The sequence below is a fragment of the Chanodichthys erythropterus genome, chromosome 10 (assembly GCF_024489055.1).
Source record: "Chanodichthys erythropterus isolate Z2021 chromosome 10, ASM2448905v1, whole genome shotgun sequence".
In the NCBI taxonomy this organism is placed as follows: domain Eukaryota; kingdom Metazoa; phylum Chordata; class Actinopteri; order Cypriniformes; family Xenocyprididae; genus Chanodichthys; species Chanodichthys erythropterus.
The window spans coordinates 17,714,302-17,857,141 of NC_090230.1; the positions used below are offsets into that span (position 1 = coordinate 17,714,302).

Consider the following 142,840-nt stretch of genomic DNA (forward strand, 5'->3'; position numbering starts at 1 on the left):
AAAAATTGTCTTTTATTGACAAAATGTTTTAGTTTGTCATGTATATATTTTTTAATTAAATCAGATAACATTTTTAGCTGTCATGGGGCATGTTGTCACATTTCCAATTTGAAATGAAATACGCAGAAACGTATGGGGCATGTTGTCACATTTCACTTCCATTCATTTGGGGTAAATAAAGAAAAAAGTATACACTGTATTAATGAAACAAAGCCACATATTTGTACCAGGCATGTGTGAAATTAATGCTGAACAAAATAAATTCTCTGAACCCAAGTAGATTTACACAAACTGATAAAGTCAAAAAGTGTTTTGACTTTCTCAGCGGTTTGACTTTGCCATATTGTGTACACAATTTTTTGTGTGTATTGTACACAATTGAAAATATGCTGAAATGTTTGAAAAAAGTGCATCTTTGATTATCTGTTGTGATATTAGTTGTAAGAGTTTTGAAAATATACCAATTGCTTGTAAAAATTGCACCAAAGTGAGAAAAAAAACAGCAACAAAACAAAACAACAACTGTATTGCATTAGTGACCCAGTAAGATTCCTCCTTTTTGAACCTGTTTCTAGATAGCAATAACATTATTTTAATATTATAATACAATATATTACATAATATATTATAATACAGTAGGCTATATATATATATATATATATATATATATATATATACATATATATATATATATATATATAAAATGTTAAATATAAACATTTTAAATAGGCTATATAAAACTTAATTTATAGTTCAACGCGTTTTCCCAGTTATCAAAATCGCAAATAATATTTTTTTTTAATAATAATAATAATATAGCCTTAATTTATATTGGACGGCTCATTTTAGGCTACATCTCTCTTGACTGCAATAATCAATCTCTCGATTCCCCCTCACCCCAATTTCACCCAAGTTTCTTTTAATGTTTTTCCCCCCCTATTGGAACAAATGGGAATACCAGGAAAAAAAGAAGCCTATTTGCAGTCTTCTCCTGTTCGTCACTATAGAAACTTTGACGACTTCCGCTTCTGAGAACTCCAGAAATATGAGAAGGGTTCATACTGTTTGCGGCAGTATATGACTGACAGCTCTCTCACAACATGTAAGGAAATGTTTGCTGACAAGTGCGGTCAACCTTTCTACAATTATTTTATTTAGCCATTAATTTGTAAATTTGTAAGGCAGCCGATATGTCCTATTTTATGGTAATGTAGGTTAACAGATGATCTGGTTAACAGTAAATGAAGTGTCCAAGAAATCTGAACTTTAGATACATAATGTATAAAAATCGATTAGTTATAACAGCAAGTGTGAGTTTTCTCGTCTTTTCCAGTGAGGATTATGAAGGTGCCGAGCTGTTCGTCGTTTGGATTCTGGAGTTTCCTTGTGTTTTGTAGTCTGTTTGTTATTGCAAATGATACCCATCAGGAAGATGATGATGCATGGGCTAATCCATATGACGTGATCAACTACGACTCAACGAGAAAGAGCATGATAAAACAAACAGAGGTAAAAAACGCTTTTATTAAACCAATTACAGTTTTTTTTTCAGTGAAAATAGACTCAAACTAGTGCTATAGTACTCGAGACGTTTTTCTGTTTTCTCGGACTCGTTGGTATTTGCACTCGGACTTGTCTCGGTCATTGGCCTCGCCAAAAGTTCTAGTTGGTCAGTCTCGACCGAGTCTAGCAGGTCGCGCGGGTTCCTCCTCTCCTCAACCTTCCTGGTTGTCGTTAAGGCTGCTCGGGCACCCAGCACTTCAAATGTTATTTTTAATGTGAGGACCACAAACATTATTTGTTCATCCTTCCGAGATTGTCCCCATTGTAAAACCGAAAGTTTAAAAATGTAGGAAATTCAATATTTGATAGAAAACACTTATAAAAAAAAGACAATACTTTAACCAGCAGGTGGTGGCAGAGTAGCATTTATTTGCGCATATCAGCCATTTCCTCTAATCGTTTTTCAATTAGTTTCGTTTTTAACTAAATATGAAACATTATAAAATAACTAGGTTTACATTTCGTCAATGTGAAGTATGAAATACTCACAAAATCTGAAAAACAACTTTTATTGTGAATGAATTACACAAAAAGCGAGCACCGCGCTTTCCCTTTGTAATCACGGCAGCTGTCAGTCAGTGCAGTGCAGGATCATGATTTCAGCCACTTGTAAAAACACACATTTTATTCAATTTACTCTAGATACTATAAATATTTAATTTTTGACGCTTTTTTCACACGAAAGTCGAATTAAATTTAGCCGAGAAGGAACACGAGGTACTTTTTTATTTATTTATTTTCTATGCTGTCTTACGTTTGAACCCTACCTAAATTAATGCCATGCCTGACTATTCAAGTGACTATATTCTGATTATAAAATAAGTATTACACTACTGACGCTCAACACACTAGCAAATTAGCTACATATCACCGGACTATCTTATATTATTGCAGAAGTTCTAAAGAACGATCCGTGCTTATAGCCCATTGGACATCAGTGTGTGGAAGTAAAATTTATGTAAAAAAATTGACATATCGGCTATTAAACTTTGCATAGCATTTTGTTTGCCGATAAAATGATTCGTAAACACCGCTTGCACAGTTTTATACTCTTTATGATGCTGCTCAGTCAACAGCAAAGTGTTCAGGATATTGTCATTCTTCCCATAATATAAAGTAAAGAGTCTACCTCCTAAACTTCTTCTTTGCAGGTGTGGCACAAGGCAAGTCTGATCCTTTCGAAGTGTCTTATCCATTGCATCAATGAATTCGGTTAATCAAAATTAAAGTTACACGGACCCTTCAGAGAAAATACTTGATCCTTTGTCACCTCTTAGAAACCATTTCTCATTTGTAGCAGATTCCAATAAACCAAAGAGACAAACATTGGCAAACAGGGCATTGCAGCGCAGTTGTCTTTGACTCTCTTTTCTTCTACCACGGTCTCTCACATTTACATACATTCACAATCCGCCATCTAGCAGCTATACACATGCAATTCCTATGACAACAGACAACATCTGGACACAGTTTTCATGTTAATGCCAAATGTATTAGTGAACTAAATGTCATTCATATCTTTTTTAACTGAAAATAAATATAATATTATTATTTCTTACCTCTGTTTTCGTTTGATGAACACAAAAAAAGGGGACCACCACTTCTTCAAATCCAGTATGTCTTCCAGTATTCAAGAGATTCCTTTATAGGCTCCTTGAAGAAGCTTCAAAACTTGGTCTGGTATGTAACTATTTTCTTCAGGTTATTAAATCAACATTACTCTACACCGCTAGAGGTTTCAACATTTTTTAAAATTCAAAAAAATTTTAGCCTGATGATGAAACAACATCCATGCACTATGACGCTGAGGTGAAGCTGTCCAAGCAATCGCTGGCAGAGATCCAGAAGCTTTTGAATGAGCAGAACGATTGGACCACCGGAGCCATGGATGAGGCTCTCAGTCAAATTCTGGTCAAGTTCAAACACCACGACCACGAAGCCTGGAAGTGGCGTTTTGAAGACACATTTCATGTGGAAGTTGATACGGTCCTGAAGGTCAGTTTTTGTACAAGTCTTTCAGAGATAAACAATGAAATACTTTTTATTAATATTAATATATGAATGTGTGCTGTATTTTTCTACAGATTTTTTTTATTTTTCCGATTGTTGTAGCCATTATCTGCACTGAACTCTGGTCTGTGGTGTCCTGGTTTGTCCAGTTTTGGAGAATGTTAGCTATGAGCTTTTTTATGAGCTTGATCTGGAACTGGTTCCATCTTTATATGGTAATCAAAATATTGTCGAATGACCATCTCATTTTTTCTAAACCGATACTGAACAGATGACGATTAAGAGAATACAACATAAATATGTGTGTTCAAGAGCTACAAAAAAAAAAATTATTTCCTCTTGGCTAGGTTGCCTTTGCAGAACACAAGAAAAAAATTGTGGAAGTGGAGAGCTTCAGTGCCAGATGTGCTGGGCTGAAAGAACTGGACTGGAAGGACAATTTATTAGGTGAGGTGCTTACTGTTAAAGGAATGTGTTACCCAAATTTATTAATTATTTAAAGGGCTAGGGTTCACTTAAAATTAAAAATGTCTTCATCATCAGATCATCTTCAGAACATTTTCAGAGTCTATTCACCTAAAACCCTGATGCTTCTAAATGTTCATAACGAGATTGCAAAATAAATTCATATGATTGCTTTATTTAATGAACAGTTTGAATTTAGGCTTTTATTCACAAATAAACATTGATCAGCAAACATATCACAGTAAAATCAACTCTGCTCAGAGTACATTTTGTCCCTCTCTAAATAGTGTTACACTGAAGCAGAGTTAAAGTTAATGAGATAATTAAGCAATAAATTAAGTAATGACTGAGCATTAGTGATGAACAACTGCTGTTAACAAGCTGAATCACTGAAGAAAAGAGAAACACAAGAACTACAATAGACTTAAGTCCTTAGATGAAATCAACTGGAAATAAAAATCTTTAAATCTCTGATGATCTGATTAAACAACTCCACAAACAGCATTACTAGCTTCACTTATTACTAACCAGATTGACTTTATTTTCACACATCTACAGAAGTACGTATTGAGAATTAACAGGTTTAGATGTTGTTTTATTGATCAAGACAAAGAAAAGAAAAGACAAAATGACACCAGCATGAGAAAAAAAGTGTTGCAGCAAACAGATATATTGAATCATTTTAAAACCTTTAAAGAATCAGCATATGAATCTCAAAAATGGTGATAAAAAAACGCTTCACGCTGCAATGCATGTTGAGGGTTGTATACAGTGTTTTCATGTATTTAGCATTGAAGCATTATGGTGGCATTTGTTTAAATGTAAACTTGAATTTAGAAGAAACTTCACAAAGATCTTTTCAAGCTCCCAAAAAGCACCAACCATAAAGTTGAGTAAATAATGACAAAAAATGATTTTTGGATGAACTGTTGTAATTCATTGTTGATTCAGAGTGGTACAGACAGACATGGACTCTTCAAGATGATCCTTGCAAAAAGTATCACGAGGTCATGTTGGTGGACCCCATTTTGCTTGTGCCTCCAATGAAGGTTTGTATCTTTTAGATTCTAATGACAGAAACTTGAATTTGATAAGAGACTTGAGGTCAACTGATAATGGATATTGCTGATGTAGATGTTTCATTTCTAATCAGATAATAATTTTTTGAAATCAGTATATTGAATGAAAATATTCAGTGCAAAAAAATCTCAACCATAATTGCAAAAAAAAAAGGAGAAAAGAATAAGAAAGTACTATAATCATTTAAATAAATAAAAAAAACATGCTTCCATCCTGAAACTCTTACTATGCCAAGATAAATTAAATTTTTCATTCGAGGGCACCTTTAATCATATCATATTATTGTCAGGGATGAGCTGTAGTAGATCCAATCAAAGATGATGCGTGATGCAGAATGAACAATAACAAGCAACTTTTAATAAACACAAAGATAGTTCCTGAGTTGGGCGTACCATAAAATGAATACATGTGGAGGGGAGAATGCTGTGACTTTCTTTACTTTTCTCTATTAGTTTTTCCATAACAGCTACATTTCCTTGTCTTGTTGTTAAAGTAGTGCATATTTATTTACATATATGAATAACCATAAAAAGCGTATTGATGTTTCATACTCAGTGAAAATATTTGACCAAAATTCCAGAATTACCAGAAAGCTGACTGTCTATATAACATGGTGAATGTTTATATGGTTGTCAGTGAATGGGATGCTGAATAGCATTTTGACTTTAATAAGATTTTACCAATAAACAGAATAAACTTGGTGTCCTCCATGCTTCCTGTTCTTTCCAACAACAAAGCACTTGAATGTGGCGACCAGTCGAGCTCATATTCGCAACTTTAGAATTGGGAAGTAGGAAATTCTGATAGCCTGTGAAGGGAGCATTAAATACACAGGGCCAGAGATGATTAATGGAACAGGGCCAGGTGTAACCAAAGGCTGTTTCTCAATATGCGTTCTTCAGCGATCTTGCATCCTTGTGTTCTTGCTTTACGTCATCATCAACCGTCGAAGTTCATTCAAGAACGCAAGAACGGAGGACGCATGAAAGTACCCGGATGTGTTCTTGATATCGAGGATGCATCGAATGCAAACTTGAGGGAATCGAACCGTTAAAAATCCCAGAAGACGCTGCGGTGGTCGACGTACGGAAGCCTGTAAGCTTTGAAGTTCTCGTGAGATTCCAGCTACAAGCTCGCAAATACGTGACGGCTCGTGAAAGTAAACCGTTTGTTTTGCTTAATTTTAATAAAATGATAACCTGAAGAAAGCCTGCAGTATTTTTATTGACATATAAAAAATAATCTTAACATTGACAAAGCATAACAGCCAAAGGCTACTCATTTTCATAAATACACACGGTGAAATAACAAGATAATTATATGAAAACAATGTCTATAATTATATGAAATATTTTTTTTGAACAGGTTATGACATTTGTTTGTGATGTTATGTTGTATTTACATTAGCCACTTATAATATGCTGGGACGGTCAGTTGGTCAGTTGAGCAACAAGATCGCAGCACATCTCAATTCTCAAATGATGCGTTCTCTGTCCTCGCGTCCTTCCGAGATCGTTTTTTCAAGGTCGCCTGGCAATACCGGACTCCACGAGAACGCAAGTCCGTTCTCTGCGTTCTTGGAATTGAGAAACAGCCAAAGACTATATAGAATAACACAAGACGTGTCACTCGTATTGTTTTGAATGGGAGAAAGTGTAACGCGCAATATGGCGGAATAAGTCCCGCCTTCTAAAGCCAAGAGCCAATCGCCGACTGGTAAAGTCATCGCGTCACTTCAGCGGCCGTTAGAATCACCGGTTTCTATAGAAACAGTCAAACTCGCGCCTCCGAACAGACGCGCATTTAGGTTTGCGCATGCGCATTAGCTTGATCCAGCCTGAAAAAAATAGTTGTTTTTTTTGTCATGATTCGAGCGTTTAGAAACTAAATTTATGAGTCGGTTGTTGTTAGATTTCATTGGTGATTTCAAATATGCAATGTAATCGTAAGGTTGACGAACAGTTTTGGAGAATCTGATGTTTCCCCCATTCAAAGAGATAGGAGCTGCATGATGCACAGGATGCCCGAGAAGCGTTTCAAAGATGGCCGACGAGTGAAATGACTTGTCTTAAAGGGACTTTGGTGTAACTAATCAGTAACCATGACAACTAGTAAAGAAATCAAACACAGGCAAAACAGTGACAGCAAACCATGACTAGAAATTAAACAAGACTAATGAAACAAACTATACATGTATAGTTTCATACATATACATGAAAATGTATTTATTTATTTTATATAAATTATATGAATAATTTTTTACAGATATCCAATTGTTCCAAAAGCTGTTATCAGAGCAGGTTAAGAAATACAATGAAATGCATTAATACATTAATGTTTTTATTTCAGGCTTTCATAGTCACCATAACTGGATTCATCACCGATCCCTTGAAGAAAATTGGGGAGGACATAAATGAGTTCCTCAGAGCGCTGCTGAAGGATCTACCAATCACTCTACAGATACCTGTGCTGCTTCTCTTTGCAGTAGTCATCTTTGTAAGAGCTGGGAACGGCAAATATATTATACATAGGATCTATTTTTGTACTATACTAAGGCATCTTCACTCTTCTCAGGTGCTTGCTATTGTAATTGCTAAGGAAGCTATACATCAAATAGTACACTTGCCCTGGCTTGGCTGGAGACAGGACCCACCACCTCCTGCGGTAGGACAGCACCAAGCTCCTCAACGTCTGGGAAGGGGGAGACGTCTGAGAAGGGGGAGATGACCCACAGCTGCTACAGATAGGCCAGGACAATGGCGAAAGTGTGTATCAAGCAGGAAAGATGCTTATGCTCCACAAAATAGACAGGACAAAGCATGGGACTCCAACAGGAATTTGACTCCAACAGCACACCCAGAGTGTGCGGGTAGAGACTGTGCGTGCTGTAGGCCCTGTTTCCACCTGATATCAAGATGCGTTTTGGTTGATCGAATCACAAGTGGAGGAGGGAGATACACGTTTCCTCCTGGTATTTTATGTCCACTTTCAATCTAATTTCACTTCACTTCTGTCCTAATTTCTTCGAGGGGAGATGTATTGTTTTTTTCAGATGAACAAAATAAGCTTGCACAAGATATAATATAACAGATAACGGAAAAGCTTACAAAGAGCAGCTTATCGTTTCTGCTCTGACAGCCACAAGACCGGCCAAACGCTGTGAGTGTGTGTTATGAATCAGCAATGGTGAATAACATTGTGATTTGTACGTTTTTCATCTTCAAACCAAACGGGTCTTCAGCTGACAAAATTGAAATCCCATCTTGCTGTTGCAGTGGCGCGCACAGACCTCTGCGAGGGCAGGGGCGCAACCGCATTCACGGTGGGGGGGTGGAGGTTCACCCTCAGTAGAAATTGCATTCTTTTTTTTTTAACATTATAATTGACTTTATCACTTTTGATGAAAAGGAAATCATGAGTTAACGCCAAAGGGGGGTGATTCATAAGACAGACCTAAAGCAGACATCTTTGCTTAAAGTTATGAACAGCAGCTACGCTAATTGTTCTCCTTTTGCTTTACTGTTTTACCTCGGGACACCCGCCCTGAGGTGACTAGAGAGTACATCAGCTTCAGTTTGTATCCAGCCTCTTAAGAAGACCTCAGATGACCATCACCTGTGAAGAGACGGCGCCAGCTCCTGCGAGGACTTCAGGAGACGCAATCATCTGGATCAACATTCACATTGCACAATCTCTATATCCTAATTTATTGTTAATGTAATTCATTTTCGAGGAGCTCATTACTTCTACCTTCAGTTAAACTGCTAACAGTGATTGTAATTACCTAAAGTATATTATTTGCTAACTATATTCTTTAAATTGTAATGTTGACATCCATTTTTTGTAAAGCTGCTTTGAAATGATATGTATCGTGAAAAGCGCTATACAAATAAATTTGAATTGAATTGAACTTCTTCCCTCGAATGTGTGACTGAAATCCCACAGAGACTGCTTTTACATATCAAAATACATCAGATCATCCAATGCTAGAAGGACATATAATCACATGTTAGTAAACTGCATAATTCTATATTATGTGGCCACAGGAAAATGATACTCAGGACCAACAAATATGAGTGAGATTCGTATTTTATTCCTTACAATTTGTTAGGAGTTTCTATTCCTTTTTGTTTAGGTACGTGGGGTGGAAAACCCAGAACAAACCAAAATACAATGTCAGAATATCCTTACACAGCAAATTGTTCACCCCAAAATAAAGACAATATAAAATACAATTTGTCGTCTCTTCTTGTGTGCAATAATAAAGAAAAATGTCAAAAATAAAACACCAGCAATAATAATACGGTAGTGGCACTCTATAAAGAAAACATAACATCTTAAAAATGCACAGTCATTTAGACTACAATTACACTCACTAAATACACCTGAAATGACAGTGTGTATATTACTCACTTTTTCCTGTGTTTCTGATGTTACACACTAATATAACACTTCTTCCACGCGAACAGGCCTCGTCTGTATATGCAGTGCGGTAGCTCAGCCACACTCACATCCACGCAATCCTGCGTTAACATCCAACTCCCTATGGACATAAATCGACATTCGAGGCAATCTTCCAGTAAACAGCAATTATACACTTCCGTAAAAGCATTATACACAAAGATCTGTACCTGGATGATATCAAATTACACTCGAACAGCAATCGCACACACATGCAGTGTAACTCTGTGACTTCCTCATCGCGCAAGTGCTCGCACATTCATACAGACGCGCGATGACGCCACCTGACATTTCTTAAAGGAACCTCTCATTATATTCTCCGCAGATATATACTTCACAAACATTAAATGTATTTAAACCCCCTTAACCATCACCTGGTTACATTCTTCCCTGCGTCAGGGTAAGCGTCCTCGATTACTCATTCACAACCAGAGTACTCTTGATCTCTTTTACTGCTTCTCTAAACAGAACAGAACTCAAATCAGCTAATATCTGTGAAACTGCTGCTGGACTTATAGAGGCAAAGTCCAGGACAGACCTTGGCTCATGGTGCAAATTTGAATGCTGTCCAGCATTCGGCCTCCTACTACGTCGGCGTGGTGCAGCAACAGGACAAGTTAACACACTAGTAGCTGCATCCAGCCTTTCCTCAGTCTCCAAGGCCTCAGCAGGCTCTGATAAAACATCGACAAGAGCAGAATCAACCGATTTTCTGCTGAGCACCACATTGGGCGCATGCTCCCTACCCTGTTTGCCGACAGACTGGGTACTAAGATTTCTTATTGCAGGCGCACAAGATCTCTCCTCCCTTAAAATTACACCCTCCTCCAAATCCTCAGACTCTACTTCACCATGGGACTCAAACTTCTCCTCTCGTGCCTTTGGCATTCTCCTAGGAGTGGGAGTTGGATGATTCACACAGGGCCTGATATCAACTCTGTTAACTCTCCTTGCAGGCCCTCCTTCCAACGGCTCCACTGTGTAGGTGTTGTCCACAATCCCTACTACCCGATATACGATTGGCCCCCAGGCATCCTGTATTTTGTGACGGCCTACTGGTCTGTTCCTCAGGTACACCAACGCCCCGATCTCAATTTTTGGGCAATAGACTCTATCCTTGTCTAATGAAATACGCTCAGCAGCCTTTTGTTCGGAATATTCCCTTGCCCTGGCATGTGCATCATTCAGACGCCTTTGGTGGACCAACAGCCAGTCATGTTTCTGGTTTACAACTTGCTCTTGTCCCAGTAGGGAATCCACAGGCAGGTAAGGATCAACTCCAAACAATAAATAATATGGAGAATAACCAGTAGTTGCATGAGGCGTCGCATTATATGCGTAAATCAACTCTGGTAGGTATTCGGGCCATCTACGTTTCTTTTCAGGTGGCAGCGTTTTCAACAGGTCATGTAGCGTCCTGTTGAACCGCTCACACTGAGCGTTGCCAGTGGGGTGGTATGGCGTGGTGCGGCTCTTTTTCACTCCATAAAGCTTACAAAGTTCAGCCACCACCTCACTCTCAAAATTACGGCCCTGATCAGAATGCAGACGTGTCGGAATACCATACTTCATGAACCACTCCCTAAGCAGCACCTTGGCAGTGGTGTCTGCTTTTTGATCTCGGGTAGGGAAGGCCTGAGTGAACTTTGTAAAGATGTCGGTGATTACCAGAACATTTTCCCGACCGTCGGATGCAGGTTCCAGGACCGTGAAGTCCACAGCGATTATCTCAAGAGGTCTAGAAGCCAGGAACGATTTCATGGGGGGGTGGACCCTTGGCTGCGGCAGCTTAGTCATCACACATCGCTGACAATCTTTTATCCACTTCTCCACATCATTGTGCATCCCTATCCAAAAGCACTTGCGCCTCAATAAGTGGAGGGTACGCTCGATACCTTGGTGCCCCATTGAATTGTGCACATACTCCAGGACAGACTTCTTCAAGCTGAGAGGTAACAAGAACTGATAACATTCCCCATGTCTGACATCCTCAAAGACACGGTACAGTAGACCTTTGCGCTCCCTGATGCTGTTCCAATGCTTCAACATTGACCGAACAGGTTTTGGCAGAGCTTTTAGCTCCTTCCCATGAGGCCTTCTCTTTTGATCCCAAAACTTCTTGAACCCACTAATCACAAAGTCTTGCTGCTGGAAGCCAATTAATTCATCAGCTGAATAGCCTGGAAAGGTGGGAGTATTTCCCTGACCCAGTCCGTTACCATCATCCAGGGAGTTTGACACTGCAGCTCGCATTTGCCTCACTTTACAGCTGTATATCCCAGCAGCCACAAGTGCATGGTCCAGTTCTGTGCCACGGTGAATCCAACCACAGACTGCCACACATCCATCATACTCTGCATCCTCCGAAGCCGGCTCAGGCTCCCCTGCGAACGGCTTTCTAGATAGTGTGTCAGCTACTGTGTTTCGATGCCCTGGACGATACTGGACATCGAAATCAAAGACGGACAACTGCGAAATCCACCTTTGTTCAATCGCTCCAAACCTTGCTGTTTTCAAGTGGCACAGAGGATTATTGTCAGTTATCACAGTAAATTTGGACCCCAACAAATACCCCCGAAACTTCTCAACAATAGCCCACTTGAGAGCAAGGAGCTCAAGTTTCATGCTGCTGTAATTTCTATCATTTTTTTCCGCATCTCTCAGCCGTCTACTTGCAAAGGCAATGGCACGTTTTACATCTCCCTGTTGCTGATATAAAACGGCGCCCAGTCCCTGACTGCTCGCATCTGTCTCCACAATGAAGGGTTTTGAATAGTCCGCCACCCCTAAGACAGGCGCATTAGTAAGCTTATCTTTGAGAGTGTCAAAAGCGATTTGACATTTTTCAGTCCACAGACTCCCCAAAAGGACATGAGTTCTGCTGGGGCTTTCAGTGGTCAGACATGAATTCACCACGTCATGAAGTGGGCCAGCTATCTTTGAGAACCCCTGAATAAACCGTCTGTAGTAACTACAGAGTCCAAGGAAGGATCTTAATTCCTTTACCGTAGATGGAACCGGCCACTGTTTTATAACTGCCACTTTCTGAGGATCTGTGCCAATACCATCGGCCGATATCTGATGTCCTAGGAACACAACCTCTGACTGAAGAAAGTGACATTTTTCTAACTTTATCTTGAGACCAGTGTCCTGCAGCCTCCTTAGTACCGTTTCCAGCCTAACCAAGTGCTCCTGGAATGTTGAAGAATACACCAAGATATCATCTAGGTAGACTAACAGAATCTGGAAAACAAGATCATTCATGGTGGCCTGCATCAGTCTTTGGAAGGTTGCAGGTCCATTACAGACCCCGAACGGCATCCGCAAGAATTCATAGAGGCCAAAAGGGGTCGAGAAAGCCGTCTTGTGCCTGTCTCCTTCCGCCATGGCCACCTGATGATAGCCGCTTGCTAAATCAATTGTTGAGAAGTAACGCGCACCCCACAGAGCATCAAAGCTTTCATCAATTCGAGGTAAGGGAAAGGCATCTTTTTTGGTTTTCTGATTTAATTTACGATAATCTACACATAGCCTGATACTGCCGTCTGCTTTACGTACCAGCACAATTGGCGATGCGTAGGCACTATTACTTTCTCGTATGACTCCTTTCCTTACCAACCGTGATATGTGATCCTTCACTTCTCTATACTGATTAGGAGGAACTCGACGATAAGGCAATGTGATCGGCTCGTCATCAGTTAAATGAATTTCATGTGTGATCTTGTTTGTATAGCCTAAGTCCTCATCCTCTAGGGCAAAGATGTCAATGTACTTCTTCAACAATGACCTGAGCTGAGCTTGCTCATACTCGCTTCCTCCTACATCAATCTTATCCAAGATTTCCTGCACACGGTCTCTGCTTTGCTCATCCTTTATATTTAAAGTCACCTGTTCAAGGTTTGCCGAAATCCGCTGAAATCTTACTTCACACTGCTGCGAGCTGTCCACGCATTCCACCACTGACAGGATACCCAGCCGGGTCCTGGGTGACAACCATACGTCTTCCTGAGAAAAATTTATAATTTTAACAGGTATGCAGGGACAGTGGGAGTCAACGAGGGTGGGGATGACTACGAGACCTCCTGGCAATGGGGTACTAAGAGGTTCTAACAACATAGGACTTCCTTCCCCAACGCCCCTATTGAAGCCCGTCGCTTTAATCGTCACAACTGATTCCGCAGGTATGTGCTCTGTCCATTTTCCAGCTAGACGCACAATGGATTTTCTGTTCACAGTACATGTCTGTACTTTCTGGAAAACTTGTCTCCAATCAGAATCTAATTTTCCTTCTAAGGTGGTATCAAATTCTGCCTGGACTAGCTGTCTACATCGGCTGATTATATTCATTCCTAGGATGCACGGCACTGTGTTTCCAGGGCTAGAAACGTCTTTGACCACTAGGAAGCCACAATCTGGCATCTTAATTCCCATGGCCTCCACCTCAAGCTCTAAGTAACCCAGGTAGGGTATGTCAAGCCCATTGGCTGCTGTGAGCTTTAGCCAACCAGCCACGGAGAGGATGTCGTCATCTTTACCACACAAGTGGTCTCTAAAAAACTGCTCCGTTATTGTGCTCACCTGACTGCCTGTATCCAAGAGACCTTTAGTGGTGACACCACAAATTGAAAGCTCTACCACAGGACATGTACCCACAGCACGTTGCAACAACTGGTCACAGGTTGAAGGCGTATCTTTTGAGTCTGTCTGGCCCCCCCGAATTGCCCGACTCACAACAACCGGGGGTTCTCGTTTCCCTGCGGGCCAGAAGATGCAGATCTCATGGCTCTAGAGCTCTGTTTTTGTGGGCAATTCTTGGCTACATGTCCTGCGATTTGACACTTGAAACATATTGGTTGTCCATCCTCAGTGAATTTTGGCTGTGACCTAGGCCTAGAGGTCTCCACCCTTGTACTACCACCCCTTACAGCCAGATTTTTGACGGCTTGAGTCAGTTCACTAATTGCTTTGCCTTGTTCGGCTACCACTTCAAGAACATCCTCTAAGGTGACACTTCTTTTTTCTTTCACCTTGAGAATTGAACACTGTGTCAGGTTACTACTACAACGAGACTTAGTAGTTCTTGAACTCGCTGGGGGCTCTCCTACGAACCAAAGCTGTGCTTCATCTCGCACCTCTATCATCGTGCACCCAGGGTGGTCTCTCACAAATTTGCGGAGCTCTCTTCGCAGAGATGGATCGCTGACACCTTCAACAAATTGATCCCTCAATGCCACCGTTTCGTTCGCAATGGCACCAGGGGAACATTTCAAAACCAAGCTGAGGCCTTGTGACAGTGCATGAGAGAAGTCTCTTATGTTTTCCCCCTCTAACTGTCTTCGGCTGTAAAAACTGTGCAGGAGCTGAGGTGTGCTGCGTTTGTCTCTAAACGCCTCCTTGAGGTACTCAAACAAATCGTCAACCCCATCATCAGTAACACTGCGAAGACGTACCTCTTCCAAGGCCGTGCCCCTTAACAGAGACATAACAAAATCATACTGATCTTGGTCAGACTGATGCCTAGCACGCAGCACCCGCTCGACTTCCTCTATAAAATCATCCACTGACCTGCCGTCTTTCTCCATATCACCACAATATGGTAATATGTGCCTCTCTCTCGGAACATACACATAAGACCTCTGATTAAGTGAGGAAATCGCAGCCATTGCTTGATCATGTTTACTTTGCAACTCTCTAATTTGATCTGTTAAATTATCTCCACCATGATCTTCATCTCTGATTTGTTCTGCTAAATTAGCACCGCTATGATCATCATCTGGATCTGACATTGTGAAATCTCAAGTCCTTAAAAGTCTCTATGCAAAACTCTGAAAAGGATAAGTGCTTGAATTCCTTCTGATCCGATGCAACAGCTGTCAAATAATCTTTTAGCCCCGGCCAATGAGATCGAGCTAGGCCCTGCGATGCTCCACGATGATCCGTCTCTCTCCTTGCCGCAACAGTCTCTCCTCGCCTGCAGGAATCTTCAGTCTTCTCTTCACCACTACCGTATTATTTTACTACATTTCCCTTATATTGCACACACCAATGAAAAAAAAAACTTGATTCTCCCAACTCTCTTGGAATACCCCACTCCTGGTACCAAAATTGTGGCCACAGGAAAATGATACTCAGGACCAACAAATATGAGTGAGATTCGTATTTTATTCCTTACAATTTGTTAGGAGTTTCTATTCCTTTTTGTTTAGGTACGTGGGGTGGAAAACCCAGAACAAACCAAAATACAATGTCAGAATATCCTTACACAGCAAATTGTTCACCCCAAAATAAAGACAATATAAAATACAATTTGTCGTCTCTTCTTGTGTGCAATAATAAAGAAAAATGTCAAAAATAAAACACCAGCAATAATAATACGGTAGTGGCACTCTATAAAGAAAACATAACATCTTAAAAATGCACAGTCATTTAGACTACAATAACACTCACTAAATACACCTGAAATGACAGTGTGTATATTACTCACTTTTTCCTGTGTTTCTGATGTTACACACTAATATAACACTTCTTCCACGCGAACAGGCCTCGTCTGTATATGCAGTGCGGTAGCTCAGCCACACTCACATCCACGCAATCCTGCGTTAACATCCAACTCCCTATGGACATAAATCGACATTCGAGGCAATCTTCCAGTAAACAGCAATTATACACTTCCGTAAAAGCATTATACACAAAGATCTGTACCTGGATGATATCAAATTACACTCGAACAGCAATCGCACACACATGCAGTGTAACTCTGTGACTTCCTCATCGCGCAAGTGCTCGCACATTCATACAGACGCGCGATGACGCCACCTGACATTTCTTAAAGGAACCTCTCATTATATTCTCCGCAGATATATACTTCACAAACATTAAATGTATTTAAACCCCCTTAACCATCACCTGGTTACATTATGTCTGCAACCTGTTGACTATTATGCTTTAATTCATGCATTTGTTACTAACTATTGAATAGTTTATTGGATGTGTATTGCGTTTACTATGTGTGAATGATTTTCCATTTCTAAAATTATGGTATGAATCAAATCTGTGTAAAATGTATTATATGTATTTTATCGAAATCATGTCAAAATGAAACCCTGCTAGAACGGGAAATTTAAAGATCATGTTTTCTTCTTTTTCTTAGTTTCTTTTCTTTTCCGTTGGGAGTCTCGTGTTTAGGTTAAGTTTTGCCACAATGTTTCAGTCCATGAATCTATAGACCCCTTAAAAGTATTTAAACATTGCAACGTTTTCTGGTGGGCGGGGCTTATCTGGAGGCAAAAAGAGACGCTGGATTCAATGTTGACAAGCGTAAGATAGCATGTTTTAGGAGGGATTTATTAAACATAGATGCACATCCGAATATGTACAGTCACCGACTCTGCGGGACTCTGACAGCTATTTTTGTAAATTAACTTAAGTTTTGGATATTTCCTAGACAATTACTTTTGGGTGGTTCGGGGAATTTTGTCAAGGCTTATTGTCTAATGTAACCTATCACTGGGCTAATTATGATTAGCAATGTGGATTATTTTAAGAGACCATTCAAAGGATGGCACACATCTATCGCTGTATGTTTGTTTAACATTTAAGCTAGCTTGTGCGCTGAAAGTTGGCGACTTTTCACCTATAAAACAGAAACTTGCTGATTTGAACTAGATAAAACCAACACACCATTACATATGCATCGATTATTTTACCTGATATAAAGTGTGCACTGCAAACACGAGTATTATTTATGATCGTCTCCGTCCAGTCTGTACGCCGTATTGCTTTCAACCACAATTATCTTTTTGATTTCTGTGAAGGAATGTCTGCCGGGATCTGGTAAAACTTTGGTTTTGAACCAAAAGTCCTGTTCCTTCTATTCTGGCAGCCAAAAACACAACAAGACGACATTTTAACGCCAAAACCTCAAACTTTTAGCGTACCCGCTATTAGTTCTTATTTATGTTTTGCCTCCAGCTAGAGCGATGACGTCACAGTGACGTAGGCGATTAAGGGGTCTATAGTCTTTGCCCACCTTAAAGGAACACTCCACTTTTTTTGAAAATAGGCTCATTTTCCAGCTCCCCTAGAGTTCAACAGTTGAGTTTTACTGTTTTCGAATCCATTCAGCCGATCTCCGGTTCTGGCGGTACCAGTTTTAGCATAGCTTAGCATAGTTCATTGAATCTGATTAGACCGTTAACATTGCGCTTAAAAATGACCAAAGAGTTTTGATATTTTTCCTATTTAAAACTTGACTCTTCTGTAAAATCGTGTACTAAGACCGACGGAAAATAAAAAGTTGTGATTTTCTAGGCTGATATGGCTAGGAACTATACTCTCATTCAGGCGTAATAATCAAGTAACTTTGCTGCCGTTCCATGGCTGCAGCAGTGCAATGATATTAATGATAATTTTCATTTTCCGTCAGTCTTAGTACACGATTTAACTACAGAAGAGTCAAGTTTTAAATAGGAAAAATATCAAAACTCTTTGGTCATTTTTAAGTGCGATGCTAACGGTCTAATCAGATTCAATTAACTATGCTAAGCTATGCTAAAAGTGGTACCGCCAGAACCGGAGATCGGCGAATGGATTCGAAAACGGTAAAACTCAACTGTTTAACTCTAGGGGAGTTGGAAAATTAGCCTATTTTCAAAAAAAGTGGAGTGTTCCTTTAAACTTCAAACTACAGAGACTCGCTCTATTCATTAACCAACACACCAACTGGTTGGCTTCCCAAGACGTCACAACAAACGAGAAAAGACCTCCAGTGAATCAAAGAACCTGGGAAACACAGGATGCCAAAGAAGGGAATCCCCATTCAAAGACGCAATCTACAATACACAAGTAATGACTCCTCCAGAGTCTCGATGATCTGGTGCATTAAGAAAGTTATAGCCTCAATGAATAGGCTACTCAACATGAGGCTTAAATTAATGATTGATGGTTCATTCCAATCAGGTCCTAGAAATCCCATACATTGCTAGAAACTTTGGATGCCATTATTTCACTCTCTTAAACTCAGTGTTTCCTCACTTTCTTTCTTTCTGTAACTTTATTAATATTCCCTGGCTTTATGTTAATGTTTTACTTGTAATTAATACATTTCTATTGTATGCTTCATGAAAATCCATTAAAATAGTACATAGTGCACATATAAACATAACACAGGGAAATGTGATTTCTTTTTTAAAAGTATGAGTAGTCCACACTCCATACCAGTTGGTGGCGGAATGCACCAGAAATTTGTTTGCCACCCTCCAATAAACCCAAGAAGAAGAAGAAGCCTGCACATAGAGTGCAGTGTTTAGAAACCGTATTTGAATCTTGAGCAATTGCGGTAATGGATCTAGGCGGGTTTTCTATGTGGCAGTATATATGACAGCTCTCTTCCAACATGTAAGGAAATGTTTGCTGCCTAGTGCGATCGATTTTTCTACAATTTATCTATTATTTTTTTATTTATTCCTCGGTGTGTAACATTTAGACGGTAGATAGATGCATTTAGTACATTTAAGATAATGTAGGTTAAACAGGTGATCTGGTTAACATATTGTAAACAAAGAGAAAGCGAATCTGAACTTTACAAACCTCATTTGTGAGAACTGATCAGTAGTTTTAACAGCAAGTGTGAGTTTTCTCATTGTTGTTTGTTCCAGTGAGGATTATGAAGGTGCCGAGCGGCTCGTCGTTTGGAATCTGTAGTTTCCTTATTTTTTGTAGTCTGTTTGTTATTGCAAATGCAAACATCCACCAGGAAGATGATGCATGGATCGATCCATATGATATGCTGAACTACGACCCAACGACAAAGCGCATGAGAAAACCCACAGAGGTAAAAACTAATGTTTTTGTGCTAATGTTTTGAGAACGTTATTAAAGACCAGAGTGAACGTTCTACTAAAGTTACTGGAAGAACGTTTGTTCATAACTTTGAGAGAAACTTGCCCAAACGATATGAAACCCCATATCATTTTCCTGAGATGTTAATTTTTTAACAAACTATTTGAAAATGAGTCAGATTTAAATTATATTTCCATAAGAGTGATAAATTTGATAATTCATTCATTTTTAAAGATCAGGGAGAAGTTGTTGTTGTCCTGGTGAAAACTCCAAACATTTGGTATCTCTGAAAAGCCCTGAATGTGCTCTTTACAGGACATTCAGACTGTGAAAAACTGTGACATGTATAGTGTCAGAGAAATTCACTAAAATATAATGTCCTCGTACATAGACAGAGGGACCCAGGAGGTTAAATTTAATTTTTTTTTTTTTTTTTGTTAAAAAAGAAGTAAATAATTGCAGTGACCAGCTTCAGGCTTTTAATAAAGCTTTTCATAAATAAAATTTCTTAATTTTTTAGGGAAAATCCTTTACCTTATGGACAAATCATCTTTTTTTTTTTTTTTTTGGTTCACAAATCTGACTTTTTTTTTTTAGCAAATTGGCACGAGTGGTTCTTGAGTCAACAACTCTCTCAAACTCTCAAGTGTGGTCACATTAGCGTAATTCAGATGCAATTTCACAGGCAAAAAGTGTCCATTGTCTATTGTCAGTAGTGTATCTATATATGAATTTTGCATGGAATCTTGTTGAAATATCTGGAATTCGCCCGCGACAAAAGATTAACACACCTCGGTTAAAAGGTTAATGTCACTCCACCTCGGTTAAAACATTTCTTTTGGATGGAAACAACTGAACTGTCATTATTCTGACATGTTGACAAAGTGTGATTCATTTAAGGTTTTTCAAGCACTGTCATTTTGTGCAGGAATTTTAAACGTACATCACATTCTAACCATTTCTATGAATCTATTTTTTTTTTTTCTTTGTTTTACAGTCTGCCAGTTACCAAAATGTGCCAACCAAGAGAAGGGGATACAGCTCAGATTCCTGCGATGTGCCACAGTCTGATGCATCTGAGTGCAGCAATAAACTAGCAATTTTGCAGAAAGAGGTGACAAATATTAAAAAATACACCTGTGTTAAGTAGACCTTACTAAAAAAATGGTACTGCCATGTTGTTTGGACTTGGTACACAATGGTTTTATCATGGTATTTTTGAAGTAATGAAGACTAGTACTGTACCATGGTACTATTTGGCACTTTTTGGATTATTGAAAAATATAATTTCTTGCTGCTACATCTGTTTTAGTTTGATGAACACAAAAAGAAGGGGACAGCCACCTCTTCAAAGCCAGTATGTCTTCCAGTATTCAAGCGATTCCTTTCCAAGCTCCTTAAAGAAACATCAAAACTTGGTCTGGTATGTGACCATGTTTTCTCCAGGTAATTCTACTAATATTACTCTACACGGCTTCAAGGTTTCACAACTTTTGCTTTTTTTTAAATCTTTAGCCTGATGATGAAACAACATCCATGCACTATGACGCTGAGGTGAAGCTGTCCAAGCAATCGCTGGCAGAGATCCAGAAGCTTTTGAATGAGCAGAATGATTGGACTACCGGAGCCATGGATGAGGCTCTCAGTCAAATTCTGGTCAAGTTCAAACACCACGACCACGAAGCCTGGAAGTGGCGTTTTGAAGACACATTTCATGTGGAGGTTGATACGGTCCTGAAGGTCAGTTTTTGTACAAGCCTTTCAGAGATAAATGATGAAATAATTTGATTAATATTAATATATGAATGTATTTTTCTACAGGTTTTTTTGATTGTTCTGATGGTCGTAGCCATTATCTGCACTGAACTCTGGTTTGTGGTGTCCTGGATGATCCAGTTCAAGAGAATGTTCGCCGTTTGCTTTTTTATTAGCTTGATCTGGAACTGGTTCCATCTTTATATGGTAATCATTTTTGTACAAAATACTGTTGACTGACATTTTTGCTAAACTGGTATTCAACAGTTGACAATAGCTGTGATTCCATCCATCTATTTTTATGCGCATTTTGGGATATAACATAAAAAAAAAAAAGGCCGGATGGAAATGAGCATAAAAAAACGAATGCGCTCATTTGATGCTTTGATGGAAACACATTTACCATATAAATCCCTCGATGCACAACAAAAAAACTTGCGTGACTTTGCCTCGACTGTTGATGTGATTGGACAACTGGACTAACCAGTGGACCAGTTTCATCGCACATCTTAATGTTTGTTTGATCATTCTGAAATGCCTGATTCAAAGTCTGTCATCAGAAGTTAATGGATTAAATGCGTCTTACATGATTGTGTTCCTAAACACCAGCATCCGAACACATGATAACATGGCAGAATTTATTGCGCTTCGTCTGCGCACTCTGAGACGCAAGTCAATAATGATGGAGGAAAAAACAGCCACTGTTTCTTCATCGATTGCAGCAACTTCCTTTTTTTTAATTACGGATACTTTGTGCCAATTTCCCAGTAAATGGCGATTTCGATGTTCTCTTGAACATGGGATGGAAACGCTGCTTTAAAATGATTTATGCTAAGTTCGCAACTTTGGATGGAAACATAGCTATTGAAGGGAATAAAACATAAACGTGTGTTAAAACATTTCCGTTTTGGCTAGCTTGCCTTTGCGGACCACAAGAAGAAGATTGTGGAAGTGGAGAGCTTCAATGGCCAATGCACTGGGCTAAGTCAACTGGATTGGAAGGGCAGTTTATCAGGTGATGTACTTTCTGTTAAAGGAATGATCTCAAAAATAGAATGATTTAATTGTTTATTCACCTTTTGTCATTTAAAAATTATTTGATGTGGAACATGAATTCAGAATTTTGAAGAATCTTCATATAGATCTTTTCAAGCTTCAAAAAGAACAAAAATGCACTATGTAAGGAAATCCTTCAGATTTTAAAGGAAGTTGAGTAAATAATGACATGATTTTGAGGTGAACTGTTGTAACTCCTTGTTGATTCAGCGTGGTACAGACGGACATGGACTCTTCAAGATGATCCTTGCACAAAATATTACGAGGTCCTAGTGGTGAACCCCATTTTGCTTGTGCCTCCAACAAAGGTTTGTATCTTTTATTTTTCAATGACAGAAACTTGAATTTGATTACAGACCAGAGGTCGACTGATAATGGATATTGTTGATACCCAAAAAAATTATGATTTTAAAGTCGTTATATTGAATGAATTTTCGTAATTGCAAAAAATAGTACTATAAACCATTTAGATTAAAAAAAAAAAAAAAAAAAACATGTTTTACAGATACACTAAATTGCTCAAGTGACCATAAAGACATTTCTAATGTTACAAATGAATTCTATTTTAAATGAATGCTGTTCTTTTGAATTGTTTCTATTCATCAAATCTAAAAAATGTATTACCGTTTTCACAAAAATATTAAGCAGCACAACTGTTTTCCACACTGATAATAATAATAAATGATTCTTGAGCAGCAAAATAACATTCTGATTTCTGAAGGATCATGTGACACTAAAGACCGGAATAATTATGCTGAATATTCAGCTTTGCATCACATGAATAAATTATCTTTATTAAATATATTTAAATACAAAACTGTTTTTACATTGTAATAATGTCACAATATTACTGTTTTGAGCAGAACTTCATCTGCAATAGATCATCTGTAAGCGCTCGTCATACATTTTATTATATCATATTATACTTATTATATTATTTATTTTTGATGATATCTGATTGTTCCAAAAGCAGTTATCAGAGCTGCAATGGAGATAAAAATGAAATGCATAATAAGAATTTTGTGGTGTTTTTATTCCAGGCTATCACAGTCACCATAGCCAGCTTCATCACAGATCCCTTGAAGCAAATCGGGGAGGGCATCGGTGAGTTCCTCAGAGCGCTGCTGAAGGATCTACCAGTTACCCTCCAGATACCTGTACTGCTTACCATTACAGCAGCCATCTGTGTAAGAGCTGGGAACAGCAAGCTTGTTAAATCTCTTATTTGTAATAATAATAATAATAATAATAAATCCGTACTAATGCATCTTTGCTCTTCTCAGTTGTTTATGTATGGAGGTGCTCAGGCAGCTGTATATCAAGCAGTACGTCTGCCCCGGCTCGGCTGGAGACAGGACCCGCCCCCTCCTGCGGTAGGACAGCGCCAAGCTCCTCAATTAAGGGAGCATGAGGACATCTGGGAAGGGGGAGATGCCCCACAGCCACTACAAATACGCCAGGGCAATGGGAACAGGGTGAACCCAGCAGGAAACAGAGGTGACCAGGTCTTCAGGGCAGGAGATGCTTATGCTCCACAGGAGAACAGAAGCATGGAACTCCAACAGGAATTTGCCGAAACACCCAGAAGAACCCAGAGGGTCCGAGTAGAGACTGTGCTTCCTGCAGGTAACATGTCCAGTGATGACGAGACTGATTTGCTGCAGCGGACACAGGAGGTGGACTCTGGTACAAAGGAAAATGCAGAGCCTGAAGTGAAAGTTGAGGAAAAGGAGAAAAATGCATCTACTGCGGACAAAAAGGAGCAGAAAGACACACAGAGTCCAGATGGAAGTGAGCCTGTAAGCAATGTGCCGCCTCCTCAGATAGATGTGAAAACACTTGGAGCTAATCAAGGGAATGAGGCAAGTATCAACTGATTTTTCTATCCATCATTTAGACGTTATTTTACTCTAATAAATACATAAATAACTTAATGGACAAACACGATGTCATTCAAAAATTTGGGGTTTGGCAAGATTTTTTATGTTTTTGAAAGAATTATCTTATGCTTGTGCAGAAGTTTACTTGTTTGATCATTAATTTACTCATTTATTTAATTATTTACTTACTTAGTTTTATTATTGCAGGAGATTTGAGAATCTTTTTCTAACATTTTGTTCTCAAAGATGGAGTTGGTGATAAAGAAAAATCACGTTACATAGAAACATTTCACCCAAAAGCACAGTCAATTATTCCCTGAAAGCGAAAGTGAAACACAAACTGACAGAGCTTTTGGCATCTGACACTGCACGGCACATGACGAGAGATGAATCTACCCCAGTGCTGATAACTGCATATCAATTTAATTGATTGGCTTAATGTTTCTCTTGTGGACCATACATTAATGAAAATTATTTGTAATTGTATTGTTATTTGTGTCATTAAAATGTTTTGTTAATGTGCTATGGAAACAAAATGCTGAGTAACAATGCCATTTTCACCTGGGCTTAAACTATAACTGTATAAGAATGACTCCCTTATAACAAGCATCTCACAATTCAATTTTGATGTGGGATGTAGTTTTGTAGTCTTTTGTAAACTTTTTAGGGAAGGAAAATGAAATGTAGTTCTTTAATATTGATTAATAATAGCCTAATAATAATAATAATAATACTAATTTAATACATTAATGGGAAAACAAGCCGATTAAGGTCTTAATATCATCAAAGGCATCATATCTCTGACTGTCGTCTATCGGCAAAACTCTATCAATGTTGAAAACCATTATGTTGCTCAGAATTTTTGTGGAAACCATGATACATTTCCCCCCCAGGATTCTTTGATTTGGTAATAAGTTCAAAAGAAAAGCATTTATTTGAAATAGAAATCTTTTGTAACATTATAAATGTAATTATCAGTGTTGGGGGTAAAGCATTACAAGAAACTTGCGTTACAATACAAGTTACTTGAAAAAAGTAATCTGATTACGTAACTCAAGTTACTTTTTCAAATAAATAACACAAGTTCATTTGTTTTTCCATTTACTGACTGACAGATCTCCTGTCCCCATGTAAAGTGCAGGGGCGTTAAACATGCATTTACTCATCTACCTTGCACAAAAATGATTCAGAATTCCTCAAAATGAATAAAATCTGAAATGAAAAATCAGAATACTATGCAAACCTCCAATGATTAAATGTTTAATAAAACATATCTTCATGCATTTAATCTCACTTTATTGACCAATATGCTTGCTGTTGACCTTCAATGATTCAGTTAAACCATAAGCAAAAATGACTTTAGAATTTTTATGTTTATTGAATAAGGTGTTAAACTTTCTTTCCCTGCATCCTATTCTTCTGCAGTCAAGAATGGCAGCACAGCTGAAAGGTTTGTTTGAGCTGCGCCCTCTAATGTTACAAGTGTGAATTTGCATTTCCTTCAGCCTTATTATTTCAATTTTGGTGTAAAATCGCCTTTACATTTGCCCCCAAATAAAACTTTTTTTGTTATAAAACAAGAACAGGTGAAAAAAAGTAACACAAAAGTAACGTAATGCATTACTTTTCTTAAAAAGTAACTAACGCAATTAAGGGAGTTACGCAATATTGTAATGCTTTACTTTTCAAAATAACTTTCGCCAACACTGGTAATTACGATCAATTTAATGCACACTTGCTAAATAAAAGTATTATGAATTTATTTAAAAAAAAAAAACAATATTACTGACCCCAAACTTTTGAACAATAGTCTATATTATATCTACTATATGGACAAAAGTATTTGGACACACCTCAGTGAATTCAAGCATGGTATTATGATAGGATGCCACCTTTAATAAGTCAGTTTGAGACATTTCATCCCTGTTAAATATTCCATAGTCAACAGTAAGTGGTATTATTGGAAAGTGAAAGCATTTAGGAACAAGCAGCAACTCCAAGCCATGACACTCAAGATGACAAAGTCACAGAGTGAACCAGTCACAGAGTGCCGAGGTGCTTGGTGCTTAAAGGTCACCAGCGCTCTGCTCATTCTATGGCTGAAGAGTTCCAAACTTCCACTGGCATTAATATTGGCACATAAACTGTGTGGCGGGAGCTCCATGGAATGGGTTTCCATGGCTAAGCAGCTAAATGCAAACCACACAGTCTGATAGGGGAGTCTGGGTTTGGCGAATGCCAGGAGAACGTTACCTGCCTGACTGCATTGTTCCAACTGTAAAGTTTTGTGGAGGAGGGATAATGGTACAGTATGTGGCTGTTTTTCAGGGGTTGGGCTAGGCCCCTTACTTCCAGTGAAGGGAAATCTTCAGCATACCACCACATTTTGGATAATGCTCTGCTTCCAACTTTGTGGGAACGGTTTGGGGAAAGCTCTTTTCTATTCCAGCATTGCATGACTGTGCCCCAGTGCATAAAGCAAGGTTCATAAAGACATGAATTTGAATGAATTTGGTGTGGAAGAACTTGATTGGCCTGCACAGAGCCCTGACCTCAACCCCATTGAACACCTTTGGGATAAACTGGAGTGGAAGCTATTATAGCTAGAAAGGAGGGGACCAACTCCATTTTAATTTTTGTGTGTTTAGAATGAAATGTCATTACAGTACCTGTTGATCTAATTGGTCAGGTGTTCCTTAACTTTTCTCCATATAGTGTGGGTTAGGGTTATATATGATATAATATATATAAAAATGTTATAAACATGTCTTACATTTTTATTAAACTATTTTTGTGTTCCTTTAATTCAAACATTGCAGCACTTAATGTGCACTAAAAGGAGATGGGCTGTTCGAAATGACCTCAAGCTGCAGGTTACGCTTCGCAAGTTTATCATCGTATGTCTGTCATTACAGCTGATATTATGATTCTTTGATTATATGATTGTTCATTTGGTTATAATAATTTGTTATGTTGAATTGCTTGTGATTGTGTTGTATTTGTGTGTTTTTGTTCTTCTATGTACAGTCAATAGTGCATGTGCAATATTACATTGTGCCTCTATATCCCATCAAACCTGAAGCAATTACATAGGATGCACAACGTATCATATACGTAATATGCCATATATCACTACTAAACACTCATACAGTCCACTATATATGTAATGTGTATGTTGTTAATGCATAATTTTGACCAGATATTGTTGGTTTTGTTTGTGCAGGGGGCATCAGCAGATGTTGCAGCTGGAGAGGAAGTTTATTCAAGCTTTAGGAAACCAGTCCAAGAATCAGGGCAATAAAATTCACATAACTGCTTTTGTATCAAATTTGTTTTTTGTGTCCTTTTTTTCCCTTTTCTTTTTTCTTAATTTTTTAAAATTAAATTCTGGGACAATGGATTTAAATGGTGTAGTTTTTTATTATAATAAATAAGCTGCCTTTTGATTTGTGCCAATTGAATCACTGGATTTGGACGTTATACTGACATCTACTGCCCCGAATGTATGAAATGTTCACTATCTGCTGCTGCTTCACACTAAAACTTTTATTTATTTATTTTTTTTTTACTGTTGTTCTCCATCTCATCCATCACATACATTCATAATGAACATTCTTGGATGATGAACATTCAAAATCTCAATGAGTTTTTGCTCCTTGTAGGTGGTTTCAGCTGTTAAGATTTCTTTCATCACCTCCAGCAGAGAATGAACACTTTATACTTATTTTATGATGTTGACTCAGGCTCCATTATTATGCAGTGTCAGTAATGTATTATTATATTGCTTGGTTTGCTTGTTTTATTTACATGAACTTTTATGATTATGCTTTAAAGTGCCCTGAGCACTGTTTATTATTATTACTATTATTAAATATGTGAATTGGATGACAGCTGGTCATGCAATCTCAAAATGGTGGCACTTAACGGCTCTGGTGGCACCCATATGAGGGCGACCCGCTCCGTTTAGAATAAAACTTTTTCTCGAAGACTAATAAATCTCGAGTCTTCATCAACTGTTATATTTCTCAAATGTTATTTGTTTCTTTGTGTTTTTTTACTGAATGCACCTTTAAGATGACCTCGGACATAATGCTCCAGCTTGGAAAAACACTGGTAAAAAGGACATGTTTTTACCTTACCTTGTTCACTTAAAATGTGCCGAAGCGTATATGGTCTGTTTGTGTTTTAAATTGAGACTCCAAAGGTTCTCAATCGAAGCTTTGTGACGTTCCACATGTCAGTGACCAACTGAAAAGGTCACGCCCATCGGGAAACCTCCTCGCTCCTGATTGGTCGATGGCCGCTGTTGAACGTGTAACAGCTCTGACGTCAAACGCGAGGTTATTTAGTAATTTAGTGATCAAGGAGCGCTTGTGGTTGGGAAACGCGTTTTGATAACAGGTGGTATGGAAATGTCTGATAGGTACTGCCAAGGCGTCAGGGTTGACATGTCAAGGTAAGTTTGACAAAAGGTTTTATTGAAATCCTTATTTTGAATTATTTTGCATAAAGAAAAAAAAAAAACGCTTTAAATTCAAAAGTCGCTTTGTTTTAATGTAGGTGTAATAAAATGCATGACACCGCAGAATTTGAATGTGTGTTTTTGCAAAGAAATTACTTAAAAGCAAACTTTCTTGTGTTTTACTTCTAAAGTCAACATGTCAGTAACTTCACTGTCAGCGCTGCTGAGCAGACAAACAGAGCCTTGGACTTAAACCCTTGCTTTGGTAGTGTTTTTGCAATTGTTTATAAAGGCGCAGTTAAAATTTAAGAAACGTATATTGAGCAATTATTTTCCCCTCTCTTTCCGTTTTTTGTTCATTGGCCCCTTTCATCTTCCTCATCCTAAACAGAAGTTTGTCACATGCTTACTGTGTCACAAAGTTGATTTATCATCTCTTTGTGCTCATTTTTTTATTTATTTTTTTTGTAACATCACAAATCACACTTATCAAACTGCATATGCATGAGGATATGCAATGTTATCCACACATCTGAATAAGAAGTGTATATAATTTAACTTCTGAATATTATTATTATTATATAATATTTATAATATTTGTTGAATGTAACATTGTATAACAGTATACATGTTTGGACCATATCATTTTTATTTGTACTATTTTACATTGCAGAATAATATTGAATAATTAAAACTACTAAATAACCATGAATTAAAAAAAAAAAAAAATAAAACCTGCTTATCTATTTCATAAATGTAAAAAAAAATGTTTTCTGCAGAATTTAGCTTCAATCAGATAAATATTGTATATTTTAATATAGCGTCTCTACATCCATGTCCACTGATCCCATGACAGAGGAGATACTGAGAGATGACCTGAGGTTTTACTTCATGAGCCCTTGTGAGAAGTACAGAACACGGCGACAGTTACCATGGAAACTAGCAGTGCAAATTTTGAAAATATTCATGATTACACTCCAGGTATTTATAGGGTAATTACTTGCTTGCTTAAAGCTGAAATGTGTAATTGTGTGTTCTTTTTTCAAAAAATACTTTTGTATCCCAGCTTGATATGCGGAGACAAACCTAATTCAAATCAAAACACATTTCAATACCAACGAATACCAACCAGGGGTGCGTTTCCCAAAACCAACTAGTCGCAACTTCCATTGTTACCAACAGAAATCAATGAACTTGTGACCATAGTTGGCTAACTATGCTTTTGGGACCCCAGTCTAGCACAGCAACAGTGGCTCAACCAATTGTGCCAATTGGGGGCGTGGCTATCTGTTTGTTCGACTAATGGAGGGCAGGGGGAGTGGTCAGGAACCTGTTTGAAAACAGTCACTATTTTTGCAATTCCATTTGTTGAAGCTAGGGGTGCAGAAATTACACACTTCAGCTTTAAAGGAACACTCCACTTTTTTTGAAAATAGGCTCATTTTCCAGCTCCCCTAGAGTTAAACAGTTGAGTTTTACCGTTTTCGAATCCATTCAGCCGATCTCCGGTTCTGGCAGTACCACTTTTAGCATAGCTTAGCATAGTTCATTGAATCTGATTAGACCGTTAGCATCGCGCTTAAAAATGACCAAAGAGTTTTGATATTTTTCCTATTTAAAACTTGACTCTTCTGTAGTTACATTGTGTACTAAGACCGACGGAAAATGAAAAGTTGTGATTTTCTAGGCTGATATGGCTAGGAACTATACTCTCATTCAGGCGTAATAATCAAGGAACTTTGCTGCCGTTCCATGGCTGCAGCAGTGCAATGATATTAGGCAGCGCCCGTGAGCCCCTGCTTGCACAGGGAACGTGCCTTGCAACCATGGAGATGTTTGTGAGAGACGCTGCATAATATCATTGCGCCTGCTGCAGCCATGATACGGCAGCAAAGTTCCTTGATTATTACGCCTGAATGAGAGTATAGTTCCTAGCCATATCAGCCTAGAAAATCACAACTTTTCATTTTCTGCCGGTCTTAGTACACGATGTAACTACAGAAGAGTCAAGTTTTAAATAGGACTCTTTGGTCATTTTTAAGCGCGATGCTAACGGTCTAATCAGATTCAATGAACTATGCTAAGCTATGCTAAAAGTGGTACCGCCAGAACCGGAGATTGGCTGAATGGATTCGAAAACGGTAAAACTCAACTGTTTAACTATAGGGGAGTTGGAAAATGAGCCTATTTTCAAAAAAAGTGGAGTATTCCTTTAAATGTAAACATTCTCTGAACCTTTGAAGGATTTGTTATTATGTGACTAAATATAATAAGTTGTCTTAAAATAATTTCCTAAAAGAAGCCCAGCCAGAGTGAAAACATCTCCTCCTCTGTTTATTTCAAAGCTCATACTGTTTGGACTGAATAACCAGCTTGTGGTGTCCTACAAGGAGGAGAACCTGATGGCCTTTAAGAATTTGTTTCTTAGGGGCTACAGTGGTGTGGATGAGGATGACTACAGCATTGCTGTCTACACCAAACAGAATGTATATGATAGTTTATCCTATGTCGTAGATCAGGTTTGTATTTGCTTTTCATCCATCTTGCTTTTTTCTCCATGTCTGTTTTTTTTCTTTCCATCACTTTATTTGCATTGTAAAATGCAATTGCGTTTGTTGCGCTGGTCAGTTTTCTTTGTATTAAAGGGTTTAATAGTTCATCCAAAAATTATTTAATCACCCACAAGTTGGTCTTCTGCTGAACACAAAAGAAGATATTTCGAAGAATGTCGTTAATCAAACAGTAAAATTTTAATTTATGGGTGAACTATCCCTTTAAGGTGCATTCACGCCATGTCGGAATTACCGTAATTACCGTAATTACCAAATTCCGACTTGTGAAAAGCGGTCATGTCCTTGTAAAACTTGTAATTACAACTTGTAAACTCTGAAATTTCTGAGTGCTCTGACTTGTACCATGTGACCGCTGTGCTACAAGGTACAGATTCATTTTAGTGATGATACTGTTGCTATAGAAACGCACAATTCCGAGGACGTGAACCAGAGATGGGCTGCATCCGAAATCGCGTACTGTTGAGTAGGTACTACATTTGAATTTAAATTTACTTCACAACCGTTGAAAAAGTATGTTCTATATAGTACGAATGCATGAATGAATTCAGACATACTACATCCGCTATGTTTTTACTGTCCCATGACCTACCAGCGTCAGTTATGTCCCTTCAACTCCATTCACAAATCCTCTCCCGTTGCCTCATGGGATAGTAAAGTGTCCATCGTATGCACACTTCAGAATCTTGCCGGAAGTAGTAAGTCATCTGGGTACTTTTCGCCTACTGTTTTTAGAATACTTTGAATTCGGACATACTACTCTGTTCGCATACTGTTTTTCGCGCACTATATAGTAGAGAAGTATTCGATTTCGGACGCATCGATGCTGGCCTTATAATTGGGAGATATGAGGGTCTGTGGCTCTACAATTGGAGAAAGCATAACAGCTTGGACATGGATCACGTGTGCCTTGATAACCAATCAAATAACAGCCTTGACGTTATTGAATTTCGTTCAGAGTTGTGCAACAGTCAGTCACTGTTTGTGGATACCATAGAAATGAATGATAAGTGTCGTAAACTGAATCATACCTGTCTTGCAATTTTCCACGATTCTCTAATAATAGCATTTTTTTCTGTGTAAACTCTGAAAATAGATCAATCCAAAATGAAAGTTTAAGAGCAAACATGTTGAAGATTAGCGAACAGTCTGTCGATACATTAAATGATAAGCTATTGCCTCACAAAAACGGTTTATTCAGAATAGTAAAGCCTCTCCTCCATTGACATCCATTCAAAAAAACAGACTTGTCTCCTTCCCTGTTAGCATTAAAGGGATAGTTCACCCAAAAATGAAAATTTGATGTTTATCTGCTTACCCCCAGTACATCCAAGATGTAGGTGACTTTTTTTCTTCAGTCGAACGCAAATTATGATTTTTAACTGCAACCGCTGCTGTCTGTCAGTCAAATAATAGCAGTAGATGGGAACTTCGACTATAACAGTAAATAAAACTTGCTTAGACAAATCAAAATTAAAACCTGCGGCTCGTGACGACACATTAATGTCCTAAGACACGAAACGATCGGTTTGTGCGAGAAACCGAACATTATTTATATAATTTTTACCTCTAATACACCACTATGTCCAACTTCGTTCAGCTTCCGGTTAGTGAGTCAAAAAACGCGTTGTGATGACGGAAGTGATGTCTCGCCCATATACTTCAATGAGCGCGAGACATCACTTCCGTTGTCAGAGCGCGATCAGACCTCAATAGCCGGAAGCTGAATGAAGTTGGACATAGTGGTGTATTAGAGGTAAAAAATTATATAAATACTGTTCGGTTTCTCGCACAAACCGATCGTTTCGTGTCTTAGGACATCAATGTGCCGTCACGAGCCGCAGGTTTTTTTCAAGGTCGAATTTGCGTTCGACTGAAGAAAAAAAGTCACCTACATCTTGGATGCCCTGGGGGTAAGCAGATAAACATCAAATTTTCATTTTTGTGTGAACTATCCCTTTAACAGGCGTTACACTTTTTTCAGCTAAGGTTGCAGGCTTGCCTTCAATTGGCTTTGGCATGAACCGCTCTGGGGTGCGTTTCCCGAAAGCATCGTTGGTGAACCATGATCCCATTGAACTCTAATGGTAATGACAGAACTTGCAACTATAGTTCGCTTCAGGAAACGCACCCCTGAGTAGAACTACACGTGTTGTTATGGTAATTGACCCTTCACCAGGAGTTTGATTGACAGGCGATCTAACCAATCATAACACTGAATCCGCCATTTTGTCCGACAAAGCAGTCAGGGGAGTTAGTAGGTTAACCTCAGTGAACTTGAACTTGAAAAATGGTGTGTACTGACATATTTCCGTGGTTGAAACAACATTCCTTCTGATGTTCATTCATGTTTATTTGATGCTATAAATGAACTAGTAGGAAGAGATTATCGGTTCACGAGCCGCTTGAACTGAGGGACTGCAGCGATCCGTCAAGACACATTAAAGAGCCACAAAACGGTATTTATTGATAAAATTTTCTTAAAAATTACCAAATTTGAAATTTGAGACTTTGTTTCATATCAAAAGTAACCTGTCCTGTCTTGTCTGTCGATGTGTTGTCAGTGCCCTCTTTGCTCTGCAATGAATTTTTCACTGCGTGAGAACGTGATGTGTGGTGTTAGTGCGGCATGGCTTGTCGGACTTAGCAACAGTAACTAAAGGGGGGGGGGGTCTTTGTGAGCGGTCAATTACGACATGGTGTGAGTGCAGTATTATACTGACACCTAGTGGTTTGGATGTAATAATCTAAAGATAAAATTTACTCATTATAACTTTTATCTGTCTTCAACAGTATTCACAGTTACGAAACCTGTCTGTAGGACCTGTTAGTTATGCTGAGGAAAATGATACGTTTCTGCCCATGATTATCTGTAAGAAGAGCTACACGAGAGGCAGCGTGGAACCGCCTAAGGAATCCTACGATATTGATGCCCAGCTTGAAACAGGTTGCACATTTTACAGAAAAATGTAAAAATATAGTAGGCTATAAATCATATGTTTGCGCCTAAACTGTACATTTTTGTCTTTTCCAGTTTGCTTGGCTCTTGATCCAGAGTCTGCTACAACATGGAGAATGAGCAACGCTTCATTTTTTGAGTTGGACTTTTATAGGTTGGTAAACCTAAATTATATAATCAAAACATTTAAACAATTTATCACGTAATGTTTCAATGGCTCATGGTTTTGTTTGAAATACAGGCTTGTTGATATTGAGATCACTTTTGCGCTCAAAGGAATCAATTTGCAAACTGTTCGTTCGCATGAGCTGCCTGACTGTTACACGTTTTTTGTGAAGGTAAGGTCCATTTTGGGATCTTAAAAAGGACCTATTATGCCCCTTTTTTTTCACGTTTTCATCTTTCTTTAGTGTGTAATGTTGCTGTTTGACCAATCACAACACACTGTTGCAGCCGGCCAATCAGAGCACATTGTGCTTTTTTAGAAGGAGGAGCTTCATAGAAACTGGAACTAAAGAGAGTGTTACTGATAGACTGGGAAAAAAGGTGCTGCAACAATGTCAAATATGAATAAAAAAAGTGTTTTTGGAATATTCAAGGATGAAAACCTATTCTAGTAGACCCCAAAAACAAGAATTTGTAAAAGGGCATAATAGGTCATCTATAAAAAATATTATCTATCTTATATTGTATTACTGATTAAATCCATTTGGATTCTTTGCAGATTGTATTTGATAACAGTTGCCATAGCGGGAAGGTGAAACTGACTCTTGATTTTGATGATGTTAGTAGTGTGTGCAAAAACTGGAATATTTCAGGAACTGGTATGTGAAAAATCATCAACTACATTGAATGCTTATGGTCAATAATTAATTGTAACAAGTCTTTAAGGTTATGAAAGGCATGTGGACTTCAGATGGTTTGCTATTGTCTTTTTCAGCTCAGAAGAACACACACTACCTCCTGATCTTTGATGGCTTTGTTATTGTAGTCTGTGTGATCTCTGCAGTGCTCTGCACACGTTCCATTATACTTGCAGTAAAGTTACTTCAGGTAAAAACCTGCTTGTAAATCTGTATATTACTGAATACCGATACATCAACATTTTTATAGTTATTTTTGATGTTCTGTCATAGTGACTCAATGTGAACTCATGTTGTTCTGATATTTTTGTGCCCTGTCAGTGTTTCCTTCATGTATCACTTCCTCTCTCTCTGCAGCGGTTTTCTAGCTTCTGTCTTGAGAATTATAATCATAAAGTGTGTGAAGATGACCAGAGGGAGTTCTTAAACGGCTGGTACATCTTGGTTATCATCAGTGATGTTTTGGCCATCATTGGATCCATACTAAAAATGGAAATACAGGCTAAGGTGCTTTTTGTTTTTTGTTTTTTTGTTTTTTTGCTGAAGCATTAGATCACCAATCTGAAATGTTGCAAAAAAATATTGCATTTCCTCCAAAAAATGCTGATTGTAACAGATATTATGAGTTTGTCTTTGTGTGCATTTACCCTCCAAGAAATTGTATTTCCATCCATTCACTTTAAATGGTTTATTTATTTAGATTGTTTTGGAAAGCTAATTTAAATTTGGAAAGAAAATGTGCTTAATTTTCATGAAAATTATTTGATTTGAGTTTTGTTAGCTAGAAAACCTTTAAACAAACACTTTAAAATGTTATGTTTTATATTAGTTTTAATTTATTTATTTAAAATGATTTTTGCAAAGTACATTTGGAGGGGAAATGTGCTTAATTTTCATAAAAATCGCTTGATTTTGGGTGTGAAATATTAGTATATTTATTATTTTAATTAATTTGTTTGTTTAATTTAAACTATTTAAAATGATTTTTTTGCAAAGTACATTTGGATGGGAAATGTTTAATTTTCATAATCATTTGATTTTTTTTTGGTGTGAAATAGTATTTTTTTTTTGGGTTTTATTTATTTACATCAAATTATTTATATTGTAAGGTAATTTAAATTTGGGGGGAGGGTGGTATTTGCTTAATTTTCATAATTAAAGTAATTTGATTTCTCTTTCTTAGTTAGTTGGAAACTTGAAAAAAATATTACAAAAAGTTAATATTGCACAGATTTTGCAGTTCTGAGTTCTTGAGAGACACACACTTCTATGGACTTTGTGTCTGTGCTGTAGTAGAGTGATTTAAGGCATGGCAATTAAACTATTTTTATGTAATGTTTACTTTGCAGGGAAGAGCAAGTTTGGCCTACGTTTACAATGCTAATAAAGTCATCCCCGTTGATTTTCCCTTCCAGAGTATGACCAACTATGATGTCTGCAGTATCTTCCTGGGAACATCTACTCTAATGGTCTGGGTGGGCGTCATAAGGTATCTTGGATACTTCGAAAAATACAATGTAAGTCAAACTGTGCAAAATCACTTACAACACTACTGTAAATATAATATCAAGGTTGCCAAGTGCATGTGTTTTATTGACCACAAGTTTTTGTGACAACACAGGTGCTTATCCTCACTATGCGAGCAGCCTTACCAAAGGTCTTGCGCTTCTGCTGCTGTGCAGGCATGATCTACCTAGGCTACACCTTCTGTGGATGGATTGTTCTAGGACCTTACCACGAGAAGGTACCAACAGAAAGTCAATAAATTAATAAAGTAAATAAATAGATTAAAATACCCATTCTGTAATTGCTTGTAGTTTGACTTGTATACTGGTGAAATATGGATGTACTGTGCAATGATTTGAGATTTGTAGTCTTTCTTATGAACAGTAGATGGCAGTACATGTGGGCTTATATGTTTAAAGAGCCATCTATTTAATAAATAATATATACATGTATTAAATATTAAATATATAATACTAATATGATATATTTAATAAATAAATAAAAATAATAAAATTGATAAAAAGTTTATATATGTACTTATGTTATATATATATATCTATAACAATAATAAATTAATTGATTAATTTTTTCCCACTGCCACCTGTCAGTATTTCGCACTGATCTCATGCACATTTCCTCCAATTGTCTTCTCCCTTGCATCTCCTTCTCTTCATATGTGGGTCAGTTTGAAGGTCTGAGTCGTGTGGCAGAGTGTCTCTTCTCTCTAGTCAACGGGGACGACATGTTCCCTACGTTTGCGGACTTTGAGCAAAAGAACACAATGGTGTGGCTGTTCAGTCGAGCCTATCTCTACTCGTTCATCTCCCTCTTCATCTACATGGTGCTCAGTCTCTTCATCGCCCTCATCACAGATGCTTACGAGACCATCAAGGTAATGATGATTATACCAAATAAATTTAACATGCGTACCAATTCGCATACATATTCACAATGAAATTCCTAAAGAAATTGAATTTAGTGGTTGAAGGAAGAGGCCTTATTAGTGATATATTAATATTGTAATATAATATACAGTATTTTATTAATTTAATAAATTAGCATATTATATTAAAGGCTTATATTAAGCACTTTATACATTAAAATATGTATATTTATTTATTAGTTTATTTATTTTAGATGTTGAAGAGGCCCATTAGTGATTATCAAATTACTGTCTGTGAGTTTTTAAAAATTGCAGGTTATTCTCTTCACACAAAAAATGGAAACTGTCATCATTTAATCATATCTTTCCAACCTCTTTTTTTTGTATGAGAACAAATAAAATGAAGGGAAAAAAAGAAAACAGATCTTAGACAAAACGTCCTAGCTTCTCCATATAAGGACAGAAAATTTGTTTTCTTTGGGCTTTTTGATGTTTGGTTTTGTTTGCTTTGTTTTGTTTGGTTTGGTTTTGTGTTGCTTTTTTTGCATTGCTTTTTTTGTTTTGTTTTTGTTTTGCTTTGCTTTTGTTTTGTACGGAAGAGGATTAGGGCCAAGCAATAATAAAAAATAAAACCTCTCGAGATTAAAGTTGTTACATTTCGAGAAAAAAAGTCGAGATAAAATGTTGAGAATAAAGTCATTAAATAACTAGAAAAAATAACGTGAAAAAAATTATGAGAACAAATTCATAATTTAACAAATTTGTTCTCGTAATTTAACGACTTCTTTCTCATAATTTAATGACTTTATTTTCAACATTTTATCTCGACTTTTTTTCTCAATTTAACAACATTTTTCTCATAATTTAACAAATTTGTTCTCGTAATCTAACGTTTTTCTCGTAATTATAATAAATTTGTTCTCAACATTTTATCTCGACTTTTCTTGAAATTTAACAAGTTTTTTCTCGTAATTTAATGAGTTTATTCTCAACATTTTATTTAGACTTTTTTTCTCGAAATTTAACGAGTTTTTTCTTGAAATTTAACAACATCTCGAGATGGTTTTATTTTTTTAGTATTGCTTGGCCCTAATCCTCTACCGTAGTTTTGCTTTTATACCACCAGAATTTTAAGTTTAGTTTTTCACCAATAAATACATAAATAAATAAAAATAAAACTGAGTCCGAACAACATAGTGAGTAAATAGTGGCATTTACTTTTCTCGCTAAACTTTCCTTTAATTGAATATATATTCATAACACAGTAAAAATCAACAAGCAAAGCCATGCTATACTTGTATGTAGTGCTTCATATCAACTTCTCCATTTTGCCTAGGGTTACCAAACAACAGGCTTCCCCATGACAGAGCTCCAGAGGTTTCTGATGGAGCAGAAGGAAGGCTTCCTCCTCCAGGGGCAGGAGTGTGGTGAAGTCGAGAACGTCCACCCATCTGTTATGCTGTGTTGCTGCAAAAGGTACAGTATATAATCCCAGACATCAGCTGCAGTGCAGCAGTGTTTCCTCCAGAGCTGAGGTCAGCCCACTATGGCATGAGAAATGGAATTAGTGGTGGGAGAGAAAGACAGACACACCCAGTAAAGTGCTGATTACAGAGAAATGTGCTCTGTAGAAAAAAAGACAGCTTCCCCTTGCTTTGCAGGAATGATAAACAAATGAGAGTTTAGATTCTCATTCCATGATGCCCATTATTGTTCTGCGCTTCTTTTCCTCTGGTGAATTGTGCCAGAGCTTTTTGTCCTGTAAGTCTCTAGCTGTTTTGGGTTGCAATGTGACAAAACGTGAAACTGATCTCCACACGGAGCACTCATTGTTTGCTTGAGTGTCGGATGCGAGGGGAAGCCCAGCTATAATTTGATGCTAGTCTAAGTATCAGATTAAAAGCCACTTATGCTGCACTGAGTGGATTTTGGGATTGAATTGGGTTTTGTATGATCTCTTTAGATTAGATCAACTGGTGTTCCTGCTCTTGCTCCTGGTCTTTAAATATATATTTTTGTGTTTCCATTTGCTCAAATAGCATAAGAAAAACTCCAAAATAGCGTTTTACAACTTTCATAAATACGAAAAAAATAGAGAGCGATTGATAACGGCTGTCAGAAGAGAGAAGATGTCATTTTTACTGTCACTCCCATAGCTGCTGTATTAGAAACACCCTCACAGCAGTGTTAACTAGGTTTTGGTAATTTGATGCAATGGTAATATAATACGAAGTATAGTGTTATAATTGTATACATTAAAAAATGAAAATATAAAAAACTTTGCAGGATTTACGATATTGATGACCGTATCATCCCAGTCTGTGAAAAGGGTCTATAGCTGTGTTTATTCACGATAAAACACGGCTATGACCACTTCACCCAACGGTTCCTTAGCAACGTAAACTGTGTGCTCTCAATTGATATTGTTCATTCTTATGTAGAAGAGTGTTGTGAGAAAAAGATTGAGTGAGTTTATTACATAGACTGTAAAAAAAGATGGACGACGCGACGTCGCTTCCTTCCATTGTAATGAACTGAAGCCAAAATGGCCGACCGAATGGGCGCTGACATGTTACGCAATACGTAAGTTTGGAGCCTGGGCATGCGCAGAAGGAACCGTCAGTGGAGCCGGAGGCGGAGTCGCGATATCAAACTTCCGCCCAGACGACTGCGTCATCATTCATGTATTTTAAATAGACTATAAAAATTATATACAATTTAAAATTCTACCTATAAAATAATAGGCTATTCTATTTCTAGAGCAATAATACTTTTAAAACAGCAAATTCAGTAGATAAAATCAATATAATATGCCACTAGAAACAACTCTAAATCGTCAGAAACGGTCCTGCCATTTTAAATCAAGTTCAACTAACGTTACAGGAGATCGATTGCTGTAATTAGAGTAGGCTATCATTAGTTTTGTCCTGCTAATTATTATTTTATACCCATAAAAATAATAAGTAACTGCCAGATAACGATCACCTGCTTTTTCCCGACATTGTTAACATTAGGTGTGTTATCTTAACTAATAACATTTATTAATTAGCTTATAACACCCATATTTAATGTTACAGAAAAAGGTTCAGTGATCCGTCAGATCCTGTAGGTCGGTTAGTACAGTTTACTGCTGAACAACTCATTTTGTTGGTGTTAAATAACAAAGAAATCGAAAATTAACAGTTAGTTAATACATCTTCAATCTCCCCTCGAAGCTCCGACAGTCCTCAGACAAGCTGAGCTGTCAATCAAGTTCGAATCATGACGACACGCCCCGTTTTTATAGCATCAAATTGCTAGCTAAAATCTAAATCATCACAAAAACGAACAATTGAATATATATCAGTGTGATAACAACTACCTTAAATGACCAAAACCATTTTTCATAAAGTTTTATTTGAAGCAGAATTTATTTTTAAGTTTTCACTGAAGTCTCATTCGACTGCATTGAGAGGGCGGGGTTTATGACCTGTACTGCATCCAGCCTCCAGGGGGCGATCAAAGAGTCCGTGGCTTCACTTTTCAGAACGTATGAGACACACCCGGGTTTATTACCTGCATTCAGATGTAGCATTTTCCCTCAGGTCAGTTCTATGTACATAATAAAACATCTATTTAAATGTCCGATGTATTATCTTGTCCTTTTAACAGTTGAGGGGTTTTCCCGTGACTGACAGCGCTAGTCAAAACATTTGACGGCTGTGTCTTGTTCCGTGTTTACAACAATTCAGCCTTTTCAATGTAAAAGTCTTCACTACTGACTGACACACTCTTAAAGACAGTCTTTGTCGCCATCTAATGGCGTAATAATGTAACTTCTGTCGCTGTTCAGGGACTATTTTTTCTGGCGGAAGGAAGGCTTTTATTGAAAGTTTCCTTCATGAAAGTTGCATTGATACTGTACATATTTCTGGCTTGAATATTTGTATTGTGTGGTAACCGTTTTATAAAAGCAATAAGGTACAGGAGGCTGTCCTGTATCATGAATAAGTCACGGCTGTTAGGCATGACGTGAAGCAGAGTACACAGCACAGCCTTGCATTGCTTGCATATATATACACAAATACACACACTCACCAAGGCTGCATTTATATGATTGATCAAAAATACAGTAAAATTTTTTTATTCCTGTAAAGCTAAATTTTCAGCATCATTACTCCAGTCTTCAGTGTCACATGATACTTCAGAAATCATTCTGATATACTGATTTGGTGCTCATGAAACATGTTCAAAACATTTTTGCAGAAACCATGATGCATATTTTTCAGGATTCTTTGATGCTTTCAAAGAAAGTAAAAAAAAAACAGCATTTATTTGAAATGGAAATCTTTTGTACTGTCACTTTTGATCAATTTAATGTGTTTTTGCTGAATAAAAGTATTAACAAACCAACTTTTTGAAGTCCTACAGGGACTTTACCTAAAGAATTTACCTAATATGACATGAAACTAGCAAATTTCGCTTTAAGTTTCTTTAGGAATGTTTACTTTCACTTCCTTTGAAAACTGCAACCAAACAACCAAATCAAAGACAACAATAACTGTTTCAAAGACTGTTCATGAACACCTACCAGCAAATATATGGAATGGCAACTCACATTATGCTTAATTTGTGCCCTTTTTGCAGGGTTCCAAAAGACGACACCATGGTTCTCATTACCTGATTGCTGCGAATGATACAGCGTTGAATCTACTGAAAACTGCAGTGGATTTGCCACTTAATCAGGGAAAGATTGTGTGAACATGTTTACCGCTCCATGTACATGGTTCATGTACTGCACAGGAAGCAAGAGCTTAGTGCCAATTTCATTAGAAACCGGTAAGACTTGCATTAGCAAACGGGTACATGCCGAATCATATCTGCCAAAGTGCATTACAATGCAATTAAGAGCAAAAAAGAGGGTCAAATGGCAAACACAAAAGATGTTTGATGCATCTTGATGCGCCATCTGTAAAATTATCCCCATTAAATGTTGTAAACTAGAGGAAATATCTTTTATGATATTATTATTATTATTATTATGTGTCGTCTGGATTGTCTGCCCATGTTTTACATTAGAGAATCACTTCAAATTACACATTTGTGTTGGTTTTTTATATCAGCCCTTTTGCATGTTTCCTCAAAGGCATTTAGAACATTTGCAATCACATAGTTTGAAGATAAAGTCTCTCGATATTGTGCTTCAGATATGTGAAGTACGTAAGGAGTGATGTGTATGCGCAAGACTAGAGTTCTTAGAATGCATTGTTCACTCTCATAGCTGAGGTTTTGTCTTTCTGGAAATGATTTATGATGCGAATCACATCTCATAATGACTATCATCCACCAATTAACAGGGAAGGCAGGCGTAGGAAGTTCCTACGTGAGTTGCTTAGTAGATAGTTGCTCACTGAAGGACCTGGGGTGAGAGAATGAAAGATAATAAAAGAACATTTTGTATTTGCAAACTAAAAGAGGCCCTTTTATGTGTGTGTTGTGTGTTTTTCTTGTTTGGATTTCATTGTTGGCTTAGATATTATATCATGCTAAAATGCCACCTAGAAACATGGTGACATGTTTTTGGGCTGTTAAAAGAGAGAGTTTTGCACAAGGTGCTTTTTGACCTTAAAAAACAATTAAATCAGAAGTGCTTGGTTTCTAGGATGATGGCTTCACTTCTTCTTTTTAAAAGAAATGAAACACAATTCCAAACCAGATATGAAATCTGTAATTTACCTGGTCTACTTGCCCAGATACTGATTTTTTTTTTTTTTTTTTTACATTTATTGTCTTTTATTTGTATATTTAATTTAATTAATTAATTTTTTTTTTTTTTTTTTGCAGAACATCAAATATTTATGTATGTTTACAATAATTTTCAATGGACTGGATGACTAGTTGACTATAAATAATAAATAGATAGTACTTTGATAAATGTTCATACGCACAATACATTAGAAAGGCGTCTTTTCTTGTTTATATATTAAATGATCAAGTCCAAGATATTGAGTAACAGGGTAAATGGTAACACTTCATTTTACAGTTTTACACGTTACATAGTAATAACAGTAAATTATACTTAATTACAAGCAACTAATCGTAAACCAAACCCTAACCCTATAGTAATCAGTGTTTGGGGTAACGCATTAGAAGTTATGTAATCAGATTACTTTTTTTAAAGTAACTAGTAAAGTAAAAACCTTTTACAATAAAATATCTGAGTTACTTTTTCAAACCCAAGTTACTTTGTTTTCCTATTTATTGACTACTTCATTTTTTTACTGCTGTAACACTACTTTCCATAAAAATAACTAGTTACCTTTTCTACAGAGTAACACAATATTGTAACACATTACATTTGAGTAAGTACTGTACATGTTGTCATGTTGTTAATTAATATTACTCTGTACTTAAATTTATAATTACACTGTAATAAGGGCACCCTAAAATAGTGTACCCACATAAATTAAGTCTTTATCAATGTTGTTTTTTATTATTTGTTTGTTTTTTTTCTTCCAAAAAAACAATCAATCCGAAGGGTTTGGTATCACTTCTTCTTTCTATAAGAAATGAAACTCAACCCCAAACCAGACACGAAATCTGTAATTTACCTGTGGCCTGTTGCATGAAGCTAGTTGAACAAACTGAGTTTCAGAGTAGATTTGGAGTTGACAAATCCACATAAATACAACCTGGTTTAGATCAGGATCAACTGTTGCACAACGTTCGGTACACTCAAAAAAATAACTCATTGGATGAACTCAATTTAATTGAGGACAGGTTTTCCATCCAATAAATATGTGTGACCCCCAACTCAAAAAAAGACAAATTCATGCAATGAAATGTAATTGAGTTGGTCCAACTTAATTTTATTAAATACAGTTTAAATTAAATTGATTAATTTATAAATATATATAATTGTCCAACAATTGTACCTTTTGTCCAAAATAAATAATTTAGTTGGACACAAAACTTGGTTGAACTTGGTTGAGATGTTTTTATTTAAAAGTCATAAAAACAGGTATAAAACAGTTATTTACTGTAAAACAACAACAATATTAAAAACAATGGAAATATGCACTAGCTCTCAGTGGTCAATATAAAAAATAAACATTTGCTGTTTAGTAATGAATTATTGCATTCATAACTTTGAAATATTAATTAACCATTTAAACATTCATTTAGCCAACGTTTTTATCCATAGCAACTTAGAAATAAGGAACAATTCATCTTAAGGAGACAATGAACACAAGAAGTGCTAAAAAATACAAAGATTCAAACATTATTCAGAATATTACAAACTACAACATAGAGGGATTTAATTGTGCAAGCATAGTGTTTTTTTTAAGAATCAGCAGGATGCCATTAAGTGTTCAAAGAGATGAGTTTTCAGTTGTTTCTTGAATATTGTCAGGGATTCAGCTGTCCAGTTAGGGTTAGAGAGATTGCAGATGTTCGAAGAGCATTGCAATAGTCTATGCTTTATGAACACAAATTATCGACTTGCACGTGGTTCTGCTTTCCGTATTCTTCAAAAAGTTTACGCTGTGTCCTACGCCTTCCCTATTCAACTTACAGAATGAACACATGGCGCCAGTTCCATTTTGTCCGTAAGTAGAATAGGACATACAGCATAAGCTTTTTGAAGAATAAGAAAGTGCAGTTTTGGCAGAAGCACTTGGAAGGCGATCATTTGTTTATATAAAGCATATACATTAAAATTTTTTGAAAATGGACGATCATTTTGCTATAAGACCCTTATTCCTCGTCTGGTATCGTTTAAAGCCCTTTGAAGCTGCACTGAAACTAATTTAGACCTTCAACCGTTTGGAGGCCGTTGAAGTCCATTATAAGGAGAATAATCCTGGAATGTTTTCATCAAAAACCTTCATTTCTTTTCAACTGAAGAAAGAAATACATGAACATCTTGGATGACATAGGGGTCCTTTAATCCTTTAAGAGATTGTCATGCAAAATATGAAATTAAATGCATTTACAAAGCAGGAATAAACAGATTTGGTGAAAGTTTGAGAAGGCAGCTGAAAGAAAATATCTGACTATCAATGCATGTGAATCAAGCAAATACTGTAGGCCAAATAATTAATATAGTTTCACAAAGAGCTCGAAAGAATACATGTAAGCATAATCTGTTTAAAAGCTTTATATATTATGCATGTTTTAATTTAAAAGCAAAGTTTAATATTGTCAATTAATATAATAGGCCTAATATATGAATATGAATTATTTTTAATTTATTTAATATAATATAATGAATAATAAGCAGCAAAAGATGTGCAGTTTTGTCTCTAAAAGGTTTTCACTATAAACTGATTTAATTTGGAGTGAGAGATACAAGGGGAGTGGATCAGATACATGTCACTTTACTCACAGCTGATTGGTCCAGTTTGGTAAGTTACCATAGAAACCCGCTAAAAACCAATCCACCTTCATGAGCCCGAAAAACCAGACTAATCTTGAACTTATCCGGGTAGAAACTGAAACCAGCTGTGTGCAACAGGCCACCGGTAACCCATGCTGATTCATTTTATTTGACTTTTTATTTATATTTTTATTTATTTTGGTAGAACACAAAAGATTTTACATTCGCAATCAAGCATAAAGGTGCAACATTCTGAACAATGGCACAAAAATAATAAAAAAAAATTTAGTAGCTGACTATAAATAATCAATAGATAGTATTTTAAAAAGTTCATATACATTATAAAAGGTCTCCATTGTCATTGTGTTTAAATATTAAATTCAACAATTAAAATATTAAGTTTCAGAATAAATTAAGTCTTTATCAGTGTCACCGAAAGACATTTTCCCAATTTGCATATGTTAAGTGTTGTAGACACTCCTTTTTACCTCACACACCTGAGTAAAATTGCGTAACGTTACGCAATTACGCAATAGAGGCTGAAACAGAATAGCCCACTCATAAACGCGTCATGTACAGACTACTGATGACATTCTGACTTCGTTTGAACTTTAAAAGCGATTAAACTTTCCCTCTTCAGACATTAACAATGAAAACGATCGCGTAATTTCAGAAAACTTCATAATGTTTTATTTACTTTTTACGGACAATTGAAAGCAGCAGCAGCATAGTTTCAGCCAGTGTGCGCAGACCACGCCCTCAGTGACAGTCTGTGACTCCCGCTCTCCTCCCTAAAACTCTCAAGATCAAACTTCACTGAAGTTACTTCAGCAGACACTTCACCGAGAGTCGCCTAGTGTTTGTGGAGTCACGGCGGATTTGAGAGATACTTCGAACTTCTAATGGAGAGTGAACTGAGAACCTGACGAGTCTGTCACTGGTAAGAGAGCTTTATCTAGTCTAGTACTGCACATTATTGTACGAGTATCTTACAATTGGTCATGCTTTAAGGATATAATGCCACTAAAATTGATTTCACGTGAAATTTTGATTGATTTGATTTGTTTTGGTAGTGTCTTGAGGTGAAACATGCAAAACTATTTGAAACAGCATTGTTTCACGAGCATATTCTAATTGAGAGACTACATGACCATTTAAAACAAACTTGTGCAAACAAAATGTTATTAAAATGGCGATTAAATACATGATCTTAGATAAACTAGAAAAATGTTTAAAACATAAAAATTCTACAGTACAGCTAAACTACAGTAAAGAAAATGAACTTAAATGTTATACTTTAAACGCTACCTAAGTTTATAGGTAAGGTATCTGGAAGATTATTTCTACCACAGAATACAAAAGGCAACTGTGACCTTATAACTTACAATTCAGACTTTTTTCTCGCACATTTCTGAGAAGAAAAGTAAGATATAAACTAAGAATGTGAGATAAAAACCCGCAATTCAAGAAAAGTAAGAATTGTGAGATGTAAACTTGAAATTCTCAGGGAAGAATTGTGAGATGATTTTTTTATTTTTATTCCATCAAGCTTCCACAGGAAAGGCCATCGTAATCACATTTATTTGTATTTTATTGAAAAAGTTAGTCTGTCATTATTCAGTTGTGTATATTTGAGTGTTTGTTGCATTTTATGTTGTTTATCACATTTTTGTCATGCCATAATGACACTTTATCTTTGAATTATGGGTTTCCTATAAATGACTCATATGAAAAACAAACTGAAATAATTGAAGTGTTATTATATTCCCAGACAATGCACTTATTTGTTGTTTTCCTTCCAGTCATAGTTGTTTTGATATAAAGATGGCAAGGAATAACGTTTGCTACCATGACCAGCGCATGGACTTTTTCTACAATAACAGCAACACAACCTCAGATGAATGGGATAAAACGCAGCTCATCCTGGTTCAGTGTGTTGGATCCATCTGCTGTTGCTTCATCCTAGTGGCCAACGCCATGATCATTGCAGCGGTGGTGACAAACAGAAGGTTTCACTATCCCTTCTACTATCTCCTCGCCAATCTCGCCGCCTCAGACTTTCTCGCTGGGATCGCTTACGTGTATCTCATGTTCAATACAGGGAAAATATCTCGTGATCTAACGGTTCAAGCCTACTTCTTTCGGCAGGGTTTGCTGGATGCGAGTCTTTCCGCTTCCCTGACCAATCTCCTAGTGATCGCACTCGAGCGCTACATCTCCATCATGAACTGGAAGGTCCACAGTAACCTCACCAAACGTCGAGTGACCCTGTTGATTGCCCTTGTGTGGGGTATATCGATATTCATGGGGGCCGTGCCTAGTTTGGGCTGGAACTGTGTCTGTAGTCTGGACTTGTGCTCCAAACTGGCTCCCATCTTTAGCCGGAGCTACCTGATCTTCTGGTCCATGTCCAACCTGGTGCTCTTTCTCATTATGGTGGGCATATACTTGAGGATATACCTCTATGTGATGAAAAAGACTGCAGTCTTGAAGGCGCACACTTCTGGATCTATAAATCGTAAGAGGACGCCAATCAAACTCATCAAAACTGTGATGACTGTACTAGGTAAGTTCTTGAGATGTTCCTTTAGATTTGGTCTTGCCAAAGGGATAGTTCATCCAAAAAATGAAAATTCGGTTACACTTTATTTTAAGGTGTCCTTGTTACAGTGTAATTATACATTTAGGTAGTGAGTAATAATAATTAAATACATGTACTAACAATAGAGTTTGGATTAGGGTTTGCTTAAGGGTTAGTTGCATGTAATTATGCATAATTTATGCATAATTTACTTATGTTGTACCAAACCTGTATGACTTTCTTTCTTCTGTGGAACACAAATTTTGGACCTCATTGACTTTTTTTTGTTCTCACTCTTATAACATTCATCAAAATATCTTCTTTTGCATCTTTCTGCACACTGGTTTGTATTGATGCACTAAAATTTCAGCAATCAAAGATATTTCAGCCAAAACAGGAAAAAAAAAAAAAAAAATTGAGGTTTTGGACGCAATAGTTTTGGAAGGCCAAAATCATTGACTAATTCTCTGATGACTCATTTTGTGCACACAACTTGGATAAGCTACAACAGGTAAGCATGTCAGCAATGTGGACACATTTTACCTTATGCTAGACTAGCAATTTGTAAAATGTGCTGAAATATTGGGAGGTGACTCATTGCCAAAGAACTTTACTACAACTGGATTTAATAACCCAAAAACCTAATTTAATTACCCAAACCCTTAGTTTTTTGGTAAAAAAAAATTAAAAATAAAAAAATTGACAAGTTCTAGAGATGTTCCTTTAGATTTGGTCTGGCGAAAGTGAGAATTTATTTTGTTGTCAGTGGGGTCCAAATGTGGTTTTGGACCCCAGTGACTTTTATTTTATGGTCAAAACAGTTGAAACATTCATCAAAGTATTTTATTTTTTTAATGTTCCACAGAAGAGCAAACTTCATGCCAGTTTGTATTGATGCACTGAAATTTCAGTGCAAATTACAGGAGAAAAAAAAAAAAAAAAAAAAAAATATATATATATAAATATAAATATAAATATATATATAATTATATATATATATTTTGTATTTTGACAGTGTCAATGACAGCATCATTTTGACAGCATCATTTTTTTGCACAAAGCGAGGATAAGCAAAATATAAAATTTGTTCAGCTGAAATATCCAGAAGCGACTTGTGGCCAAAGAACTTTACTACAACGGGTTTTATTACACCCTGAGAATGAAGAGTTGAACTACCCAACTACCAAAATTTTAAATTTAAGTTTTAGTTTCCAGCTAAATTAAAAGTTTGGTTTCTGTGTTTCATTTTTGAACTTCTGGTTTGGAATGACGTGATGTTGAGGAAATAACTGAATGTTCATTGGGGAATTATCTATTAGTATAACAATACTACATTAATACAAGCAGCCTGACAAAATGGGAGGTGGATTCATTGCAACATGTTCATTCACCACATGCATTCCAGATGTAATATGTATCAGAATGTATCATCACTACTCAGTCACTCAAAGTTCAATGGCAATTACAGTAAATGTTGGTTTATAGTTTTCCCACAAGCCTTCACAGCTCTGATGAGTTGTCCAAAGTCCACGCCTTTAGTCTGTAAGCATGATAAACACTCCCAGACTGCTGAATATGTTAATTTAGCTCACAACAGAGGCCTGAAAGGTCAACAAACTCATAGCCCCCCTAAGTTTGGGTGATGTGGAATAGGGTGGGTAAATGTTTTTTGTGAATTTACAGCCATGGCAAATATTTAGATTGGAAGGATGTGACCTCATATCCTGTTAACCACGAGCAGAGATCTAGTATACATATACATCTTGCTTTTGAGAGTTGGAGAACTTGATTGAGGAGATGTAGACGAGAAACTGAAGAGTTAACGTACAATGAGACGCAAGTGTTAACAATGAGACACAAAACACGAAACCTCCCAGCCTCGCATTAGCTGATTGCTATCAGAAGTTCGAAGGTTGGGTTTCTTTTGCCTTTTGTTTTTCTTTGCCTTTCATTATGAATTTCACATTCAAACAATCAACCAGATGTTTTGTCTGCACACAGGCTAATGATAAATAAGAGTGCACTTGATAAAGAGAGACACTTTTTTGAATTCTAGTTTTTAGAAATGTGCTCTTTGTGTTCATGAAAAAACTAATAACATTTTCCTTAGACCCTGAATGTGAGTTTACACATTTTAAACATTAATTAAAAAAAGGTTTTTAAATTGAATTTTACATTTCTTAATTACTCACCCTAATGTTGTTCCACACCCATAAGACCTTCATTCATCTTTGGAACACAAATTAAGATATTTTTCATCAAATCCAAGGGTTTCTGAACCACACATAGGCAGCAACGGCATTGCACATTTTGAGGTCCAGAAAGGTATTAAAGGGATAGTTCACCCAAAAATGAAAATTTGATGTTTACCTGCCTACCCCCAGCGCATCCAAGATGTAGGTGAATTTGTTTCTTCAGTAGAACACAAATGATGATTTTTAACTGCAACTGTTGCGGTCTGTCAGTCAAATAATGCGAGTGAATGGGAACACAATCAATAAGAGACGAAAAAACTTGCATAGACAAATCCAAATTAAACCCTGCGGCTTGTGACGACACATTGAACGATTGAGCGAGAAACCGAACAGTATTTATATCATTTTTTACCTCTAATACACCACTATGTCCAACTGCGTTCAGCACTCGGTTATTGAGGTCTGATTGCGCTCTGACAACGGCAGTAATGTCTCGCACTCATTAAAGTTAAAGCGACAAAACAAAACAAAAATAACAACTTTATTCAACAATCTCTTCTCTTCCCGGTTAGTCTCCTACCCTGTTGACACAGTAAGCACAGTGCAGCGCTGCCGTGTTTACATCTGAATGCCGGCTCATTATTGGCCGACGCTGTAAACATGAGCAGCACGACGCATACATGTGATGCTGACGCAGGAGCGCTGCACTGTGTTTACTATGTCAACAGGGTAGGACCATTCTGGACATCAAAAGATGCAATGACGTTGCTGCCTATGTGTGATTCAAAAACCCTCAGATTTCATCAAAAATATCTTAATTTGTGTTCCAAAGATGAACGAAGGTCTTACAGGTGTGGAACGACATGAGGGTGAGTAATAAATGACAGAAATTTCATTTTTGGGTGAACTAACCCTTTAATCTTTGATTTCTTTTTATGTATTATTTATGACACCTCCCCACCTACCACCCCCAAAATATCATTATGATTTTTAAATGAAAAATTAAAAACACGCTCTTCTCATAAGAGTCAAGTCATTTGTATTTTTTGAATAATATATTAATAGATCTGGAAAAAAATAGCACTATGTAATTGACCCAAACATATTTGGTAAGAATTACTGTTTATAGACTGTGTTGAAAACCGCCAACTAGACCACAACCAAAACAGAAAGTTGGTTAATGCTGGTCTTTTTCCAGAAATTATGTTAGACCAATGTACACCAAAGCTGATTTTAGACAGGTTTTTAGGAGTATCTCTTACTGCTTCAAGTGGCAGATAGGGCCAGAGTGGAGGAGTCGTCTCTTCCCTGCACAACAGGCTTCCTCCAGGCCTGTATAATTATCTTGCACAAGGTCGCTCTTTACACTGCCTGGCATCTGAATCAAACCACCAGCGCAAGTGGCCTGTGGCCTTGAAGAGAAAGAACGTGAATCTCATAGTAGATGCGTGTCTCACTTTCAAACCAATTGCTCACATGTGTGAGAACCTGACTGTGGTCAGACGAGTTTGCTTTGAAGATATAGAAAATGTGTCTGGGAGACTTTGTATGATGAACATACGTGAAGATTCACAGCCCAGTATTCATCAGTTATTTTCTGGAACAAACTGCAGATAAAAGCAGACGCCTGTTTTTCAGAAGCATGCTACATTCTTGCTTTTGTTGTTTTGTGGTATGTTTTGGAGTTAAAGGTTACATTAATCTGTTTGCAAGACTCCTCTTTTGAAAAGGGAGAAATTCTCTGTTTAAAAGGGAAAAAAAAGCACACCAGTGAAACACTCTTTTGTTCGTGTAAATATTAACTTCTACATAGCTATATGCTGTGCAAATGTTGACAGATTGAGATGTTTTGTTCTTCAGTATGTATAGAGAGCAAAATTACAAGAATTACAGGGTAATTTCAGAAAAAAAAAACACGGAACATGAAGCAACGTGACTCTGTAACTAAAATATTTGATATTTAATGTACAGTTATGAGGAACAGGATTCACAGTGGGAGGGGGGAAGAAAGAAAGACTTGATGCGATCGTGGCTGGTTACCAAATAAACTCAAATGTAGAGGAGATTTCACACTATACATTTGTAATCCCTTTGTTAGCATTCTTAATTTTAGCATAATTATGAGATTAAAACATTGATTTAATAATCAACATACTCGTTTAATTTGTATGCTCAATCTGTATCCTACGGAGCCCTTGAAGGAACATGGTGATGGAATTTTTTGTAATATTTAAATATTTCAATGCTTCCGCTAAAGACGTTGTGTTCGCTCGCAAAAACTTTGCATTCCCCGAGAAACTTTGCATGCAAAATTTCTCAGCAAAACTCAAACATTTTGCGAAAAAAGACAGAATTTTTAAGGTGAACAAAACGGTTGAAATATCCTCCCATCTCATTTTTTTCCATCACCATGTCCCTTTAGGGGCTCCGTAGCTTCCCCCATATGTTTTAACTAAACTCAAAGACTACAATTCAAAATCGCAAACTTGCTACTTCTTTTAATAAGTGATTACTTTGCGCCCATTAAAAAGGAATATTCTGTTTGTGTGTAGTATGAATGTAATCTTCATGTACTACATTCTTCATGTTGTCATTGTCATGTGACCTACCAGTATCATTCACAACTCCTCTTCCATTGCCTCATGGGATAGTAAAGTGCCCACTTCAGAATCTCGCCGGAAGTAGTCTGTTTTGTGAATACTGTAAATTCACACATACGACTTTCATATTTATTATAGTAGGGAAATAAGTGTTTTCATATGCATCTAAAGTGTGAATATTTAAAGAGGTGAGCAGGTTTTTGTTTAGGATTGGTGTTTTGGCGCTAGAAACTCTCCATAATATTCTGTAATGTTATGTAACTGTGCTTTATCTCACTAGCTGTTTTAGAACAAATTATATTTATGTTTAATTGTTTATGCCTGAATGCTGTTTCATCTGTAGCAGTGCTGCCATTATAGGGTTCTTCACACACTTTCAAAGTCTTCTTTTAAAATAGTTGTGGCCCCTTTGACATTCTGTGGCCCTGCGGTTCCCGGCCCTTTCACCACTACTGTTCGTTATGCTTGAAAAACATGCCATATAATAAATGCATATATGCAAAGAGTGCTTATAACACTGCACATCTGCAGCAAACATGGTGTGCCGGCCTCCTCCAGATGCTGTTTAATATGATTAAAGAGAAAGAGTGTTCCCTTAAATGGAGAACTTACTAGAAACCACAGAGGAACCCCCATTTGATGAGGTTTTGTCATATCCTCTGGATGTCCTTCTCTAGTAAGCATTACTGGAGCCAAATAAGCACATTTATCACACTTTTAACCTTACAAAAACTAAAAATTAAAGTATTTATAAAAAGTATTTATAATATATTTTTTATCAGTATTTTCCCTGGAAAGCAAGGTACTTTACTTAAGAAACTAAATTAAATATTTTTAAAATATATCATGTATGTATATATGTGTGTTTTAAGAATGCTTCACTACTTTTACTATTAAAAAAGATAAAATACTGATTTAGAAAATGATTTTTCTCTGAAACAGGAGATAGGTTTCATGCGAAGCTCTTTCATATGAAAACAACCACCTTCTTTGTTCATTTTAGTCCGCATGAGTGTTTTCTGGTCTTGAAAGACGTGCCGCTACATGTTCTCCACCTGAGATTCATCCTGTTTGTCTAAGCTTGTTTTGTGGTGCAGGCAGGATTTCATGTTAACCTGAAAAAAATTAAGTGGAACTGCGACTAAAGGCAGGTTTGTTGCTGTGAGTCACTATCGAGGCTCAAAAAAAAAAAAAAAAAAAAAAGAGTTATTGAACATGTTGGGGCAGAAATGCATTCTCTAAGTGTGGTTAAAACAAACAATGATTATAATCACTGCAGTGTCTATACAGCAGCGCAAGATGCAATATGTGTTAACGGTTCATCTTAGGGGTGCAGCAAAGCTATACTTTTTATGAGAAATTGTGGAACCTATGAAAACTTACTGTTTTCATTTCCTTAAAAAAATATCAGCACCTTGATGTTTCGCAATACAAGGCTAGAAGGTTAACCTATGAAACTGTCAACCTGTTATATATGTTATGCCTAATTATAATTATTATAATATTTCATATATATAGCTGAATTTATAAATATGACCCCATTCTAAAGTTTATGAACCTGTGACTCTTAACACTGTGTGTGGTCACCTGGATGATCCATGACTCTTTTTATGTTTTGTGATGGTTGTTCATGAGTCGCTTGTTTGTCCTGAGCAGTTAAACTGCCCAATATTCCTCAAAAAAATCCAGATCTTTTGCAGATTTGAACCATTTCCAGCAGTGACTGTATGATTTTGAGATCCATCTTTTCACACTGAGGACAATTGAGGGACTCAAACACAACTATTAAGTTCAAACATTCGCATCAAGATGCATTAAGAGATGAAAACTTTTGAATTTGAAGATCGAGGTAAATTGTACTTAATTTGTCTTCTGGCAAACATTTAAGTGTCTTCTGTTGCTTCGAAGGGCAGTACTAAAAGAAAAAAAAGATTATTTAAACAAAATAAGAAAAATTTGGAAATTTAAAATATGCATAAGATGCTGGAAAAATGAAGAATCTGCAGGACTTTTTCCGAAGAATTTTGGACAGTTTAACTGCTCAGGACAAACAAGCAACTCATGAACAACCATCAAAAACAAAAAACAAAGACGATTAGAGTTCCTCTGAAACCCTCCACCTCCCCAGCTCCACCTGCCTAGATCTGCTACAGGATTTATGTATGTCTATTTATGCAGCAGCAGCATATCTTACATGTTCACAGCAGCAGATCTAGTCCATCAAGAAATACATTAATGTCGCCATATTCAATAACTTGCTAAAATGTCATGATTGAAATATAAATATAAAAAAAAAAATGTATGTCTTTTTAGGAGCGTTTGTGATCTGTTGGACCCCTGGACTTGTGGTTCTTCTCCTGGATGGACTCAAGTGTGAAAGATGTGAGGTCCTGAAATTCAAACGCTGGCTGCTGCTCCTCGCCGTCCTCAATTCCGTCATAAACCCGATCATCTACTCCTACAGAGACGAGGAAATGTGGACCACCATCAAGAACTTGATGTGCTGTGTTCGCATCGGGACGAGGCGACAGAGATCGTCCAAGGCCAACATTCAACGCGGCTCAGGTCGGGAGACGAGCAGCAGCCTGAAAGAGAATACAGCAGAGGACAGCAAGGTCTCCACACAGGAGATGCTGAAGTCTTGAAGGTGGGCCGGACTCATTTTTGATTCCATGATGACCATTTTTAGCAACTTGATGTGCCATTGCTCTGAAATTCTCCCGCAGACTGCTCTCAGAGACGAAAAGTTAGACCAGAACTCAATGGGAATTTAATGACAGTACAAAGCAATGCACTTACACTTGTGCAACTTTTATTGATAGTCACCCACATAGACGCCTCCCTGCAACATGTCCGAGCATGTGCACTACCCACCAGGCCACATCTTCAATAGCAATGCACTTGTAAAGTTTCACTTTACCTCATTAATTCAGCTTTTGACAACCGTTTTTCAGAATCCTCAACAGCTTTCATTAGTACTCTGTACTGGTGTAAAATCAGTGTGAATCTGTTGATTACTTCCTAAGTTTACTGTACTGTATAAAAGGAGTCCTGTCATTTTTTTTTTTTTTATCTTAAAATGGATGTATGTAATATGTAGATCATATGTAGACATGTTGTAGATATTAATGTAAGCATTTGAGTGATTTCATATGCATTTCAGTCTTCATATGTAAGAATAATGACTTTTTAAAAGTGTGTACTGTATATTGTCGATTACTATCATGATTATGTGGTCCTACATGATTAAGTGGTCAATTATACAAATGTAAATACATAACGGTACTGCTAATTTGTGTTTGTGGTTTCATGTATAAAAGATAAATATACCTTTTATATGGAATTGTTAAAAGTAAAATCGTGGTTATATTGGAGTTGTTAAAGTGCTCGTTAGAGTCTTTACTCACCGAAGACTCACTTCGAGTGGGATAAAGAAAGTCTTCATCAGATTCTCTAATTCTGAAATAAATTAACAATAATTTGTCATACAGTATTTACTGCAGTTATTAAGATGAGTCCAAAAGTAAATGAAATGATCTGTATAAATTCATTGTGTTCCTGAGCTAAAATACAATGGTATTTAAGAAAAAACCTTTATGTAATTTATTTTATTCTTGTGTTTTGTGTTATGAAAGTCTGTTTCCACATCAAATTAAAAATAAAAAATCTCAAAATTGTGATTTCTATATCCTACAGTTGAGACAAGCTTTGCTATTGTCAACTAAAACTATTAAAAATCATTTTTGGTTATTGAAATAAAGGCAAATTAAAATAAAATATAAATATTTGATTTAAAAAAAATTAATCTTAAAAAGCTTAAATGAAAAAGAGAATTTTTGTTTTGTGAACTAAATGAACGTGTTGAATCTGAAATAAAAATAAAGCTAAATAGAAGTTCAAAATAAATAATATTAATCAAAATTATTAAAACAAAATGAAAACTGAAAATATAAAAATAAAAAAGCTAATTCAAAATATTAATACATTTTATAATAGTATATAAATGCTACTAAAATAACATTTTTCTTTGTATGTTGAGGTGAAAACAAGCTTCCATAATAAGAACAATTTAATACTGGGTAAAAAAAAAGGAAAATAGTAAATTACTCTTGTTAACATTCTTATTGAAGTTCTCATCTTAACAACCACGCCCACTGTGCATTAAGATGATAGGCTGAAATACAAACTGCTAGGTCAGGGGTACAAAATAAACCGGTTTCCTTTCTTAATGCTTCGCAATAGCCAGATATTCCCCATCTTACGCAATTCTGATGGAACGAGCAGCTACACATCGTCTCACCTGAGCTTCACAGTCAAACTTTAGGAGTTGCGCCACAGGCTGATTACAACATGACGAAACAACTGTGCTTCAGTTTGTGAATCCTGGGAAACTAGCTTTTCCTGTTGACACTTGGGCAAAAACATTCTCAATGACCACCTCCAGGTCCTTTTGAGAGTGTCATGTGTTCAAGTATGAACAGGATGGTTTATTTTTCCTGATTCCACTGATTCCATAAAGATAAACCACATTGGGATCATGTCACTTCACTACCATAAACAATATTATAGCGGCTTTTGTTTTAGTGGCTCATAGCACCCATCTGCATCCGAAATTGCATAGTGTCATTTTTGATATTTGAATGCATCATCTCAAAAAATTGTTTGCATTTTCAATCTTAAAGAAAAGGTTTACACAAAAATGAAAAATCTATCATTAACTTTTTTTTTTTCTCCACCCGAACAGTGAAAGTCAGTGGGGTCCAAATAACACTATGGAGTCCAGTTTGGTCAGTCCATTTAAGTCTGCAGAACATTTCTGTTGTCATTCAGAGTTTGCTCTTTTATGCTCTTTACAATGAAAATGGGTTATTTTAAAATAGATTTGTAGCATGTTTTGAATTTTGCTTGCTTTTTGAAAACTGTACCATGCCCATATTTGCATAATGATCCCAATATATCCCTTATATATTTTTATATTTTATATGTAAATAATAATACCAATAATGATATTATTAATAATAATAATTATTATTATTACTTACATAATTTACACTCAAATATTTGGAAAAGTTATTCAAATCTTTAAAATGGTGTATATAAAATACTGTTAAAATGTTTGAGTTGATACATTTTTAAAAATATTTTGAAAAGAAGTCTTTTATTCTCACCAATTTATTGCATTTTTTCACCAATTTATTTTCAATGCATTTATTTAATAAAAAAAACTTTAATACACAAATACACAAAATATTGTTAAATATTATTATAATTTAAAATAACTGTTTTCTATTTGAATATATTTTAAGAAGTAATTTATTCCTGTGATGCAAAGCTGAATTTTCAGTATCATTACTCCAGTCTTCAGTGTCACATGATCCTTCAGAAATCATTCTAATATGCAGATTTGCTGCTCAAGAAACATTTATGATTATTATCACTGTTGAAATCAGTTATGCTGCTTAATTTTTTTGTGGAAACCATAATACTATTTTTTTCAGAATTATTTAATGAATAGAATTTTAAAAAGAACAAGCAAATAAAAGTATAAAAATATTTACTGTCACTTTTGATGAATTTAATCCTTGTTGAATAAAAATATTGTTCTTGACAACATTCTGTATTCTTTATTTTTCTAACTTTTTTGTTTCTCGATTGTAAACTCTATCCCCTAAAGGTCACAAATTTTGTGAAAATCTCTTTGCACTTTTTAACTGCACTATTTAAATAAAAAACAAATTGGAGGGAGTGTATGTGGTTTAAATTTACATCCCACCAGCTGATATTCACACAGTATAACAGTATCAGACTTCATGTCAAATAAATTGTTGTTGTATTGGTTTTTGCATGTGTGCTGACAACATAACCTAAACTGCAAGTGGAGGCTGAAGGTGAGTTGGGTCTCCTTGGGAGAGTGTTTATGATTAGCGTGAGCTCTCTGACTGATTGAATAATTAGGGGCTACTGAAGAAAAGAAAGAGAAATAAAGGACAAGAGGCAGCCCCTTCTTGCCAAGTCAGTCCACACAGTGCATCCAAACTGACAAGCAAGACAATATGGGTCTGTGGGAAACCTGCGCTGTCCTTTTCCTTATGGTAAGTGCAAGATTTTGTGGCTTTAAAGTATTCTAATGATGCAGGGGAATTATTTGATCACTTTGACAGGTCTTAAAATCTGATGGTGTTTTGTTGTTTAAGATACTATGTTTTATAGTGGTAAAAAATGATTGGTGTAATCAGCCAAGAAACTGTCAGTGAATGGACTGGATCAGACAGCGTCATGCTTGGCTTTTGTGGCTATGTCAGAAACAACTGTGGCCAGAATTAGGCAGTGAAGTACAGACCTGAGAATTCACCAAGAACTGAAATTAAGCATTTATGAGTTATATATGATTTTGCACATCATGGTGTTATAGTTTTTTGAACATATACCGTGGTGATACCTCAGAGCTATTGGAAACCACAACACATTCCTTGTGTTTGTGCACATTCGGTGAATAAAACTCATTCTGATTCTCTAATATTGAGGTACCTTGGAGTACTATTTAAATATTATGATTAGGTACATATTATTTTATTTTATATGGGTTAAAAGGTATAAAACATGCTATGAAATGTGTGATAAATACAGTTTTTTTTTTGTTATTAAATATGAGTTACAAGATTTAACATGCTCTGAAATGTGTCATAGATATTATTTTATTTTATTATTTTATTAATTATGGTTTTAAAGTAGATTTAACATGCTTCGAAATGTCATAGAAATGTGTTTTATTTTATTGAATATGGGTTAAAAGATTTAGGATTCTCTGAAAAGCACCATAGATACAATTTTATTACTATTTTATTTTATTTTAATAAATATAGATTAAAAGATTTAACATGCTCTGAAATGCAGCTAGTTTAACAGGATTTTATTTCATCTCATCTCATTTCATTTAATTTCATTTAATTTCATTTTATTTTATTTCATTTCATTATTTCCCAGCATATATGTGGTACATATTAATACTTTAAAGCAATAAAATAACTGGTAACACTTTTTATTTTAGCATTTTTGCATGAAATAACAATAAGCAATACTTTTTTTTTTTTTTTTTTTTACCTTATTGTAAAGTGTTACCCTAACAATGTATTATTATTATTATTTTATTTGGGTTAAAAAAGATATAATATGCTCGGAAATAAACATGTTTGGCAGAAAAAAAAATAATTTGGCATGCTAACATAGTCAACTTCCTAAATGTTGTGTATTAAATTTAACAATATTACATTCAATAGTATTCTGCTTAATTTCAGATTGAGGACTAAACAATAAAATCCCACTCAAATGCAGTTGAGCAAGACATTATTCATAAGAGTTAGCATATGTTATAGTGGATAAAAACACCAGTGATTATGACATATTTTCAGAATCTGACCGTTGAAGGATGGCATGACCTGGACAACACTGAATATGACTGCTGGCCCATAGCTGAACCAAATGATTACAACATGATTAGCTGTGGCGGTAAGTGCTTCTTTTAAGATGAGTCTAATTAGCTACACTCAATTGCTTTCATTGTTGTTGGTAATTCCTTAAAGAGACCGTTCACCCACCCAAAAATTAAATTTCTCTCATCATTCTAAAATCAATCTAAACCAGTATAACTTGTGTGCTATTCAAAAATATGGTCCAGTTCATGAACAAATCATTCTTTTGATTCAAATCTTTTCAACAAATCATTGATCCAGATCACAAAAAAACAGCCTGAATGATTCGTTCATGAACGTTTTGATGAACTGTCCATTTAAGAATTGGAGACAAGACCTTAAATGTACAAACCAACAACTAAAAAGGAAGTTTCCTAATCATTAGGTCAACAAAATAAGTACCGTTCATTTGAAAGTTGACTCAATTCTGTGTGTATACCGTCTCTTCATACAAGAAGATAAACATTTGCTTTGTTACATCACTTTGATATTTCCATTATAAGCTTCCTTAAACTCTTCACACCCATATGTTTCCACAGGCTTAGAAATGGCTTGGGTTCAACGTCCACCAGAAAAGGTCACAGATGGGGAGGAGTTCAACGTTACCTATTCTGTCACTGCCACAGATTCCTTTTATGAATATGCGGTTAAAAACAAGATTTTCCAGTTTAGGTGAGCGCGACTCACAATGCCAGCCTTCTCAAATGTGCTTCATTATGTTGAGAAACCACATTTTACTCCATTGAACTTTTTTTTTTGTCACATTGAACATTGAGGTCTTCTTGAATGTAATATTACGTTCACAATGAATGTAGGAATGGTGGCTCCACGTGACGGTGGTTACACTATACGCTTCACTTTCTCCCACAGTAATGCCTCAGAGGCCAAAAGATTCTGCCTTGAGCATGAATGCCCTTCGAACTGGAACAACGCCAATGAAGACAACTGCTGCGTGTATCATGCTAACATTCACTCCTGTCCTCTTGCGCTCATGGTCAGTGGTCTTGCAATCCTACAGCAAGCGCTCTTTGATTTAGTCACACTGGTACTGAAGTATTTGTAATATAAAGTCGACTAAACATGGCACAATTTAGCATGATATCAGAGGCCACAAAAGATTGTATTGCAGTAAGAAGGCCAATTGCCATTGCCATAAATGCCCTGTGCCGGTTGCTTGTATGAGCGTGTGTGAGAGTTTTGAACCTACCTATGCTTTGGGGGCAAACTAATCCCAAACATTTGTAGCGTAGCGTATATTTGGATAGAGTTGGTTTGCTTTATATAACATACACAGCAAAATCCCCAGAGTTAAATCAACTCTGCTCAGATTACATATGGTCCCTCTCTATATAGTGTTAAAGTAACACTGAAGCAGATTTAAAGTTAATGAGATAATTAAGTGATTAAGTTATGATTGAACATTAGTGATGAACACCTGCTGTTAACAAGCATAATCACCGAAGAGAAACACAATAACTACAAAGGACTTCCAGCCACAGCCTTAGATGAAATCAACTGAAGATAAAAGACATTAAATCTCTCAAGATCTGATTAAACCACTTCACAAACAGCATGTTATCTCATTAACTTTAACTCTGCTTCAGTGTTGTTTTAACTCAATGTAGAGAGGGACCATACAGTGGCATGAAAAAGTATGTGAACCCCTTGCAGAATCTGTGAAAATGAGAATTATTTTAATAAAATAAGAGGGATAAAAAAAAAAAAATGCATGTTTTTTTTTTTTTTGTTTAGTACTGTCCTGAGTAAGATATTTTACATAAAAGATGTTTGCATTTAGTTCACAAGACAAAACAATAGCTGAATTTATTAAAATAACCCCATTCATAAGTATGTGAACCATTGATTCTCAATACTGTGTGTGATTACCTGGATGATCTACGATCTATGTTTTGTGATGGTTGTTCATGAGTCTCTTGTTTGTTCTGAGCAATTAAACTGAGCTCTGTTCTTCAGAAAAATCCTCCAGCTCCTGCAGATTCATCAGTTTTCAAGCATTTTTGCATATTTGAACCTTTTCCAGCAGTGACTGTAGGATTTTGAGATCCATCTTTTCACACTGAGGACAACTGAGGGACTCAAACACAACTATTAAAAAAGGTTCAAACATTCACTGATTCTCCAGAAGAAAACACGATGAGAGCCGAGGGGTGAAAACTTTTGAATTCAAATATCAAGGTAAATTGTACTTAATTTTTTTTCTGCCGGGAAACATGCAAGTATCTTCTGTTGGTTCCGAAGGAAAGTACTAAATGAAAAACAATGATATTTAAACAAAATAAGAAAAATTGTGACATCTTCATTCTGTTCAAAAGTTCTCACACCCCGACTCTTAATGCATCTTGTTTCATTCTGGAGCATCAGTGAATGTTTGAACCTTTTTTAATAGTTGTGTTTGAGTCCCTCAGTTGTCCTCAGTATGAAAACACAGATCTCAAAATCCTAGTCACTGCTGGAAAGGGTTCAAATATGCAAAAATGCTTGAAAATTGATGAATCTGCAGGACGTGGAGGATTTTTCTGAAGAACAGAGCTCAGTTTAACTGCTCAGGACAAACAAGAGACTCATGAACAACCATCACAAAACAAAAAAACAGTTGTGGATCATCAGGTAACCACACACAGTATTGAGAATCAATGGTTCACATACTTATGAATGGGGTTATTTTAATAAATTCAGCTATTGATTTGTCTTGTGAACTAAATGCAAACATCTTTTATGTAAAATATCTTACTCAGGACAGTACTAAACAAAAAAATAACATGCATTTTTTATTATCCCTCTTATTTTATTAAAATGATTCTCATTTTCACAGATTCTGCAAGGGGTTCACATACTTTTTCATGCCACTGTATGTTCTCTGAGCAGAGTTGATTTAACTCTGTGGATTTTGCTGTGTTTAAACAACAGTAGAAGTCTAGTAGGTCCATATATTTAGCCATGTAAACGTGTGTGTGTGTGTGTGTGAGAGAGAGAGAGAGAGAGCGAGAGAATGAAGTGCATGAAGGGGCGGGCACTCATCAATGGGAAGTGGGACAAACTTGATGAGCACTTATTCAGGTTCTACTTAACCTGGTGCCATTAATTTTACACTGTGGTAAGCTGTTATTATAATTTGTGCATAATGTTTGACAGTCAATATTTGCCTTGATTGCTCCACATCCCATTAAACCTTTAAACAGTCAGGGGATTGTATTTTGTCTGTTTAGAGAGGCGGAGGGATTTGTGGTCCCTGGATTCCAGACGATGGCAAAATTGTAACCCACACAGTATCTAAAGCTGGCAAGATGAGCCAACTGCTCTGGATGTCAAAGGTTACAAGCAAAGCTATATAAATATATGAGATTTTTTATTAAGAGTTTCATATTATTATATTGTAGGGGGATTTTAATTATTTACACAGGTGGTGCTGGTTCATTTAGGAGTTACTTCAGTCATTGCTCATATCAAAGTGGGACAGATGCACGCAGCACTCGAGTCCAAGGTGCTAGTAGTCAGCGCTCAAGGTTAGTATAACTTGTTAAACGCTTTAGGCATTTATGGAAATTATGTCTTTAAACAACTGGTACATCAAGGATATAGAAGTTACGTGAACTGCATCTACTACGTATATAAAGCAAAGTGTTTGATTAAGCAAGGTTAATCGTTGACATATTCTAATATGATCCAGGAAATCATTTGAAGTTAGTATTTGTCTAGGGGTGTTTATGTGCACTTTCATTTGTGCATTTGTGTCAGTGTGTGGAGATGGCACCTGTGAGCTGGAGGAGAGCTGTCTGACGTGTCCCGCTGACTGTGGGGTTTGTCCTATGCCTACATCCATCCAAGTGGCCATTGGGCTTCCTGTTGCCTTGTTCTGCAGTGGCTTCTTCCTAACATTGGTGGTGAGAATCCTGGTTCAATACTTGACAAATATTTGCTTATTTAAAAGACCCAGTCAATATAGCTTGCAGATGAAAATATGGGAAAGAAACTTACACTGAAGGAAGGAATAGATGAAATAGAGATTTAGGGTGGGCTCTTTGACTTGTCCAAGTAAGCAACTAACTAAAACCCCAGTAACATGCTTAAAACCATTCAGAATACATTAGCAATGCCCTAGCAACCACCAACAAGCAAGTTTTCACAGGGAAGTACCACTCACATATTTATGCAGTGCCTAAAAGGACATGGTGATGGAACTGAGATTGGAGAAAAAAATATGTGTCAATGGTTTTGCGTTAACTTGCAAATTGTTCCATTCCACTAAGCCAGTGGTTCCCAAACTGGGGTACGCGTACCCCTGGGGGTACGTGAGGTGACAAGGGGGTACGTGAACAAAATGCTGAGTAGTTCATTTAATTCTACATTAAAATAATATTAAAATAGAGCATGTATTTCTAACTGCCAAAATGTCGTAATCAGATTACCTCATCATTTGCATTTAAAAATTACTTATCCACACAAGCAGCATGCATAGATTGCGTGCCGAATCTGCTGCCTTAAATCGCGCTAAATTAGCCTACTGTCGTTCTCGACAGTTCACCTTTGTAAAAGTGGGGATTTAGCACTTACTCGCATGAAGAACAAATATAGACACAGATAATGAATTAATTTCGATTTAAGACTCAAACTTTCTCCGGTACAAAAACATACCTTGTGTGAGTTCTTGTATTTAATGATTATAACGAGCAAGAACGCAATTGTTCCCAAATATCCACATGACTGCAAACGTGACATTATTATACAACAGGTCAAAAAACAAAACTTGAAGACATTTTAAACACATTACTGCCAGTATTTACTCTATTTTGCAATGAAATAATAACGAAAACCAGAGCAGAACTACAACATACGTCTGTGTTTCGCGAAAGATTCTGCGGCTTTGAACGAATCGTGAGAGTCAATGATTCACTGATTCATTCACAGCCACGTGCTTCGTTACTGAATGAATGACTCGATGACTCACTCATAAAAACAGTGACCTGGTGCCACCTACTGGCGGTTTTAGTTTAATATTTAAAAGTTTTCTTTAGTTTTACCATCATTGCATATTTCTCTATTGAACATTTTTATTTAAAACATTATTTATTTTATAAAGTTATTCATAAAGGTTAAAAAAATGCACTGGAAAATCAATTTAGGGGGCAAATATTGTCCCTTAATGGTAAAGGTGTGACTGCAGTCGATGTGGAAGAGAGGAGGTATGTGGAAGGATGGTAATGCCTTCAGGGGGTACTCCACACTAAGTTTGGGAACCACTGCACTAAGCAATTGTGCATTATCTCACAAAAAGCAATGTGTTCCCTTTAAAATACTTGCAATTGGCTCACAAAGCTCTCACAAAAAGTATTGCGTTTCCTTTCAAGTAACCTTGAGGTCCTGTAAAGTTACATCCTAGTGGATAAGGCTTATGAGGCAGTGGGTCAGGCTGGTGCATCACTGCATACAATGTTGGTGCAGGTGTACCAGGCTGACTTGCTGTAAGATCAGGACTGTAATAAGGCAGTAGACCCTGAGTCAGTGAGGGAACTCCACAGCCACAGATCTGGCTGTCCGTGCCACAAAGCAGATGGCCTGCTCCATTGGCTGTGCGATGCCTATGGTTGCCATGGAGAGACATCTGTGGTTCAACCTCAAGGAAAAAGACAAAGGCTTCCTTCTGGATGCCCCAGTTTCACCCTTGGTCCTATTTGGTGTCAGTCAATGCTGTCATTGATACAGAACGTTTCAGGTGGCCAAGAAGCAATCGGTGGCATTCTGGAGGTTCGTCCCTTGCCTGGGCCAGGGGCCGGTGGAGTCTACGAGCCATTCCCCAGCCAGGCCCTAGCTCCTTCATGACAAGAAGGGAAGAGAAAAGGGAGGATCTGGCATGAACAGATCTGAGCAACTGTCATTGGGTAAGAAAAAGAAGCCCTGATGGTCATGGCCACAGGGTGTTCAGGGCATGGCCCCTCGGGGAAGAGACTGTGGCACCACTATGTCACGCCTCGTCTCTTCCTCTAACCCCTCTATGGACTGCTCCACTTACCCCACCACCTCTGGGCTTTCCAGGGCTTTTGTTAGGGCTAGATGCCATAGTACAGATGTGGCTGAAGCTACATCTGTACACTTTCCCCCCAATCACTCTGCTCCCAGGGGTTCTAGCCCGAGTCTCTTGTATCCAGTCAGGGGCTTGAGGATTTACGTTGACCGCTTAGGCTTGTGGCGTAAATCTGATCAATTACGTATGTAAATGAGTATGGCTTCTTCTAAGGCCCTAGCTAAGGGTGCACCATTGTAAGATGTTTGTGCCGCAGCAGGCTGGTCCTCTCTGCACACATTAGTAAAGTTTTACCGTTTGCATATGGATTCAACCCCAGGATCTTATATACTTATGGGGGGGTGTCTACCTCATTGAAAAGGTATCCTGAAAAAGGTGCCCTTTCAGTATTTTAAGTTTACCAGTGGACTTCGTCCTTGGGTAACAGAGCCCGTTCCGCTGAAAAGGAGAGTGCGTCTTTTGGGAATTTATTTGCTGTTATGTTAGGCATGTTAAGGTAGGCCTGCCTTTTCACACACATTCATGGATAATTTTATTGAATTGGATTGACCCCAGTCAGGGTTTATCCCTTCCATGCATTTCAGGCGTTTATTTATGGTCCTGGTGATGCAATGATGCTATGTCACCTAACCACGCTGTTGGCCAGGAGAATTAGTGTGTTTCCACACATGCTTCAGACACCGGCTCCTGCTGGAGCGTTCCCATAGTGTCACCGTCATGAGGCATGCATTATTCTGCCTATGTTGTACAATTTGTTACAAAATATATGTATTGTTTTGTCCCATTATAAATTTTTTTAAATATTTTTTTCCCCTAGTGGCTGCAGTACCAAAAACAGAAAATGTTTTGGGATGAGAGCTGGATTGTCAACTACAATAATATCATATTTGGTAAGAATTTTTAGACTCATCCACTGCCTCTAAATATGTTACTGCCAAATATAAAACATTTTAAATTTACAACATCAACATGTTTTTTATTAAGTTAACATGAGACAACTTGCAAAATTTCAAGACAATATATATATATTTTTTTTCACTGAACCTGTTTTGCTCAAATGCATAACATTTTGCCTACATAAAATTGAAACTTATTTGGGCCTTACAGGTAAAATGTCCTACACAGGTTTTTGTAGCACCACAAGTCTTCAGACAGGAAAGAGGAACTCCAGTGTGAGTAGAGTTACAGATGTGACGGTCTGCACTGCAGTGAACACCATCTTCAAACCACGCTTCATTCAGGCAGGCATCTAGTGAGTGCTTGCCAGTGATACTCTGCCTCTTGGGTATCTCTACTAACAAATTTCCTAAAACTAATGTTTTTTTGTTTGCTTGTTTGTTTTGTTGTATTGTATTTGTTTTCTTGTTTGTTGTCTTTTTTTTTCTTCTTTTTTTTTGCAGTGATGGAAGGACTGTAGCTGTAAAACACATCCAAAAGAAACACTTCACCCTGACTAAAACAATCAGAAAAGAAGTCAAAGAGGTCAGGTGAGTAGCTGTAGCCAAAAATGACATTAACCAATGCATTAAATACATTTGTTAGATTTTATCTAACATCTAAATTAAAATAATATTTATTTTAAATTTTATATATACAATTTATTTATTTATTTATTTTTACCAGGGAGCTTGATCACCCAAACATCTCCAAGTTCATTGGAGGCTGCACTGAAGTTCCTTTCGTGAGCATTATCACAGAGTACTGTCCAAAGGGAAGCCTGGCAGATGTGCTGCTGAATGAGGACATCCCCATCAACTGGGGTTTTCGGTAAATATGTCTTGTGGAATCGTGGGAAAGATCTTTGGAAGCTCCATGATGGAACTTCAAGGCATAAAATGGAAATAATATGAACACTTTTGTCTACAGTTTGTCTTTTGCTACTGATATTGCCCGAGGGATGGCGTACCTGCACCAGCACAAAATGTTCCACGGCCGCCTTCATTCACGTAACTGTGTGATTGACGACCGATGGGTCTGCAAAATATCAGGTACATAATTCTAGATTTTCTATAGGTGCACTTATTACAACATGTAAAAAATGAATGCAATTATGAATTAAGACATTTAATGATACAGATTACGGGCTGATGGCCTACAGAAAGGAGGACTTTGAGGACATGAGCACCATTTTCCAATGTCAAAACATCTATCACATTTACTGCGCCCCTGAAGTTCTTTTGAGAGTCAGCACTAGTTTCACAGCCGCAGCCGATGTGTACAGGTAGAAGAAATTTATTTTTAACCATCCTTTTAAATTGTTTTCATATTTAATGATGTATCGAACAAATATATATTTGGACTATTTTTAAAGTGTGTTTAAAAATCTGCAATATTTAAAAAAGTATGAAAATATTTAATTGTGAGAAACGAATAAAAAACAAAATAAATAAGTAAAAATTGTAAATAAAAAAGCTATTAATAATTAGCTGTGATGGGGACTATAAAATGTACTGCATAACAGTTATGACCCTGTTTTTTTCTTTGTGCACATGCAAATGCTATATATTTTAAAGATGCATCCCACAGCCACAATTTGTTCTCAGATAAAACAAAGTTTCTCAGAAGCATGAAATAAACATTTGTCTTTCCTTCCCGTATCTCAAGCTACTCTATTATCTTGGTGGAAATCGCCACTCGCAGTGACCTAATTTCAGTAAGTATACAAGGATCAGGAAGATTTGGGAGTTTTTATATGTTTTTTGCATAAGATGTGATGATAAGAAGTGCAATTATTGTCACATGAGCAGGAACAGGCAGATTCAGTGAAGCTTGATGTCATGTGGCGCCCATCACTTCCCAAACTTGAGGCTGGGAAATCAGACAATGACTGCCCAGATCCAGAGGATTACTGTGAGGTTTGTATTGATGTAACCGATGCATTGCACTTGAATGCTTAAGCACACTTCCTTTTGTAGCATGTTTTGTTGAAAACCAGTTACTTCATTGATTTGCTATTGATGAGATATGAAATAACTGTGGATAAATGAAAAGCACTCAGTGTTCTTAATCAAATTTCACTCAGCTGATAAAGAGATGCTGGTCCCACAATGTCACCATGAGGCCGACGTTTGAGCAGGTGAAAAAGACGCTTGATAAGATGAACCCGCACAAGGTCAGCCCCGTGGATATGATGATGAACCTGGTATGTATCTTGTCCAGTCAAGTCTTTTAAGTTTTATTCCTGTTTTGGTCATTTGTTTTACAGTTATTATAATAATGCAATAAACATACACCAAGTTTAATCCCTCACATATGTGTGTGTGTGTGTATATACAGCTATGGAAAAAATTAAGAGACCACTCCAAGTTAAGAAATCAATGTTAAGTGGTCTCTTAATTTTTTCCATAGCTGTATATATGTGTGTGTGTGTACTAATGAACTAACAATAAGCAATACAATTGTTACAGAATTAATTAATCTTTGTTCATGTTAGTTAATAAAAATCCAGTTGTTCATTGTTTGCTCATGTTAGTTCACTGTGCATTAACTGATGTTGACAAATACATGTGATTTTAATAATGTATTAGTAAATGTTGAAATTAACATTACCTAAAATTAGTAAATGCTGTAGCAGTATTATTAAAGGGTTAGTTCACCCAAAAAATGAAAATTCGGTCATTAATCACTCACCCTCATGTCGTTCCAAACCTGTAAGACCTTCATTCATCTTTGACGAACGCATGCGTCGTGTGCTGTTCAAGTGTACAATGTCGTGCCGGCGTTTAGACGTAAGAGAATGACAGGGAAGAGAATAGATTATTCAACAAAGTCATTATTTTTGTTTTGTTTTTGCGCACATAATGTATTCTTGTCGCTTCATAACATTAAGGTTGAACCACTGTAGTCACGTGGACTATTTTAACAATATCTTTACTACCTTTCTGGGCCTTGACAGTGGTGGTCTTTTGTGGAGTCAGACAGCTCTTGGATTTCGTCAAAAAAAAATAAAAAATAAATAAATAAATATATATATATATATATATATATATATATATATATATATATATATATATATATATATATATATATATATATATAGTTTTATTAACTTTTGAATTTGCTATTACTTTTTATATTTTTGCTTTTCAGTTTAATGTGTTTTTTTTAATGTGTGTTTTAGATGGAAAAGTACAGTAAACATTTGGAAACCATTGTAGCCGAGAGAACACAGGATCTTCTTCAGGAGAAGCAGAAGACTGACCGTTTACTCTACAGTATGGAAGTGTATATGAAATTACAGTATGGGAAAAGTGTCTATGACTGATAAAAGTTAATTATTCATGATCATTTTTCTGAGAAAAAAAAAAAAAAAAAAAAAAAAACTTTCAAAGAATGAACACATGAACTGTTGTCCAACTGGTTCCACCTAGTGGACATTTACGTACTTGTGTAGTGACTGTTTTCAGTTTCAGATTTTTTTGGTGCATTTATTATTTATTAACAAATATGATTTATTTATTTATATAAATATTTGTTTTATTATTATATTACTGAAATGTTTGTGTCAGGCATGTTACCCAAACCAGTAGCCGATGATCTTCGTCAGGGACACACAGCAGAGGCCCAGAGTTACTCCAACGCCACTGTATATTTCAGGCAAGAATGAAAACTATTAATGACCGAAACAATAAGTATTTGCTTTTAAAGAAAAGAGACATTTATATACTACTGTTCAAAAGCTGAGTTTGGTAAGATTTTTTAATGTCTTCTATGCTCACCAAAGCTACAGTAAAAACACTAATATTAAAGGTGCTAAAGAGGATGTTTTGTTTTATACATTTTTGCAATATTACTTGAAACTGTCTTTACTAACTGATAAAAGACTATTTATTAGGTGCACTGAAAGGAATAATATTAATATACATCATCTGTGCACGAGGTAGGGCCTTAAAACATGATCGCGTAAACGATTGGCCCTCCGGCTTGTCAATCACTGCCATGACGTTCCTTGTGCGAGACGTGCGCGGCTGCGCGCTCCAGTAACTTTCCACACTCCACAGGCGCCGCATGCAATGTTTTTGTCAGGAGACAGGAGTAACAACTGCAGATTATGAGATACCTGCGGTGAGTCCGACATAATGAATCCACTAACACGACACAGCGAATGCCGGTGGTAAACACTCGTGTTCCAATACGAGTGTTTACGAGTTTTGGGAGGCGTTCCCTCTACATGAGCTGTGAAGGAGGGGGGCTGTTCTTACGCATGCGCTCATTTCAAAAACTCAGTAACAGTCTTTGGTTTCTCAGTTGACGAAAATATCCTCTTTATCACCTTTAAGAAATAAAATAACTTTTCTATTTTAACGTGTTTTTTTGTTTGTTTGTTTGTTTTTACATGTAGTCAGGACACCATTTATTTGGAATAGCCATTTTTTGCATACCCTTTCCTGTTACTTTTGAAAAATTTAATGCATCCTGTTGAATAAAAGTATTAAATTCTTTAAAACGAAAAACGTACTGATCACAAACCTTAAACTCATTAGCATATTAAACATTATTATATCATATATTAATGAATATAAATTATTTTGTGTTTCTTTTGGCCAGTGACATAGTGGGCTTCACCCAACTCTCGGGCTCCAGCACTCCTCACCAGGTTGTTGATTTCCTCAACAAGCTTTACACCACATTTGATGACATCATCGACAACTATGATGTGTACAAAGTGGAAACTATAGGAGATGCTTGTGAGTGCGGTTACAGAGATCATGCTTCCTTTGTTAGTCACACTTTTGCATCACTTTGCACAAAAATCAATGACCCTCTGTGGACCCCCCCCCCCCCAGATATGGTAGTCTCAGGAGTACCGAAAGAGAACGGGATCAATCACGCTGGTGAAATCGCCAGCATGGCGCTGGACTTGGTCAGCGTCTGTCATGCATTTAAAATCCCACACAAGCCCACCACACAGCTGAAGATACGGGCTGGCATTCACTCAGGTCAGCATGGCTTCCATTAATCATCTGTCCTTGAACTTAAAGGGTTAGTTCACCCAAAAATGAAAATTCTGTCATTTATTACTCACCCTTGTGCCGTTCCACACCCGTAAGACCTTCGTTAATCTTCAGAACACAAATTAAGATATTTTAGTTGAAATCCGATGTCTCCGTGAGGCCTCCATAGGGAGCAATGACACTTCCTCTCTCAAGATCCATAAAGGTACTAAAAACATATTTAAATCGGTTCATGTGAGTACAGTGGTTCAATATTAATATTATAAAGCGACAAGAATATTTTTGGAGCGCCAAAAAAAACTAAATAACGACTTATATAGTGATGACCGATTTCAAAACACTGCTTCAGGAAGCATCGGAGCACAGATGAATCAGTGTGTCGAATCTGCTGTTCGGAGCGCCAAAGTCACGTGATTTCAGCCATTGGCAGTTTGACACGCGATCTGAATCATAATTCAATACACTGATTCATTTATGCTCCGAATCTTCCTGAAGCAGTGTTTTGAAATCGGCCATCACTAAATAAGTCGTTATTTAGTTTTGTTTTTTGGGCGCTCCAAAACTATTCTCGTCGCTTTATAATATTAATATTGAACCACTGTACTCACATGAACCGATTTAAATATGTTTTTAGTACCTTTATGGATCTTGAGAGAGGAAGTGTCCATTGCTCCTTATGGAGGCCTCACGGAGCTATTGGATTTCAACTAAAATATCTTAATTTGTGTTCTGAAGATTGGAACGGCTTGAGGGTGAGTAATAAATGACAGAATTTTCATTTTTTGGGTGAACTAACCCTTTAACGTCAAGCAGGCTACCAGTTTAAACAATTATTATAAACTCTGTCCTTTAGATGAGACAGCATTTTATTCACAGTATTTCATATTTTCTTAGGCCCCGTTGTAGCTGGGGTGGTTGGCACTAAAATGCCACGATACTGTTTATTTGGTGACACTGTAAACACTGCGTCCCGCATGGAGTCCACCAGTGAAGGTATTTGGGCAAAAGCAGCTGTTTACACAGCGTCAATTAGTAACTGATCCTGTCTGACACTTCCGGGCAAATGGAATCTTGTAAATATTTGTCTTTGTGTACTGTTTTATTGGATATAAAGAGATAAAAGTGAACCTTGGCTCAAATATTTTCCTTTCCTAAACTTCTGTGGAAATCATAAAAGCTAAAGCTAACTAGTGTGGTATTATTATCAAATGTCTCTTGAGTGACATGGATCATTATAAAACTTTTTGAAAACCATTTTTTGGGCTTGTCATTTCCATCTCACTTGCCTTTATGTTTCTTAGTGTTGTTTCATGATGCTTACAGCTTTAAAGATCCAGTGCAGTGGCTCTACAGCAGACCTTCTACACACACTTGGTGGATACATGTTGATATGTCGTGGGTCTCTCAGTGTGAAGGTAAGATGGTCAGATCATTGTTCACAAAGTACTTGTTTGTGTATGCAAAGAAGCCACCCACAGAGCTATTATTTTGCCTGTCGTAAATTTAGAGTGGCAAAATATTTCATTCACTCACCCTGGTTGCCATGGTTAACGCAAAGATTCTTGCAAACTTTGCATACTATAAGCCCCTAAAGGGTTATGGTGTTGAAAAAATTAGATGGGAGGGAAAATTATATTATATTATATTTCAGTGCTTTGCATTTTTTCATAAAATAATTGCATTCCCCTAATAAACTTTAAATTTGTTCGCAAAAAAAATTCATTTTCTCGCAAAACTTCTGCGTTTCCTTTAGAAACTTTGCATTCACTCATAAAACTGTTCTGTATTTTGGCGAACTGGTGGCTAATCGAATGAATTTGTGCAATCTTTGATACATTTTTGTGCGATCTGCTCGGTATGTTTAGGGGTGGGGTTAGCTGTGGACCTTCATACTTTTTTCTAATCACATTTTTGTACGATTCATATTGTACAGTACAAATTAATATGAAACCTTGCAAAAGTTTTGTAAAATCACACAAAATAAAACACTTTTGTGACAGAACGTAAACATTTTGCAAAAGAATACAACACTTTCTTGCTAAAATGCAGTAGTTTTGTGAGAGAACAAATGGTTTTGCAATAGAACGCAAACATTTTGATAAAATAACACAGGTTTGTTGGTGGAACACAATACTTTTGTGAGAGAACGCAAAAGTTTTCCAAGAAAACTCAAACATTTTGTAAAATGACGCAAAAGTTTCTTGGTGGAACATAATACTTTTGTGAGAGAATGCAAATGTTTTGCAAGCGAATGCATAGTTTCTCAAGAATGCAATACATTTGTGAGAGAACGCAAACGTTTTGCAAATGAAAGCAAAGTTTATTGGGGAAACGCAATAATTTTGCGAGATATTGCAAATGTTTTGTGAGCGAATGTCAGGTTTCTCAGGGTAGTGCAATACATTTGCGGGAGAATGCAAAAGATTTGTGAGGGATAACTCACAAAATATTTCTCTGTGGAAACACAAAAACATTGAAATATTTTTTTTTCATCCTGTCTTCATGTCCCTTTCGGTGCTTTCCAGCTTGGCAAGATGATTAATGTGCTGATACAGGAAACTGTATTCTTGGATGAAAATAGGGAAAATAATAGCTTACATAGACAATGTCTTTCAAAAATAAGTCTTTCAGCTACAGCTATTAAAAGGATAGTTCACCCAGAAATGAAAATTATCCCATGATTTATTCACCTTCAAACCATCCTAGGTGTATACAACTATCTTCTTTTAGATGAACACAATCAGAGTTATATCAAAATATATCCTGGCTCTTCCAAGCATGATAATGGTAGTGAAGGGGGCATGAGATTTTGAAGCCCAAAAAGTGCATCCATCCATTGTTAAAATAATCCATACAGCTCCAGGGGGTTAATAAAGGCCTTCTGAAACTAAGGGATGGGTTTTCGTAAGAAAAATATCTATATTCAAAACTTTATAAACTATAATAACCATCGATTTACGTCAAAAGAGTAGCCTCTGATGCAACGTAGGATGTAGGAGTATCGTAAGCTTAGATGCCTCTTGCATTTCAAACAAATGCTGTGCAACAAACTCAAGCTCCTCTTCTTATATATCGAAATCCTCTGACATTTCTCTTTAATAATTCTTGTTTTAGACTTTATAACTCATGACCGGTGTATCCTCTGCGCTTCTGCATTCGTCAATACGTCATGCATCAGGTCAGAGGTTACTCTTTTGCCATAAATCCATGTCCATTTGCCAGAATCTAGTTTTTATAGTTTATAAGGTTTTAATTATGGATATTTTTACAACAAAAACCCATCGCTTTGCTTCAGAAGGCCTTTATTAAAGGATTAGTTCACTTCTGAATGAAAATTTCCTGATAATTTACTCACCCCCATATCATCCAAGATGTTCATGTCTTTCTTTCTTCAGTCGAAAAGAAATTAAGGTTTTTGATGAAAACATTCCAGGATTTTTCTTTATATAGTGGACTTCAATGGTTCGTTGGTCATTTGTGTTTATAAAGCATTTAAATGACTGATCGTTTCGCTAAATAAGACCTCGTCTGGTATTGTTTTAAGCCCTTTGAAGCTACAAAGACACTGTAATTTTGACCTCCAACCATTTGCAGACCACTGAAGTCCACTATAAGGAGAGGGATATTTTCATCACTACTCTTATAAAGCTTGGAAGAGGCAGGATATTTTTTAATATAACTCCGACTGTGTTTGTCTGAAAGAAGATAGTCATTTACACCTAGGATGGCTTGAGGGTGAGTAAATCATGGGATCAGGTCAATGGGGCTTATCACTTTAAGTATGACATATTTTTGTCAAAATGATTTGTGTGCTCATCATTATTTTTTTTTATATTTATATTATTATATATAATTGCTAATATTGTTTATTAAATGTATGACTAATAATTAATAAATTATTTTAAAATCATTGTTATAATAATAGATATTTTTATTTTCATAAAATTTATGTTATTTATAATAGTATTGACAAACTTATCTGGTATATTATAGAGCCTTCTACCAAATCAATCTTCTATTGATCTTTATTTCCTGAGATGATGTTATATGGTCCCCAGAGGCTGAACTCAAGACCTCAGCTCAGCTGTGCCTCTCAATTAGGGCTCAGCCTCAGCTGGCTTTTGTGTTTTCACTTAAGTGATGTCTGTTCATTATGCACAAGCAAATACACACCTCTGCTCTGTCGCTCTCTCTCCCCTCTTTCTTTCTTTTGTATGATGCCGTCCTTCAGGCCATTGTGTTTAAAATACACTGGAGGAGATTTACTGATTGTTACTCTTTGTCAAACAGGGCAAAGGCGAAATGACTACTTGGTGGCTGGAGGCCAAAAGAGACCCTTTGTCCCAGGAAGACGAACCTTTGGGTCTTCCTATTCCTGTTAGCAATTAACTTATGTGCTGCAGTCATATATAAGCACGGTCATGATAGAAACTTTAACAAATAAATGTTTAGCAGATATGCAAACTTATTTTATTTAAGTGTATGTGCTAAGATATTCAGAAATGTTGCTGCTGTCATTGTGTATGATATAGTAAAACGTAAGTGTAAAATGTTCCACTAAAATGAAGGGCAAATGTGTTTGTAGGGACAACATTTCATTATAATATATTTGTGGTTATTTTATCTTCATCATCAGTGCATAATTTGTATTTGAAAATAGATATGCTGAAATAAAATGTGCTTCTTGTCTGATGTAAATGTGCTTATATTTGGTATTGCAATAATAAACTACATTTTGGTAGACTGTTACAATAACTAGCTTATTTTAGTTTTTAGCACCTGCATTGACTGCGGCACAGTCTATTGGTCGATATTCCGCGGGGGTGCATGAGTTACAGCCAATGACACGCCCTCGTATTCGTTGCATGGCAACGTATTTGCTTGTGACTGTTTTCGTTCAAGGTTGAGCTGTGCAGAACGCGCCTGCATCAATGTAACTACGTTCCACATTAAGACGCTTTAATACACAAATTTCCCGGGAAATGTTTCTGTCTGAGCGAATGTCGGGAACTGAAGCTGGCAAGCCTCACGAGTGCTCTTGAATGCCAAAAGGTAGGCGGTAAGTGAACCTTTGATGGTTTACAACAGATAGTTCTCGTTTGTTTACCCCGACATCTGCATGTATTCCTAAATAGTAAAGATGTAAATGTCGCTTTTATGTCGAATTATCATCATGTAATTTTGTGTTAATTCAGCGTCCTAATGCAGAAATCCTTCTCTTCACCTTAACCTACTTTAGATCTGATCATTTAGGTGTGTAGCCTACTATCCAGATGGATTTCTGTGTTCAGTGTTTTGGTTTGGATTAACTATTTTATTTTATTTATTTTTTTTCTAACATCTCAGTATTAGTACTTTAGAATAAATGTATGGATATTTTACATAGTTTTATAGCAATTTTGGGTTATCCATGCATGGAAGAGAAAAATGTTGTCTTTGAAAATAATGGAAATTGCTGTAGTGATTGTAGTGAATCAGTATATAATTGGATACTGGTTATTAGGTTTAAAATTAGGACTTGAAAAGGTGATGATGTGATAGATAGAAAGTAATTGTTTGGTAATTTAAAGGAATAATTTACTTAAATATGACAATTTTATTATTTTAACTCAAATTGTTGTACACTTTCAAATGGATAATTTTGAAGAATCTTCACCCCACTCTTTTCCACAACAGTTAGTGACCATGTCTTGTCCATGACTCTTAAAAACAAAAAAAAAAAAAAACATAACAGCTCAATATATCTTGTGCAATATATTTTGAGAGTACCATATGTGTCTGTAAAGAACAGACTAAAATTTAAAGAGATAGTTCACCAAAAATTGAAAATTCTGTCATCATTTACTCACATAATGTGAAATGTTGGTAACCAGACAGTTTGCGGTAGCCATCGACTTCTATAGTATTTATCCCCCCTACTAAGTCAATGGCTACCATCTTGTTACCAAAATTCTTCAAAATATCTTCTTTTGTGTTCAACAAAAGAAACTTATAAAGGTTTGGAAAAGCATGAGGGTGAGTGACAAAATTTGATGACAAAATTTTCAATTTTGGGTGAACTATCACTTCAATATTAGCTTTAATATGATGCTTTTCAGTGGATCACCTTACATTGTATGTTACCATCATTGGTTCTCACATTCTTTGTCACTAAATGACCATAAACCTGACATTTGACCATACCATAAATTATTTTACTTGAGAAATTTGGTGGATTTCAATTCTTGACCAAAATTTCGGTCTGTTCTGTTGAAAAATCTATTGCTGAACTTCATAATTCAGACTTTGAATATGGTTAATATACTTAAATATACTTTGAATATGAATAAGTCGTAGACTACATCTATAGTGTTTTCATTTAGGTTTTGCTCCTTTTTTGAGCTTGACAAATGTGGTAACAGAAGTAACGATTCTGAACTGTAAAAAGCCTTCACGTGCTTGTAGAAATCTTAAAAATGCTGCTTGTGGAAGATGCATTGCAAGGCATGTCTGAATCCAGTGTTAACTTCACTTACTGTCTCCTGAGATACCTTCATCTGATCGATTTTTGGAGGCAGCATAGATGTATCTTTCGATGCCCTTGATATCCCACAATCCTTTGCATTCCTTTCTGTGATTGTTGAGCTAAAAATAAAAATGGAATCTGAAAGTTGTGGTTGGTTGTCAGTTTGTAAATGTACTTTTTGACCAACGTTTTCAACTTTTGATGTCATTTCTAGCGAGAAATACTAATGATACTATTGTAGTTAAAGGATTAGTTCACTTTGAAATTAAAATTTCCTGATAATTTACTCACCCCCTCATGTCATCCAAGATGTTCATGTCTTTCTTTCTTCAATCAAAAAGAAGTTAAGGTTTTTGATGAAAACATTCCAGGATTTTTCTCCATATAGTGGACTTCAATGGAGCCCAAACGATTGAAGGTCAAAATTACAGTTTCAGTGCAGCTTCAAAACATTTTACACGATCCCATGCGAGAAATAAGGGTCTTATCTAGAGAAACTATTACTCAAAAAAAAAAAAAAAAAAAAAATATTATATAAGTTTTAACAATAAATGCTCATCTTGAACTAGCTCTCTTCTTCTCTATTAGAATCCCGGCAGTGTAGACACTGCAAAGGTTAAAGTTTGAACTAATTGTTATATACTTGCACTAGCATATGAAGAGTTCAGATGCAAAACCCTCTAAATCCATTAGACTTCTTTTCTTTAAAATGAGCATTTTTTCACCAGGCTTTTACAATCAAGTTCAGGAGTTTCATTTTAAAGGTAATGATAAGGTTATTAGCTAGTGAATAAAATAACTTTTTTTCAAAAATGTCACTCTAGACAATTAATTGGTTTTTAACAAGTTAGATTTTCTTTTGTGTCAAAACAAGCAAAAACCTCTAAATCCACCTATTTGGGACAAGACATGGTAAATAGTTGAAAAATCACTAAAGATGCAACTAAAAAACCCTGAAAAAGATGAGAGCACTTATCACTTAAAAACTAAACAGTAGACAAACCTCTTTACACGGGGATTTAACACGTTTCTTCTATTCAGCCTCCACTTTTTGCCTCCTCCGTTTACATGGCACAGCTTCCATATGAGACAGAAGAATAGCATCTTGTTTGACTTTGTCTTTGGCGAAATAGAGCTGTTGTTTGATGTATAATAAATCCGATTCCTTCAAAGTAACGGCACTGCACGAAGAACTGTTATGAGTGCATGATACAATTGCGACCAAGCCATTTCCACTGTAGGCTATTTTGCCTTATGACAGGCAGAGTTTTGAGGTAAATAACATTTTCTTCTGCCATTCAATGTTAGTAGGACAGGCTGATCCATTTCATCGTACTCCATATTTTAAAAATCTCAATCTGAATCTGACTCAAAAAAAAATCTCCTCAGCGCGCCGCTATATTGAAACCGCTCGTAATCATATGATTCGATTCGCGCCTTCTGATTGTTTCTCGGAATATAGCGGCTTTTGCTGCCAAAGGAAAGTGGCTTCTTGGGCTGACGCTGCGATTTAGAGGATTTGAAGCACATGATTTGTTGAACGTGTACTACGTGCCGTAAGCATTCGTTCAATGTCATTATCTCATTTTTGACAGAGATGCCGTTTAGCGGCTTTTGCATCTGAACTCTTCATATTGTTTATGACAATTTAGTTCAAACTTTGACCTGAGGAGGGCAGAAATACACTTAGCAGCGTCTACACTGCTGGAATTCAAATAGAGAAGAAGAGAGCTAGTTCAAGATGAGCATTTATGGTTATAACATTTTTAATTTTTTTTTTTTTTTTTAATTAAATGAACGATGGTTTCTCTAGATAAGACCCTTATTTCTCATCTGGGATCACTGTTTTCATCAAAAACCTTAATTTCTTTTCAACTGAAGAAAGAAAGACATGAACATCTTGGATGACATGGGGGTGAGTAAATTATCAGGAAATTTTCATTTGAAAGTGAACTAATCCTTTAATAAATATTCGCTTCATTTTCACCAAAGCTCTTTATATTTTGCTGTAGATCATGAAACCGTTACTCTGCCTCAGAAGTCTTGTGAGGAACCTTTGTGTGCAAAATAAAAGTCATTGCCTGATAGGGCAGCGAGGCAACAAGTCAGCTTCCTGCGATTTCAGAAGCAGCCAACGTGTAAACTGCAGATTTAAGGTGTGTTTGACCGCTTTGCAGAACGATCGGTGTATGACCTCAAAGTATCTCAAGAGCTATTCGAAAGCATACAGAACTTTATTTAAGGTAATTATGACATGGCCTGAAGGCAACGCAGCATACGGGTTTGGAATGACGAAGGCAGGTAAGTAATGACAATGGGCGAATTTTTCCTTTTAAATCAAGTGCATTTGGCATATTACATTTTTAGAACATAGGTATATAAGTATCAGAGATTTCACATTGGTGCTCCAGATAACCAAAGCCTCGTGGGAAAAGGAAAAGATTAGGTGACTCAAAATACTGTGGAAAGTTATTTTAAGGATAGGTTCCCCTCCTAACCTCATTTAGAGCAGTGTTCACATTTACGTAACCGTAATAGCATGCACAAGTAATCATGAGAGAAATCTTTACACTTATTAGGGTACTTTTTTGTTTGTTTCCAGAACATATAAGGATTATTGACTAGGATGTCTCCTTCAAGACTCTACACGGCATCTGTGATGCCTCCTCTGCCTTTAAGTTCTTTCAATGTCTCAAGCAACTTCTGCACGGAAGAGAATATTTCTGAGTGCATGCTGTACATCAATCAGGTAGGTCCTCTTATATTTGTCTGCTGCTTGTCTTGTGGGTTCGAAGAAGAAGAATCTAGACAAGAATAAACTTGAATCTCATATCATAAATGGACTCGCTGGCAATAGCATGAGTACATCTGCCAATCTTTACATTCACAGGAGTTGTCGTCCCTGTGCTTTCCGCCAATTTTCCGTAACTCAGATGGCATTCGTGATCTGGATGCTGTGGTTGCCCTAAACAACATATATGACTTGCTTCAGCTACACCGTCGAGCTGTTGGAATGATGGAGGAGCTGGAGGTGGAGCAGCTTAAGTCCAGCAGTGACCTCCACTACCAGCATCTCACCAACTCCAGACTAAAGGTTTGGCTTTTTCATTACAAAAAAAAAAAAAAAATTATTATTATTATTTTTTTTATGGAAGTTTGTTTCCACCACAAAATAAAAAATGTAAAAGATATTTTAGCTCACAATTCTGACTTTTTTCTCATAATTGCAAGAAATTTTAACAAACTAAAGAAATTTTCGATCTTGCAATTTGGACTTTTTTCTCGCAATTCTCACTTTTTTTCTAGCAATTGTGAGTTATAAAGTCAGAATTGCGGGATATAAACTTGCAATTGGACTTTTTTCTCACAATTCAGACTTTTCTTGAAATTGCGATTTTATATCTTGCAATTCGCCTTTTTTTCTCGCAATTCTGACTTTTCTCTTTGTATAAACCCATAATTAACAGAAATTAAGTCAGAATTATGAGATATAAACTTGCAATTAGGACTTTTTTCTCACAATTGCGAGTTTATATCTCGTAATTCGGACTTCTTTTCTTTGAATTGCAAGATATAAACTCACAATTGCACGTTAAAAAGTCCAATTCTGAGGAAAAAAATTGACTTTTTCCTCAGAATTGTGAGTTTACATCTCACAATTTCAACTTTAAAACTCAGAATTGCAATATCAGGCCATTCTGAGAAAAAAAGTCAGAATTGTGAGATAAAAACTTTGTATTTTTTATGCACTGTTGGAAATAAGCTTCCATAGTTTTTTCAGTTAAACAAACAAACAAAAAAACTTTTTTGTACTGTTTTGTAGGACCAGCTTGAACTTTCGAAAAAGGAAAACATGCGTTTGCATGAGAGAGAGCGTCAGCTGGAAACAAATGTAAAGACATTGCAAAACTGCTTAAAAGATGCAAAAGAAGAGGTATGAAAAATGAATGAGAAAACTACGAAGTTGGACCTCATGTACTGTTTTTTTTTTTTTTTTTTTTTTTTTCTACAGTGGTGGTGGTCCTCAGTCTTTTGTCAAATTAAATATGGTCTATACTTTAACAGGTGCAAAGGCTGCAGGGTATCATTGCAAGTCGTGCCACACAATACAACCATGACATTAAAAGAAGAGAAAGGGAGCACAACAGAGTAAAGGAGCGGCTCAATCAACTACTCATCGCCAAAAAGGAAAATAAACAAGGTAAAATGTATTACTTATATTATCAACCAATAATATAAAATACTATATATATTTTTAATAATACATACAATATGTTATCGGGGCAAACAGGGTGGGGCCAAGAGCCGTGGGAATGGTGTGATTGATAATGAGCGTCACCTGCATGCCACACCGGCCTTAAGTCTCATAGAGGAGCTCGGAAGGATAAAAGGAGTGATGACAGTGAAGGACAAGAGAGGACCAGGCCTTGACTCTTAATGTTGTGTTTTATTATGTATTTATGCGGAAGTAGTCCATGAGGGGCTGCCGCTTTTGTTTTGATGTTTGTTTATGTAATGACGAAAGTGACTTTGGAATGTTAAAAAACACACAACATAAATAGTTCAGAACTGGTCCTCTCTTGTCCTTCACTGTCGGATATACTTGCAGATCTCCTCCATAGATCTCAAGACCGCTCATTAGCACTCCGGCCACTCTCTGTTCCTCGCCCTGCTTGCCACAGTGATACTATACCATTCAAATGTTTGAAGTCGGTGTGTTTTTAATTGTTTTTGAAATAAATCTTTATGCTCACCAAGGCTGCTTTTATTCGATCAAAAATACAGTGAAAACAGTAATATTGTAAAATATTATCACAATTTAAAATAACAGTTTTAATCATTTTAATGCAAACCTTACTGAATAAAAGTATTAATTTCTTTAAAAACAAACAAACAAACAAAAAAAACCCAAAAACTTGTGAAAAACTGGTAATGTGTTTTCAAGTAATATGTATTACATTTAATTTTTGGTTTAAAAAAACAAACCAAAAAACACTTTTATTTAGAAAAAATATATAAATGCTATGTTTACTCTGAGATACAATAATATGTTCACTCATGACTTACAGTAATAGTAAGTTGTTTCAGAATTTTCTTATTAATTACCTTAAAAGTACAGTTCACCCAAACATGATAATAATGGGATTAGTCTTTTGAATACTGAAAAATAAATTTTAAATTGTACTCTGTCAGGAATGGAAGTTTTGAATTATGTTGGAAGGCCAGATGGGAGGAGATGTCTTTGGAAAACTGGAAAAACTGAATCCAGGTAAAAAACAATCATTTGGGTTTTTTGTTGCAGTTTTAATTGTTGTCCATCAGTATAATATGTGACCCTGGACCAAAAACCAGTCATAAGGGTCAATTTTTAATTTTTTGAAATAGAGATGTATCATCTGAAAGCTGAATAAATAAGCTTTCCAGTGAAATATGTTTGTTAAGATAGGCCCAATTTTGGCTGAAATACATGTAGCGTATGCACACGTATCAGGATAATCAATAAACTTTGGAATGTTCAGAACGCTTTTAGCATGCTGGACTGGGTTGTAAAACCCCCCCAGAGACTGACCAGATCCACATTCCAACACCCCACACACACAGGGACACACAAAAACACACACACAGACAGACACAGAAACACACAATCATACATTTTCAACTGTATTTGTAAACTACCACTATGCTGAAATATATATTTCATATATTTAAAGGGCCTATGCATGTTTCCTAGTGTTTAAATGAGTGTATTTGTGCTAGTGTGCATTTTAACGATACAATTTTGTCTGTAAACCATAACTTCTCTCCTATGCCTTTCTGACCTATCGAGTTTGGTCTCTCCGTAAAGCTCCGGACACGAGCTAGTCACTGAGATATGTCACACCGCTGATAAATGCATTTTTCTATGTGTTTAATGATACTGTGAAGAACGCACTCCATTTGGAGATCTGATCTGAAAGTCATAAATCATGCAGATTAAGTCGTGAGGCCAAACAAAGGAAAAGCTTTCCCGCCAACTTTGCACCCATGTTATTGGCTACCCCACCTCAAGGAGGTGTGTCGGCTTATCTGTCATAAAAGCAAAGACGCACAATTTCTGTGTTCTCTCCCGATTGTCTCACGAGCATCTCGTGCACGTTTTTCCCGGACCCCTCCGGTGACCACGCGCTGTCATCGCGCTCAGCTTCGGGATCGCCATCTTCCAGCGAAACTCACTCTCGTCCTCAGTTCAAACCTTCCCGCTGAACGGAGGAAGCCAACGAACTGCACCAGCGCTAACCTGAAATTCGACACACGCAACCAATGCAAGTATACTGCCGTTTCTCAATCTTAGATGATGAAACTGATTTCCGTGCTGGCTTAGGACTGGTTGTGAGTTTGCTACTTGCCTTCTCTCTCTTTCCTTCTCTACTTCTATTCTTGTACATAGGTGTGTATTTTCTTGTATATATATTTAGATGTATAACCTCTGTATTCGTAGTTTGCATATATTAAAACGTTATTCATGCTCGATTGTTCTGTTTGTTCTTTCAGCGGAAAACCCAAGTCACTTTAACGTTTTTTCGATCGCTTTATGCTTTAGTTATTTTCATGGCCAGAGAATAACTCCGTTTATAATATTCTGTGAGGGACTTAGTTTGCTGGACAAACGAGCAGTTTCTCTAAATAATTATTAAACCAGAACTAATCATATATGTAATTGATTATAATTCGTTGTAATTGATTCACAATATATGTTTAATTCCCCATTGGGTCGATATATGAATCATAATTTATTCATAACCTTATGAATTATTATATTCATATTTCATCCATAAATTGATTAATAACCGCTACATTTCGTTACATATATTATTTGGTGGAGGATTCGCGAGCAACGTTTTAAACTTGGTTTTCGGTAAAAGAGCAATGTAGAATAATTTGTGTATGATTTAACTTACATGCGCGCTTTATTCAGTGAGAAGACGCACGAGTCCTCTCTACGCACCGTTAACAAGCTGCTGTTTGTGTCTAAAAACACTGCAGGCCTAGCCTTGGTTGACCGTGAAATACACTGCAGTCTATTGATATTTCAAGCTCGTATCTGTGAAGGACGACAATCTTTGCAGTAAGTTACAGTTTTGAATATTAATTTCCGCTTGAATTAACGAATTGAATCGTATTCAACGCGTTTTGAAAGGAGTATAGTGGCGAATATTCCCACTAAATCTCTTTTAAAGGCCTTTATATTTACCCGCTATTAAATCTGAATTTCTTGTGTCGTCCAAAAATTCACAATAGCCGGTTTGCTCCTGGGTTACGTCGTTTGGACTAGCTACCCAAACACGTGACCCCACTTACAAATCTAATCGGAGAGCAGTTCACCTGGTTTATCGATTGATGTGTAAATTTGGAGCTATATCAACATTCTGATCCAATGTTGATTTGTAACCCGCGGCGAAGGAATCCCGCAAGCGTTACATATTCGCGTGCATTAAAGTTTGCACCAAAGGGACTGATTCCCAGAGTTGTGTACCCGTGAGTAAAACGGTACACATATATTTATGAAAGAATCCGCTGAGGTTCTATAGTTGTAATCGTGACCGTGCAGTTAAAACAGCGTAAGGGTCAGAACCCCACAAAGCGCTCGTTTTATATCACGAATTAAAGAAAGGGGATGCAGTAACCCTGACCAGACGCCAGAGGGCAGTCTACTCAGGTGTGGCACCCCTCCCTACTTATTGGTTGTGTGGACTCAGTGACGCCACCGCGTGGACGTTCTGAGTTAAAGCCGCTCCATACTTTGAACTGAAATTATCTCCAAGTTAACTTTTGCTTCTCTATACTGCGGGGAGTTGTAAAAGTAATTTGCTTTTGGTGGTTATGCTTTCCAATCATTGTTGGAATGTGGTTTACTGATTTAAATTTAATTTAAACACGTTTAAATTTTTAATTTAAATTGTTTCCCTTCCAACAAGGGAATTCACTTTCTGAGAGTGCGCCCCCTGGTTGACACTGTCAGATAAGTCAATTCTCTTTTCCCTTGTATTCTTTTTCCTGTATTCACAGATCTACTCTATTTTATTTTATTTCAGTTTATTTATTTTATTTTTATTCTACTTTGTGTTATTTCATCCATTCCCTTTTTGTCTTTTCTCTCTCGCAAGTTATTTCTTTAGTTTTACTTTGGAAATTCATTCCCTTTTTTTTTTTTTTTTTTTACTTAATGTTTTATTTTATTCACTCTTAGTTCTGGGTCCTGTGTGTTATTGGCTGGCAATAATATTCACGCACACCCAAGCCTCCCTTATTTCATACACTTATTTTGAATTTAATTAAATAACATTTAATTCAATTTTAAAATTAAGTAGTGGCAATCAGTTGGCATTTTGCTATCAACAAGCAATTCTCTTTAGGAAAAATCTGCAAATAGGGAAGGCTTTCTCTTTTCTTTCTCCCATTCTGTTATTCTATGCACTCATTTAAATTTAATTGAACAAGTTTAATTCAAATTTGAATCAAGTGCCTCTGAATTATCCTCTTCTCGCTTTTTCCCATCCTGTTATTCTATGCACTCATTTAAATTTAATTGAACAGAGTTTAATTCAAATTTGAATCAAGTGCATCTGATTTGTTTTTGTTTTATGTTATTTTTACTTTTGTTCTGCTTCTAGCTAGTTCCTTTTATACCCCTACTCTTTTATCCTACACACTTAATTTAGTTAAATTCTATTTAAACAAGATTTAAATTGAGTTTAAATTTACAATTAAGTCGTGTTTACCTGACTGTTTGTGCACTTGCAGATAAGGCCCTTTAGCGCCCTGGGGTGAGCTGACGGTTGCTCCAGTGAGTTCCAGTGAGTGGAGCTACCTGGCCTGGCGCTTCTTACACTAACCGTGTGTGAATCGTGGACATTCTGACCTCGTATCACGGGCAACACGCAAGGACATCAGCGAGTTGTGTATCAGGTACAGGGAGGCAACGAGACCCGGGGTGACAACAAGCGGCAATTTTGTTTAATTTCCCTGCTCAGGCTTCTGCATGACAGAACCGCCCGTTTGGAGTAACTGCCCGTAAAGGGGACAGACTCTGAGTTCAGGGAAAACTCAATCTTGACTGGTCACTCGGGCCGTTGGCGCAAATACCTTGCCAAAGTGCGCAATTGTGCTGGTGTTCCCTGTTTGAGAGGTTGCACCGTGGTACAAAGGGGACAGGTGGCCACGGACACCGCAGTAGAGTGTTTGATCGTCGAGGAAAGGTGGCCTGCCATTGAGTTCTTATCTGAGCACCCACGATTCACCCAGGCCTACGACATACAGTCACTTCACCTAATTGAAAGCCACAGAATATTACATATTCTTCAATTACTCAGGTGCGGGCCAACCCTTAGGCTCTCGATCCATACCATCCCTCTAGGTTTTATGATGCAACCGTGCACTCGCCTGACACCGTCATAAACCCAGCTGGAATAGGAAGTTTAAGTTTCACTTCTCCCCTCTAGCCCTTCTGTTTTAGTTTATTGCGATTCTATTTTGATTCCTTTCTATTTGTTTACTGCTCTATTTCTCATTTAATTGCATCCTCCCTGTTCTGTTTTGCTTCTCTACTGTGTTTGTTTCTTTCAGTTCATGTAAAAGCAGAGCCTGTGAGAGCCATCACGGAAAACTGAGTAATAGATAGACGACCGAGCAGCGAGAGTCATCAAAGGACTCTTAGGGCTACCGCCTGTCAAAATCTTTATTCAAATCCGGCACTCACCCACACAAATTGACCCGCGTGGTCCTTTTGGCTATCGACAATTAAGTGTCTAGCCTACATTCCACTAACTGTCTGCACCAGTTAACTGGAACCAAACCAAAGAATTATATAATCATGCATTATTATAAGTCGTTAGCCCTGCGCGTGCTTGCATTGGTTCTGTTTGTGCTGTCTTTCTCTCGCCAACAGCAAGCTAACGTGTTCAGAGCAGCCAGCCCCAGCACCCATGGGGACGGACTCAAGACCGGGTTGGGCTCCCTGACCAGCACAATCCTGCCCAACGACGCTGTGGATCCCCAGCACCTAAGCAACGAGCAGCTGGACGACAACCTGAATCGACTAATGGCCCACGATCCAATGCCGAGCTACAAAGAGTGGGCGAGAGTCATCCGAGCCATCGCCCACAACCTCAAGCTCCAGGCGGAGGACGCCCGGAGGAATCAGGCCCAGATTCATCGTCACCACGATCAGCGACTCGTCGAGACCCAGGACCAGCGTTGGACAGCGGACGAATCCAAACCCGAGCTGCAGGAGGAGCTGCAAAGACTTCAAAAAGCCCTTGCAGAGCTCCACCTGGAGGTGGAGCGTAGAAAACTGACTGGAAAACTCCAACACAGCGAAGCTCCCCTAGCCAAAGCAGAGACTACACTGAAAGACAGACACACTAAAGCCCTGACCTGTGAAAATCATCTCAAACAGGCCCAGAAAGGAGTTATGGCTCCGAAACAACAAAGAGACTATGTGAATGAACTTGACACTGGTTACAGAGTACTGAAAAGTGGCATGGGAGGGGAAACACACATCACCGAGTTTCCCCTAACCAGTCAAGAAGCCCTAATTCCAAATGGGGTTAAAAGTCCACTGCCCAAAACGTCCAACGGCCAAGAACCTTCGCCAGCAGCTGTCACATCCAACTGCCAGCACCTGCGACAGGTTCTGATCCAAAAGCTTTCTGACCCTGCATCAGATCAAGGGCTCCCTGCTGCCATGGACCTAAAACGGGGCAGACTGAATAACCCATACACTTTCTACAGCCGAATGCAAAGAGGGTACTACGGAGCACGTAACCAGCCAGCAACGGAGGAAGATTTCATCTTCAACCCTCTGCTTCTCCGAGAGCTGCACCCTGCGGTGAGTGATCATCTGGCAGCCTTGGCCTGCTCAAGCAGCATGTCTATTCAGCAGCCGCGAGACTTGGTCGACGAAGCTCAAGCCAAGCAGAGAACTGCGTCTAAAAAGACTGTAGAAATTCCAACCAGTTACCCAGACTCCGATCACTGTCCAGAAACCTGTCCTTACCTTTTTGAAAGACTGAGAAATGAAGCTGAAAGACAAACTCAGACTCTCAAGTCACAAAGATGTGAGCTGAATGTGCAGTCGCACAGTCCAAATGAGGTCCACCTTGAACACACAGCTCCCACACACCACACCATTGGTCGAGTGAGCCTGGTACCTCCTGTGTGCGTAGCGCAAATGGACACGTTTCTCTGTTCCACTCACAAAGACCTGCTAGACTGTTTTGAGCCCTTATTGAACGCCAGACCACTGAAAATCTGGGCTCAAGTGTGTGAACTTCTGCCTTCCCAGTCACCCAGGCCACCTGAGCCAGACGGTCAGGTCACAGAGGTCGCGGGAAATCTCCCAGCTAACCGCGGGAACCCGGTCTTAGAGCACAGTTCAAGTTCGCTACCCGGCACACTTCAACCCACCATAGACTGTAGCTCCCTCTGCTCCAAGGTCATGACAGACTCACAGCTGAATGATGTAACTACAACAGACATTATTCTCACACTGTGGGCAGACAACTCAGCCTTCAGCCACACGCTGTTAAGTGCCCTCATTGAAGGAACACCGGACCTCCCATTTGTCAACATGCAAATACGCTTCCCATTGGACTTTCGTCTGTCAACCATGATGACCGTCAAGGACATCTGCGTTGTGAACTTCAAATGGAACAACCGGCATTTAACCCATCACTTCCTGGTCCTTCCAGACATCCTGATGCACTCTAGTGCTCATACGGACAGTGCAAATGAGTTGTTGTGGGCCCCAATGACTGTACAGCTTCCTGTTGTTCCTGTCAACACTGCCAACTTCCTGTCAGGCCAGACTATCCAACAGGTCTGCATCCTGATCAACATACAGGAACCTGTAGTACCACCTTACACCAAAGGGGGTGCTGTTTGGATCAACATACAGGAAATTGTAGTACCACCTTACACCAAAGGGGGTGCTGTTTGGCTCAACAGGCAATGTGGTCAAACCCTAAGCCACATGCTGGGCTCCTTCACACTGTCACCTGAAGGCGTGGAACTTGGACTTGCTCTAAAAGCCACACCGCTAACTGAAGTGTCACCCTACGTAGTTCACAGCTGGCTCAACGAATGCATGGTCACAGACATCAGCATTCCCAAAGCCCACCATCTAGAATGGATAATGGACCACGGCCCCTATGACTTTGAACGCAAGTTAACAGTCATTAACTTAATACCAGCTGCCATGGTCCCAGAAGGAAGCTTAAGCAACACAAGTTTCACAGCATCCTTCAAGAGCATCTCCATCACTTCCATCAAACTGGTACCCACAGAACAGGTGCACAGAACAGAGCTGATGGAGGACAAACACCTTGCAGTACCCACAGTCGCTAACCAGCCTGCCTGTGAAACTCAGGAAAGCGCTGCACCTCGGACAGCCAACCTGACAGCTTACACTACAACAGAGGAGCCCTTCCCAAGGTTTGAGCCTAAAGGCCAACAGATCCAGAAAGATGCAAGTGCGCTAAAGAATGATGCAGACTGTCGAAGACTCAGAAACGTCTTGCACAAATTCAAAGTGACATTTGACAAAGACCTTTTATGCTGTGGTCTCACTAAACTTCACACAGTGCATAGTGCAACACACCCAAATGCTCCTCCCACCTTAATCAGGCAGTACGAAGGTCACATCGCCCCACATGAACCAGTACAGGAGGTTGTTCATTCAACAGAAGGAAAAGGTGTTATCTGCCCATGCAACAGCACCTATTCAGTCCCTACCTGGTCCATTGTCAAACCAGACAGCAAGTGGCGACCCACCAGCGACTTCAGGAGGCTGAACCAGCAGGTGCCACTGCCACAACGTGCCAGAAAGCACAAGTCTGCACGGAGCGGAGATTCAGCTGCCTATCAAAACTGCTATAACAGCACACCAGCGTTGACACTTGAGATACTGGTACCCCAACAACAGCGACCAGCCTGTCACAGATACCTCAAAGAGAATGCGTGCCAAGGAATGCCCACGGCCTATGTCGATGGACGTTCCTACAACCATGAGGGCATCCCACAGGCAAATGCAGGGGTACGATGGTTAAGAAACCAACCCTGCCAACCACAGAACAGCAGGTGGGGTCCCCAGTCATGTCAATATGGTGAAGCAGCAGCTACCCTCAAAACCCTTCACGTCTCCTCAGCTCATAACATCAGGGAACTCATGTGCACAGACTCACACGTTGCCAGACCTTGTTTCACATGCCATCTTCTGGGCTGGAAACAAACTGGTTTCAAGACTGAATGCAACAAGCAGGTGAAACATCAACACATGTTCCAGACACGTGATCACCTCACCCAAGCACACGACATGATCGTTTACTGGGAAAAGGTGAAAAGATGCTTGAAGCAACCAGGGCGTGACAAAGGTGTGAACGACCAAACTAATGCCCTTGCCAAGACTGGCACACTGCATAACAAGCTATGGTCACACCCACCCCATTCACCCACCCTTAGTGTGGCAACAACAACCCGCAGCCAGCGGACTGTTCCTGCAACATTTCCCACCTTACTGCCACTGCCACTGACAACCAAACTTTCCAACATTTCCATTCGACATGTTTTGTACCACCACTCAGACCCCTCCAACCTCCCGTTCCCGGCATCTGGTCCCACGGCGGCCCCTAGCAACAAACGACTGCACGAGACCGACCACATGCTGCGTGTGGGAATAAACTTTCTAAAGTATGTCCCTGATGTCCTCACAGCGCCAAAGCTTGTACTGCCACAGGGCCAAAAGGGGGTGAACTGATATACACCCACGACACACCATGTGCCAAACACCATGGCACCAGAACTACGGACGAGACATTAAAACAAGTGGCGCACTGGCCCAGCATGCAGCAAGATGTGGCAGAGCACGCCAGAGGATGTCAAGTTTACCGTCATGTCCAGACTGCAAACGCAAAGCACCGAGCTTCACTGCAAAACCGAGGAATCACATTTCCACGGTCAGTCGACCAGAAAGACTGGACGGTAAAACCTCCTCTGATGCTCATGGCCATCACAGACACCGTACAGGAGTCAACTCAGGTGTTCCCCACAGAACTACTGATGGCACGGCAGGTGCCACTGCCGTTGCATCTGTACCAACCAGGAGACTTGAGTCTCATCACAGCCTGCTCCCCTCATCAGCAGCACAACAAGCTCCGCCTACAACTGAGAAAGCAACTCGCAACACAGAGCCAAACCCTGCAAACCACCTGCAAATCCTGGAGAGGTATTGCGGTGGTTCTCCGCACTCACAGTTTCCTGCTGATCCAAACTGCGAACTCAAGGAAGCAACTGTTTACAGTCCTCCAGAATGACTTTGCCCAAAATCAGCTGGTTATAGCTCTGTTGACAGACCTGCTGCGAGAAATTAGCTTCTCTATGGACAGAGTGGCTATGAATAGGAGTCCTCAGTATCCTACACAAACTGTGCTGGACTTTGCTACTGGCAGACCCAAAGACATGGTCAATGTCAGGTGGCGGCAACGTAACACCCATGCCAAGAAACACACCTCAGTTGCGGTAGCCTACCACAACAGCAACCCACGGCTGTGCCCGGCTCCCCACTTTCGCAGGTGTAGTTTCACCAAAGACTTTCAGTACTTCTGCCCAAACCAGCTCTTCCTCAGAAACCACACTGAAGGAATGGGCCGGTTGCAGCCCATGACCAGCGACACACGCTGCCCGGCCAAGCCTCGCACCCCAGTTATCGGAACACAAGCCGAGACTGTGGGTGATCGACTGCTCATCCACACCCCCACTCATGCTGCCATCGTAATCTACAATCAGCACAACACCGCCACTCATGTCAGGCTGCCCAATCCAAGTAAGAGGATCCATTTACCCCTGAGTTCCATCCTTTATCACAGCCACCTGGCAGTGCACTGTCTCTCAAGCAAAGAGGACCAGTCAGAACTGGAAATCCCATCTTCCCCCAGGGATCACAATCACACCTTAGATCCAGGAATGGAACTGAGGATTGACAAAGGGGGGTCCCAGCTAAGTGACAGTACTCCCACTGATGCAGCCCTCCAAGCACTCTCACGACTGCCTGTCCTGACCAGCTCACCTAGAGCCCGAGCTTGGACTGCTGCCAACACAATCCGTTGCCTCTCCATGGCAATCAAGTACGCACTCGCCCTGGGCCTGGCCTTCATCCTATCCCAAGGGATCAAAGGGATGCAAGAATCCACGGACAGGTGCTTATCTGCTCTCCCTCAAGGACCAGTAGGAACCACCTGCTGCGTGACCATCCGGATCCATGTGCCATCGAACTTGGTTACCGTCCAACGAAGTCCGCACAGGAACTTCGTTGGCCGAAAGGGGGAATCTGTAGCGTATGCACACGTATCAGGATAATCAATAAACTTTGGAATGTTCAGAACGCTTTTAGCATGCTGGACTGGGTTGTAAAACCCCCCCAGAGACTGACCAGATCCACATTCCAACACCCCACACACACAGGGACACACAAAAACACACACACAGACAGACACAGAAACACACAATCATACATTTTCAACTGTATTTGTAAACTACCACTATGCTGAAATATATATTTCATATATTTTTAGGGCCTATGCATGTTTCCTAGTGTTTAAATGAGTGTATTTGTGCTAGTGTGCATTTTAACGATACAATTTTGTCTGTAAACCATAACTTCTCTCCTATGCCTTTCTGACCTATCGAGTTTGGTCTCTCCGTAAAGCTCCGGACACGAGCTAGTCACTGAGATATGTCACACCGCTGATAAATGCATTTTTCTATGTGTTTAATGATACTGTGAAGAACGCACTCCATTTGGAGATCTGATCTGAAAGTCATAAATCATGCAGATTAAGTCGTGAGGCCAAACAAAGGAAAAGCTTTCCCGCCAACTTTGCACCCATGTTATTGGCTACCCCACCTCAAGGAGGTGTGTCGGCTTATCTGTCATAAAAGCAAAGACGCACAATTTCTGTGTTCTCTCCCGATTGTCTCACGAGCATCTCGTGCACGTTTTTCCCGGACCCCTCCGGTGACCACGCGCTGTCATCGCGCTCAGCTTCGGGATCGCCATCTTCCAGCGAAACTCACTCTCGTCCTCAGTTCAAACCTTCCCGCTGAACGGAGGAAGCCAACGAACTGCACCAGCGCTAACCTGAAATTCGACACACGCAACCAATGCAAGTATACTGCCGTTTCTCAATCTTAGATGATGAAACTGATTTCCGTGCTGGCTTAGGACTGGTTGTGAGTTTGCTACTTGCCTTCTCTCTCTTTCCTTCTCTACTTCTATTCTTGTACATAGGTGTGTATTTTCTTGTATATATATTTAGATGTATAACCTCTGTATTCGTAGTTTGCATATATTAAAACGTTATTCATGCTCGATTGTTCTGTTTGTTCTTTCAGCGGAAAACCCAAGTCACTTTAACGTTTTTTCGATCGCTTTATGCTTTAGTTATTTTCATGGCCAGAGAATAACTCCGTTTATAATATTCTGTGAGGGACTTAGTTTGCTGGACAAACGAGCAGTTTCTCTAAATAATTATTAAACCAGAACTAATCATATATGTAATTGATTATAATTCGTTGTAATTGATTCACAATATATGTTTAATTCCCCATTGGGTCGATATATGAATCATAATTTATTCATAACCTTATGAATTATTATATTCATATTTCATCCATAAATTGATTAATAACCGCTACATTTCGTTACATACAAATATTTGAATATCTGGAATCTGAGGGTGTAAAAAAAAAAAAAAAAAAAAAAAAAAAAAAATCTAAATACTGAGTAAATTGCCTCTAAAGTTGTCCAAATGAAGTCTCTAGCACATATCCACTTATATTTACTTATTTATTACTTATATTTTATATTGATATATTTACAGTAGGAAATTTACAAAATATCTTAATGGAATATGATCTTTACTTAATATCCTAATGATTTTTGGCATAAAAGAAAAATCTATAATTTTGACCCATACAGAGTATTGTTGGCTATTGCTACAAATATACCCATGCGACTTAAGACTGCTTTTGTGGTCCATATCACATATCATATAAAAGCTTTAGGCATTCTTTTTGTTTTGTTTTTTCAGACATGAGGGAGAGATGTACAAAACTCTTCTCAGTGAATTTGATAACCGTCAGAGGGAGCTAATGATGGAAAACATAGAGCTGAAGAAAGTGCTTCAACAAATGAAACGAGAGATGGTGGGGGTTTTAAATTCAAAGAAGACATGCCAGAAGGAAGAGAAACAAAGCAATAATATGGATCAGGTTAGATTGTCATGTCCATAACAACCATTTTACACTAAACACTTTTCTGTTTTTTCTGTTTGCTGTATTGGTGTTATTTTTATTTTTAAGATATGGCACTCATGAAGAGTTGTGCACTTTATAGCACCTTTTGCGTCTTTTTGTGGCCTCTGTTGAAGTATAACAAAACAAAAAGTTGGAGAGCCTTTGCCTTATTCGTTGTTTGCAGATCCTTTTTCCTACTTTGATTTTTTTCTGTTGGATTTACGCACCCAGTAAGTTTTGTGACGTTGGGCTGGTCATATACATTTCTGTCACCATATTTTAAGGAATTGAAATTTTTAAACACAACAAAAAAGTATGACTTGATCATATTTCAATTGACTCTGCAGACAAATTCAGATGATGAGGAACCTTTGAAAGGACCTCCTGAGATGTCCTGTGATCATGCTCGGGAGAAACTCACCAATAGCATTCGACAACAGTGGAGGAAACTCAAACATCATGTTGAAAGACTGGACAGCCAAGGTAGAGGATGCTTCTCACAGACTTTTAGTACTAAGGATGTGTTCACACTTGGTAAGTTTGGTAAGATTAAAGTAAGCTCTGGTGTGATTGATTTAGTGTGGTTTATTAAAATATGCATGAACGATGCCATCACAGCTGAATCAACAGACTTTATGCAGGTAAGCAAGCAAGGACAATAGCGAAAAATGGCAGATGGAGCAATAGTAACTGACATGATCCATGATATCATGTTATTTTTAGTGATATTTGTAAATTGTCTTTCTAAATGTTTTGTTAGCATGTTGCTAATGTACTTTTAAAGGGCACCTATTATGCCCCTTTTCACAAGATGTAATATTGGTCTTGGGTGTCCCCAGAATGTATTTGTGAAGTTTCAGCACAAAATACCCCACAGTTAATTTATTATAACCATTTGAAAATGATATTTTTGGGGCCTGTTTTAAAAAGAGCTGTTTTGGTGTGTACCACCTTAAATATAAATGAGCTGCATATCCCCGCCCTGCCTTTGGATGAGGGGCGTAACTTGCATACCTATGGCAATAAACAGTCGGTAGAAGCAGAATGGCTGAGAATGAGAGACCCGTTTTTTTGTATGGCATTCAGCCGTACATGTTTGAACCGGAATCAGACCCAGATGATGAAGAGACTCCGGCAGAAGAAACACAATTGAGAATGGAGCAGGACGTCTCTGAATGGTTATTTGATACATTTATGTACTTACTTATAGAGTTTTAATCGCGTCCCCTTTGCAATTATGGATGTGTAACACACACACACACACACTGTGATAACGTTCGCGCAATTTTTTGAAACTACAAACACAAAATGTGATAACGTTTGCTAAGTACGTTAGATACACACTATACAAACAAGGTTTCAATTATATACACAGACATTCTACGACGACGATAACATCTTTAGACGCATTTGTTATTGAAATGGCTGACATCGACTGAAATGACTATTTGCTCAAAAAAACATTAAATACACTTACTTCTTCTGGAGGTGACGTCGGATCGCGAACAGTAGGCAACGATCCACACTTGAGGATTAACTTTGAAGCAAGACCTGCTTTGAATTGACCCTCGTTCTCAAAACAGTCAGTCAAAAAATGATTCGCGCAAACATAAACATATTTTGGAATTTTGAGTGGCGCCTTTCCTTCGTAAATAAAATCCATCCACTGCGTTCAGTGGCTCTGATGTCGGAAGTAAGTGAAAACTACTATGTTCATTATTACATCCCACAACAGAACACTTATGTTTCTTAGGAGACATTACCGGCTGTCGTTGAAACAATGGAGGATGGTTGACAGATCACTGACGGCGGAGTCTATGCCAAAACCAGATTGTCAATCAAACCAAGTGGGTGTTGCTTAGCGCAATTCTACGTCACAGTGAGAGCAATCTTAGAACAGGGCATTCTGAGACAGTGCTTATGAATTATTGAGATTGTAAAAAAACCACTGGGTGGATTTTTCTCATTCTAGGGTGGTTTTACTCACACACTGCCAACACACATTTATGGTCAAACACCATGTAAAAGTGAATTTTGCATAATATGTGCCCTTTAAATGTGGTTAAAGTTACCATCGTTTTTTACTGTATTTACGGAGACCAAAGCCATGTCGTTATTTTCATTATTAAACACTTGCAGACTGTATAATTCATAAACACAACTTCATTCTTTATAAATCTCTCCAGTAGTGTGTAATGTTAGCTTTAGCCCCGTTAGCCACACATAGGCTACTATCAAACTCATTCAGAATCAAATGTAAACATCCAAATAAATACCATACTTATATGATTTCATGCTGCATGACGAACACTTTGCAAAGATCCATTTTGAGGGTTATATTAGCTCTGTGAACTTTGTTTATGCAATGTATTATAGAGTCGCGAGCTTGGGGGTGGGGAGCGCGCGCATTTAAAGGGGAAGTGCGCTTTTTAATTAGGCCCCAAAATAGGCAGTTAAAACATTGTATAATAAAAAATCTATGGCGTATTTTGAGCTGAAACTTCACAGACACATTCAGGGGACACCTTAGACTTATATTACATCTTATGAAAAAGGGTTCTATGGCACCTTTACCCAAAAATAGCACATGATAAAAAAGGACAGAATGCTGAAGCTATCTGGTTTATCTCATCATAGGAGCTATGTTGCATGTTACAGATTGGTACAGGCATCAAAAACTGTTTCCTTGCAGCAGATCTTCATTTGTGTGTAGCGGAGGAATTTCTGGCACTGTTTTGACTCTTGTACACATTTTATAAGCTCTTCATGAGTTCTCAGCTGGTAAAAGTACCATCATATGTAGGCACATACAAAGAGGACATTAGTCCAGCACACTGCATTGTTGTGGATAAAGTCTTGCAAGTCCTGCATTGTTCAGTAGAGTCTGTCGCAAAATATCCGTCATGTTTTTGGATTTGTCTCATATTTGGTGTCAAAAATTATAGTATAATTGAACACTAAGCAAACCAAAGGGCTGTTCACACCAAGGATGATAACTGCAAAGGTAACTATAACGAAAACAATATTAACATCCACACCAGTGGACAATATCGTTCTGTTTATAAGCTCTACAGTTTTGTCACCTACTGCTTTAAATGCTTATGCTGTCAGTGTTTTTATCATTCATCAACTGGAAAAAAATCACTCAGAAATGTTATAGTTGTGGTGTGAATTCCATTGTTTTATTTTTCAGAACTATATCTTTATCGTTATCATTATTAGGGCTGGATAAAAAAAAAAATATTGATTTCTCGATTTTAATCGATTATCATTTTTACGAACTGATATCGAACTGATTTACGAACCTGTTTTCAGTTGATGAATGAGCAGAATATGTAGCACCTCCCATCAAATAAATCACAATTATATTTCTGCTTTGTTACTTTTGATATGAGGCAAAGTCACAGATTTCAAATGACGTCCATCTTATTATGAGATTCACAAAATAAATACCGTTTTGGCGGTTTAATGTGACCGATCGCTTTAACGCCTCAGTTAAAGAGAATCGGCAGCACGAGCACATGTGAATCTATTCCTCCGCTTTAATACCAGTTGCAGCGCGAAATAAACATGACTAAACTGAAGGTATGTTCAAATATAAGTACAACTTACAGAGATCCGTATCATGTAATCGCTCAATCAGTGATTCAACCTCGGAAAGACGTCAATAAAACGGCTTGTAAACAATGTCACGTAACGTCACATTTACCTCAGAAAAACATTCAGTGCCCATAAACTTGTTAGTCAGCTGGAAAAATGAACCCTATAGAGCAACATTCTGATAAATATAGCTATGCACCGTTACATATTCATTATACTTTTTAATGTTCTTCAATATTTAATGCATGTTTGAATAAATCAGTTAAGGCAGCAGCAATTTAAATGTTTATATTTAAAAACGAATTGGAGTAGAAATATGATTATGTAATTCTAAAGTTTACGTTATTGAGTGTAATTTAAGTGTTTGTATATAAATAAGTTAATTTAACCTTCAATATTATTATAGTAGTACCAACTGACTCTCATGTGTAGTTTACAGCACTAGTTGAGATTTTTTTTTCCTCTAGAAAATTTGCTATGCACTGTATCTGAAATTCTCCATCCAAAATAATCAATATTGAATCGAATCGAATTGAAATGAAATTGTAAACGAATCAAATTGAAAGCATGTGAATAGTAATCAAATCGAATTGTGAAAATTGTGTCAATACCCAGCCCTAATCATTATAGTTATCCTTGGTGAAGGATAACTTCAAATGTTGTCTCAAATGTTTTGGTCTGGACCAAAAGAACCAAGAGAACTGAACTGCTAGTGCAAAACACACCCTAAATCTTATATTTATGTTCATCACTGGCTTTTCTGGTTTCTTTATATTGTGGCTTTATCACCTAATGCACAATAGTTATACACACAAAGCTATTGTAAAATAAATATACAGATGCTGGTATTTTATTTTGTGTTGCAACATCAATGGTACAAGCTGGAGACAGTGAAGAGACGATCGCCAGACAACTCCATGAAGAAGAGATAGAGAGGCTCAAACAAGAAATTCAGCAGTGCAAAGAGTTTATTCAGACTCAACAACAACTTCTGCAAGTAAGTAGAGGCACAGTTTCATTCAGTCTTTTGATGCTTAAAAGTCACTGATGCTTAAAATTACAAGTAAACAAGAAGAGCTGCTTTTTAGACCTTTTTGTTTTTCAACAGCAACAGCTCAACACACCCTGTGATGAGGAGACTGCAGCTGTTCTGAATGATTCCTACATGCTGGAAGAGAAGGAACGCTTGAAAGAAGAGTGGAGAGTGTTTGAAGAACAGAGGAAAAACTTTGAAATGGAAAGGAGGAATTTCACAGAGGCTGCCATCAGATTGGGCCATGAGGTTTTGACTTGTGATCGTTTTTTTATAGACTTCTGAATTTAGTTCTTAATTCATCTTGATTTAACCATATTGTTCTGTTTTTTATTTCAGAGGAAGTCTTTTGAGGATGATCGTGCTACATGGCTCAAGCATCAGTTTCTGAACACAACATTTGCAGAGCACATGAAACCACAAAGTCGTACAACTGAAGAATTTTCAAAGCGTGAGTTATACTTCTTACTAATTTAATTTCTTTTTAAAATAAAACTTAAAATTTGTTTTCTGATTTTGCAGATTCCGGTCATGAGGAGAAGCTCTTTTCAATTTCTGGTAAAGTCAGTAAATCTCATCTTTAGTCTGTTCACCTATGGAACTGCTTGCAGATGAACCTACATTTTCATATCCAGCACCAGAGGACAGACACTCAGAGCCAATATGAATGAGTTTGAATGTGAATAAAGTCTGCGAGAATTTAAAGAATTTACAGCATACGACATTGAATATTAAACAGAATTGTGTCAAATTGGGATAAGATTGTCAGAGACTTAAGCCTGCTGAATCTTCAAGCCTCTGAATTTTTACATTTTGAAAAATAAGCAATGTATTAAATATGACCTTATTGACTGTTTGAAACATTCTGCATTTTCATTTAGAAACTCCTATAGATTTGTGTTTTGCTATTAATTAACTCTAGTTGACTGTATTATAGCTTTTTATGGTTTCCTTCTTGGAAGTTAGATATTCTTATGCATCAGTGTTGTTACACTTTTTTATTATTTATTTTTAATGTATTTTTTTGTTACTGAATATGAAGTGTATTCCCTTCAATCTAAGTGTAAGCAATATGTATTTGACTAATTAGGATCAATTACTTTATATGGCCATTGTATTTATTGTGCAATTGCATTTGAACCTAGGTTTTTTTTATCTTTTAGAATTTTTGTAGTTAATTGGTGTACTACCTTTATTGTCACCTCATTATATTTACAAAACCACAAATTTCTGATTTTTTGTTGCTTAAAGGATTAGTTCACTTTCAAATGAAAATTACCCCAAGCTTTACTCACTTTCAAGCCATCCAAAGTGTATATGACTTTCTTCTTTCTGATAAACACTCTCAGAGATATTTGAATAAACATCCTGATGCATCCGAGCTTTATAATGGCAGTGAACGGGACCCACGGGTTATGAAGTAAAATATTTAGCTTCCGCCAGACCTCCGTTTGTATTCAGCTTACGAAAAAAGTGTAAAACACTTACAGTTAAAAAAAACTTACACTACGTCCTACGCCTTCCCTATTCAACTTACGGAAAAAGTGTAACTGACGCGACACCATACTCCAGCTCATACTCGTGAGTTCCGTTTACTGCCATATTAAAGCATCAGGATTTTTATTAAAATATCTCCAAGAGTGTTTATCAGAAAGAAGAATTCATATACACTTAGGATGGCTTGAGGGTGAGTAAAGCTTGGGCTAATTTTTTTAATTAAAGGGAACTAATCCTTTAATATATCATACAGTACTAACATATAGGGACCTAAAATTAATGTATTTTACATATAAAACATAGGATACTAAAGAATAAGCTTTGTTTATCTAAAACGTTTAACTGGAATAATACTCTAGAGTTTAGACAGTGTTTCATAATGCTTTATTCAATATTTATTCAAATAAAGAAAGTACATGATGTAAAAAAGTGGAATAATTACAATTTCATATAAAAGTGAGGTCAATAGCACCTCCTGTTGTCACAGAAGTAAATGCATCGCAAAATGTTTAAATTCGATACATTTTAGATTGTGAAGCATTAAATGTAACTTGTCCTTTAATGCTGTAATCCTTCTTTTAGTGATTTTTAAAAAAAAATCCTTTCCTTTGACGAACACCAGTAGGCGTTGCGTGAAGCAGTGTACTTTTTGAGTTTTGATATTGGGATATGGTCGTTGGGCTACGTTTGGGCTATTTTTGATTGGCCATTGGGCTAGTTTTGTTACGCAGACCTGGCAATCCTGCTGTACTTGTTCACATGACGAATACTGGGATAATGGTGCGAGGGAGATTTTTGGATATTGAGGTGTTCATTCAAATCAAAATTCCCCAAAATAACCTCCCGTGTTAAGGTAAATCTATGTTATGAATTTTTGCTCTCTAAAATGCATTAGTGTCTATGATTTACAGGTTTTTTTAAATGCTTATGGTAACCTACTTGACGCCCAATCACTGAAACCATTCAATCATGTACCTAATTTTAAAACCAAGTATGCAAAACTGCAAGCACATTGGGCAAATTCCAAACAGAAGGGACCATCCCTATGCCCTACTCCCTTTGAAGGGCAGAGCCCTTGAAGGGGACTTTGGAGGGAGCAGGGCACTTGCGCGCCATTATGTAGCCGTTTGGAATGCACTTGGTGAAGGGAGCAATGAAAGACAACATAATTTCTTCATTATCTTCACCTGGAATGTTCCCATGACAACACAGCACAGTGTTCATCAGCTAATTAGCTGTTCTTACAATAGAAATTTCTTATTATTCCTGTTAACATAGCTGTTGCAAATAAAAATATGTTTATAGATATTTTAAAATATGTTATGTATTTGAGTGTATTGTTCTCAACTTTAAAACTTTGCGGTCTTATCTTTGGGCACTGTAAGAAAAACACATTTCTAACCTGAAACTTATTTAAACATAACATGTGAAACAAAAATGTGTGAAATATTTCAAGAAAAAAAAAAAAAATTTAATGTCTATGTAAGTTAACTCGAACTCTCCAGCCATCTACCTTTTAAAATGAATGAATCATGAGGATTCGCTGGGTCACGTGACCATAAATAATAAAATAATTTCCTCAAAGCGACCATCACATGTACCACAGTGCGTTCCAAAATATATTGCCCTCTGAAGGGCACTTCGGAGTGAAAACAATCATGGCCCCCATATTGAAGTGTCGTTCCAAACCGAAGTGCTCAAATCTGGCCAATTCAAAGGGCCCTACAGAATGAAGGATTTTGAAAGGTACAACTGATAGACACTTCAGGCCCCCATGATCCTTTGCACAGGGAAGTTGTTTGGCATCACAGAATTGGTATAGGAGGCTCGATGTTCGATTTTAAATTACCTATAAATGTATGTATAGTATTTTTCTACTGTAATATTTATAATACTGTAATATTTAGAGTTAGATTTATGGTCAAAATGACATTGTAACAAAAATTCTTTACAGCTACCTTTATTAGTCCATTTCAAATACATAGACACAATATACATTATATTTCAAGTGAAAGACCGGCATTAGCTTATAATGTTACCATAGTAAATGAATGCATATTAATACAAAGAGTACACCAAGGGAAAAAAGACGAAGGCGCCTCCTTGATTGTCTCGTTAAGATAACGCTGAAGTGCGTTCCAAAAAAAGTGTTGTTTTTTTTACTCCTACACCCTTCATCCCTTCAAAGCTTTCACTCCGGAAGGTAAACCCTTTGAAGGGATTAGGGCATAGGGATGAGCCTGAGCCCTTCCGAATGGAACACAGGATTTGTTGTTCACTTTCGTTTGGAACACTCCTACAAATGGCGTACCCTTCCTGAAGTGCCCTTCAGGGTTCGAAAATGCTGTTTGGAATTTGCCCATTATCTGCTTTACACTCAGTTTGCAACTGTAAAACAAACTTATAGTTTATCGAAATGCTAAATAAATTTCTCTACATTTCACACAACAATCAAAATTAACAGCTCTTGTGAAACACTTGCATTTAAATGCCAAACTCATTAACTGATTTCTTACACCCAATGATCATGTGTGAAAACATTGGTAACACTTTACAATATAATTTCATTAGTTAACATTAGTTAACTACTATACAGGGAGTGCAGAATTATTAGGCAAGTTGATTTTCTGATCATATTTTTTTTCCAAGCACATTTTACCAATTCCAATCCACATCAATCTTAATAACTACTATTAATATTGTTTTTAATCATTTATAAGTGATATATAATTGTTCATGAAGGCTGGAAATGAAGAATGCCCTATATTCAGGTGTGCAGAATTATTAGGCAGGTTTTCTTTTTCAGATAAAATGAGCCAAAAAAGAGATTTAACTCAGACATAAAAGTAAAAAATTATTAAATACTCATGAGAAGGACGCAATACTAATGTAATACTAGAAATTGCAAAGTTAAAGCATGACCATTGGACAGTGAAATGCTCATTGGGTCAGCTGGGTCATACAAAAACAGCTGGAGAAGAAAAGACACGTTAACTGCAAAATAATTAAGAATTAAGGTGAAGAATTAAGTGTGAAACCATCAGGAACCCTTTAGTCTCCATCGACACCATTTCCCAGTAATGAAACCTACCTGGAGTCTTCAGAAGTGTGAGGTGTCAGGATCTCAGAGACTTAGATTGGCTAAAGAATCCTAAAAAGCGACCTGCTCTTAATAAGAATCACAAGCTGAAGTGTTATAAAGTACATGAAGACTGGGTTTTTATAGGCCTTATAGACAGACAGCTTGAGAGTGACTCCTGAAGGACCAGCACCACATCCTCTTGTACCACTGTTTGAAGAATTTATCTTCCAGAATCTGGCAGTAAGGTGTGGGAGTTCACTTTTAGTCCATCTCTTATCCTGAAATGTCCACCTTGCAGAGACGGACTAAATGATCTTCCAAAACTTACTGCCAGATTCTGGAAGATAAATTCTTCAAACAGTGGTACAAGAGGATGTGGTGCTGGTTCTAAAGGAGTCACTTATAAATGATTAAAAACAATATTAATAGTAGTTATTAAGATTGATGTGGATTGGAATTGGTAAAATGTGCTTGGAAAAAAAATATGATCAGAAAATCAACTTGCCTAATAATTCTGCACTCCCTGTAGTTAACATGAACTAAGAATGAACTTGAACTGAATTTATTAATCTTATTTAATGTTAATTAATTTCAACATTTACTAATACATTATTAAAATCAAAGTTTGTATTTGTTGTGAAATAACATGATCAAACAATGACTGCTTTTTTAACTAACATGAACAATGATTAATAAATACTGTAAAAAAATGTATTGCTCATTGTTCATGTTAGTTAATACATTAATGAGACATTGTAAAGTGTTCCCAAAACACATAAATAATTCACTTAGAAATCAAAACTCAAATGTTTTGAGAAATTATTTTACCCCTTGTATTTTTGTTTATAGTGTAAATGTTTCTAATTTGATCACTTAGAACAATAAATAATATTTTTTCACTTTTACATTTGTTTATTTTGTAAATATATACTGAATTCGCACATTCAGTCAAGTCACCTTTATTTCTATAGCGCTTTATACAATACAGATTGTTTCAAGGCAGCTTCACGGTAGTAACAAATTCAATTTCTTCTGTTAGCAGCTCTAACAAGCCTATAGTGTTTATACAGCTAAAGTAAATTTATTGCTGATTCAGTTCAGGTCAGTAACTAAAGTTCATCAATTGTGCATATACACACTGTACATACTGTGGATTTGTGCACATTTACGTGTGAGTGCTATGACAAACTCCTGTGCACTCCAATGCACAATGAACATCTGTTTTAAGTGTATATGGCTAATCAATTGATGGTTTGTGTGTAGAGTTGCTATGCAAAAACACCATTTAATGAAATGTTTGCATTTGCAAAAGATGTACTTTATGATGTTTTGTATGTTGTGTGCATGTTTAGTGTAGTTTTCCTGTTCTTGCCATCTTTTGAAAAATTATTTGTTTATCGACTTCATTATGAGGTTATCTGCTTAAGTAAAAATATTCTCTAATGACTTAAGCTGAATGTTTCGATGGAAATAAATGGCATTGCATGGTCTGACGATCCGTAAGAGTATATTTTTCAAATATTTCTAATTTATAGTAACCAGTGTCATGACGCTATACAGAAAACCATGCACGTTAATAATTTTTATGGTCTCTTACTAAAAGTGTTTTATGATTTTTTTTTTGCGATATGATTTAACATAATGTGTTGAATGTTTTAATTATTTGAAGGATATTCAATAACATAATTTAACAAAAACAATTATATACTTCACAATGAAATTAAAGCAATTCACACATCAGTAACTTGCAGGGAGTTTATTAGTGTTACTTGCATTTCAACAGTGGTAATTTTCAATTAAACTGTCATAGAACAATCAAGTCCGCTTTCTGCATAATCAATTCCACACCGCACACATTTTCTTAAGAAAATGTAATATGTAATTCTTCCTTGATATGTTTCTGGATCCAGGAGAGAATGTCCTCATCAATATGAATGGTAAGAGTTCCATCTGGATTGATGGGAACAGTGACAGGGAGAGGAATAGCCATCCTTGACAGAGTCATCTAGAGCAGCAGAAACAATAAAATAATTAGTTGTATTTTCTTATTATATCACCGTGTGAGTCATAATTTAAAGGAAAAATATTTCACCTCTGGAATCCTAGCAATGACATTCAAGGATCTCTGAGTTGGCAAGGCTGCAGTCAGTTCAATCTCTTTCTCACTGTTTGTTGCTCTTTCAAGTCTAAAGCCTGCCTGGAGAGCCGCCATAGGGATGTGCTTAGACAGCCTAGTTGTGAAGGGATGGACAAAGAAGAGCAAATTAAACCAGTGCCATATTCTGCCCTGTTCATTTGTCATTCAATGTTGCTGAACATTACTTTTTGGCATAGGTGGTGACGATTAGTGGCAGCCTCTCCCATTCCAGCTCTAGACGTGCAGCAGGGAATTCGCCCAGAACACCGGCTTCAGCTTTAGCAGTGACTGCATACTGTTGGCATTCTGGACCCCAAGCAACCTTGGCCTGAAAAAGGACATTTATGTTCAAAGGATGGTATTGATGTCAATTATTTCACTTGAAAGTGTATTTTGATAATTGTTCTAAAAAATAATTGTAATATTTTTTTTTAAATCACACAAGTCTTTTCGGTCTTACAGTGACTTTGTGTTTGCTCAGCAGGGCACCGTCAGCACAGATCTTCAGGTTGTCATTTTCAGCGATGGAGGAAATGACGAGCTGCACTCTTGCGGTTGGCTTGTCAAAGTAAGCTGCAAGTTGGTAGCCCAGCAGCTTGTGGTCAACTCTCACAGCACGGGCAATGACAGCAAAAACAGGTGGAAGAGCATTTCCGAGGAACTTAGCCTGAAAACATAAACCATATTCAATTCAAGCAAATTTTAGTTAAAAATGTCATCTTTGGGTTTTAACTTATGAACAAACAAATGACACTAATCGATTCACCTGTTTCCGGATAGCCTCAAAGCTAGATGCAGCGCTTCCACTGCTTTTTGCCTTTGAGGCGCCATGGGGTGCCAAGTACTGCAAGCAATTTAATACAGACATAATAAATATTTGATCTAAATCAGGAATTCTCAACTCTGATCCCTAAGGTAGAGTCCTTCCTGTAGAGATTAGCTCCAAACCTGATCAGTCTCATCTGTCCATAACTTTCTAGTAATTCTGAAGACCTTGATTACCTTGTTCCGTTGTGTTTGTTTGGGGTTGGAGCTAAATTCTGCAGGAAAGTGGATCTTGAGGGCCAGATTTGAGAACAATTTTAATAAAATTAGTTTTAGTAGTTACCCGATCTTTGTGGAACTTCTTGAAAGGCTCCATGATGGTGGCAGTCTGAAATATAAAATTACTCAATGTAAATAAATAAACATTTATGACACATATATATTGACTAACTAATAGAGCTGCACAATTCTAAAAAAATAATTGAGATCATGATTCTTATTTTTTTTTAAAATCTGTTTTAATGAATGATTCAGTCATTCATCCATAAAAAATTTAATCAGAATTTTTTTAAAAAAAATCTATTGAATGAATGAATCAACTACAAATAAATTTTTTAACATTCACTTGTCGCCACCTACAGTTGTATCAATGTAGTAATACAATCCTTATTTGAAAGATATGATATTTGATTATGAAGATTAAAAGATAATTTGCTCTATTTTGATCGTTATCATAGATACTGTTTAATTCCGAACTATAAACTTTTATCCCAGTACCTCTGTGATGATTTTAATTTTTGTTACAGAAAAAAAAAGATACTATTGGTGAGTTCTACTACCACACCAACATGCTACATTCCACATCCTCACCTCAGTTACACGAGAGCTGGACATGGAGGAGCTTGAACTGCTGCTGCTGCTGATGATGCGGCTGCTGCTGCTTTCAGAAGAGACGGGCACATTTTTATCTTCAGTCTCCAGGATTTCCCTCAGTTTCAACAGGAAGGCCTTTCCTTCTGGAGTCTCCTCATCAATGAGGTTGATTTGCTTAAGGAGCCTCTCAGCAGCTCTCGGACCAACCTGGACTTCAAGCTCCAATCTTTCAACTGCAGGACCTTCAGCTAAAGCCAAAATGACAAACAATATATTAGGATTTTATTTAAAAATACTTGAATTTAATCAATGTAATCTCTGTAAGAATACCTCTTGACACTGCAGCACGAGCTGAGTGCTGTCCAATTATGTAGAAGAGAGGAGCATTTCTGATATAAGCAGCATTGTGAGAGTGCACTTCAATGCACCCCTTGATTTCAATGTATGGGACAGCAAGACAGAGAGTCTCGTGAAATGGAGCAGTAGCTCTCACAGGAGTCTCATCTGATGTCTCGGAAGACTGGAAAGAAAATTAAGTATTAAATCAAGACTTGTCATTTTAAAATTTGAAGAAAATTAATGCTTAGCATACTAACACATATCCATCATGTGTGTTCAAATTTTACCAAATCAGCAGGAGTCTTGACATTTTGCACGGCCAACTCAGGTACTAAGGGAACAATCCTCTCAGCGGTGGGATCTTCAATGTTTCTGACCACAGCAAGAGTCTCAAAGCTGTAGGAACAAGCAAAAGGTGGGTCATATTTCACTTTCATAAACCCTTTGAACTGATTCAAAATGCTTGCTACACAGGACTGAGTAAGAGTTCATTACCTCACAGCAGCAATGTGTTCAGGAAGCTCAACAGGCAGAGCCTCCACCTTGTAGTTGCCCTTCAGAATGTCTGCTCTTGCAGACAATTTTCCAGGGGCAATTGTACGGATCTTTCCTCTTGCCATAACAGCAGCTTGGATCAAGGCAGTATTCACTCCCATCACAGCAAAGGTCTGGAGAGCAACACTGAAATAAGAATAAGGGAGATTGTTTGTAAAACTGTTGTTGTGTACTTCATATCCCATCTTCATGATTGTAGCTGCAAAAGTGTACCTTGGTCTTGCTTCAGCTTGGAGTTGAACATCAGTCTTCTTCAGCTGCTCAAGAGTCATGGTCTCAATGTGCTCAGGGAGAGGAGGTGTAATGGTGGCCTTAACTAGAAGGGTGAACAGAACAACATCAAACTTAGAAGTGACACCCTCATATCCAAGGAACAGATAAAAAATTCTAAGAAGACAAAGGTACCATTGAGGCTTGCAGCAGCAACAGCAGCAGTGTACAAACTGAGCTCCATGGGCACACCAAGTGCTGTTGGCAAGATACGACGCACTTCAGCTGCAAGCAGGGGTCTGGCGTACTGAAAGGCAATTCCTTCCTGCAAAGCTTTAAGGGCATCCTTCAACAGTTCACGTGGTTTGGGTCCAGTGGCAAGCTGGGAATAGTGTTTATGAGAATTTTAATTCTAATTGTGATAATTATTTGTGAGGCAGATCTAAAAAAAATATGGTAATGAGAGAGGAGATTTAAACTACAACACAGTACCGGTATTGCTTCTTCAATGATGGTCTTGTCAATGTTTAAATAAGCCACTTCTTGTCCAAGTAATTTGATGTAGGCTGAAGCCAGTGGCTGATTGGTTGGCAAGGCCTTCCAGTTTGCAAGCTTGAATAATTAAAACAGAGAAGTTATAGATATGTTTTAATATATATGTTATGCTTATAATACATAAAAGTACAAAATTATACAATACACTGGGCATGAAAACTTACTGCTCTCAGGGTACGCTTAACCTTTGTGATACGATCAACACTTTCATCTGCAGCAGGAGATTGCAGAAGTGCCTCTTGGATTCCTTCAGTTCTCAAACCAATCTGTTTGAGAGAATCAACTGATTGTAGACTGAAAACACTTTAAAATCATGAATCAGATTTTCTTCAGAAAGTCTTGGTTTGCCCACCTCAAGAACATCAGCAGCAGCTCCAGCCAGATAAGCACGTGCTTTAGCTACAACAGCTCTGGGCAGGATGGTGGCGGCATCATTGATCATGTAGGCACTACCAGCAGCTCCAATCATAAGAGGAGCTGCACAGGGAAGAATACAATTAATGTGATTTATTATATGTGGGGATTATTTTTACATATCTCAACACACAAAAGACCTCTCTTATTAAAAATTGAAAAACTCACTATGATAGAAGTCCAGCTGAAGGGCTCTGCTGAAACGGAAGCTAAGCCTGTCCAGTTTGCGGCTCATGAGCTTGATGGCAACATTAGCTGCACCAGCGCTAAAACGGACAACCATAATTACCTCTGGATTGTGCATATATTAGATGTAATAAAGTAAAATGAATTAGAAATGATTTGTTTTTCTTACACAGCTGCCATATCAGGAGCAGTGATTCTGGTCAAGGACTTGATGTGGGAATAAGCAAAGCTTGCAACATGCAAGTTAGTTTCAGTCTTCAAAGCACCAGCAAGACTTGAGACGAGGGCCACTGAGGGCTTTGTCTCAAACAACACAATACCAGCAACCATCCGCACTTCTGGGTGGAGAGCCCTGTCCAATACAAGTTGCAGGGCCACTGGCTGAACCTAAGGGAGGGAATAAGTTTAGTTTGTTATTGGAGGACAAAGTGCATAATATTTAAAAAAAAAAAAAAATTCTTTCCTATGAAGTCTTAAACTTACCAGTTTGGGTTCTTTCTTGGCAATGTTCCTCAGTGCCAAGATGGCATCAACCTGGACTCTAAGAGGCAGAGAAGTAGCTGCAGTTCTCAATCCAGGTAGGAGCTTCATGATGGGTTTGAGACTAGCAGGGTGACCAGCATTGCCCAGAACTTTCAGAGCCAAAGTGATTTCAGGAATGTCATTCTTGGAAATGGCTTCAGCAGCAAGCTCATGGATGGGCTGAGAAGTTTGAGGCACATACATTTAGATAAATAATAAAGATTAAACTCCTAACAGAAATTTTGAAGGGGTCGAGGTGTTTACCCTGAGGAGCTCAGCAGGACAAGTGGGAACTTCAACGCAGTGTTTGGCAATCATGGAACCATATCCAAGCATGACGACTTCACGAAGAGCTGGGATTGTGGCGATTTTCTCGTGCAAAGCCAAACTCTGATCAGCAAAATACAGAAATTATTCATTTCATCTCGGTAAGATTTGAAGAACAGCATTTTGAGTATAGTAAGATGTACTCACAGCTGTCAACTGGATGGTGTCCAAATCAGCAGTAACCATTTGCAAAGCAATTACAAGTGCCTGAATGAACTCGGGAATGGTAAGTTCACCAGCCAGGAACTTCTCCTTGATTAATTTCACAATGACCGGTGTGCCAACAGCAGGAAGAGCATCCAGAAGCCAGCGCCTAACAGATTGTTTAAAATATATTCATAATAAAAAAATGCCCTTGAATTATATTCCTATTAACTTGCTCACAAATTGTACCTGTAAACTGGTTTGTCCTTGAACTGAGCCCAGATGGCCTCAATATTCTCCAATGTGGCAGCACGCAGGAGCTGGATGAGCTGAACAAACTTAAGAGGAGCATCATCATGGACCATGGCCACATTGTTTGCAACCAAGTGCTGCAGGACCTCAATAATCTAGCAAGAATAAAGGCAATGATCAGTTGACATCTTTATCATAGAACAAGGGCTTTGACTTGGAGATCATTAAAGTTTTTAGGTAATGTATTATACCTGGGCTGGTGCATCACTGATCTTTGTGAGTTGAATGGGGGTCTGAAGTAGTTCAGTTGCAAACTCATACTGCAGGGATCCACGGGCCAAATAATCAGCTTTGATAGGAACGACGGAGGTCTTCTCAATCTCAACAAAAGCCAAGGTTTGTCTAAAAAAAATATACATTTCTTATTAATATTTTAGTTCCTAATTTTAAGAGAAATCTCACAGAGGACTAATCATACTTTGCTTCCATCTGGGCAGCACCATGGATCTCATTGAAGGGTGAAAACTGATGCACTTCCTCAACTGTTGCTTCAGCGATCAGTACACCGGCTGCAGCTGGTTTCATGATGTAGTTGTAAGATGCCGTTTCAATCAGACTCTTCACCCGCTGTTAAAAGAAAGGTATGTGACATTTGACTCTTGGCATTTTCATTATATTGAGTATTTCAATTCTTCCCAGACTTCTTCATTACCTCTGTGCATTCAGCACACTTCTCAGTGTATGCCAAGCCAATGTCCTTCATGATTCTCTCCTGGCAGTGGCTCAGATCCTTGGACTTGGTGACAATAATGTGGTTGGCCTTTGTATCCTCACTGATGACATAGTGGGTCCTGCACACTCCCTGAGCTCCAGCCTTGAAAGACAAGTAAAATATATATATACGTATTGCAGAACTAATTATAGAAATACATCATAAACATACTAGGAGCACTTTTTCACCTCTTGCAGCTCATAGATGTTCTGGGTCTTCTTGAGATTGAGCTGAAGGATGTTGAGGATTCCTCTGTGCAAGTTCAGCACTGTAGTGGAGACTCCTGCAGGGGCGAACACCTTTCCAACCACACCATTAGCATACTCAAACTTGATGGGAATCTGAAGCTGAGCAGCCAGAGCTGAGGTGAGCTTAGTGGCAGGAACAAATGGATCCTTGGGCCAAATGCCAGCATACTCGTGGAGTAGAGGATCCATGAGCTGTAAGGGAACATTTTAATTTAATTGATTGTACAATTCCTTGTAATAGTAGGGGCTAGCTGGGACCTTTTTGTTTTTTAATAGTCATTACCTTCATCAGGAAGGTGTTTTCTGTCACGGCAGTGAGGTGAACCTTGCTGCTGATTTTTATACCTGCTCTGGCCAGACCTTCTTGAGGAAGACCACCCAAGAGCAGAGCCTCATACTTGTACACATAGGTCTTATCCAGGGCAAACTCAGGAACTGAAAATGTACAGTATTTTTGATTTGAGTCAATTGTTAGGGTCATTACCTAAGCAATAAGGCAGTCAAAATTACCAATTAAAATTAATTTGCCAAATCATATTACTTACCAAGGTTGATCTGTTGACTTGCTAAAAGAAATAGAAAATATATATATATTATTTTTTAGGAGGTTTTCAAGAGGTTCTAATTTTCTAAACAAGTTTTCCTAAAGCAAAGCAAAGAAAAGAGAGAGAGAGAGAGAAATATATAAATATATTTTGACTTACCCACTAGGGCCACAGTCAGGGCAAGCACAACAGCTCTCATGGCTGATGGTTTGTGAAGAGCTCCTCAGAGAAACAGATCTTTTATAGTAGTTTCTTGCTGACCAAGTATTAATTATTAACTTTAACCTTAAATGAGTATCAGATTTTACAAGACTTCTGTCAACTTATTTGAACATAAATATCAGTAGAGGTTAGGTTACCCTGGCCTGTCATCATGTCATTGTTCAGGCCAATGTCCACAGTGATATGCTGATCATTTGTCTTTTATATTCAAAAAGATGATTTTCATATCAATAAAATAATGCTTAAGCAACAAAATTTTTATATATAGATAGCTATGGAAGTAGGTATATTACAATAAACATATTCATTATTATTGTAAATGTTTATACAAATAATCATTTTAGTTATCAACCCTGGCTTGAAGGCAAAGCTTAGCTATCAGTTTTGGGTTAGGTTACCCTGGCCCTTAGTCTTTAACTTGTTAAAGTCCATATTAGTTTATTCATTTTATTGAATAAATAAAACATCTGATGACAAAAACATTGTATGAACTTTGGAACTAGACGTGGAGTGATTTGTGGACAGTTTTATAATTGTTAAAACAAGTAATTTTTGTTAAACACGTGAAGAAAGCATATTAGCAACCAGAAAAGAAAAACTGCAAAGTATTGAATTCAACAGCAGTAGACTGCATTAAGATTGGCATCTCACATTTAAAGGCCAACAGTGATAGAACCCTGAAAAAATATGTGCAATATTATTCAAATGTAAAATAATATTTTCAGAGACCGTAAATAAACTTTTCCATCTTTAGTTATCTAGTGAGATCAACTCAGATCAGTAGTGATAAACCAACTGTAGTACAGATAAAAAAAAGAGGTCTCCCACTTACTGTGCTTTATTTATTTATTTTTTTCAAATTTGAAATATTGAACTCCCTTCAAGGCCAATTAGCTTTTATGTCATCAAGCCTGCTTGTTACTTTACTTTCACAAGTTAATCAGACTTTCCCAAGTCAAAGTCTTATGCAGGCCACCAGCGTCATCGTCTTCATGTGCTGTTTGATGTTGCTAGTGAAAAGGTGCAGTCAGCTGAGGATACCTACAAATTCTCATTGCAGTATTTAAATAAATTGCAAGAGAAGTTGCCCATAGGGACATTTTCATGATATGTCAATCATAATTACAGCTAGGGATATGCCTGAAGCACGTAAATGCATGGAAATTATCTTCAAAATGAAAAACGAATTCTACCGATTAATAGTTTATGAGTTCACACAGTAAAGGTTATGTGTATTTGTCATGCTGTCCAAAGCTCAGGGCTCTGAGCTCAGAGGCCAAGTCGTTTGTCTTTGTTACTGGCCGATAAACGAAGAGCAGTATGATTTGGGACACCCACCCGGGAGAGCCCGCACTACCTCCAACAGGAGCAGCTCAGCACTGGGCAGATGGGCCATACCGGCTGATTAAGGCCATTATTATTGCAACTCAGAATATAGCTGCTGTACAAAACTTTTTTTGTGTTCAATTTTTTCAAAAAATATATAATGAGAATGTACAACATGAATCCATTTTCCAAACCATGTTTTTGTCTTACCCTAATTAATTGTGGTACACTTGTAATAAGAGTTTATATTCTGAATATTTCAGACCGGACTGGTAGGACCCGCCGCAGAGTATCACAGTAACTGCGTGACTCGCCATAGACATACATGGAGACAAGTAGCTCCGGCTACAATGTTCTTCCGCAAGACGTGTGCAGTTCTGTTTATTAACCACTAGAGGGCCAAAAACCGCGGACTGCAGCTTTAATCTCAGTCAACGGTATTAAATAGAAATGCTGCTTCACAAAACAAAGTACAGCTTAGAAAAAGAAGCCATTTGAGTCTACCATTAAACCACCCCTAACCCTTCCCATCACCATTTGGAGAAACATAACTATATTCCCATGAACTATGTCAGATCAAACCAAGAACAAACCTTGATCCCCCCTAATATGATCCGTGGAGTCAACAGAAACCTGCACATTACTGAAGCACCAACACTGGCCCTGTGCTGACATAATGGCAAGTAAGTACGTCGAAAGACATTAAAAAATATATTACAAATATATAAACAAATAAAAAGAAATACATAAAATAACATAACTACATTTCAAAAAATAAAAGGGAAAAATTTACAACCTGGCAGAAACCATAGCACACAACCCAACATGAAATAAGAAGTACAATGTGAACTGAGTTTCAATATTTGTGAAAAAAAATCAAGTCATGTGAACACTTTATAAATGAACAATCACCTGACAAGTTAGAGCATCTCTTCTTCATTTAAAGATAGAAAATGTCCTGCTGAAGTTCACAGAGGGTTAGTAGCTGAATGGCAACTGAGAAAATGTCTCGCTTCCTCTGGAGAAAATAGCATTTTATGTTCACCCTGATTGAGAATGACCTTTAGTGTTGCAGGATAAAGGCCCCATCCCAAATGGCACACTTCATGTGCACTTTCAGTCTTGTGGACTTACAATGGCCGCTGCGATGGTGTCCCATTTGTTATTTAACCTACGCAGAGGACTTTAGCTGCCAGTCAAAGCGGCATTACGTCACAAAAGTGCAGACTCAGAGGAAGACCTTGAGGGTTTAGGGTGCCATTTGGGACAGGGCCAAAGAAGGAAATTCTGGATGCCATCTTCCCTAATTTCCCTCTGAATTGGAACAAACACACTTCTTTTAGCAGTCATAGGAGAAAAGTCATAGGAAAAAAGGGCAGCGTTGCTCCGGCGCTTTTTTCACTGGTGCATGAAGTCTGGCAGCCCGTAGGATATGCTCCCTGTCCGTGTATCACAAAAGTTTAAAGAGAAAGACCCGTGGTTTAGCGTGATCTGTTAGTGTACACGCTAGGGGTGTAATGGTTCTCTGTAAAAAATCAAACCATACCATTCTCCACTTACGGTTCGGCACGCACTTGCACCGCAGTTCATTTCAATTGCGACACATCTGTTTTGTTGAAAATAGTCATTGAAAATGTTCATGTAATGTATGTTTCAGTCGATGAATATGCATTTTGGGTTCCCAAAATGTTACAACTTTGGTGATGAAAAAGCATGGACAAACTTGGTTCACTATGAGTGCCTTATGCTTGAATATGAGCAGTCATTTACAGCATCATCACGTGGGCATTGATGGCGCACGAGTGCAGGTGAGATCTGAACAGCGCACGTTGCTATCTGCATTCAAGCTAAACTTTAAGTCTTTCTAATTTAAATGTTCAAGAGCAAGACGCGAAAGAGGACTCTCAGACATCAAGCAAATACAGAATTCTCTTTCAAGTCATGCATTTGAACAGGCAAATTCACACAAAAATTATGTCAACATGCCTTGTCTTGGCAAGTATCCTAACAAACATAGTCAGCTATGTCTTGAGTGAACAGTTGAGAAAAGAGCATGTGTAACAGTCTCCCTCAGTTTCACAGACAAGGCTTAAGTTAGTCCCACGGGCGGACTGGCCATCTGGCATACCGGGCACTTTCCCGGGGGGGCTTTTTGGGGCCGACGGTCGCCGACCGCAAAAAAAGAAAAAAAAGAAAGTGAAAGTGGTAGGCCTAGATCGGCGGCCCAATACTTTTTCAGTTGACACTGGGCTGCTGGCCCAAAGCACTTTAGTCAAAAATATCACATAGGCTAGTTTTTTTTTCCTTCTGACAGATGCGGCTCATGAAACATGTAGCTCAGCGGCCCATTGGATGTTTTCTTGATTGACACTGGACTGGCCCAATCATATCTTTGAACAGTACCATCTATAGGATTTCTGCCTGCACGCAGTTTCAGTGTGATGGTGATCATGAAGAACAAACGTAAAGGAGGTGCAGAGAAGCTGCGTGAGAGAATAAAACGCTGCCAAATGTGTCAAATTGACACAAATGTTTTCGGCAGTAGCAGCAGGAGCATAAATAGCGGGGGGGGACAGGGGGGTCAGGATTCTGAGTGCTGTCTGAGTGCTGTCCCCTCCAAAAAATATAATTAATAACCACGCTAAGTATTGTGCATAAATTATATAAACTTAAAATAATTATGTAAGTAGTAAAGCAATACAAACGCAAACGGGCGTTTTAAGTTTAGGAACATTTTGAGTCACCCCTCCCTTGCCTCACTGTGGTTTGGTCCCCTTCGCACGTCACACTCGCTTGTGTGTAGATTCTGTAGAAGTCCGGCGGCGCCGGCGGGAGAGAACAGTTCTACAGACATATGAGTTCCAATAAGTCGGCTGTCAAGGTTATTTTATTCAAAAACATCGGATAAAGTGATTATTTTCTCTTTAATTAGTCATAACAACAACAACAAAAAAAGATGATAACTGATGATTTTTCCCGTGAGTCCGCTATCTTAGCAATTATAATGCTACTTAGCTTGTTTACCATAGCTTGTTGGATATAACAAGGAACCCACACCAACAACAATTAACATTGTGATAAGAATATGTAAACTGTAATAAGGATAATAGATTTACTGTTATGTGTTGGGTTATGCTCAGTGTGTATTCATCGTATTTTGGTGACTTGGTTGTAAACAAATTAAAAAAATATATATATATATATTTTATATATATATATATATATATATATATATATATATATATATATATATATATATATATATATATATAAAGCGGAAGGACGGGTGGTATGCCAGGGCCGATTTTTGGTCCCAGTTCATCCCTGGTTAGTCCTAGACTAAAATGAATATTTTGTTTCAACTGAAAGCAACTTGCACTGGCAGATCTTAAAATATGTCAGTGCCATTGTTTTGTCTCAAGATGCACACCAGTAATGTTTTTTTCTAGTGAACGTTTATAAAAGCAACTTAAATATCCTAATTGAACTAAGGCTTAATCCTGGTTTAGGCTAAGTCCTGTCTGTGAAACTAGGCCTAAATATACTGGATCGTGCATTATGTCTTAAAGGGAAAGAAGCCTATTCCTGCTGCCTGTGTTTTTAATGTTAATTAAACAACAAATGACAAAGAAATCACTCACTGCTCTTGACTGAATAGTAGGGATGTCCAGATCCGATCATGTGATCTGAAATCGGGCCCGATCACGTGGTTTCAGACTCGATCGGAATCGGACGTTACCTCCTGATCAGGACTCGGATATATATATATTAGGGGTGCAACTGTTCTCTGTAAAAAAATCGAACCGTATCGTATGGTTTGTTTAAAATAGCAACGTGGAAAACAGACAGAGTTAAAATAATGTACGTTTCAGTCGATGGATGCGCAAAACGTTACAACAACGATAATCAAAAAGCGTGGACAAAACAGTCACTCTTTGTAAACTGTTAACTGCGAGTGCCGTCTGCTTTCATGTCCAGTCATTTACGCCGTCATCACCCGGGTGTTGATACAGGTGAGACCTGAACAGCACATGTTGCTGTCTGTGTTTAAACTAACTAATTTAAGCCTTGCTGATTTAGCCTCGCATGTGGAACAGTATAGGTATGTACTGGATTGTGCATGTCTTAAAGGGAGAAAACTATTTCTGCTGCCTGTTTTTAATGTTAAATAAAACAACAAATAACAAAGAAATCACTTACTGCTCTTGACGGAATAGTTTTTGTAACTTCAATAATGATTAATCTTTATTTATTTTATACAGTAAAGATAATATGCAGTGATATTTTATATTTGATTACTTTATCCATTTTCTGTACGTGAAAACGACTGTTAGATACCTGAAAAACCTGAAAAGCACTGTTCCTGGATCTGTTTTTTCGCTCTTCTTTATTCTTTTTCATGTATTATAGAAGTATCGGATCAGGACTCGGTATCGGTAGATACTCAAAATCAAATGACTCGGACTCGAGGGCAAAAAACCGTGATCGGGACATCCCTACTGAATAGCTTTTGTAACTAAATAATGATTCATCTTTATTTAATTTATACAGTGAAGATAACATGCAGTTATTTCATATTTGATTATTTTTATTCATTTTCTGTACCTGATTCCTTCAGGCAATCCAACCAGACACAGATTGCTCCGCCTGTTGCAATCTTGTAAATCCACCACCTGTTGCTAATCGCACATCATGATCTGCGACTACTTTCTTTTGTTCTCACATCTCACCAGTAAGAAGATCGAGTTTAGACCATAGAGACTGCACAACTGACATGTAAGAAGCAAATTCACTCCGTATTGCCGTCAACTCTGTTTTTAGAATGTCCTCAAACCATGCTACTGTGTTAGCCATTTTGTCAACTGTATCACCTGTGGTTGGTCAGTGTCTTGGCGACGGCGACAAATCCTGCTGTTTTCTCTTGTGTGCCATCTGGTAGAGTGCAAATATTGAATAAAACAAAAAACGGGCAAAAAAGGGGCCAAATGTACAGAACTCTACTCATGTGCGTCAAGTCACATGACTCACTTGCAGTTTTATTTGCAATTTTTCTGTTACCACATGGGTTAAGATACTTTTTTGATCAAAATATCAATGAAATTCAAATTATTGAAGAATCTCAAAAAAGTGAAGGACAACAAGTAGTGAAGAAAGCATTTGTACACATACGAGTACTTATATTTTACTGTAGATATGAAATAGGGCACTCTATTAATTTACAAATGTTTGTAGATGGTGATGTGTTACTAGTCTGTCACTTTACTGTATTGACAAGTGTGTTGGACTATTTTCAGATATCAGGAAAGCTCTGTGTATGATAGTATATGTATAAGCTAAAAATAAAAGGACAAAGACATAATAATAAAAAAACTGCATTTTTTATATTAATTTTTAGTATTTGTTTATTTTATTTTTAGGACAATATAGAAAGTGCGCAGGAATCAAAGTGGAAGAGTAACTTGGGTCCAGAGGTGGGTAATCCAGTGGTCAATGAGTAAAAGTCCTGCCATATTTTTATTCCACCCACTGAAGCATTAATTAGATAAATAAGTGATTAATTGAGTGATGATTGAGCATTATTGAAGACACCTGATGATATCAAGCAGAATCACCAAAGGAGAAAATCACAATTTTTAATTTACCATCATCGAGGTCAGGGTTTGTTTTAGTTGCAGTGCATTCTGGGTGCCACCAAACAAAATTCATCCATGGCTCACATCATGCATTGCTGCATGAATAAATTATGAGCTGAATTTTCTTAGTAATTTTCTTTATTCTCACTATTAAAATGTTGCTGTTTTTCTGTGACTTTTTAGTAGCTTGTTTCCTAAAGTTCAGAGTTGATCTTTTGATCAGAATATGTTGCTTGTCACCGTTGTTGAGATTCACAGGCTGATTCTTGATGTCTGTGTGTGCCTAAAAGAATGATTTTTTTGGGGGGGATCAGAACAACTTTTAAGAAATCCCTCAGATTATATTGTTAAAGCTGATCTTGTGCTGTAGGATCACAGTGCTGCTGTAATCAATAATGTAAATCTAACTCAGAGATTGAACTCTAAATGAGTTCAGTGATTCAGATAAAATAATGATTATGTGAAAACATAACCAACACCACCTGATCGTCTTTTAACTTTGCTTGTCTGGTTGGTTTTAATGTAGTTAAAACTGCCCAAACAAAGTCTAACTTTGAAAAGTCAAGGGTCAAGAGCTCAACTAAAACAAATCCTGACCTCGATTATGGTAACTTAAAAATTGTGATTTTCTCCTTTGGTGATTCTGCTTGTTATCATCAGGTGTCTTCAATAATGCTCAATCATCACTCAATTAATCACTTATTTATCTCATTAATGCTTCAGTGGGTGAAATAAAAATATGGCAGGACTTTTACTCTTTGACCCCTGGATTACCCACCTCTGCTTGGGTCCCCCTTCATTGTTTGTGAACCTTACTGTGAAGTGTAAAAAAAAAAAAAAAAAAAAAAACTTTTACTGAGTGTTACTGTAAAGTGAAAGCAGCACACAATTCTGTCACTTGCAGAGTATTTATTAACATTAGATTGCATTACATTACATACATCACAACATTGTCAATGTATTCAATTAAACTAAACATGAAAATGTAAAATGCAATTAATTTCTTATTCTTCATTGATATATTTCTGGATCCAGGAGAGAATATCCTCATCGATATGAATAGAAAGAGTTCCATCTGGATTGATGGGAACAGTGACAGGGAGAGGAATAGCCATCCTTGACAGAGTCATCTAGAGCAGCAGAAACAAAAATAATTATTTGTATTTCCTTATATTTCTGTGAGTCATAATGTAAAGGAAAAATATTTCACCTCTGGAATCCTAGCAATGACATTCAAGGATCTCTGAGTTGGCAAGGCTGCAGTCAGTTCAATCTCTTTCTCACTGTTTGTTGCTCTTTCAAGTCTAAAGCCTGCCTGGAGAGCCGCCATAGGGATGTGCTTAGACAGCCTAGTTGTGAAGGGATGCACAAAGAAGAGCAAATTAAACCAGTGCCATATTCTGCCCTGTTCATTTGTCATTCAGTGTTGCTAAACATTACTTTTTGGCATAGGTGGTGACGATTAGTGGCAGCCTCTCCCATTCCAGCTCTAGACGTGCAGCAGGGAATTCGCCCAGAACACCGGCTTCAGCTTTAGCAGTGACTGCATACTGTTGGCATTCTGGACCCCAAGCAAGCCTGGCCTGAATTTTTTTTTTTTAAATGGATGGCATTGATGTCAATTATTTAACTTGAGAATTAATCCAATAATTGTTTTAAAACTAAAAACGTCTCTTTTGTTTTAAATCACATAAGTTTGGTCTTACAGTGACTTTGTGTTTGCTCAGCAGGGCACCGTCAGCACAGATCTTCAGGTTGTCATTTTCAGCGATGGAGGAAATGACGAGCTGCACTCTTGCGGTTGGCTTGTCAAAGTAAGCTGCAAGTTGGTAGCCCAGCAGCTTGTGGTCAACTCTCACAGCACGGGCAATGACAGCAAAAACAGGTGGAATACCATTTCCAAGGAACTTAGCCTGAAAACATAAACCATAATAGATTCAAGTTGATTTTTTAAAATGTCACATTTGGTTGTTTTATGTTATGAACAAACAAATGACACTAATTGATTCACCTGTTTCCGGATAGCCTCAAAGCTAGATGCAGTGCTTCCACTGCTTTTTGCCTTTGAGGCGCCATGGGGTGCCATGTACTGCAAGCAAAATGATATTATAGACATTATATTTGATGATCTGAAGAAACAATATTTTTAACAAAAATATTTTTAGTATAGTTACCCGATCTTTGTGGAACTTCCTGAAAGGCTCCATGATGGTGGCAGTCTAACAATTAATATAAAATGACTAAGTGTAAAAGAATATTTATGAAACAAATATTGGCTTCCAATCCAACATGCTACATTCCACATCCTCACCTTAGTCATACGAGAGCTGGACATGGAGGAGCTTGAACTGCTGCTGCTGCTGCTGATGCGGCTGCTGCTGCTGCTTTCAGAAGAGACGGGCACATTTTTATCTTCAGTCTCCAGGATTTCCCTCAGTTTCAACAGGAAGGCCTTTCCTTCTGGAGTCTCCTCATCAATGAGGTTGATTTGCTTAAGGAGCCTCTCAGCAGCTCTCGGACCAACTTGGACTTCAAGCTCCAATCTTTCAACTGCAGGACCTTCAGCTAAAGCCAAAATGACAAACACTCAGCATTTAATCTAAAAATACTAGAATAGAAAATAATAGTTGAATTAATTTAATCTTCTCTCTAAGAATACCTCTTGACACTGCAGCACGAGCTGAGTGCTGTCCAATTATGTAGAAGAGAGGAGCATTTCTGATAAAAGCAGCATTGTGAGAGTGCACTTCAATGCACCCCTTGATTTCAATGTATGGGACAGCAAGACAGAGAGTCTCGTGAAATGGAGCAGTAGCTCTCACAGGAGTCTCATCTGGTATCTCGGAGGACTGGAAAGAAAATTAAGTATTATATCAAGACTTTCCATTTTAAAAACTTAATGCAAATGAATGCTTAGCATACTAACACATATCCATCATGTGTGTTCAAAATTTACCACATAATCAGCAGGAGTCTTGACATTTTGCACGGCCAACTCGGGTACTAAGGGAACAATCCTCTCAGCGGTGGGATCTTCAATGTTTCTGACCACAGCAAGAGTCTCAAAGCTGTAGGAACAAGCAAAAGGTGGGTCATATTTCACTTTCATAAACCCTTTGAACTGATTCAAAATGCTTGCTACACAGGACTGAGTAAGAGTTCATTACCTCACAGCAGCAATGTGTTCAGGAAGCTCAACAGGCAGAGCCTCCACCTTGTAGTTGCCCTTCAGAATGTCTGCTCTTGCAGACAATTTTCCAGGGGCAATTGTACGGATCTTTCCTCTTGCCATAACAGCAGCTTGGATCAAGGCAGTATTCACTCCCATCACAGCAAAGGTCTGGAGAGCAACACTGAAATAAGAATAAGGGAGATTGTTTGTAAAACTGTTGTTGTTTACTTCATATCCCATCTTCATGATTGTAGCTGCAAAAGTTTACCTTGGTCTTGCTTCAGCTTGGAGTTGAACATCAGTCTTCTTCAGCTGCTCAAGAGTCATGGTCTCAATCTGCTCAGGGAGAGGAGGTGTAATGGTGGCCTTAACTAGAAGGGTGAACAGAACAACATCAAACTTAGAAGTGACACCCTCATATCCAAGGAACAGATAAAAAATTCTAAGAAGACAAAGGTACCATTGAGGCTTGCAGCAGCAACAGCAGCAGTGTAAAAACTGAGCTCCATGGGCAGACCAAGTGCTGTTGGCAAGATACGACGCACTTCAGCTGCAAGCAGGGGTCTGGCGTACTGAAAGGCAATTCCTTCCTGCAAAGCTTTAAGGGCATCCTTCAACAGTTCACGTGGTTTGGGTCCAGTGGCAAGCTGGGAATAGTGTTTATGAGAATTTTAATTGTAATTGTGAGAATTATTTTTGAGGCAGATCTCCAAAAATATGGTAATGAGAGAGGAGATTTAAACTACAACACAGTACCGGTATTGCTTCTTCAATGATGGTCTTGTCAATGTTTAAATAAGCCACTTCTTGTCCAAGTAATTTGATGTAGGCTGAAGCCAATGGCTGATTGGTTGGCAAGGCCTTCCAGTTTGCAAGCTTGAAGAGTTAAAACAGAGAAGTTATATATATTTAGCTATATTTATGCTTATAATACATAAAATTACAAAATTATACAATACACTGGGCATGAAAACTTACTGCTCTCAGGGTACGCTTAACCTTTGTGATACGATCAACACTTTCATCTGCAGCAGGAGATTGCAGAAGTGCCTCTTGGATTCCTTCAGTTCTCAAACCAATCTGTTTGAGAGAATCAACTGATTGTAGACTGAAAACACTTTAAAATCATGAATCAGATTTTCTTCAGAAAGTCTTGGTTTGCCCACCTCAAGAACATCAGCAGCAGCTCCAGCCAGATAAGCACGTGCTTTAGTTACAACAGCTCTGGGCAGGATGGTGGCGGCATCATTGATCATGTAGGCACTACCAGCAGCTCCAATCATAAGAGGAGCTGCACAGGGACAGAGGTAAGAATACAATTAGTGCCATTTTCATTGTCAGAAGTTGTGTTCAAATTTTTTACACACTTTAAGAAACAACCAAGACACCATTTTTTAGCTCTCTTATAAAAACGTACTATGATAGAAGTCCAGCTGAAGGGCTCTGCTGAAACGGAAGCTAAGCCTGTCCAGTTTGCGGCTCATGAGCTTGATGGCAACATTAGCTGCACCAGCGCTGAAACGGACAACCATAATTACCTCTGGATTGTGCTTATTTGATGTAATAAATTAAAATATATGAAAAATCATGTGTTTTTCTTACACAGCTGCCATATCAGGGGCAGTGATTCTGGTCAAGGACTTGATGTGGGAATAGGCAAAGCTTGCAACATGCATGTTAGTCTCAGTCTTCAAAGCACCAGCAAGACTTGAGACGAGGGCCACTGAGGGCTTTGTCTCAAACAACACAACACAAGCAACCATTCGCACTTCTGGGTGGAGAGCCCTGTCCAATACAAGCTGCAGGGCCACTGGCTGAACCTGAGGAAGGCAACAAGATTTACTTATTAATGGAAGAAATAAGCACAATAATGCATAATCGTTTCTTTTTTGCATTATTTCTTTTTATTTTATTTTATTTACATTTCTACATTGTCTGACACTTACCAGTTTGGGCTCTTTCTTGGCAATGTTCCTCAGGGCCAAGATGGCATCAACCTGGACTCTAAGAGGCAGAGAAGTAGCTGCAGTACTCAGTCCAGGTAGGAGCTTCATGATGGGTTTGAGACTAGCAGGGTGACCAGCATTGCCCAGAACTTTCAGAGCCAAAGTGATTTCAGGAATGTCATTCTTGGAAATGGCTTCAGCAGCAAGCTCATGGATGGGCTAATGAGTTTGAGGCGCATATAGATATTTAATACAAATATTAAAATTTAATAGTATGTCCATCACAGAAATGTATTGAGGGCTTGAGGTGTTTACCCTAAGGAGCTCGGCAGGGCAAGTGGGAACTTCAACGCAGTGTTTGGCAATCATGGAACCATATCCAAGCATGACGACTTCACGAAGAGCTGGGATTGTGGCAATTCTCTCGTGCATAGCTAAGCTCTGTTCAGCAAATACAGAAATCATTAATTTGATTTAGATAAGATTCGAAGAACAGCATTGTGTATAGTAAGATGAACCCACAGCTGTCAACTGGATGGTGTCCAAATCAGCAGTGACCATTTGCAGAGCAACCACAAGAGCCTGAATGAACTCAGGAATGGTAAGTTCACCAGCCAGGAATTTCTCCTTGATTAATTTCACAATGACTGGTGTGCCAACAGCAGGAAGAGCATCCAGAAGCCAGCGCCTACCAGATTGTTTAAAATATATTTGTTATAAGAAACTGCATTTCAACTACATTACTATTAACCTGTTGCTCACAAATTTTACCTGTAAACTGGTTTGTCCTTGAACTGAGCCCAGATGGCCTCAATATTCTCCAATGTGGCAGCACGCAGGAGCTGGATGAGCTGAACAAACTTAAGAGGAGCATCATCATGGACCATGGCCACATTGTTTGCAACCAAGTGCTGCAGGACCTCAATAATCTAGCAAGAATAAAGGCAATGATCAGTTGACATCTTTATCATAGAACAAGGGCTTTGACTTGGAGATCATTAAAGTTTTTAGGTAATGTATTATACCTGGGCTGGTGCATCACTGATCTTTGTGAGTTGAATGGGGGTCTGAAGTAGTTCAGTTGCAAACTCATACTGCAGGGATCCACGGGCCAAATAATCAGCTTTGATAGGAACGACAGGGGTCTTCTCAATCTCAACAAAAGCCAAGGATTGTCTGAAAAAAAAAAAAAAATTATTAGTAATAAGGTTAGTTCATATTTTAAGATAAATCTCACAAAGGACTAATCATACTTTGCTTCCATCTGGGCAGCACCATGGATCTCATTGAAGGGTGAAAACTGATGCACTTCCTCAACTGTTGCTTCAGCGATCAGTACACCGGCTGCAGCTGGTTTCATGATGTAGTTGTAAGATGCAGTTTCAATCAGACTCTTCACCCTCTGTTGAGAGAAAGGTGCATGACCACTTGAGCATTTTCATTATATTGATTGAGTAAATATTTCAGTTCTTCCCAGTCTTTGTCATTACCTCTGTGCATTCAGCACACTTCTCAGTGTATGCCAAGCCAATGTCCTTCATGATTCTCTCCTGGCAGTGGCTCAGATCCTTGGACTTGGTGACAATAATGTGGTTGGCCTTTGTATCCTCACTGATGACATAGTGGGTCCTGCACACTCCCTGAGCTCCAGCCTTGAAAGACAAGTAAAAAAAAAAAAAAAAAAAAAAAGATTGCAGAACTAATTATAGAAATAGATCATAAACATACTAGGAGCACTTTTTCACCTCTTGCAGCTCATAGATGTTCTGGGTCTTCTTGAGATTGAGCTGAAGGATGTTGAGGATTCCTCTGTGCAAGTTCAGCACTGTAGTGGAGACTCCTGCAGGGGCGAACACCTTTCCAACCACACCATTAGCATACTCAAACTTGATGGGAATCTGAAGCTGAGCAGCCAGAGCTGAGGTGAGCTTAGTGGCAGGAACAAATGGATCCTTGGGCCAAATGCCAGCATACTCGTGGAGTAAAGGATCCATGAGCTGTAAAGCAATATCTTCACTTAAAAAGAGGGAATTGTATCTTTTAACAGCCAATGCTTGCTAACGCATTTTTAGTTTTCTCTTAGGTTGAACATCTATAAAGTTTACAGTTCTTAATAGTCATTACCTTCATCAGGAAGGTGTTTTCTGTCACGGCACTGAGGTGAACCTTGCTGCTGATTTTTATACCTGCTCTGGCCAGACCTTCTTGAGGAAGACCACCCAAGAGCAGAGCTTCATACTTGTACACATAGGTCTTATCCAGGGCAAACTCAGGAACTAAAAGTGTACAGTATTTTTGATTTGCGTCAATTGATAGGGTCATTACTTTTAAGCAATAATGCAGTCTAAATCACCAATTAAAAGTTATTTGCTAAATCGTATTACTTACCAAGGTTGATCTGTTGACTTGCTAAAAGAAATAGAAAAATATATATATATATTTTAAAAAATGTAATAGGTTTTCAAAAGGTTCTGATTTTCTAAAAAGTTTTCCTAAAGACATAAAGGAGAGAGAAGGAGAAAAATATATAAATATATTTTGACTTACCCACTAGGGCTACAGTCAGGGCAAGCACAACAGCTCTCATGGCTGATGGTTTGTGAAGAGCTCCTCAGAGAAACAGATCTTTTATAGTTGTTTTTTGCTGACCAAGTATTAATTCTTAAATTAATTATTAACAATAACTTAAATTAGTATCAAACTGTACAATACTTCTCTCAACTTATTTGAACAAAATATCAGTAGAGGTTAGGCTACCCTGGCCTGTCATCATGTCATTGTTAAGGTCAATGTCCACAGTGAAATGCTGATTATTTGTCTTTATATTCATAAAGGTGATTTTCCCCCAATTCTATCATATCAATAAAATAATGCTTAAGCAACAAAATTAGAGTTTTTATACAGTATATAGATAGAAATGGAGTAGGTATATTACAGTAAACATATTATTATTAAACATATTATTGTACATTTTTATACAAATAATCATTTTAGTTAACAACCCTGGCTTGAAGGCAAACTTAGCTATCAGTTTTGGGTTAGGTTACCCTGGCCTGTCTGTCATCATGTCATTTGTCAGGCCAATGTCCACAGTGAAATGCTGACCATTTTTCTTTTATTAATCTAAATCTAAAAACTACCATATATTAAATGTCCATTAGTTAAAGTCCACAGTTTATTTATTTTCAGGGCTTTCAAAAAATAACATGTTAATTTCTGTAATTAACATTTTCTGTTTAACGCTTTAAAATATTTAACACAATCAATGCATCATCCATTTTTATCTGTCATCCTTTGGCTAGCTAGCATTACAGTATCCACTTTATTTTGTAACACAGAATTAAGCTATTTTCTGTGAATGTCAGAGACAGTGTGTTAATGATTACGGCAATACATAAATATATCATGATTAAAAATATCAGTTTCCAATATCAAGCTGAATAACAAGCTGTCTGACATTCTTTTTAAGCTATGTTGCTAAGGTCCTATTGAATATTCTATTCTTTAGTCACTTTATTGTCAGGGATAATGAACAAAAAGATTAAGCTTTTAAAACTCTACACAACATGCATGCAACAGTCATGATGTTATGAAGTCTAGGTTCTCAGATACTGGGATTTCTCACGTCACTAAATTCACCATTAATTATTCACCTGAACAGTTTATGATGTTTTATACGGTATCATTATATTCCTTGACCATCAAAACATAGGGGTATACCTCACCTTTTTTGTGTTATCATGTTTGATTTGGAAGATATGATACAAAATACATAATTTGGTTATGACGGAAAGTAAAATGGTCACCATGGTGACCACAAGGCGTTTTTGTGATGTCTGAAAATGTTCAGGGCCCCAAACTGTTCAAGTGTACCAAATTTCATGCTTTTATGAAAAAGTGAACATTTCACCTCAAATTTTGCACATATCACCTGGACTAAAAATAATATTGGTAACTTACAGTGATGGAGATAAGAGCTGTGTGTCACCTTAATCTAATAATATTCACTGTGAAGTTTTTTTTTTTTTTTTTTACATGCTGAGTGATGCTTTGGGTGACCCAAATTCAAATATATATAAGCAATAAGGTATGATAGGCTATGTTGTATCGTGAATAAGTGCAACCCCTTCAGCCGTGACTTATTACAGCACTAGCCTCCAGTACCTTATTTCTTTTATAAAACAGTTACCACACAATACAAATATTAATGCCAAAAATATGTATCAATGCAATGCAATCAATGCGATCAAGTCTGTCCCAAAAATACCTCTTAATGCGCCCTCATGGACTCGCGCCAAGGCCCAAATAGGGCTGCGCTACATGACGTCACCAAAGTGTGGACTCTGAGGTAGTCCAAAAGTCCAGAGTGTGCCATTTGGGACAGGGCCTTTATGTGTCAGTCAGTAGCGAAGACTTTTACATTGAAAAGACTGAATTGTTGTAAACACAGAACAAACCATACAGGGTTAAATAAAACATTGTTTTTGTTAGGTAAATGTAAATCAGATGAATGTATAGAATGTAAAATCACAGAAAATGCAGAACATATACTGTTACATTGTAGGAAATATATTGCTTGGAAAATCCAGCCTCACCACAGCAGATGAGTCTGGTCGGCCAATGAATCAATTTGATTTCTAGGGCGGAGCAAATCCGAGCAAACAGGAAGCGGAGTAAACCAATCAGGTAAGGGTGGATATGATGTTAGCAAAGCGACAAGAGAGTCAACAGCGAAACGTAAATAATTCATGTGTTTTTGGTCATTTAAAACTGAATTCACGGCTGAATAGAACAAATTCTCAGGTCTCCCATGCGCAATCTTTGTTGATATTGAAGGGACTTTCACCACACTAGAGTGACGCTGTTTGCGTCACTGATAAACGAATCTGATTGCAAGGTACGGTTTGGAGTTGACTCGAATCGCGACGGAGGGCGGACTGACCAGGGGCATGTTCAAGCTCAAACCGGTACGCAACGTTTTGCTACGTGTTCCGGGTTGAACGACATGTTTCCTGGAAACGGTGTGCAACCGGTTTGAGATACGTTTTCTCTCATTTGGTGGGTGTGTCATAAATGTTAGCCCAATCAGTGGCAAGATGTATATAAACCACACGGTATTAAAGAGACAGCTCGCACAACGGGTATTAATGTAACATAAATACTATACTTATATAGTTTGCTATTGTATTGTGAAGTGGCACTTTAATAAACTTTTCTATACTCTTCTGATTATATAATGGTAAATATTACAATATCATAGCACAACAACAGTGATTAGCAATAATGATAAGCCTCACAATAAAAATAATGTAGATCAACACAGTCTTGGAGGTAAGAAGTGGATTATCCTTCACCTGAAATGTTTTTATTTTCATGCTGAAATGTGAGACAAATGTTGGATCACAAATTCACAATAATCAGAAGTTTCCACAAATCCCTTTACTCGACTGGGATTTTCTCTTTTATTCTGGACGGCAAGGTGACTGTAACATCGAGTGGATTTTGTAGTATTAAACACGTATTTATACCTATTTAATCAGGCTCTGAAAATTCTTCAAAAAGAACACAAAGAATGGCCTTCTCAGCTGCCATAGTTGCAACTGCTGCGTCATCAGAACAAGGTGTTCAACGCACCACCGTTTCCGTTTAAAAAAAGTTTTGCAACGTTTTGTCGGGGCTGAACACAGCCCAGACTTGTAGAAGATATATCAGTCTGGCCTTGCCAGGCAAGGAAATATAGGGAAGAGAGGAATAGATTAAAGCAAAAGATAATTCAGATTGGAAGAAAATGGAACCTTGAAGGTGTTTTGGGAACAACAGGAGAAGGGGTTAAAAAACGCAGGATGCTGTTGTGGAATATTTAAAGGATACAGGGTTGTATTATAGGTATAGATGTAGATAATTTTTTTTTTTTTTTTTTTTTTTTTTGTAAAGTAGATTCATATCCATGCTACATACTCCGATACAGTAGGTGGCGGTATGCACCTGATAAGCCATGGTTGCAATCTGCCATAAAACTAAGAATAAGAAGAACTCTGAGCAAGACGCAACTACCAAATGCTTTGACTATAGTAAACTGTTAAAAGGACAGGACAATACATTGGACATTTAAACAGATTTTTTTATTATGAACACAGGACTGACCTGAAGGAAAATGCTAAATCTGAATGCAGGTAATACACTTTCTCATTTAATCTCTTTCTCACAAAACTAATCTACATAATACAGTAAGCTTCAATTTATATTGAAAAATGAGAACATATAGTTTACCTTACTAAGATCGGTTGCTAAGGTATATTGTGTAGTGACACACGGAACCGGTGGGTTTAACGGTCATTATCATTAATAATGCTGCATTTACGCCACCTTGTATTTACCAAAATCTTGAGATGACAACACGTGACGTTATATTCGGAGCTGTCACATCCTTTGACTGGGAATTATGCGTTTCTATGGCACCACTATCAACGCCTCAATGAATCTACAGCGGTCAGGTGGTACAACAGCCAGCTTTCAGAAAATTCCCAGTTTACAAGCTGTAACTACGAGCTCTACGAGGACGTGAACGCTTTTTACAAGCAGGAATCTCGTAACTACAGGAATTACTATTGACCAATCAGAATCAAGGACAGGAACTAACCATTTATATATATATATATATATATATATATATATACACACACAACAGTTCTGTCTGGTTCTCCAATTTTAAATTTCGCTGATAGCCATGCAATATTTCAGTGATAATAGCACTCTTACTTTTTCACCGTTTGTATCACTCTGCTAGAAGTGACCATCATGGCGGCCGAGCAAATGTACCATAATTTTTGCTAATACTACTTGTTGTACCATGAACTGTAGTTTTAATAGTTTTTTAGACGAGAATGTAGTTGTTTAGACTTGAAATATGTGACTCATATTTAATAACAGCGCCTATTTTACAATTTGTTTTGACGTTGCGAGCTCCAGTCCAGGCCGTCAGCGGCCGTTCAGTGCTCATCTCGGCCAGTGCTTCGGGGATTTATCGCTGGCTCTTATAGTGGTTAAACATGAGACATAATTCAATTTGAGTACATAAAACTGGCAATCATTGGTCTTATTAATTATTATTTGTTCCAGAGCAAGTTGAATTGTGCAATATTAGATTTGATAATAATAAACATTACTTTACATCCTTTATATAGCATAGCATATTGGCTACAACTAGACGGGACATATCAGACGAAGACTCTCTTCTCTGCTCTTCAAATACATAAAACATTACCCTTTATAGACGTAGTTATTTTTTTATGGAAGAGGATTGGGGCCAAGCAATAATAAAAAAATAAAACCATCTCGGGATTAAAGTTGTTAAATTTCCAGAAAAAAATCATTAAATTTCGAGAAAAAAGTTGAAATAAAATGTTGAGAATAAAGTCATTAAATTATGAGAAAAAAAGTCATTAAATTTCAAGAAAAAAGTTGAGATAAAATGTTGAGAATAAAGTCATTAATTTACAAGAAAAAAGTCGTTAATTTATGAGAACAAATTCATTAAATTATGAGAAAAATGTCGTTAGATTCGAGAAAAAAGTCAAGATAAAATGTTGAGAATAAATTCATTAAATTATGAGAATAAAGACATTAAATTATGAGAAAAGTCGTTAAATTATGAGAACAAATTCGTTATATTTTACGAATTTGTTCTTGTAATTTAACGACTTTTTTCTCGTAATTTAATTACTTTATTCTCACACTCGTAGCCGTGCGATATGGCTGTATATCAGCACAGCTGTGATTACCTATGGACGAATCACAGCCGTGCTGATATAAAGCCATATCGCACGGCTACGAGTGTGATATTGCTCATATACGATAGCGATATGGCTGTATATCAGCACAGCTGTGATTTGATTTGAACTCGTAATTAAGTAACATTGAGTTGCTTCATTGAAACTCTTTGTAATATGTGAAGTATAATGAGAGCGAGATCGCCTGAGCGAGTGCATTACCTGAATCTAGCTGATATTCTTCAGGTCAGACTTATATTCATAGAGACAGTCTTTGCCGCCATCACATGGTGTATTAATGTAACTTTCATTGAAGTCGAAATCACTTACGGACTTTTTCTCAATACCATAAACACAGCACATTATTTATATAAAATATTATCTATTGAACAATAATATTTAAATTAACAACAATAGCCATTATAACAGTATAAGAAGGAAAAAATATAGGAAATAAACACAAGTAAACAGTTCAGTCAAATGTATAAAAGCAGTGTTCTAGTTAGTACAGGAGGTAATTTCAATATAAATATAAAGTTATGAAACTTAATTTAGCCCTTAAGACAAATCTATTAGCTCTGGTACAAGTAATAGATTACTAAGACCAATGATTGCTTATTTGATGTACCCAAAACGAATACTCAAGTTTAAACACTATCTACATAAGAGCCAGCGGCAAATTCCCAAATGACTGGCAGAGATGAAGCTGTTCTCTGCGGGTACATGAGCACTGAACGGTCACTGACAGCCTGGAGCTTCTAAAACAAATTTTCAAATAGGCAGTATGTTTACATATAAACCGCATATCTGAGATCTAAACAACTATATTCGTGCCTAAAAAAAAATTCTTAAAACTACTTTCCTTAACAAAATAACAGTAGTATCTATAAAAATATTGTGGGTTTGCTCGTCCGTCATGACAGCGGAGTGATTCTAAAGGTGAAACGGTTCCTGTGGTGATACTTGTACAATATTGCACGGCTGGAAAGACCTCTCAGCTTCAGATTCGAGAACCAGAAAGAACTTTTGTATAAAATAGTATAATATAGGTTAATATAATTATTTCTGATAATCCCAGGTTGCTTTGGTCATGCAGGTTTGTTTACACATTAAAGTCATGGCCACAAGAACTTCACATAGCATGACCATGATACAAGGATGTTGTTACCCTGACAAAATGACCTCATGACCGTGACATATTATCACGTTACCATGAATTAATCTCTCGTAGCCATGACAAAACATTGTGAACTAAACATGTATCCTCCTGGTCACTGTGAACCTTATTGTCAAGTGTACAAAAACATTTATGAGTACCACTGACTAAGTGTTCTTGTAAAATGAAAGCAGTTCACACAATTCTGAAACTTGCAGGGTATTTATTAACATTAGATTACATTACATTACATACATCACAACATTGTTAATGTATTCAATTAAACTAAACATGAAAATGTAAAATGCAATTAATTTCTTATTCTTCATTGATATGTTTCTGGATCCAGGAGAGAATATCCTCATCGATATGAATGGTAAGAGTTCCATCTGGATTGATGGGAACAGTGACAGGGAGAGGAATAGCCATCCTTGACAGAGTCATCTAGAGCAGCAGAAACAAAAATGATTATTTGTATTTTCTTAATTATGTCTCTTTGTAAGTCATAATTTAAAGGAAAAATATTTCACCTCTGGAATCCTAGCAATGACATTCAAGGTTCTCTGAGTTGGCAAGGCTGCAGTCAGTTCAATCTCTTTCTCACTGTTTGTTGCTCTTTCAAGTCTAAAGCCTGCCTGGAGAGCCGCCATAGGGATGTGCTTAGACAGCCTAGTTGTGAAGGGATGCACAAAGAAGAGCAAATTAAACCAGTGCCATATTCTGCCCTGTTCTTTTGTCATTCAATGTTGCTGAACATTACTTTTTGGCATAGGTGGTGACGATTAGTGGCAGCCTCTCCCATTCCAGCTCTAGACGTGCAGCAGGGAATTCGCCCAGAACACCGGCTTCAGCTTTAGCAGTGACTGCATACTGTTGGCATTCTGGACCCCAAGCAACCCTGGCCTGAAAACAGACAGTTGTGTTCAAAGGATGGTATTGATGTAAATTATTTCACCTGAGAAATTCATTTCGATAATTGTTCTAAAACTTTTTTTTTTTTTTTTTAAAGATCACACAAGTCTTTTCGGTCTTACAGTGACTTTGTGTTTGCTCAGCAGGGCACCGTCAGCACAGATCTTCAGGTTGTCATTTTCAGCGATGGAGGAAATGACAAGCTGCACTCTTGCGGTTGGCTTGTCAAAGTAAGCTGCAAGTTGGTAGCCCAGCAGCTTGTGGTCAACTCTCACAGCACGGGCAATGACAGCAAAAACAGGTGGAATACCATTTCCAAGGAACTTAGCCTGAAAACATAAACCATAATAGATTCAAGTTGATTTTTTAAAATGTCACATTTGGTTGTTTTATGTTATGAACAAACAAATGACACTAATTGATTCACCTGTTTCCGGATAGCCTCAAAGCTAGATGCAGTGCTTCCACTGCTTTTTGCCTTTGAGGCGCCATGGGGTGCCATGTACTGCAAGCAAAATGATATTATAGACATTATATTTGATGATCTGAAGAAACAATATTTTTAACAAAAATAATTTTGTATAGTTACCCGATCTTTGTGGAACTTCCTGAAAGGCTCCATGATGGTGGCAGTCTGAAAATCCATATAGAATGATTCAGTAAAAAATATATTTATGAAACAAATATTGGCTTCCAATCCAACATGCTACATTCCACATCCTCACCTTAGTCATACGAGAGCTGGACATGGAGGAGCTTGAACTGCTGCTGCTGCTGCTGCTGATGCGGCTGCTGCTGCTGCTTTCAGAAGAGACGGGCACATTTTTATCTTCAGTCTCCAGGATTTCCCTCAGTTTCAACAGGAAGGCCTTTCCTTCTGGAGTCTCCTCATCAATGAGTTTGATTTGCTTAAGGAGCCTCTCAGCAGCTCTCGGACCAACCTGGACTTCAAGCTCCAATCTTTCAACTGCAGGACCTTCAGCTAAAGCCAAAATGACAAATAATAAATTAGAAAATTAGAAAATACTTGAGTTTAATCAATGTAATCTCTGTCAGAATACCTCTTGACACTGCAGCACGAGCTGAGTGCTGTCCAATTATGTAGAAGAGAGGAGCATTTCTGATATAAGCAGCATTGTGAGAGTGCACTTCAATGCACCCCTTGATTTCAATGTATGGGACAGCAAGACAAAGAGTCTTGTGAAATGGAGCAGTAGCTCTCACAGGAGTCTCATCTGGTATCTCGGAAGACTGGAAAGAAAATTAAGTATTAAATCAGTTATATCAAAAAGTCTTACCATTTTGGAGCTTGAAGCAAATATTACCATGTTTCCATATGTCCATGTCTGTATTCAAAACTTACCGAATAACCAACATATGATGTCTGGGAGTTTTGCAGAGACAGCTCAGGTACTAAGGGAATAATCCTTTCAGAAGTGGGATCTTCAATGTTTCTGACCACAGCAAGAGTCTCAAAGCTGTTGGAACAAGAAAAGTAAAGGATACTTCCAAAAAAAGGGCAGTCACACACAAACAACACTTTTGCTACATTGGCAAGACTAAGAGTTCATTACCTCACAGCAGCAATGTGTTCAGGAAGCTCAACAGGCAGAGCCTCCACCTTGTAGTTGCCCTTCAGAATGTCTGCTCTTGCAGCCACTTTTCCAGGGGCAATTGTACGGATCTTTCCTCTTGCCATAACAGCAGCTTGGATCAAGGCAGTATTCACTCCCATCACAGCAAAGGTCTGGAGAGCAACACTGAAATAAGAATAAGGGAGATTGTTTGTAAAACTGTTGTTGTTTACTTCATATCCCATCTTCATGATTGTAGCTGCAAAAGTGTACCTTGGTCTTGCTTCAGCTTGGAGTTGAACATCAGTCTTCTTCAGCTGCTCAAGAGTCATGGTCTCAATCTGCTCAGGGAGAGGAGGTGTAATGGTGGCCTTAACTAGAAGGGTGAACAGAACAACATCAAACTTAGAAGTGACACCCTCATATCAACCCTCACATCAATACAAATAAAAAATTCTAAGAAGACAAAGGTACCATTGAGGCTCGCAGCAGCAACAGCAGCAGTGTAAAAACTGAGCTCCATGGGCACACCAAGTGCTGTTGGCAAGATACGACGCACTTCAGCTGCAAGCAGGGGCCTGGCGTACTGAAAGGCAATTCCTTCCTGCAAAGCTTTAAGGGCACCCTTCAAAAGTTCACGTGGTTTGGGTCCAGTGGCAATCTGGGAATAGTGTTTATGAGAATTTTAATTGTAATTGTAATTTTTGAGGCAGATCTCCAAAAATACAGTAATGAGAGAGGAGATTTAAACTACAACACAGTACCGGTATTGCTTCTTCAATGATGGTCTTGTCAATGTTTAAATAAGCCACTTCTTGTCCAAGTAATTTGATGTAGGCTGAAGCCAATGGCTGATTGGTTGGCAAGGCCTTCCAGTTTGCAAGCTTGAAGAGTTAAAACAGAGAAGTTATATATATTTAGATAAATATATTTATACTATGTTATGCTTATAATACATAAAAGTACCAAATTATACAATTCACTGGACATGAAAACTTACTGCTCTCAGGGTACGCTTAACCTTTGTGATACGATCAACACTTTCATCTGCAGCAGGAGATTGCAGAAGTGCCTCCTGGATTCCTTCAGTTCTCAAACCAATCTGTTTGAAAGAATCAACTGAGTTAAGATGGAAAACTGAATCAGACTTAAAAAAAAAAAAAAAAAAAAGTCTTGGTTTGCCCACCTCAAGAACATCAGCAGCAGCTCCAGCCAGATAAGCACGTGCTTTAGTTACAACAGCTCTGGGCAGGATGGTGGCGGCATCATTGATCATGTAGGCACTACCAGCAGCTCCAATCATAAGAGGAGCTACACAGGGACAGAGGTAAAAATGCAATTATTTTGTGTAGGTATTTTATGAAAAGCCTTATGCATGCTGTATTGGTTTTCAAGACTCACTATGATAGAAGTCCAGCTGAAGGGCTCTGCTGAAACGGAAGCTAAGCCTGTCCAGTTTGCGGCTCATGAGCTTGATGGCAACATTAGCTGCACCCGCACTGAAATGGACAACCATGATTACATCTGGATTGTGCTCAAATTACATGATAAAGTAAAATATATGAAAAAATATTTGTCATTCTTACACAGCTGCCATATCAGGAGCAGTGATTCTGGTCAAGGACTTGATGTGGGAATAGGCAAAGCTTGCAACATGCATGTTAGTCTCAGTCTTCAAAGCACCAGCAAGACTTGAAATGAGAGCCACTGAGGGCTTTGCCTCAAACAACACAATGCAAGCAACCATTCGCACTTCTGGGTGGAGAGCCCTGTCCAATACAAGCTGCAGGGCCACTGGCTGAACCTGTGGAAGGGAATAAGGTTTCCTTATTACTGGAAGAAAATGTGCATAATCTTTTCCTTTTTAAATTATTTATTTATTTATGTATTTTAACATTTCTTCACTGTCTGACACTTACCAGTTTGGGCTCTTTCTTGGCAATGTTCCTCAGGGCCAAGATGGCATCAACCTGGACTCTAAGAGGCAGAGAAGTAGCTGCAGTACTCAGTCCAGGTAGGAGCTTCATGATGGGTTTGAGACTAGCAGGGTGACCAGCATTGCCCAGAACTTTCAGAGCCAAAGTGATTTCAGGAATGTCATTCTTGGAAATGGCTTCAGCAGCAAGCTCATGGATGGGCTAATGAGTTTGAGGCACATATAGATATTTAATACAAATATTTAATAGTATGTCCATCACAGAAATGTATTGAGGGCTTGAGGTGTTTACCCTAAGGAGCTCGGCAGGGCAAGTGGGAACTTCAACGCAGTGTTTGGCAATCATGGAACCATATCCAAGCATGACGACTTCACGAAGAGCTGGGATTGTGGCAATTCTCTCGTGCATAGCTAAGCTCTGTTCAGCAAATACAGAAATCATTAATTTGATTTAGATAAGATTTGAAGAACAGCATTGTGTATAGTAAGATGAACCCACAGCTGTCAACTGGATGGTGTCCAAATCAGCAGTGACCATTTGCAGAGCAACCACAAGAGCCTGAATGAACTCAGGAATGGTAAGTTCACCAGCCAGGAACTTCTCCTTGATTAATTTCACAATGACTGGTGTGCCAACAGCAGGAAGAGCATCCAGAAGCCAGCGCCTACCAGATTGTTTAAAATATATTTGTTATAAGAAACTGCATTTCAACTACATTACTATTAACCTGTTGCTCACAAATTGTACCTGTAAACTGGTTTGTCCTTGAACTGAGCCCAGATGGCCTCAATATTCTCCAATGTGGCAGCACGCAGGAGCTGGACGAGCTGAACAAACTTAAGTGGAGCATCATCATGGACCATGGCCACATTGTTTGCAACAAGGTGCTGTAGGACCTCAATAATCTAGAGAGAGTAAGGGCAACACTTAGATGTTGTCTTCATGGATCAAATGCTTTGACTTGGAGACTGTTAAAGATTTTAGGTAATGTATTATACCTGGGCTGGTGCATCACTGATCTTTGTGAGTTGAATGGGGGTCTGAAGTAGTTCAGTTGCAAACTCATACTGCAGGGATCCACGGGCCAAATAATCAGCTTTGATAGGAACGACAGGGGTCTTCTCAATCTCAACAAAAGCCAAGGATTGTCTGAAAAAAAAAAAAAAATTATTAGTAATAAGGTTAGTTCATATTTTAAGATAAATCTCACAAAGGACTAATCATACTTTGCTTCCATCTGGGCAGCACCATGGATCTCATTGAAGGGTGAAAACTGATGCACTTCCTCAACTGTTGCTTCAGCGATCAGTACACCGGCTGCAGCTGGTTTCATGATGTAGTTGTAAGATGCAGTTTCAATCAGACTCTTCACCCTCTGTTGAGAGAAAGGTGCATGACCACTTGAGCATTTTCATTATATTGATTGAGTAAATATTTCAGTTCTTCCCAGACTTCTTCATTACCTCTGTGCATTCAGCACACTTCTCAGTGTATGCCAAGCCGATGTCCTTCATGATTCTCTCCTGGCAGTGGCTCAGATCCTTGGATTTGGTGACAATAATGTGGTTGGCCTTTGTATCCTCACTGATGACATAGTGGGTCCTGCACACTCCCTGAGCTCCAGCCTTGAAAGACAAGTAAAATATATATATACGTATTGCAGAACTAATTATAGAAATAGATCATAAACATACTAGGAGCACTTTTTCACCTCTTGCAGCTCATAGATGTTCTGGGTCTTCTTGAGATTGAGCTGAAGGATGTTGAGGATTCCTCTGTGCAAGTTCAGCACTGTAGTGGAGACTCCTGCAGGGGCGAACACCTTTCCAACCACACCATTAGCATACTCAAACTTGATGGGAATCTGAAGCTGAGCAGCCAGAGCTGAGGTGAGCTTAGTGGCAGGAACAAATGGATCCTTGGGCCAAATGCCGGCATACTCGTGGAGTAGAGGATCCATGAGCTGTAAAGCAATATCTTCACTTAAAATGAGGAAATTGCATCTTTTACAGCCAGTGCTTGCTAACACATTTTTAGCTTCCTCTTGAGTGTTGAACACCTATAAAATTTACAGTCCTTAATGGTCATTACCTTCATCAGGAAGGTGTTTTCTGTCACGGCAGTGAGGTGAACCTTGCTGCCGACTTTTATACCTGCTCTGGCCAGACCTTCTTGAGGAAGACCACCCAAGAGCAGAGCCTCATACTTGTACACATAGGTCTTATCCAGGGCAAACTCTGGAACTGAGAAGGGTAGAGTATTTCTCTGGTTGAGTTTAAGCAAGAATGCAACAGTTGTAAATGACCAGTCTCCAAATTACCAAATTACAATCTTTTTACTTACCAAGGTTGATCTGTTGACTTGCTGAAAGAAACAAATAAGAGAATTTGCTTTGAAAATTACTTCATTTTACTTGTTTTTAACAAGTTCTAAATGTACTTTTACTTTTAAGAGAAATCTTTTAAGAAAAAAGAAACAGGAACTTATGAATTTTAAAACATAAAACTTACCCACTAGGGCTACAGTCAGGGCAAGCACAACAGCTCTCATGGCTGATGGTTTGTGAAGAGCTCCTCAGAGAAACAGACCTTTTATAGTAGTTTCTTGCTGACCAAGTATAAATTTGTAAATTAATTATTAACAGATATCTTTAGATATCAAAAAGCAAAAAGTCCATAAGACAGGTTGGTCAACCTCTTTGAACATCAATATAAAGTAGAGGTCAGGTTACCCTGGCCTGTCGTGTCATCCTC

General features: G+C 37.7%; 9 protein-coding genes across 17 annotated transcripts; 6 read left to right on the top strand and 3 right to left on the bottom strand.

Annotated features, from left to right (window-relative positions):
* The first annotated feature begins 993 nt into the window (after positions 1–993).
* LOC137029186 (chloride channel CLIC-like protein 1) lies at positions 994–8,953 on the top strand. The gene is made up of 9 exons (XM_067398729.1): positions 994–1,102; positions 1,334–1,509; positions 3,154–3,243; positions 3,334–3,558; positions 3,648–3,788; positions 3,921–4,020; positions 4,990–5,087; positions 7,468–7,614; positions 7,693–8,953. The coding sequence occupies exons 1-9, from the start codon at positions 1,078–1,080 to the stop codon at positions 7,843–7,845; spliced, it is 1,155 nt and encodes a 384-aa protein (XP_067254830.1). The 5' UTR covers positions 994–1,077; the 3' UTR covers positions 7,846–8,953.
* A 9,896-nt stretch (positions 8,954–18,849) lies between these two features.
* Positions 18,850–28,035, top strand: LOC137027804 (chloride channel CLIC-like protein 1). 5 transcript variants are annotated; one of them, XM_067396336.1, is made up of 11 exons: positions 18,850–18,975; positions 19,236–19,411; positions 20,417–20,533; positions 20,732–20,842; positions 20,935–21,159; positions 21,241–21,381; positions 22,090–22,189; positions 22,441–22,538; positions 23,271–23,417; positions 23,514–24,092; positions 27,334–28,034. In XM_067396336.1, the coding sequence occupies exons 2-11, from the start codon at positions 19,244–19,246 to the stop codon at positions 27,409–27,411; spliced, it is 1,764 nt and encodes a 587-aa protein (XP_067252437.1). In that variant the 5' UTR covers positions 18,850–18,975; positions 19,236–19,243; the 3' UTR covers positions 27,412–28,034. The 5 variants fall into 5 exon arrangements, with proteins under 5 accessions (XP_067252437.1, XP_067252438.1, XP_067252436.1 ...); XM_067396337.1 differs by adding an exon at positions 25,536–25,560 and having other exon boundaries at positions 18,936–19,411; positions 27,334–28,035; XM_067396335.1 differs by having other exon boundaries at positions 18,936–19,411; positions 27,334–28,033.
* A 427-nt stretch (positions 28,036–28,462) lies between these two features.
* On the top strand, positions 28,463–43,776 carry mcoln2 (mucolipin TRP cation channel 2). 2 transcript variants are annotated; one of them, XM_067396341.1, is made up of 14 exons: positions 28,463–28,566; positions 29,394–29,553; positions 30,918–31,091; positions 33,936–34,089; positions 34,177–34,255; positions 34,343–34,439; positions 34,826–34,925; positions 35,042–35,154; positions 35,322–35,471; positions 36,380–36,481; positions 36,586–36,708; positions 37,156–37,362; positions 38,690–38,829; positions 41,980–43,776. In XM_067396341.1, exons 1-14 carry the CDS (start codon positions 28,517–28,519, stop codon positions 42,014–42,016), a joined length of 1,686 nt encoding a protein of 561 aa, XP_067252442.1. In that variant the 5' UTR covers positions 28,463–28,516; the 3' UTR covers positions 42,017–43,776. The 2 variants fall into 2 exon arrangements, with proteins under 2 accessions (XP_067252442.1, XP_067252443.1); XM_067396342.1 differs by having other exon boundaries at positions 28,485–28,566; positions 29,429–29,553.
* A 2,510-nt stretch (positions 43,777–46,286) lies between these two features.
* On the top strand, positions 46,287–56,832 carry lpar3 (lysophosphatidic acid receptor 3). The gene is made up of 3 exons (XM_067398730.1): positions 46,287–46,652; positions 47,515–48,278; positions 55,402–56,832. The coding sequence occupies exons 2-3, from the start codon at positions 47,537–47,539 to the stop codon at positions 55,731–55,733; spliced, it is 1,074 nt and encodes a 357-aa protein (XP_067254831.1). The 5' UTR covers positions 46,287–46,652; positions 47,515–47,536; the 3' UTR covers positions 55,734–56,832.
* Positions 56,833–59,141: 2,309 nt separating this feature from the next.
* On the top strand, positions 59,142–77,195 carry LOC137028142 (atrial natriuretic peptide receptor 2-like). Its single transcript, XM_067396904.1, has 23 exons — positions 59,142–59,180; positions 60,498–60,594; positions 61,097–61,229; positions 61,428–61,555; positions 63,789–63,889; positions 63,979–64,081; positions 64,314–64,459; positions 67,415–67,487; positions 67,705–67,849; positions 67,998–68,084; positions 68,221–68,364; positions 68,464–68,585; positions 68,674–68,818; positions 69,202–69,250; positions 69,351–69,452; positions 69,620–69,739; positions 70,718–70,811; positions 71,106–71,193; positions 72,145–72,284; positions 72,384–72,536; positions 73,446–73,544; positions 73,875–73,966; positions 76,842–77,195. Exons 1-23 carry the CDS (start codon positions 59,142–59,144, stop codon positions 76,938–76,940), a joined length of 2,499 nt encoding a protein of 832 aa, XP_067253005.1. The 3' UTR covers positions 76,941–77,195.
* A 273-nt stretch (positions 77,196–77,468) lies between these two features.
* LOC137027806 (afadin- and alpha-actinin-binding protein-like) lies at positions 77,469–102,284 on the top strand. Of its 4 annotated transcripts, none has more exons than XM_067396343.1 (12): positions 77,469–77,610; positions 81,659–81,805; positions 81,947–82,150; positions 82,880–82,990; positions 83,122–83,257; positions 84,250–84,325; positions 96,180–96,360; positions 96,732–96,867; positions 100,866–100,981; positions 101,093–101,266; positions 101,357–101,468; positions 101,540–102,284. In XM_067396343.1, the coding sequence occupies exons 2-12, from the start codon at positions 81,683–81,685 to the stop codon at positions 101,599–101,601; spliced, it is 1,431 nt and encodes a 476-aa protein (XP_067252444.1). In that variant the 5' UTR covers positions 77,469–77,610; positions 81,659–81,682; the 3' UTR covers positions 101,602–102,284. The 4 variants fall into 4 exon arrangements, with proteins under 4 accessions (XP_067252444.1, XP_067252446.1, XP_067252445.1 ...); XM_067396345.1 differs by having other exon boundaries at positions 101,099–101,266; XM_067396344.1 differs by having other exon boundaries at positions 77,469–77,603.
* A 5,064-nt stretch (positions 102,285–107,348) lies between these two features.
* Positions 107,349–114,695, bottom strand: LOC137027807 (vitellogenin-like). Its single transcript, XM_067396347.1, has 28 exons — positions 114,600–114,695; positions 114,441–114,461; positions 114,179–114,330; positions 113,836–114,087; positions 113,588–113,749; positions 113,354–113,502; positions 113,127–113,277; positions 112,873–113,030; positions 112,627–112,792; positions 112,417–112,542; positions 112,114–112,332; positions 111,800–112,017; positions 111,613–111,710; positions 111,383–111,507; positions 111,195–111,296; positions 110,968–111,087; positions 110,671–110,857; positions 110,479–110,581; positions 110,206–110,391; positions 109,998–110,106; positions 109,702–109,891; positions 109,369–109,619; positions 108,842–108,886; positions 108,500–108,577; positions 108,194–108,400; positions 107,919–108,061; positions 107,689–107,827; positions 107,349–107,601 (listed from the first exon to the last, which is right to left on the bottom strand). Exons 1-28 carry the CDS (start codon positions 114,637–114,639, stop codon positions 107,458–107,460), a joined length of 4,041 nt encoding a protein of 1,346 aa, XP_067252448.1. The 5' UTR covers positions 114,640–114,695; the 3' UTR covers positions 107,349–107,457.
* A 7,826-nt stretch (positions 114,696–122,521) lies between these two features.
* Positions 122,522–129,387, bottom strand: LOC137027808 (vitellogenin-like). Its single transcript, XM_067396348.1, has 28 exons — positions 129,287–129,387; positions 129,128–129,148; positions 128,864–129,015; positions 128,485–128,736; positions 128,230–128,391; positions 127,993–128,141; positions 127,765–127,915; positions 127,511–127,668; positions 127,262–127,427; positions 127,055–127,180; positions 126,740–126,958; positions 126,396–126,613; positions 126,211–126,308; positions 125,960–126,084; positions 125,772–125,873; positions 125,550–125,669; positions 125,254–125,440; positions 125,062–125,164; positions 124,789–124,974; positions 124,578–124,689; positions 124,281–124,470; positions 123,933–124,186; positions 123,796–123,840; positions 123,633–123,710; positions 123,328–123,534; positions 123,062–123,204; positions 122,832–122,970; positions 122,522–122,751 (listed from the first exon to the last, which is right to left on the bottom strand). Exons 1-28 carry the CDS (start codon positions 129,324–129,326, stop codon positions 122,626–122,628), a joined length of 4,029 nt encoding a protein of 1,342 aa, XP_067252449.1. The 5' UTR covers positions 129,327–129,387; the 3' UTR covers positions 122,522–122,625.
* Positions 129,388–135,883: 6,496 nt separating this feature from the next.
* Positions 135,884–142,649, bottom strand: LOC137027810 (vitellogenin-like). The gene is made up of 28 exons (XM_067396349.1): positions 142,598–142,649; positions 142,431–142,451; positions 142,179–142,330; positions 141,799–142,050; positions 141,551–141,712; positions 141,314–141,462; positions 141,086–141,236; positions 140,835–140,992; positions 140,586–140,751; positions 140,379–140,504; positions 140,070–140,288; positions 139,737–139,954; positions 139,552–139,649; positions 139,337–139,461; positions 139,151–139,252; positions 138,915–139,034; positions 138,625–138,811; positions 138,424–138,526; positions 138,151–138,336; positions 137,940–138,054; positions 137,638–137,827; positions 137,302–137,558; positions 137,166–137,210; positions 137,004–137,081; positions 136,699–136,905; positions 136,425–136,567; positions 136,195–136,333; positions 135,884–136,108 (listed from the first exon to the last, which is right to left on the bottom strand). Exons 1-28 carry the CDS (start codon positions 142,635–142,637, stop codon positions 135,983–135,985), a joined length of 4,035 nt encoding a protein of 1,344 aa, XP_067252450.1. The 5' UTR covers positions 142,638–142,649; the 3' UTR covers positions 135,884–135,982.
* Positions 142,650–142,840: the final 191 nt, after the last annotated feature.

What these genes read in the sequence shown, in the direction of transcription:
- mcoln2 (XM_067396341.1), top strand. Translation starts at nt 28,517, where the DNA reads ATGGAAATGTCTGATAGGTACTGCCAAGGCGTCAGGGTTGACATGTCA. An exon ending in TATCCTATGTCGTAGATCAG is followed by an intron (nt 31,092 to 33,935) that starts GTTTGTATTTGC and finishes TGTCTTCAACAG; the next exon opens with TATTCACAGTTACGAAACCT. An exon ending in GATACTTCGAAAAATACAAT is followed by an intron (nt 36,482 to 36,585) that starts GTAAGTCAAACT and finishes GTGACAACACAG; the next exon opens with GTGCTTATCCTCACTATGCG.
- LOC137027810 (XM_067396349.1), bottom strand. Translation starts at nt 142,637, where the DNA reads ATGAGAGCTGTTGTGCTTGCCCTGACTGTAGCCCTAGTGG. An exon ending in GCTGCCCAGATGGAAGCAAA is followed by an intron (nt 141,237 to 141,313) that starts GTATGATTAGTC and finishes TTTTTTTTTCAG; the next exon opens with ACAATCCTTGGCTTTTGTTG. An exon ending in CAAGCTGAAGCAAGACCAAG is followed by an intron (nt 138,337 to 138,423) that starts GTACACTTTTGC and finishes TTCTTATTTCAG; the next exon opens with TGTTGCTCTCCAGACCTTTG.
- LOC137027804 (XM_067396336.1), top strand. Translation starts at nt 19,244, where the DNA reads ATGAAGGTGCCGAGCGGCTCGTCGTTTGGAATCTGTAGTTTCCTTATT. An exon ending in GCATGAGAAAACCCACAGAG is followed by an intron (nt 19,412 to 20,416) that starts GTAAAAACTAAT and finishes TTTGTTTTACAG; the next exon opens with TCTGCCAGTTACCAAAATGT. An exon ending in TGCTTGTGCCTCCAACAAAG is followed by an intron (nt 22,539 to 23,270) that starts GTTTGTATCTTT and finishes TTTTTATTCCAG; the next exon opens with GCTATCACAGTCACCATAGC.
- LOC137027808 (XM_067396348.1), bottom strand. Translation starts at nt 129,326, where the DNA reads ATGAGAGCTGTTGTGCTTGCCCTGACTGTAGCCCTAGTGG. An exon ending in CCTGACTGTAGCCCTAGTGG is followed by an intron (nt 129,149 to 129,286) that starts GTAAGTCAAAAT and finishes TATTTCTTTTAG; the next exon opens with CAAGTCAACAGATCAACCTT. An exon ending in CCAGCTCTCGTATGACTAAG is followed by an intron (nt 123,841 to 123,932) that starts GTGAGGATGTGG and finishes ATTAATTGTTAG; the next exon opens with ACTGCCACCATCATGGAGCC.
- LOC137029186 (XM_067398729.1), top strand. Translation starts at nt 1,078, where the DNA reads ATGACTGACAGCTCTCTCACAACAT. An exon ending in AAGCTTCAAAACTTGGTCTG is followed by an intron (nt 3,244 to 3,333) that starts GTATGTAACTAT and finishes AAAAAATTTTAG; the next exon opens with CCTGATGATGAAACAACATC. An exon ending in TCTTTGCAGTAGTCATCTTT is followed by an intron (nt 7,615 to 7,692) that starts GTAAGAGCTGGG and finishes CACTCTTCTCAG; the next exon opens with GTGCTTGCTATTGTAATTGC.
- LOC137028142 (XM_067396904.1), top strand. Translation starts at nt 59,142, where the DNA reads ATGGGTCTGTGGGAAACCTGCGCTGTCCTTTTCCTTATG. An exon ending in GCTAGTAGTCAGCGCTCAAG is followed by an intron (nt 64,082 to 64,313) that starts GTTAGTATAACT and finishes CATTTGTGTCAG; the next exon opens with TGTGTGGAGATGGCACCTGT. An exon ending in GCTTCTTCCTAACATTGGTG is followed by an intron (nt 64,460 to 67,414) that starts GTGAGAATCCTG and finishes TTTTTCCCCTAG; the next exon opens with TGGCTGCAGTACCAAAAACA.
- LOC137027807 (XM_067396347.1), bottom strand. Translation starts at nt 114,639, where the DNA reads ATGAGAGCTGTTGTGCTTGCCCTGACTGTGGCCCTAGTGG. An exon ending in GCTGCCCAGATGGAAGCAAA is followed by an intron (nt 113,278 to 113,353) that starts GTATGATTAGTC and finishes TATTTTTTTTAG; the next exon opens with ACAAACCTTGGCTTTTGTTG. An exon ending in AAGGACAAACCAGTTTACAG is followed by an intron (nt 112,793 to 112,872) that starts GTACAATTTGTG and finishes ACAATCTGTTAG; the next exon opens with GCGCTGGCTTCTGGATGCTC.
- LOC137027806 (XM_067396343.1), top strand. Translation starts at nt 81,683, where the DNA reads ATGTCTCCTTCAAGACTCTACACGGCATCTGTGATGCCTCCTCTGCCT. An exon ending in CTCAACAACAACTTCTGCAA is followed by an intron (nt 100,982 to 101,092) that starts GTAAGTAGAGGC and finishes GTTTTTCAACAG; the next exon opens with CAACAGCTCAACACACCCTG. An exon ending in CCATCAGATTGGGCCATGAG is followed by an intron (nt 101,267 to 101,356) that starts GTTTTGACTTGT and finishes TTTTTATTTCAG; the next exon opens with AGGAAGTCTTTTGAGGATGA.
- lpar3 (XM_067398730.1), top strand. Translation starts at nt 47,537, where the DNA reads ATGGCAAGGAATAACGTTTGCTACCATGACCAGCGCATGGACTTTTTC. An exon ending in AACTGTGATGACTGTACTAG is followed by an intron (nt 48,279 to 55,401) that starts GTAAGTTCTTGA and finishes ATGTCTTTTTAG; the next exon opens with GAGCGTTTGTGATCTGTTGG.